Source organism: Idiotropiscis lumnitzeri, chromosome 13 (assembly GCF_059441095.1).
Source record: "Idiotropiscis lumnitzeri isolate Australia: NSW breed Sydney's pygmy pipehorse chromosome 13, RoL_Ilum_1.0, whole genome shotgun sequence".
NCBI classification, from domain to species: domain Eukaryota; kingdom Metazoa; phylum Chordata; class Actinopteri; order Syngnathiformes; family Syngnathidae; genus Idiotropiscis; species Idiotropiscis lumnitzeri.
In genome coordinates, this window is record NC_142403.1 from 6,668,011 (window position 1) to 6,812,189 (window position 144,179).

The following is a 144,179-nucleotide window of genomic DNA, read 5'->3' on the forward strand; positions in this document are numbered from 1 at the left end:
ATAATAATAATGATAATAGTAATAATAATAATACAACCAGTTCAGGGTGTCCCCCGCCTACTGCCAGCAGATAGCTGGGATAGGCTCCAGCACCCCCCGCGACCCTGGTGGGGAGAAGCGGTACAGAAAATGGATGGATGGATGGATAATAATAATAATAATAATAATATATAAATATATATAATATATAAATAATAATAATACGATGGCCACTAATAATAATTATAAATAACAACAAATACATATGCCCGGCGCAAGAGGTAGTAGCAAAACATATATTTAGGATGAACTAACGATCGTTGCAGATACACGACGTGTTCAGCTGTGAATGACACGTCAATGACCTCTGCGTAGCAGGACGCGTCCATGACAGCAGGGTTGATTCTAGCACCACGGTCAGCGACACGTTGCTAGGTAGCTTCCACTGTTTGCATTTAGCTATAGCAATGAGGAAGAGCCGCGATGACACTCCCCATAATCAAATAGATTCCTCCAGTGAATTGTTACTTTGACAAGACTCGTCTGTTCTATCGGTGTTAAACTATTAGGCACGCTTTATGTTGACCGGGGAACCCTAATTTGCGATTTCCTAACTTTCAGATAGCCCCCCCCCATTCGTACCGTGAATGGTTTCGCCCATGGATTCGCTCCAGCACTGATTGCACACCACCGGACTTCAAGACACAGATTTGTTTTTTTTTCCCCCGTGTGCATGTCAACCCGTTATTTTTGTGTTTTTCCATACAACTGAAACACTGATGCGTTCTTGAAAATACTCTCGATACTGGGGGTTTGTCTGCGCCTTCCCTGGGACGAAACCAAGCTAGGAGCTACGCTGCCAGTGACTGGAATTAATAAGGTAACAGGCTACTTTGTCCCTCAATCCTTCCCTAAGAATATAATAAAACCAACTCTCATTGTCATTTCAGCAACATCAGATGAATGCTCAGCATTTTTGCGAATTTTATTGTTATCGCTGTCTCGATATTAAAACAGTGACGCTTCGTTTTTAGCGTACCAGCTATGCTGTTTGATCGCAGTACTGCTTGGTTGTTTCTTACGACGAGAACCCCCAACCGGACCTGCACCATTTAAAGAGCTCGATAGCTGTAACCATACTAACAACTGCAGTACTCAATTCCTCAGTACACCTGCTTAGTTTGTGTGACATTGACGTTTGGAGAGACGCGGATTGCCTGGGTGTAGAAAGATAGAGTAACAAAAACAAACAAACAAACACCCTTCCACCTCTATAATTCTTAAAGATTATAAAAGGGCATGGCCCTCTGTACTGTAGTTGCTGTGACAGGTACAATGCCCATCTGTGTTTTCGTTAGCTTAGCCTGTAACTTACTTAGCGAGGACCCTTAAAGTGACCTGCAAGATTAGCAGGATGCTAAGTCTCTTGTATATTAATTTAAAAATATTCACCGGTTGAAGTGTGCATAAGACACATTTGTGCATATCTACGTAAAGGATTTGAAATATGATTTCGGGATCGCATAATTTCCCCCTTTCTGTATAGATTGTGTTGTACTGCCTCATGCTTTCAAGATCATTTATTTACTCAATTGCAGAAGGGTCCAAGTGTCTATTAGGGGTAAACTATTCGTTTGTGCAGATGTTATGCTGCCACCCAGCTTTTGCGGTTGTGCATCCACTATAATGACATTTCTTGCAGTATTGTGCTTGCAGTATATACTCTGAGGGAATTTGCAGTTACATCTGAATGTTGAAAACACCATCATTTGAGATGGGATTTGCCTATTTATGTCATGGTCTGGACTACATTGTTCACCTCGTTACATTTTTAGAATTATGTAATATGCTTTAAGCCTTCAAAATAGTCTGCAGTGGGGTTCATCTTCGAGGCTTATGTTTATTCATTATGCAGTTTACGTTTTAATTGTTTGGTTTATTATCCTTCCTGTAAATGCATGGAATGTTGGAGTGGAGGCATTGCTTCACTATTTACATTTACATATGTCATAAAAATAACATGAGTCCACATTTCCAGTGAATATGAGCTTTGGATTCAGGTGTCTGTTGGAGTACTTCAGTGCCCTGGGGGCTGAGAGCTCCCACACTAGTTTGTGCAAGAAAACACAAAGCAAATACAGTACATCGGCTCACTCTTCTTGCAAGATAACTCATGAACTCAGCATTTTTTTAGACGATCTGATTTGAGGTGATCAAACGCTTACTGTAACAAATTTTTTTTTGTTTTTTATCTCCTGCATCTGCCGGAACGTTTTTAACATACATGCATTTTTCTCAGTGAAAGCAAAGAATAATTTTAAAAATGACATCCCTTCAAAAGTAAAAAAAAAAAAAATCAAACAAAATGTCCTGGTTGTTCACCTTTAACCGGATCTGTATTATGTGTTTCAACCATGTTGCTCCGCAAAGGCTCAGGGAACTGGTTAAGTAGCTTAAACATGTTTAATCAGTATTTTAAACATGTTTAATCCCAGTTTTTAACAAAAAAAAAGCTGCAATATTAACATGTTTGCAGTGGTAATAAACAAGGTTTATACCATTAATATTATTCATTTGTGATTGAGTGGGCGGCATGGTGGACGTCTGGTTAACATGCCTGCCTCACAGTTCAGAGGTGCGGGGTTCGATCCTGTTCTCTGGAATTTATGTGTGGAGTTTACATGTTCTCCATGGCCCTGCGTGGGTTTTCTCTGGGTACTCCAGTTTCCTACCTCATTCCAAAAACATGCATGATAGGCTAATTGAATGCTCTATATTGTCTCTAGGCATTGTTGTGAGTGTGAATGGTTGTCTGTCTTTGTGTGTGCCCTGCGATTGGCTAACAAACAATTCAGCGTGTACCCCTCCACCTACTCGATGACGGCTGGGATCAGCTCCAGCACGCCCGTGACCCTTGTGAGGAGAAGCGGCTCAGATAATGGATGGATGTATTTGAGTGAAACAATTTTATTTGAATTCAGTCACGCATTTGCGATGCAATCCAAGTTTTACCCAAGCTTTTAAATTTGTTGCACGATGATGTTTGAACTCAGATATTTTGGGATTAAAAAACAAAACAAAACCGGAACATAAGGCAATAATCTGTTCGAGAATCAAACTGCAGCCACTATAAAAGCTTTACTTTAACTATTAAAATGTGTAAAAAATATGTTAACCCTTGATTCATCCAACCATCCATCCATTATACGAGCCGCTTCTCCTTCTGAGGGTCGCGGACAAACAACCATCCACACTCGCAATTTTAGAGTGTCCAATCAGCCTACCATGCAAGCTTTTGCAATCTGGGAGGAAACCGGAGTACCCGGAGAAAACCCACACGCAGGCATGGGGAGAGCATGCAAACTCCACACAGGAAGGCCGGAGCTGGAATCGATCCCACGACCTCTGTACCGTGAGGTGGACGTGTTAACCAGTCATCCACCATACCACTCTTGATTCACAAAAATAATTGAACACTCGTAATTGAGGTTTGCTCTTCTTTTGGAATAGGTGTTGGAAAAAGCCACAGAAAAATAATCAAAACATGTTAATGCTTTAGTGGGATTTTGTGTGGCTTTAGAGTCATATTTTCTATTAAACAATTCGGCAAATTCCAAATTGCATAGCCTTTAGAGCTTTGAGTCAATTCTCTACCAGTGTCTTTTAAGCAGCTATTCACTACACGCACACAACACACACACTGAGGTCCAGTGGACGAGAGCATGTCAAGACATTTTAGCAGCGTAACACAAAGCTAAGTGGTGTTTCCCCCAAGCCTCTTTTTTGTTTCTCTTGTTGGAAACTCATTGCTAAGATTCACGTGACTTGTGTAAAACATAAAACAAACCCCTCAGGGATGTCCAGCCCATTCCCGAAGAGACTTTTATCATACTGCTGAAAGAGGTGACTGCTTCAGTTCTGCTTTTCCTTTGTAACACTTTCTGCAGAACTCCTTGTGATGCATTTATTATGGAGTTGCTTTAGATAGAAAGGTTTGCTACAACCATATAATGATGTTTCGGAGCATATTTTAACAAGCTCCGATTTAGCCTCTGTCCTGTAGATATGTACGCATGCGTTTTCTTATAGAAAAAAAACATTGTGGTGTAGTAAATAACAATTGGATTGTATCGTGCAAAGCAGACAGCTCAGCAATACAACACCCTGCAGGACAAACAATTATTTGTAATGGATTTGCCATGGCCTGTGAAAAAGAGGGAGATGCTTATGGCAGCATGAGGAGATATCGCTTAACAATTAAGCGTCTGTCTTGCTACTTTGCATGTGCATGAGCTCAGACTCCACAAGGCTTCTCTCACTTCAGGTTCCTGTATGTTTGTGACTCTTTAGCTCCCTCTCTTGTTTAAATTGAGGTACTGCATCATCTAAGGATCTATTGTGGCTCAGTGTTGATATTTTTAGCCATAACTGCGATATTGCACAGCTCTCCTTTGCCATATTCCGTCAATTAATACTAATCCTTATTGACTCTGGAGAACAGGGCAAGGCACAAAAACAATAGAACAGACTGCCAAAATGTTATCACTTGTTAAATCGGGTTGTAGTCACTGATGGTGTAGTGGTACACTCGCCCCAGTTGTGTGCGGGCAGCGTTGGTTCAGTTCCCACTCAGTGACGGTGTCTCTGTCTGCCCTGAGACTGGTTGGCGACCAGTTCAGGGTGTAGTGCGCCTTTCGCCCGTAGTCAGCTGGGATAGGATCCAGCACCTTCCCGCGACCCTGTACAGCAGAGGTATTCAATTAAAAGTCACAGAGGTCCACGACGAAAATTTCTCCCAATTAAAAGTTCCGAACCAAAGTCCAACTTCCCGATATGTCTAGCCTATGTTCACATTTTTATATAGTTTCAATATTTAGTCATTTTCAACAGAGCGCACTTATATACTAAATATTTAGCAATGTTCCCATTGAACACCTTTGCCAGTCAAACAAATATAAGGCGTTTATTTCACATTCAAGAAAATGTGGCTCCAGGAATTTAAGGGTGCCACTTCCAGAAAAAAACTGTAAAATATCTCCTGCAGAAATATATCAAGTGCTAAGCATTGAGTTAACATCTTTTACCTTTTTTTTTTTTAAATCAAAGAGTTATCAGCCTAAAAAAAAACGGAAAGCCTAATTATCCAAGTAAACCAGGTCAACATGTTCAGTACACAATCAATAAAAATGGCTGTCCTCATGAAAAACTAATTCAAAATGAGCTTTGACACTACTTTTTCTTTTGAATATTTTTTTAACTTCTCTTAATGAGAAAAATGAGTTTGTGACTGCCCTGCCAGTGACTTAAATCTGGAGTCAGGGCCTTTGGGATTTGGTAGATTATTTCACACATCTGGGTTTTGTGTTTTCCTTTAAATAATGTTTGTGCAACCACATTTAACCACTCCTTCACAACTTCCCCATCACTTGAACGTTTTTATGTTTCCCCAAAATCCATGATACTTTTACTGAATATTCGTTTGCATGCCGCTGGGATGTAAACGAAAATGTAAAAATCTGTTGTACTGCACTCGAAGTTCGATGTTTTTGCGTGCGCTCACCTCAAACGTCAGCGGATAACTGTGCACAAAAGGGCGGTGCTTTGTTTCGTAGTGGCGCTTCGCAATGTTGCGACGGTTTCGGAGCATATGATGCACACTGGTTTTGAATCGGCTGCAGCCAGAACGAAACTAAATTTCTCCGTCCATTCATTTAAAACAAGACGCATCGACCTCGCTAACTTTTTAGTTAGGCATACTGTCAGCAGCACTGTCTTCCGGTCTGCTGCGCAATTGGCAGTGGATCGTAAACAAAAGATTTGATTGGCTCAAATCAGTGACGCCTTTTCCGTATTTACTAGAATTGCAGCGCCAACGTTTGCGAATGCGCCCTGAAAAGAAATCATCATAGATTGGCTATGGGTCCGGTCCGAATCATCCCGCGGTTCGCCATTTGGTGATGCCTGCTGTACGGGATAAGCGGTGTGGATAATGACATAATGACAAATCGGGTTTTGGGGGGGGGGCTTCAAAATATTATAGACAAAGGGAGAGAAAGTTTTATTGAGATACACAATTTCTTTAGCATCTAAATTAGTATAATCCAATATACTCTTAGACAAGCAAAAAAGGTGCCTGATTATCATATGTTCTTATTTTCGATTTTTTTCCCCGAAATTATTAATTATATCATGAATTATATCTGCAAATGCAAGTTTCATTTATATTATATCTCCTGAGCCTGCATATCCCTGAGTGAATTTGATAAATTGCTCAAACTGATTACAGAAATTTTGCCCATTATGAACTGTAGGTAATATGGATTTTTTGATTACGGTTCACATGACATTATAAATTTGTGAATTCTCAACAAATTGAACCTTGGTTCTATTTTCATAATTGGCGTATCTGATTAATATTGGATTATGGATTATGGCAATTTTATGCATTTTCTCTGAAGGCCAGGACAGGACTGTGTGCTCTATTTCTGATTCTTTAAGTCTTTGTTTTATCATGTGACAGTTGCATTCGGCCTGCTCCTGAGTGGGTCTACGTGGCACCAAGGTCCGGTGGTTCTCTCGAGTCAATGTTTCTTCCCTGCTGACAGTACAGGATAACACGGGGAGGTGGGCGGGTTGTTCTTGTCGACAGCACAGCTTGCCTCACTTCATCACTCAGACTGTTGTTGTTTCGCCTTCTGCTAAACTCATTTCAGCCTCTGTCTTCCCCGGAATCGTGCTCCACTCGGTCAAAAAGACTAAAAGAAAAACATAAAACTCTACTGAGTGATGGAATAATGCACTTTGATGGTTTCCCTATTCTAATTTGTTCAGCGTGTTCTCATTGAATCAATGGAGCAGTGTGTGTGTGCGTGTGTGCATTATCTTTGATGTATGTAAATGGGTTAGAATTGTCTGTTTGTATGTGGACAGGAAAACATTTGCAAAAGGAGCATACTAACCGCTAGAGGGCACTGTTGGTCTCTGTATGCAACTAAACAAGGACAAAAGTCTCCTGTAAAAGCAGCTCATCAGTTCTGTGGTATATAAAACGTGTAATTCAGCCATTCTACAAGAAAATTAGAAATTCACATTACTATCTTCTACAATGTCATGATTTGATTGATTTTGTGATAGTTATCTAAAGATAAAGAATACAAGAACATGACATGACTCTATGGTGGTGCGAGCATGAGCGCGCTGTGTTTTCTTATCATGTTCATCATTTCATAGGCCATTAGATTTTTATCATGGTGGCCCCTTGGGAGACAAGATTTGTGGCATTTTCGCTTGAGTACCAATGTGACGAATCATCGCAATATTAAACTTTATCAGCTATTGGCAATTGCGTTCTAACAAAAAAATAATAGTTTTTATGCATTTACTTTTTGATGCATTTCATTTTACACATTATCAATCAACCATTGTCAAACACTACATAAGAATTATGTTCAAGTTCTTTCCGGTTTGCTCCTGTGGATAGTTTGTAAACCCCTCTGTGCTTGTCTTTGATAATAGGATAATTTGGACCAACAGGATGAGCACAAGTCACAATGCTTTCTGAGCCAGCAGAATAATTAAGTGATAGAACATCTCAACAATGGCTGATAACTGTGGAAAAAAAGAATGGCTTGTCAGCCCACTCGCAGGCCATAGCCAAAGAATAACAGAATTTGGCATGCTGACTGGTGTTAATTCCTCACATTGTTCATTGCCTGAAGCGTCCATTTTACAAACTACTGTGAAAGTGCCATCTGCTTGAATGCGATGACCTCTCAGCCATACAATGAAATCCAACTGGCACAAGCATGAGACTCCAATTTGCGTGAAGGTTTCTCGGGATACCATTTAGTCAAGTAGTTGTCACACAGCTTTAGATGGTTTTATTTCTGAAGCAATAGAGATAAAAAAAATAACAGAATTTTAGCAATGATCACAGTTTTTATGGAAACCAAAATTAAATATATTATAATTAATGGGACTAAATGAGCACATTTTGATATAGAGTGGAAATGTATTGACAAAGCTAAATGGCAATAAAATGAACTGCATGAGAGTTTATGAAAGTAAAATTGAATTTTATTAACAGTCTTCTGAAAATTGACAGGAAGGATTAAAGAATTACTGTTTCAGTTTTCACTCATGGTCATGCCAAAACATCTTAAAGAGGGTGAGGACAGGACTCTTTTGGGTCTTGTCTTGTTGCATCACCTGTCTGTTGTTAAGATTCAATCAGCCGACATATGGTCGTAAATTCCACTGCAAAATGTCCTCACAGACTTTATTCAATAGATTTTTTTGTTGACAGCAATGTATCCAGGCCCTGAGGTAGCAAAGCGGTTCAAAACCATCATACGGCCTCCACTATACTTCACCGTTGGGTTTTGAAGGTGGTGTGCTGTTTTTTCTCAGCACGTAATATTGTGTGTTCCTTCCAGACAACTCAATTTAGCTTTCACGTTCCAGGCGCTTCATAGCAAACTTCAAACCTGTCGTAATATTCTTGCTGTCCTGTGACATCCATTTTTATTATATGTTTCAGTCAACATATTACTGGAAGTCTTAATCTGACACTTGGATTTTTTTCCCATCGGTAGTAAATCTAACAAAATAAATGGTAGCATTTACCAAGTAAACTGTGAATTTGCATAATGGAGAAGAGGGAAAATGCAAATTCAGTTGAATTGTGACCTTGCTCTGTGCATCCGTTATTTACTCAATGGATGTTGGATAATTTCTAAAATATGTTTCATCGATTTAATCTGTTAATGTTTGAATTTGGTATTCACAAACAAACCAAATAAAATGGCCTTTGCAAACTTCGCAGTGATCTGTGACTGTTCTTAGATAAACTGATGTAACCTTTGAGAGGCTGTGTATACCCAAGTGTTGCTGCTCTTTCATTTTAAATGATTATTCCGTGTTCTGTGGCAATCCTTAGCAGTTGGCCCACTTGCACCGCAGCTGTAAAACATCTTTTGTGTTCTTCTCTTCGACATGCATTTTGATTCATCATTGTGTACACCGCCATTCACCATCTCTTCCACATGTGGCTGCAAATAAGTTGGCTCATGTGTAGATTTTCAAGTGCCCCCCCCCATCATTTCACCCCTCCTCCATTATTCTTCACCATCACTGCTTTCCTCCTAAAACTCTCACACAAACCACTGCTCTTCATCCTGCAGGAAGGCAGCTGGAAGATGCTCAGATGATCCACAGACTGATTCTGGACCATATTGTCTACACAGCCCAAGACCGTGACAACTATCTGGTGTGAGAGTGTCCTCGGAGGGTACCGTGAGTACCCTGCGGGGCCCGCCTGCCTCGTTTGGCAGAAAGCTTGGCATCCCTCCTCACATCTCCAGCACCGGAGATGCCCTCGCCTCCCAATGATGGAGGTGAGTTGAATACTACAGACTGACAGATTTTTGTACCGAAACATGAACATATACAACTGCTGTTCTCTGATGCAGAGAACCAAAGCCACATCGAGAAGAAATGAATTCAATTTGGATTCATAAGATTTCATACTCATCTAACCATTCCCAGCTCGTCTGTTCTGTACAGAATTCCCTTGTTTGCACTTGATTTGAAAGACTGACTTGACGTAATTAACCCCCCCCCCCATAGTGCAACACACATACAATATTTCAGACCACATCAGGCTGTACAATTCCCTGCAGAAATGAGGCACCCAATTTTCTGTGCATGCTGTGACAACATCATGTATGCTCCGATATGTCTCATTTCTACCTTTAGAGGATCGAGGCGCATCCCCCGTGAACTTGCCATCTGTGGGCTCCTACCAGGGCCATGGCAAGAGGAAGGTGCACACAAAAAAGAAGAAGGGCATCATCAGTGCCAATGTTGCTGGCACCAAATATGAGATTGGTATGGAGTTACACTGATTTCTAACAGCATGAGCTTCGAAGCAGCAATGTTTTTAGGCACAACTCGTGTATCTTTGCCAACAGAAACATGTCACTCATCAAAAAGAGACTGGCTGGGAGTTGGCTACGTTCCATCCCTCAATGGCAAAAATGCACCCTAACCCCCAATTCTACCTGTGTAGTCAAGGAAAATATTAAAAGAAGTCCAATCATGTTCTCAATTAGGGTGCGCTTTGTGACTTGCAACAGGCACAGAAATCGGGCCAGAGGAGTCCACTGGTTCAATCATATAATTGGCGTAAATTCAGTCCGTAATTGTCCAGAACTTTATGAGTAAAGTCCTGTTTTCCACAAATGAAAACATTAAGATAGTAAACAAAGCGTGAAAGCTGGACTAACTCAAAATGGCCTGAAATAGTGACATTTAACATCTTAAATTAAAGCTATTTGAGTTCCAGGCTGGTAAAACTGCCTGTGTGGAGACAATCGCTGCAAAAAAAAAAATCTTTACTGAGGTAATCTAATGTGGCAGTCAGTGTTTTTTTTTAGACAAGCTAAAAGAGCACAGTAAGCACTCCTAACATGCTGGCTATATTGCATGGCGTCAAAGCTCTCAGGGGTGAACTACAACCTTTGAAACTAAGGAGTCAGCAGCAGTGTAGGAGAAATCAGGGGCGGTCGGAATCCAGCATGTAGATAGGAATCAAGCTGTGAATCATTTTCCTTGCTGTGATGAGATCCTCGATTGTCCTTTTGAGGGGGAGAGCAATGCGCCAAGTCCAGAATAAAGTAACACTCAAAGTTAAATAGATGGGAGATTTTTGCTGCTTCCTTTTCCTAATATGTTTGGGAATGGAAAAAGTAAAAGATCAACGATGGTGTTGTAGTTTTCCTTATAGCCGCAAAGAAGTGGTTATTTATAATGTGGGCCTTAGGACATGTGTTTAGTGAAGTGGCTGAGACAAAATTGATTAGAACTTGGGTCTTCTGGAACTTAATGGTAACTGTCAGCACAGCCCTGCTGCAATGTAAATCCTCCCTGTTCAAGTTATCAAAACACAGTTAACATCCACCGGCGTGCACAGATTGATGAAGTCACATCGGAAACGCTGTTTTCCCATTCAAGTGCTATCATGCAACATTAGGCAAGCTGGCATCAGGTTCGTGTTGGGTTTCAAGAAATTAATTAAAATGCCATTTTGTTTGGGCATCGGAATCTTTCATTACTCACTGAATAATGAATAGTTGCTGGATTAATGTCCAAATGGGCTCGCCACCTATCTCTCATACGATAGTGTTTTGGTGGCCTTTGAATGCATTAAGTACAATTGATATATATTTGGTGGTGGCCATTACTATCAGATGATCTGCAACCAATTCATGAATAGTAAATACTGCTGGATGGTTTTAATCGTTAGAATCACCTTTCTGTACAAGCATTTTTGTAAAAAAAAAAAAGTAATTCTCCTTTATGTGTCTTACTCACACTGTGTGCGGATTTCATTAGCTATCCATCCATCCATCCATTATCCGCCGCTTATCCGGGGTCGGGTGGCGGGGGCAGCAGCTTCAGCAGGGAAGCCCAGACTTCCCGCTCCCCAGCCACATCTTCCAGCTCTGCCGGAGGGATGCCCAGGCGTTCCCAGGCCAGCCGGGAGACGTAGTCTCTCCAGCGTGTCCTGGGTCGTCCTCTGGGCCTCCTGCCGGTGAATTTCATTAGCTATTCATGTCATTAACAAACAAATGTTAAAATATTCTTGCAATGGAACTCGACTGAAAGGTTTTCTTTGCCTATTCTACTCCATTTTAATGTGAGTGTCTTCCCAACAGTTCGCATAGTCATCAAAGAGATGGACTTTCTGAAAACACGAGATGAGGACGAGACTGCCAATCTCATCTGGAACGACTCGGCGGTACAGCATGAGAAAATTGCCGAGCTCAGGAATTATCAGGTACTCTGCATGGCTATCCTGTCAACTCAGCACATCTTAGGTACTGGGAGGCACTGGGCGAAATATGTTACATGAATTTGATTTTTTTTCTTGAATGTATTGTTCAATAAAGTTCTAAGGCAGTCAGAATAATATAAACGCCATCATACTACTTTATACTCCACAAGCAAAACATTCAGACCTCTTAAAGTGTTACAATTACTTACAGCTGTAAGCTGAGGGAGGATATTCACACCAGTATTCCTTTGAGGAAACAATGGAGGTGATTTCTTTTAAAACGAAACCCCGGAAATAATTAATTTAAGAGCAAAGCTGTGGTTTTAAAATTTTCATGTTAAGAGAATGAATATTTTCCGCCTTATTGCCTATATTATAATCCTCATTTGTTGCCACATAATTGTTTTTACTTGTTTACTTGTGGTCTTGGAGTGACCTGTATATCATGATATAGATTTTGGTAATTCCTGGTGGGCATTGCTCCCTGACGCACCTCCAACAGTGCCTTGTGTGCAGATGTATTGCGACACCTCACAAACCACCACCACCACCACTATGGGCCTATGCCGGGTCATCAGCCGGGGACCACCATTTAGTGACATGTCGCTCTTTTAACCTCAGAACGTCCACTGGTGGCTGAGTGATGGCAGGGATCTCTCCCTGCTTCCTCCGGCTGATGCCCTAGATATGATTTTGTTTCCCAATTCATATGCTTCTTCCTTAGCCACAGCCAGAAGATGACTTTCTCTGCCTCCCCAGCCAGCTCTTTCACGGCTTTGCGATGCTTCGCTCTGGTGCATCCTATGTCATGGAGTAGGCGAACAGTTGAAGAACCTATGAAGCACCTACACCCTACAAGTAGCTGCTTTGCTTGAGGGATCTTCCACAAGTCAGACCATGACACGGGCCTGCTTGTCATGATGTCCAACTCCCTTGCTGGCCCTGGGACACTACTTTGATGTTAAGACATTCCTGCTCAGTTCTTGCCACTTCCGCCACCTCCATGTCTTGTTGATCTTTCTTGGAAGCCTTTGACGAGGACAACAGACTCTCGCCCCTTGCCAAGCCTTCTCTGAACTCTGCCAACCATCTCGCGGTGGTTCAGCTTGATGATTGCCAGGTCAACTTCTTCTTGGGCTTTCCACTTTCTCCGTGTTCTTATTTGGGTGCCAGCTGCTCTCACCAGCTGGTCAGTGTCATCAGCTGTGGACCAGCAGTCATTGACACTTTGCTCCTTTAACCAGAGCGTTCACTGGTGGCCCTGCCGAAGCCCTCGCTGGCCTGGAGCTGCCTCCCCAGCCAGCTCTTTCACGGCTTTGCGATGCTTCGCTCTGGTGCATCCTATGTCATGGAGTAGGCGAACAGTTGAAGAACCTATGAAGCACCTACTCCCTACTTCCACGGGACATATAACAGCCTCCCTGCACCGTCATGTCTGCATGCTTGGCTCGCCCCTGCTCCCTAGCAACCTCCAAGCCATCATCCCATGTGATTTATATATATATATATATATATATATATATATATATATTCTGTGGAGTAAACTGCATTATTGCATTATATTGCTCAGCATGTATGTGGCTGATACATCCCACAGTATTAAAAATCTGTTGTAAATTTTTATCCCTTTTTTGTTGTTCCATTTTCTTGCAGTGGTGTGTCACGTGATCATTTCTCAGTTAAAAAAAAGTCTTTCTATAATTGGTTTTGATTTCCTCTCGCAAAATGCGTCGTCCAGCAGAATTGGCATAATTGCGCAATTTCTTCCCAATGCCTAATTACATCTGTCTCGTTGGTATAATAATCACATATCCTTTTTACACTCCGCATTCTTGTTTTTTTTCCTCTTCCTTTTTTTCCCCTTCAAGCAATGTACTATGGGAGTTTGCTGTCAAGTTTAAGTTCATACGAGCCTAATTAACGCCCCTGTTCAGGCTCATTTGGTCAAAGAATGCAAAAAACCCAAAGATTTTCTTTTACCCCCCACCCCCAGTTTTGGCACATTTAAAGCAATTCATTCAGCTGTCACTGCAGGAGCTTACGATGCAGAACCAATTACCTCGGCCCCTCAGAGCAGAGATTGATCTTTTTTTCTTGCCTCTTCCCTCCCCAACCTTTAAAGTCGGAAAAACATTGTAAACTAAATAAGGGTGGCTAAAGGTCTCTGCGTCACCTTTTTGTTTTAAGTTCGTAATTGGGCATAAATGTCAGAACATTGTAAGCTCACTTCAGGTTGCTGCCTCTAATATGCTCGTTTTCCAGAAGGGGTGGGGTGAAATTGTGTAGTGTAATGGCCTAAACAATGTAATTATGTCTGTCTGTCCCTCTGCAGAGAATTAACCATTTTCCAGGTATGGGTGAAATTTGCCGCAAAGACTGCCTAGCAAGAAACATGTCAAAGTAAGTTTCTCCCTTCCAGGCTTCAGCATTTAAGTACTTGTTACATAACATGAAAATCAAGATTGTAGTGAATATAAAAATATATATAAATTAAAAAATGCACATAAAAAATTGCAGTACTGTGGAAACTAAGGTCAAACACAACAGGTTTAGAGAAGCTGATTGATTCATTCAATTTGAGCGATAACAAAAAAATCTTTCCAGGTTTAAACTGTTCCCATCCTGAAATGTTTATAGGCAATATTTTAAGCAACAACTGAGCATTACACACAAACACGAGTACAGAGTTTTTAGCCACTGCTAAAATACGTTGAAATGAGTTGTCATCTTTGGTTTGAAGTGCAGTCACTACTTTTTTAAAGCCACGTCACCAGAAAAAAAAAAGTTGAATTCACTTCAAATTTAAGTTCAAATGTAAAATGTAGAAACAAAATGTGTACTCATTCTTAACTTTGAGGACTTTGAATGGGAATGAGTTTCTGGTATAAATTACTATATGTTCTTTTAGTATTATTGTTCATTTATGACAGATTTAACTGTATTGCAACTGTAGTCATGAGCGATGTACGGTGTACTGCTTTTCAGTATATCGCACCATGTTTCATTTGCAGTTTTATGAAGTGTCACAAGATGCTTAATATTGCTGTTCTGTTCTTTAGGGTCATTTGACTTTATTGGTTGTTCTGTAATATGGTCCACCTATTTTTGTCTCTCCAGAATGATCAAGTGCCAATCCCTAGAATACAGCTTTGTACCCAAAACGTGGATCTTCCCCGCTGAGTACACGCAGTTCCAGAATTACGTGAAGGAGTTGCGACGGAAACGCAAGCAGAAGACGTTTATTGTCAAACCAGCCAATGGAGCCATGGGTCACGGGTAGGTTCGTGGCAACAAGTGCTCCAGCACAATTGAAAAACACACTGATTTTGAGACTGTGAGTCAGCAAACGGAATGATTTAAAGGACAAGATACACAAGAGCAGCATGACTGGGTGAGAAAGTTGAAAGGGGAGCAAATAAAGCACAAGCACAAGAAAACAAGGCTCAGAGGGGTGTTTGACCCTGGCAAGGAAATGGCATAATGACGGGGCTCGGATTGATTGTGTGTGGGCAGAGAGGGTGTGCTAAATCTCATTGTTGGCCTCTTTGTCCTCCATGGTCACAATCACCATAAATCAGAGCTTATTGTAGCTTGATGACACACGCACACACACACCCCCACACACACACACACACACTAGTCCCTGGCACTTACTGTACCTCCTACCCTGAAGGTGGGTGCATATGAATATTGGATTCCTTTATGAGGTACCATCAGTACACACCAGACAGACTGGAAAGTGGATCAGGATATGGGGAAAACTCAAAAGCATCTCTTTATAATAAGATGGGCAGACTGCAGAAGTAAATGCATTTTTCATACGTGAAATCCCAGGGGTCAAATTTTATTTTATTTTTTTTACTATTCTGAGTGAAAGTCATGAAGTATTTAGAGAACCAAATCCAGTTGTCTTGAAAGGTGAGCACTTTATTGTTGTATAGCTTTTCAAAATCCCATTTTTTTGTACCTACATTTTTTTGAACAATATGGGCAGTATTGCTAATCAGATGAAGGCATACCGACGTACTAATGACTTCAGATTTCATTAACAAGTTGAACTTTAACTAAGCCTGATTTGGTTTAGTCCTCCCAAAAGTTTCAGAAATGTATTTTTCAAATTATTTTCTTCTTATGTTTACCTCACAAACCTGATGCCAACTAAACACCATTACCATATGTACCCCTAAATGTTTTAGAAATTATTCATTTATGGAGCATCTCACCTTAAATTTCACAAGTTGTCTAATAGAGAGTAACTTGAACAATTTACATATAGATTGAGGGCCCCTGTATGTACGTTTTTTTTAAAAATTGTTTTCTTAAATAATTAATTACAAATTATTTTGCAAATCCTAAATTGTAGTTTGTAGACTCCCTGGGGTTCAAGGACCCCGGATTAAAAACTACTGTCAGAAACAATAAACATAACGTTGATTCATTTGAAAAATCCAGTTGATAGCCAGAGTTATTTCCTGAGATAATAATTAAAATCCTCCCTAAAATAATCAAATATTTAGATTCCAATAATCAGTCAGTGCTAAGACTTAAATGATAGCTAAACGGTTTTTGGCAGTAGTTTAGCATTTTACAGAACTTGCATTCACCATTAGGACCAATAGATGGGGATATTGAGGTGTGAATGGCTCGGTGTGCTTACCGCTTCCTCTAATTCTCTTTTAATTTGTCCTTTCTGGCATAACGTGAGCATTACTTATAGCTCCATGTTGCACTAAGCTGTTATTTATTAAAGAATAAAATGCACATACGATTGCAATACATTTGGAATATGAAAGATGCTGATCTTAGCTCGACATCTCAACAGCACAAGGCTCACAAGATTAGAGTTGCCTCTATTTTGTGTGTGATGGCGCAGCAGGAAATTAAGTTATATCTACCCCCGTAATTTATTTTGCGGTCGGCCCACTAAATGAAGGTATTGTTTGTGTGTGAAGTTATAAAGGCAACACAATCAAAGCGTGTGCAAAGCTTAAAAAGGAGAGAGTCCCTCTGGTGCCAAATTAAAAAGGCAAGGGAGAGTGGGCTATGATTATGTGACACCCAGGCTCATCAATCAAGTCGTCTTCTCCTCAGCTACTCCTCCTCGACTAACTAACACTGTTAACCCTGTCCTCATCAATCAGCTGCTGTCTGCCATTTAGGGCATCTCACATTATTGGTCAGGCTGCTATCAACTTGTCCCTGTTTGGTTCTGCTCAAGAGTGCTGATAAGTGGGCAGATGAAGCGCTGTAGTTTCGGTTGGAGCGAACGATAATGTGGTGTGATTGATAAGAGTAGAGTAAAAACATCACGTTGCTGTCTAACCTGAAAGAGAAAACGTTATTACTCTATAATGACTGGAAACCGAGGCTCTGGCTTCACTTGTTGATTTTCATTCAGTATAGCAGAGAATCAATGTGACTGCAGTTTCCGCAATGCATTCCTTGGCTCGACACAATCATTGTTCACAGGACACTACATGTGATTAAATTACTGGATTTTCTCACTGTTTTTTTTTAACAGTTTTTACACATCTGGCGTATTTGTGTGTGTGAGTTAATCCCTCCTTACATAATGGAACCTTCAATGCTCCGCATGCAACCAATTTAGTCTCTCGTCTTCTATGACTGATGCGGATGTAGATCAGTGGCGCTGAGTCTACATTCATATACATGGCCAGACGCACACACACAGACGGTGCCCCACAGATTCCGTGCACACTCACCTGCATGAATGCATGCATACAAACACAACTCAATCCGCGTCTGTGTACTAAGCCTGAGTGCCAGTGACATGAGACCAAAGGAAAAATGAAGGCCAATGCCTACTCATATTTACCTCATCGACCAGCTATGGTCTTTGATGAGGCTTTCTTCAGATAATTACAATGTTCTCCAGATGCTGACACAAAAGCAAAATTTATGTTATACCTGTGTGGGTTTTTTTAGCATTGACTTTTATTTAAAGGGCCAGGTAATCAACAGAGTAAAAGAGATTTTGGAAGGCTATAGTGCACTGATGTGCCAAGTAAGTCATCACTCTTAAACTTGCCATAAATCATGCCAAGGGCACTTATTTAAACATGTTTTCATGGCGGGTTCTGCAGCAGTAGAAGGTCATATGAATACCACTAGGGCACCATGCTACCAATCTTTTTACACCTTAAGGCTTGGCAACTTTAATGTACAGCAAAAACACAAAGTCAAGCACACTAAGAAAATATACCTTTACTGGTTATTTTGCTTCCTTGAAACAAATTTTTTTTATTAGTTTAAATAAAAGGAAGGGTAACGGTAATCAAGGGGTGTACTTTAAAAATACTGACAGCTACATTTTGCATCTGGGATATATGCAAGTAACCATTAGCAATTTTAAATGAATACAGTGTTCTTTTCAAAGCTGTAAAATGTGTATACAGTTTAGCTCCATTTTTATCCATCACATATAAGACGGCGCCAATGTCATCAGTCAGTGTTCATGGTCGCTTCTATGCCATCATCTATCATTTTTCTAATTATCTTTTTGTCTTTACTATGCCATATTTTATTATTCTGCTGACGACACTCCAATTTCCCCCCAAAGGATTAATAAAGGCTTCTGTCTATTCAGGATCTCACTTATCCGTAACTGTGAGAAGCTGCCTGCCCAGGAGCACTTTATTGTTCAGGAGTACTTGGACAAACCTTTCCTGATGGAGGGCTACAAGTTTGATCTGCGCATCTACATCCTAGTCACTTCCTGTGACCCGCTTCGCATTTTCCTCTACAACGATGGCCTGGTCCGCATGGGCACAGAGAAATACCATGCCCCCAGTGAGGCCAACCTGGTGAGTCATTTGCCCACACACACCGAACACACACACACAGGCGAACCTCCAAAGTTTAATACTGACCGTTCTGCGACGCTGATCGACTTGGAGTTTGGTCTCCGGTCATTTCAAAACAACATTTTCATTCTGAACAATTCTGACCTGTCTTAACTGTAGATGTGTTATTGAGCAATTTTACATTCTTAAGTTAACCATCTTCTTATATTAATAGCAATATTTGCACTGACTATCAAGGATCGAGAGAGACACACATGTGCACATTTTCTCTCCTATGGTCTTCGTTTTCTCTTTTTTGCACTTCTGTGGTGGCATCATAAAGCCAAAGACAATATTGTGATCTATCTAATATTTTAAAATATTAACATTCTGTCGTTAGTCCGGCTTTCATTCTCCTTTGTAAATTCCGATGTGGGCTGGTTTGAATTTTCTAGAATTGTACATTTCTAGAATAAGCTGCTCGCCAAAAAAAACAAGCTGCTGGCCGCAAATGGACTTGGACACTTCTGGCTTGGAGGCTCACAGAGCAGAAATTTCAGGAAGAAAATGGTGGTCTTATTTTTACAGATGTTTTTAGTTGAATACAAATTTGTACAACCTTTGCTGCGTTTATTGACTTTTGAAATGGTTCCACTGTAAATAAAAAAGAAAAATGCTAGATTTGCCACGTGATTTTTAAAGATGAACGTATGTATAACTCACTGCAGTCAAATTCAATAGAATACACTATTGTATGAGGTGAAAACTATATTTACTACGCTCACACCATCACACGCTTGTAGGATACACAAGTCCAGTCTATACAGCTGAGTGTCACACGTGTTTTTCACAATATGGAGCTCGTCCTATCCACCTGAATGTTCTTCACCAGCTGAGTCTATTGTGTTGGGCGCATATACAAACACACCCACATACTTACATCAAGCACGGTGCATATCAACACAGTGCATATTGTCTTACCAAGTCTGTGACACATGATAGAATCAAGCGTGCCATGGAGATGGATGTCCAATTCCGCCGAGAGTGGCTGCCAGACAGCCATCAGGAGGTAGAGTGGCCTGCGGTCACAGTGTTATTACCTTGTAGCTAAGGACGTGGGTGCATTATAAAGAGAGGGGTGCAACAAGGCCACTAATAGGCAGCCACTCAGGGATGCATCCCAGCGTTGTTCCATGGGAACTACGGGGCACTATAGCTCTTATCACTCTTATTTGATTCAGTTTTGTTTACTGTATATAGCATTAACTCTCAGCAGCAGTTCTCTCAGTGTACTTCTAATACAGCACAGCAGGTCTAGAACCAGGCTCTTTGTTTGTTTGCGGCAGCTCCGCAGGCAAATGTCGTTGCTACGGGAGCGAGAAGCTACAAAGTTTGTACATCGGCGGGAAGCTAGACACTTTGGCGAGTCACAGATGCCAATTTACTCTGCTGTTTTGTCAGAATCAACAAATGCACTTAGAGTTAAATAAATATAGCACTCATATTAATGATGATGATTTTATTTTTTACACTTTGATCATTGCCAGGGAATGTTTTTTGTCTGTCATATATGTTGGAATTTTTGAAGCGTCAGTAGTGTGGTGGCTCATGTTGCTGTTTTTCATGCAGCCAGTAGGTGGGTTGGTTCCCAGATACAGCCACTGGATATCTCCAGTGCTGGATAATTCGGAGAGTTATGTTAGGAAGGGCATCCGGTGTTAAAACTGAGCCAGAAATCAGGTTAGTCAATCAAGTTAGAAACATGATTCACTGTGGTGACCCTTGATGGGACGATCCGAAAGAGAAGATGATATTACATATTATTATGTATATGTATTAGGGAGGTGCTTTTGAACAATTTCCCTTGATCAATTCATAGGGTAAAAGGTGTGGTAGTCGGATCATCGCTATTGCCTGCAGTTTAAATGGATGGCACATATTGACTTAATTGTTCAAAATTGTGAGACGACAAACTTTGCACTTTAGTTGGCATGTTTTTCTTGTTAGAACCATCAAAGAACAAAATGTTGACGTTCTGCTTTGTTTGGAAACTGGTTGGGCCAGAATTCTTTTGAGAGTAGTGACGACGTTACATAAACTTTTTGTATTTAGTTTCCACACCATCAACACGATTCGTGATGATAATCAAAATGATAAATTACTTTGTATGGCATGCTGCCTCCTATAGAATAATTAATCATCACTCCCAAATGAATAGCAGAGTACCCCTAATCAATACAAATTTAGCATCCATACTATTTTTGAGAGGTTGAGTTTTTCTTATGTATTAAGTATCAAACAGTTTAAAACAGAATAGATTTTTGCGGCCTATATTATTTTATTTTATTTATTTGTTTATTTAATATGAACTGCATTTTTACTAAATTATGCCACCCTTCTACCCAACCGTTATCTCCTCAGAGCCAGCTCTACATGCATCTTACCAACTACTCAGTCAACAAGCACAATGAGAACTTTGAGCGGGATGAGACGGTGGACAAAGGCAGCAAAAGATCCATCAGCTGGTTCACCGAGTTCCTGCGCACCAACGATTACGACGTGGCCAAATTCTGGGGTGACGTCTCTGTACGTGGTTAGCCGACTTACCCGCCACACATTGGCAGCAGACGCATAGCAATTGCAAACAACTCATGCTTGCTTACACCTGTAAGCGCACACTTCCATATACAATACACATGCTGCCTGTAAGACAGAAAGTGGACCAGCAAAGGTTTGACAAGATGTGTTTTGACAGATATTCAGTCAGCTTTAGAATTTTGTTTAACTGACTGGAAGAACCCGGTCAAAACATCATTCCTGGAGGGTGAGCTCGCCCAGTCTGGCACTGCTCCCAGCTCATCTAAACACCTCTACTTTGCTTTTTTCCCCCCTTTTCTTTCCACTTTTTGTTTTAGTTTAGCACCACCCTTTCGTACTCTTTCAGCTACTTCTTTTGACCATGCTTGTAAAACTGTCACCTTGTTGGAAAGGATTTAGACCCTAGCAAGGTTTTACATTTTGTTATGTAATACAGTGGTAAGCGATGAGAAAATATAAAAATGGACTTTTTGTCTTCTGGGCCTTTATGCTGTATCTTCCCATCCTGTCGTGACACCCGAAAGTGTCACCCACTGACTCAGCCAGATGTCCTCCACCTCTTTTGCTCTCTCATCATTTTCTTTCCTGCTATTTCATCTGAAGCTGCACTTTGCTACTGCTCTCTGCCCACCATCCTTGCTTTTCATCTTTGTGTTCATACTTTGATGCCTACAGACCGGTGGCTGGCTGTTTGGACTCTTTTCCCGCAAGGAGCACAAGAAAAAAGCCAGAGAGTATTATAGTACCGGTAGTATGTTTTTAAAATGCGCCTTTCAACTCCATTCCAAGTCTTTGTGCTACATGTCAAGTATTGTAATGATGCTCTGAAAGTACGAGCGAATTTGACTCCGCTTACACAGAGTATGATAGTGAGAAAGATATAAAGCAACACTGCACACTCACAAAAAATGCACTCAGCATAGAGTTATATTGTTCAAGCGCTGACACACAAACACACACACAAATACACACACTCTTCTGGCATAAAGGGCGGTATAGTGGGAGCAGGTGTCTGTACCGGGCAGCCTGTGGATTGGACAGTTGCATGGACCTGTGTGAGGGACAGACGGTGGGGCTTTTGCCTTATCAGTCCAAGGCCAGAATGTTGCATCCCCCTCTCGCACCCAACATTTAGTGTGGTCTGAACAGTGTATGTGCCAGCAACACTACATGACTTGAGTCGAGAGAAAGCTTTGTGTATCATGAGTGTGTGTGAGAGTGTACGTGTGTATGTGTGAAGTCAAGCCAGCAAAACCTAGCGTATGTTCTTGGTTGACAAAATTAATGTTTTGATATGGGATTTTATTTTTTTTTGTTCTACTGACTTACTTTGTGACAGTGTGTCTCTCTTTTTGTCATGACAGGAACTGGTTGTAAAGACATTAATAGTGGCGGAGCCTCATGTACTGCACGCGTACCGCATGTGCAGGCCCGGCCAGCCACCAGGGAGCGACAGTGTCTGCTTTGAGGTCCTGGGCTTTGACATAATCCTGGACCGCAAGCTCAAGCCTTGGCTGCTGGAGGTACATTTTTATTGCCGTCTCGAACTGTTTCTATAAATAAAATTGTTGACCTTGTTATTTTAATGATAATTTAACACTTTGCACCCACCTCTCACCCAAAGTTAAGATATGCTAGGCTCCAGCTCACTCGCACCCCAAATTAGGCCAAGTACTATAGGAAATGGATGGATGGGTAGCGGAATGGAGTTGCCACTCTGTGATTAAAAGTGGTATTTGATAGTGTGTGTGGTTCAGAAACTCTGTGGAGTGTCTCCTGTCCAGTTGCTACCAGCGGCTTCTGAAGTGAAGCACTGTTCCGTCAAGCAGGAGAAAGGGCAACGGTGCCTCATTCTGACAGAACGCATAAACACACACTGATTTTCTTGTACACTCTTGTTCCTGCTGCACAGAAACGGCGAGACACACCCACATGGCCTCTAATATGTATATATACACCCTAGAAAATGAAACATTCCCTTGTAAATTCAAAGGAGTGTTTAACCGGGCTGAGACACAATTACGTGCGCGCAGGCACTTACACACTCATATACAATGTAGGTATAGGAATACATGCATGGAAAGTGAGACTTTTTGTGCAGACAGTGCCATGACACACATGCGCACGCACCCCCTCACACACATACACACACATATGATATATAGGTCAGTTAGAAGAACGCCCCCAATTCAGTGTCAATCTCTCAAGTGTCACTCATTGCAGAGTGGGCTTCACATTGGAGTCCACTCCAGGATTTGTGGCTGACCATTTTCATGTCAACCAGTCAGTTAAAGCCTGACCTAAATCCTTAAACCCGATTGAGCAACACCCCCACCATCTCCCTTCTTCGATTCCTTGCTCCCGCAAAATGGACTAATGTGGTGAATGCTAGGGAGGTTTTTGTCAGGCTGTCGCCGTCACACCACCTAAAAGTATAATTGAGATGCAGTACTGATATGTACACGATTGTACAAAATACAGTAGTAGGCCTACCATGGCCACGCTAGTATTTTTGGGGGGAAGAATAACGAGAGAATAAAGTCATAGTTACAAGTTGTAATGATATAAGGATGGGAAATAAAAATATGACAATTTATTCCTTTAATTTTATGCAAAAATGAGAAAGGAAGAGTAATGCTGTAATTCTACATTTGATTTTTATGTGTGACAGTAAAAATCAGCACATAATTGTGATGCAGTGTATTCAATGTCTTTTTCTTGAGCGACCTGCCATATAATAATCATTCACTGGTTGTTAAACAAACATGACTGCTTTATGGCCCAACATATTTTGTGATGTAATATTGAATATTCAATTATTAATTGTAGTAAGTATTACTTAATTCTTAGATATTATATTTTACTTTACAGCGTGGTTCTTGTCCTTTGAAATGGTAGAAGACTGACATTTGCCGTCTTTGGGGCTGTATGACATGACAAAGGGCGCACAATAGTTGTGCTACTTCTGTTTCGTTGCGTCTGTGTGCGCGTGCGTGCGTGCGTGTGCGCATGTCTGTGCGTGTGTCACATGGTACAGAGCCATGATTGCAGTTGTTCCACTCCAGCAGTAATGATCCCCCCTGTGCGACGAGCAGCTCTCTATAACGTTCGTCAATTAACATCCTTCACACATACACCTACTTCTCTTTCATGCAACATTTACAGCTACAGTCATTTATTGCCAAAACTCAAAATGATTAGTCAGGGGACAGTTGTGAGAATCAAGAGCCTTTCTTAAATGCGCTCTGCGCAGGCTGTCAAGTCTGAAAATAACTTTATTACCTTTGCTGCGTGTTGATGTAAATTGCTATTCAATAGGGACGTTAAACGCAGCAAGGACAGGCGTTTTGAAAACTGTGCCCTTTGGCAAGCCCTCAAGCCTGAATTAAATTTTTTTGAAATATTACTTTGCTACAGTTTGAGGTTAATTAAATCCATTTCAAACCATTTCACTATTTCTAAATTTCAACCTTTCTTTACTCTTGAAACAGTAAGCGTGGTGTCAGAATTTGAAACACAATCTCGTCTTCCCAGGTTTGTTTTTAATTTGTAGATGTAACCTCTCAGGTTTCACTGTTGGTGTCATTATGAATTAACCAAGCCACGCCTGTTTGCTACTTTACACAGTTTGCCGTTCTGACACTGTCATCCTCTTTTACTCCTTCAAATGTCAAAGTTGGTTGTTGGACATGCATACTTGCAGACAGGAAATGGAACTCCAACCTGTGTAAACTCAAAGCCAGGTGGATACCTGAGTGCTCGATGGTATCAAATAGAAGATGCTGTCAAATTAAATTAGCCCTTTCCGTTGCATTGGTGCTTAAATCATGTCATTTTTGAGAGTATGTAGGAGGCTGGTGATTGAAAAGGAACATGTCTTTCTCTCACATCCTTCCATTAAAGACAGACCTGGAGCAGCAATATTTGGAGAAAGCTTTTGGAACAACTCAAAGATCTCATATATTGGGAGAAGTTTTGACTCATGACGATACAAATATATGACTAAAATATGTAATATGTCTCGAGATTATGCTTACAAGCTAAATATCTAAAGAGATGGCTCTTTAATTAAGGTCACCAATTGGAGTAAATTGGTAGTATAGAGGTAATATGACATAGTTAACATTTGTGCGTACTGGCTCACACCCAATGCCCCCTTTTGCAATTGACTGGCAAGGACACTGAAAGAGCACCCGGTTCACAATGTTTGTTGTGGTTAAACTCAAAGAATTTCTTCCAAACTGCGACTGTAGAATGATTAATCATTTGATGAAGCAATTTGTCACAGTTGTTTACATACAATCCCTCATCCAAATCAGACACTTTCATTAAAGCTGCCCATACAGCATGTCTTCCATTGAGACATTTTCATTTCATCTGCTACCATGTATTATTGTATCTGTAAATATCGACATTGACACATTGTATCCTCTTGTCATGTAACCTAATCTTAAAGCCTAATTTGCTATGCCTTAGTTTACATGAACTGAACCGCTTTTACCAGTTTGAAAACTTAGAAAAAAAAGATTATAACTCTTGTACGCTTTGTCCACAGTCAGAGTGATATGAATGCAATCGAGGGGGAACAGCGTCTCTGGTCAAGTTTATGACTACTTGTTTTTGAAGAGGTCTGGCATAACAGTATGTATGCAGTGAATAAACACATGGTAAGATATAATTTGTCATTTTCGCAAGGTTCCAGAAGGTGTCCACGAACCTCCACAAAAGACAAATAGATTGAGGTCCAGCCTCATTATAGTCACTGGAACCCCAGAGATGCCAGTACACGCTGCAGTGTAGGCCGTGTGATTATTGATGGTTTTGATTACATCTCACCATCCATTCCTTCCCATTTTCTATCCCCCCCTGCTGCTCGAGAAGGGTTGTGCAGAGTGATTGGCAGCTAATGAGGCGGGCATGGTTAGGTCAACCGTGGCATGGGATGTTTGTGTCTCAGTGTGAGTGTGTGAGTGCGGTTGTGTGTGAATTGGCATAACGACAACAGACCGACAGACTGCAGCTGGACTGCTTCCCCAAAGGCGGAGATACTTCAACCCCCGCCTCTCTCCTTCCCTCCCTACCTTCCAGCAACTTTCCACTCTTTTAGTACGCTATACCCGATTGCTTCAAGATGAGTTTGGTTTAACTGTCCATCCCTCAGAGCAAACATAATCCAGACTTCCTTTAATTTTGAGTACACATGTATGTGTGTTTGTGGGGACTAATCTGCGATGGCAAGTGTAAACAGATGCCGCAATACTCACGTACACAAAGAAACCCGCACCTGGATGTTTTATTCTTCTTCACTTCCCAACACACACAAACTCGGTGTGCAAATGAAATGCAACTGCTGTGTAGTACTTCATTTCCCATATAGAATAAATACTGTTTCTTACTTTTGCGCCTGTCACTGATGGTGTAGTGGTACACTCGCCTGAGTTGTGTGCGGGCAGCATTGGGTTCAGTTCCCACTCAGTGATGGTGTCTGTGTCTGCCCTGTGAGTAGCTGGCGACCAGTTCAGGGTGTAGTGCGCCTTTCGCCCGTAGTCAGCTGGGATAGGCTGCAGCATCCTCCCGCGACCCTGTACACAAGATAAGCGGTGTGGATAATGACACATGACACTTTTGCGCCTATGGGAAACTTTCTTTGGTCAGTGGAGTGAATCCTCTGTGAGGTTAAAGGTTTGTGTTTCTACAGCTGTAAATCTGAACAGTAGCCTTAAGCATAACATTGAATCTTTGGAGGGAAGATTTAGAGTTTTGGCAGCCTTTAAGATATGTTCCTAATCCTTCCAATAGCCTGCATAGTGATAATGATTTAGTTGCTACTCATAGTATGTACTGTAAGTTCTCCTCATTCAATTTATTGAAATCTCGGGGTGAAAATGACAATGAACGCATAGAGTTTTAGAGTCTTCATTTTCTTGCTTTAATCCCCCTTCCTTTTTTTAAATTGTCCTTCTAACTTTGATTAATCTGCTTCACTTAGTGGGGTTCATTCTTATTTAAATGCTCATTGATTTTGTCCCAGCCTCTGAGGGGTTTCTCTTTTTCCCTACAAGCTGTAGGTGGCAGTAGATACTTACAAGCACACACTTTAGCTCATAAAGTGGTTTATTAAGGAATAATTAGAATGATGTATGGGACTGTCTGCATCTATCCACATCCATTTTCCTCTAAGATGACTATTTCATAGAATAAGTATCAAATTAGGACTGCACATGCCTCATATATGGAGCACTTGAAAACACACCTCAGCATTTAGTCATTTATCATCATGTGTAGCAATGCCGCTGACAGTGTTACTGTGTATGCAAGTCATTGAGGCAGAAGAGAAATACTGCATGTAAAACAGTAAACCTATAGATGCTGTTTGTGGCTGTATTGGAGGTTTGAAAGTAACATATATTTTGTTCCAAATACAACAAAATATTATGCTCTTAATATATCTTATAAATGCATTCCACCATTGTTTGTGTTGACTTTTAAACGTAAAATATAAGATATACTGCTAAGTATCAACTTCTGTACTCACAGGACCTTTACCAAAGCCCAGTTTCTCTGCTTCTGTCAGCCCCCAAAGCAGCGATTGATGGCTGATACAAGACCACAACTTATGGGATATAAAAAGTGTACACACCCCTGTTCAAATGACAGGGTTTATGATATGAAAAAACTGGGCCACGTGAAATCATTTCATACATTTTTTCCATCCTTATTGTGAACAGTAACTTGTAATGCAACTTGTAATAACTCAATTAAAAAACAAATAAAAACAAAAAACATTTGCATAGAGGGAAAGTCAAAATAACTGAGGTAATGGTTGCCAAAGTGTGCACGCCTTCTTATTATTCTTATTGAGGTTGTGGTTTTGTTGGGAATTGACAGTTCACATTCAACCTTATGTTATATTGGAGTCAGCACACACCTGTCATGAATGATGAGAAAATGAATCTTCAAGATGCTTCATGAACCAGTTGCTTTTTTTGTTGACTCCTATAGATGGCACTATTGGTTTAAAGATAGGGGTTTAAGAAATGGCAACTTAGTGTGCCTATCAGATCAATGTTGAACAGAGTGTGCCATTTAGAGAAGTCAAAAAACACAACAGCTGATTCATGAAGCATCTTATATCTTCATTTTCACATCACTACCTGCCACCATTTAAGGTGCCTCTGGTTTACTAAAGTTTAGATGTCCTTGTGGACTTTTCCTTCAAATATTTATTTGCTTTCTAGCAGAAGTTCTGAGTTTTCACTGACAGCTATCGGACCATGAAAGAAATCTAACAAGCACGTGGGAAAATATTTTATTTTCTGATGTCACCAAGTATGGACTTTTTAGCCAAAATTCTTTAATTAAGGTATGTATGTTTGGCGTAAACACAACACTGTTAAACAAACAAAAGAACACCGTTCATACTGTGAAGCATGGCGATGTTAGCATCATGCTTTGGGGCTGTTTTTCTTCAGCTGGAAATGAGGCCTGAGTCAGGGTAGAAGGAGTTATGATCAGTTCAAAATAGCAGTCACTTTTAACTCATAACCTCCAGTATTGGCTAAAAAGCAGAACATTGTCAGGAAAAAAACGACTAGAGCATCCAAATTTGATTTGGGCTTAATCAGAGGCACTTTAAATGGTGTATGCTGATTCTCACTTAACAGAATTTTGAATGAGATTGGTTCACTCTGAACACCGCTATATTCACAGCTATAAAAGGAGGTGCACAATTGTATAACAGCATTCATCGACTCAAATCTTGATTTTTTTTTTTTTTATTTTTTTTTTACGACCCTTCATCCCCTTTTGAAATCATTTATCTTGATCTATTTTTTATAAACCCTGGCATCTGCACAGGTACGTGTCAACTTATAATATCCACTGTAACGGGGAGTATGTTATCTGTCTGTCTGGCCATTGTGTAGTCGCTCCTCTGCTCTGTCACTCTCTTGTTCACCTTCTTTCCACAATTGCTCTGCAACAAACACTTCATTCTGGCAGCGGTTTAGACCGTCCTTACCCTCCATTGTGCGGAGCAGAAAGGGAGCCTTGTCAAAGCAGCGGTTGTTTACACACTGTTTAGAAAATAAGAGGGAGGAATTTTTGCGAACTGATTAATCAAGAGGAGACCTTGCACTTGTTTGACAACTTCTCCAGACATAGAATGGATGGTGATTTGTTTTGGAAAAGAAGGCATCTTCTTGGTGTTGGGCCATCACCATGGCCATGCTTTAGGGCACAGACAGTAAATCGGTGTCAACTATAGTTTTATTTTCAAGGACCAAGTCATATTATCACTGATATGAGATACTAGGGTACATTTTCAGTGCATTTACGTTTGAAATAGCAATAACAGTAAACATTTAGATGGGCAGTCAATGACACTCAGGGCTCTATTTTTTGTAGACAGCGCACATGCGCCCGAGCGTAAAAACTGGCATATCTTGATTTTCGTGTCGGTGCAAGCTTAGTTTAGCGTGTTTCGGAATTTGGAAGCCCGAGCTGCACCATTGCTGCATTCCAGTTGACTGAAGGCGTTTTCTTAAACACATCACCATTGCACCCGACAATTTGGCGACTGAAAGTAGAATAAACTTTAGCTAGAAGCAGGTCTAAGTTGTGTAATGTGATTTTGGTGAATGTGATTGAGGTGCAGGTAGAGAGATTCTGAGCTCTGCGGATATGTATGTGGTTGATGTCATCGTATTTCATTCATAAATATGGCAATAGTGTGCATCAAACCCTCTAAATCATTGCAGAAATCAATTTATTGAATGCATTATTTTTACAATTATTATTTCATTTCAAATCCCTCGCACTTTATATACAGTGATAACTTATGGACATCAAACCTGCTTTTCACTGAATTCAGTTCACTTTTAAAAGTATTCAGAAGCTGATCAAGATTTCTACCCGAACGGAAGACAGATATTCTGCATCGACTCCAACAAGTCCATTTCTACTTCTGCATGACAGAGAGGAGGGAATGAGAGGAGCAGCTAGCATTGGACGTTAAGCTAGTTGGCTGTGTTGACGCCCACAACGGCACAAACACCTGTTTCTAACTGAGCTCATCTGCGAAAATAACAAAAGAAAGAAAACTCCACCAATGCACATAATTAGACCGTGCTTTGCGCTAGCCTTGTGGTGGGCGTACACAAAAAATAGAGCCCTCAGAAGTGCACAGACCAGACCCTGCGCATATGCCTTTTTTTATTTTGTCAAAAAGATTTATGCATTATATAGTGAGAAATAAAGGAAAATGGGTAAGATTTTTGTGTAACTTAGAAATACATCATATGGTAATCACATAAAGCTAAACTTAAAAGTTACATATACTTGACAGTGGAGGTAAAGATCCCCAAGGTCATTATTCTGCGAGAGCAAAATGGAAAAAAAAAGACAGTATCGAGAATTTTAACAATTTTCCGCTCAACCTCTGATCTTGTCATGCATAACTGAGTGATCATAAGAGGATAAAGCTATCCTGCGAAAAGTTACTGACATGATACGTACTTTCCCGCATGCTTATGCTGCTGTTCGACTACATAAGTGATATTTGGGTGACATTGATGTCATGCCGATGCTAAAAGGAATCAAAGCTGGAGTAAAAGGAGCGTCTAATCTTTTCATCTGACATTTTTATTGAATGCGTCTTGGAGCAACCAAGGGCTCCTCTAAGATACTGCCAGAGTCACTTAAGGAAATCAGAGTGGGGGCTTTGGGAGCCAGCAGGGGTTCATTAGAACCAGACTGGCCAGACTTCCTCTACCAGGGAAGGGAAACGGAGGAATACAGAAGATTAAGGTAGCAACCAGAAAGTTGGCGGAATGGGCTAAAAGAAGGATAGAGGTTGGAGAAACTAACCAAGTGCGGCAGGCTGAGACTAAGACCGCACGGGAGCAAAGAAAGGCGCAGCAAGTGCTGCCATGCCAGTCTACCTTGACAGCTTGACACCAGAAATCAAACTAAGAAATGAAGACAAGTAACGAGACAACGGTCCCCGGGATCACAGCCAGTCTGCCTCTTTCCTATAGGCACTTTAAAGCCTTCTTCCTTTTCATGCTGGCTGTCATATTAGGGAGATCTTAAATAGAAACAGAACTTTCGAACCGTTTCGTAAGGTACTGTAGGTCAAACTGTGGGTCTGTCGTCAGCTGTTCATTAAGTCACAGCATCTTGCCCTCTTCCTTCTAAATTTTTGCTGCATAGACAAGCACATGCGACCGTGCGACATACTCTGTAACCTTCCTGTGAATTCATTCATTCAAGACTGGAACATGAATGCCAGTTCATTCCAGTCTTTACATTTCTGTTGTCCTACTTTCTTTATGGTTTGCATAGTGGCTAATGCCTCATTGCTACAGACAGGCTATACTGACCATTAATGGATTAAAAAAAAAGTATGTATTTATTCATTTATTTATTTTTAATAACCTTTACATTTGGCAATTCCATGAAATACAACAATGTATCGAACAGAAGATTGTGATTGCTGAGATTATGTCACAGAGTGTTGATGAAAGACAATTTGTTGTTGATGGAGAGGGCAGTTTGACAATGCCACTACACTTTGTTTTTGTGCTGGCGCATCGCTCTCTCTTTTTTTTTTTTTTTTTTTAAAAAGCAACCTGCCTCACTATTGGAAACGGTCAAACACGGTCAACAACCTTGCTCGGTCAGTTCCTGGGAGCTCAGTTATGCTTGTGAAATATCATTTTACAGCTTTGTTCCCCAATCTGTCACAGCACAGTAAGCACCTTTGTGTGAGGATTAGTAAAGACTCGTTCAGAGGAGGAAGAAAGAGGGATGGAGTTCCAGGGTGCCAAGGACATTGTACATCTCTGTAAAGGGGCTCTTTCTCAAAAATCTTTATGGTTCCAAAAGCTCTGATGCTGTTTTTGTACTTCTTTTTCTTAAACCCATGAGTAGATATTGTTGCAATATGACCATCATTGGATGCTTAACAGCTTTACGAAAAGAGGATTTTCAGACTAAAATATCGACCTGACTCAATTTCTTTCAACTTGAATCTGATGAGACTGTTTTTTGTTTTTTTTCAGATTTGCGTCATAAACATCTTCACACATTTTCCTCCACCCATCCACCTACAAGCGCTTATCATGGGAAACACGTCACACACTTTCACAATTTAAACCCATAAATAAACAATATTTTCTTTACCACCATTGAGGACCTGTAGACATCCAATAATGATGCTACCGATGACCCTGTTCAATTTTGTTGCTTTTTTTTCTATTTATTGTTCATTACACCTTAAAATATTCAGACAATGTTTATTTCAATATTGTTGCCAAACAACATCAAGCATTGTGAGATTTTGACTTTCAATATCACTTATTACAATTTCATTATCAGGTACCTATTAATAGGCGTTGACTGCCTTTGCCTTCATTTAATTATTATTCATTATCATTCATTCATTTTCCGAACCGCTTTTCCTCAACAGGTTCGCAATATAAATTGCTGTTACACGTTAATACGCAATAAATTGATAACAGCCAAGAATAAAAAAAAAACTCCAATATAGCTGCTTTAAAGCAATCATAAATATAAAGATCATCCATTCATATTCTATAGCGCATGTTCAGGGTCATGGGGAGCTGGAGCTCAGTTGTCAATTTCAATGCACATTGAAAGAAAGACAAGCATTCACACCATCACTGAGTGGGACCTGAAGCCACGCTGCCGGCACACAAGTCAGACACGTGAAGCACTACACCTTCAGTGATCAATTATAAAATCCTCCAAATGCAAACAACTTATAAAAAGAAGATGATGCCCTTGCTGCCTCTGTGACACCTTCATTTTTTCCCCCTTGGAAAACAAAGTGAAAGCAAGAATAGTTGTGTCCAGTATTGTGTTTTGTGTTATACCAGATATAATATGTGACATTGCCTTGGACTGTTTTTCAATATTTTTCAAAGGATCTTTCTTTTTTTTTTTTCCTCCAAGTGATTTGGCCTTTTTATCCTCAAAGAACGCGTTGGCTATTGCATTGTTTGCCAACCTTTATTGTGACAAGGCACCCATTTTGCATTAGAATAATCTCATGGCACATTGCCAAGACAAAATATGACAAAAATATGAATAGTGAAATAATTACGATTGCAACTCAATTTAGTGACAAATGGACTTAGTGTGAAATCTGTGCTTGTTTAATTGAGCACAAAGCTGACATCCTCACAGGCATTCATGACTTATTCTGTCATATGAAGGACAATTGTCGGGTATTCAGGTTTATTGAACATTCTGCAGTCTAATTGGGCTATTAGGTTGCTTGGCTGCTCTGAGAGAACTCTTGATTGAATATGACGGGAATAAAATATCATTTGTTGATGTTTTCATGCAGGAATATTACTAATGTGAATTCAGTTTCAATCCTTATAGTTGCATTATTACACTCTAAAAACAGTTGGATCAAAAATAACTGATCCACTACTTGGGTCAATGTGACCCAACTTTCTAGGTTAATTTTGCAGCAAATTGTTAGTTTTGTACTAAACAGCCTAATTATTTGGATGGTGGCTCAAATTTACCACATTTGGTTGGTCCGTTTTACACTCAAATTGGGTGTTTTTAGAGTGTAGGATTTACTTTGGTCTGGCATTGCTTACTCTGTTTTAAATGGTAAGGCTCACTGTATCATTTAAACAGAAATGTACAGTTCCTTGCAAAAGTATTCATTCCCGTTGTAAGTGCATTTTGTTGAGATTTTCTGTGATAAACCAACACAAAGTTAGCACCTGGGCAAATATATATATTTTTTTTTACATTTTTAAGCGAATTAAAATCTGAAATTTATAGAGTGCTTTTGTATTCAGCATACCCCAAATTATAATCCAAGGCAACCAATTTCCTTCAGTGGTCATCTAATTAGACTCTGAGCATGAATATACCAGTTTGTCAGAGAACAAAGTGAATTACAGAACCATGAATACAAAGGCGCTCGCCAAGACAGTTCTGGGATAAAGGTGTGGAAAGTCTAATGCATCGTTTGATTGTTAAAAAAAACAAAAAACAAACAAACTGGGGGCTGAATATAAATTTACAGTTAAATTTTCACATTATTTGCCTAAAAATCTGTAAAAATAACTTTGTGGTGGTAGTGTAGCAAAATGCGCTTCAAGGGGTATGAATACTCTTTCATGGTACTGTATCCCTTTCATTTTACTCTTGTGTTACTTTGACCAGAAAAGTTTCTTCTCTTTTCAGAGCTGCCCTTTGCAATTGGCCGATTCAATTTGAGAAAAAGCAATAGGTGATGCTTACAATGACCTGGATGACAAAAGTAGATGATATATATTCACTCCTACTCTCTCTAACAGATCAATCGAGCTCCGAGCTTTGGGACGGATCAGAAGATTGATTTTGATGTCAAGAAAGGAGTTTTGCTCAACGCTCTGAAACTACTCAACATTAGGTAATGTTCTTTGACACAATTCAATTTTGGTATCAGCATCTATGTTTGCACTTGCAGAAAGTCCCTAATAAGAGAAAAGGCTGTTGTTTACAACATGATCACCAACAGTAGTAGTGTTTTTTTTCTTTTCGCAAGGACATTTAAAACAAGTCCCTTGCGACAACAAAAGTACGGGCGAACGTCTGCCGAATGTCTGAAGACCATTTGGTTAACGTTTGCGACTTTTAACAAACGTGAGCGTGAACTCCAATTTTTCTACTTCTGCCAATAGTCGTTAATGTTCACCCTTCAGTGGGATAGAGGCTTTAATGATGCAATAAGGAAAACAATGAGTTGACTAGACATTGTAATTGGCAGAAATTAATCTTCACGTGAATGTACCTACTTCCGGGCTTCCTTCTTTAACGAAGTGCTACAGCTATTGATTTTTAATGAGACAGGCCTAGTCGGATGTTTTTAGTCTCATTATTTTCATCCGTTGTCTAAAAAAAATACAGACTTTCATTCATGAGGCAACCAAATGACACTCCACACTTATTTTCAACATTTGATATTGCTTAATCATTTGTAAAAATAACCGACCATGGTGGAGATTGACCAATATATCGATTTGGAAAAACATAAAATTGCCTTTATTTGGACCCTCAAGATTTCCACTTGACAGCGGCAACATGCTGCATGTGTTTTTTTTAAATGGTTGCTGATTGCTTGCATCTTCATGCAATAAGAAAAATGAAGTGCACTACTTTCAGTCCTGACGTCAGCTGTGAGAGTTGAGCAACATTCAAAAACGTACCCTCCATGGCACACCACCTCTGGGCAGAATTATTCTGAATAATACAACACTTGAGTTAAGAACATTCAGAGAGAGAGAGAGAGAATCTCCCACATCTTCCATCCATTTCCAAGTGCTTATTGTGCTTATTGTGTTCAGGGTCATGGGTTACCTAGAAACCATCTGGGCTGACTTCGGCCTTATTTTCAGTCAGTCTTAGGGCACGCATAGATAGACAACTGTTCAACTTTCATGCACACTGACGAATAATTTAGACTTCAGTTAATATTTGGAATGTTTTAGCAAGCCAAAGCACCCAGAGAGACCTCCGGGAGAACATACAAATTCCTCACAAAAAGATCCAAGCTGTGATTCAAACCAAGAACTACTAACCACATGCACTAGCTGGCTGCTCTTCTCCCATTCGCATTAAAATTATGTATAAGAATAACAATTGTTGAATTGTTTGTTAATTTTCCCCATGGGAACTGGGAACAACTGAGGAAGTTCCCTACTATTCAGACTTCTGGTCATGAACTTGCCCACAAATTGATCATTGTACACTTAACTTTTTGCAGCTCCAAAGTCACGCACGCACGCACGCACGCACGCACGCACGCACACACACGCACACCCCCGCACGCACACACAGACACACGCACGCACACACACAATTAATGAATCGAATGCAGGATAGATCCAGTAGGGTCAGCTATAGTGAGTGTTGCAAAAATCCAGCAGGATGAAAAAAAAAAAATGGATTCCTCCATTGGCTCTGGAGGTCCATACTAATCAAAACGGTCTCAAAAGTGAAATAATCTTATGGTTGATCTTGGTACTGTTCTTACAGTACAGATTCAACATAGATTTTTTTTTTTTTTTTTTGTGGTGGTGGTGGAATGGCTTTTTTCGACTTGACAACATGTTCACGTCCATGCTGAAGTGAGCATGGTCTTTGTTCTATTCTCCCTCACTCGATCCTCCTTTATATAGTAAAGGCTTCACTTCTCCCAGAGGGGGCTTGTGGTCCCCGAGTCCGCTCGCAACACCAACTATAGTAATGTGGGATCAATTGAGACCCGGTCAAGCATGGACATTGATAAACCTCTGTCCCCTCCCTAACGGCACTCAATATCCAATTTAAAGGGCCAGAGATTGACTAAAATGAATTGCCCTTTCTCCAGACAAGCAACGGCCTACTTGAATTAGATGTCTGGTCTTGTTCATCTTCTGTTTGTGGTTTTGTTTGTGTCTCTGCGACATATTTGATTGTCATGTTCGATGTTTCGCACGGTGTTATTCTTTTGTTTCTAGTGTCTTTGTCGCATTATCATGAGAAGGCAAAGTTTACAAGTGCGAATGTAGCGATGCAATCCTTTAGTAGGCAACCTGAAGCAGCACCATTGTGCTGATGAGGGCTGTTAAAACAAAACTAAACTAATAAAAGAAAAAATGAAAAATAACAATGATATTTAAAAAAACAAAAACAATGATTGGACTATTCTTGGGCGGCACGGTCATTTTGGTTAGCACGATGGGCATGGTCTCATTGTGCAGAGATGCGGGGTTCGATTCCGGCTTCGGCCTTCCTGTGTGGAATTTGCATGTTCTCTCCGTGCATTAGACTCAGATCTGTAATGTCTCACTGCTTTTGTCCAGCATTCCCCAAACCATTCTCACTTGTTGCCAAAGTTAGGGTACATGGTTTTATTGGTTTTACGTTTTAGACCAGTTGTTGACTTGTGTTTATGCTTGTGTGACAAGTTATCATGTGAGGCACATCTGATGTGAAGTCAGACTGAATATTTTAACTTAATTTTACACTTGACCGAGCGTGAAGTATATGACAATGTTACCTAGAATGAAGTAGTTAAATAGCTGTACCATTATTTCCGATTGGAAAAATTAAAAGAAAATATGAGAAAAATCCAAGGTTAGCATGTGTCCTTAAACAGATTGTTCCGCCGTGATTTTGGACGAATACTTCATCAGTGGATTGTCTGCACTGTGATGTCTGTATCAGTGCCTTTTGTTTTTAAGTCAACATTACATTGAGTCTGTTATTGTTTGTGTCGATGTAGAGCCAGTGATAAGAAACGCAACCTTGCAAAGCAAAAAGCCGAGGCCCAGCGGCGACTCTATGGGCATGGTTCCGTAAAGAAACTCTCGGCTGCTTCATCAGACTGGGAGCGACAGCGTCACACCCTGGAGCGCAGGCGAGAAGAGCTTGTGAGTTGCAAACAAAGAAAATGTTTCATTTAAATGTAGTTTAAAGCCAAGTAGGTTTACGAGGTGTTTCAGAAAAGTTACAGGACTGGTGCGACAAAAATGCGCTTTAAACCCAAATAACAAGTTTTTATATTGAAGTAATCCCCCTGTAGTCGAATGCACTTTCCCAGCCTCCTCTGCCAGGCCTTTGTGCTCTTATGAAAGGAGTCTTGTGGGACCTTTCACAGCTCTGCCATCTTGATGTTGATTGCGTCTTCAAAACGGGCCCACATGATGACCCCCTCAAAAGAGGAAAAAAATGGCACCAGTTTGGGCGATTATGGAGGTTGCTCCAACTCGGCAATATTCTTCTTGGTCAGTAACTGTCGGATGCTCCGTGTACTCCGAGCAAAGTGCGTTGTCAAAGTGAAGCAACTCGCCTCTTCTCGCACACTGAACAAAACTGACGCTGCAGGATATCTTTCTAGACTTGCCGGTTGATAGCAAGGCCCACATTGGAGGGGAAAACTCCCTAGTTCTCGGTTTCGGTTGGAAATATGGAACATTTCTGAAACACCTCGTATCCTTTTCTCCACTTTATTGGCTACGTAATAATGTCGAACATCTGCTGAGCAACTGTGGTCAAGCAAGTTTAAAAAGCTCTTCAGAAGTGTTCACAATGCGCAAATATAGCTGTAGATTGTTCATTCACAGGCACTTGTCAGTATGTATTCCAAAGTTTCCTCAGGGACATTAACTAAACACATTGCAATGCACAACTGGTATTTATACATATAAGCCCGCCCATAAAAAAAAAAGAATAAACAAGACACTGAAAGCCCAATTTTTCCTTGACAAGTGTATAATATTTAATTATATTTCAGTCAGAGAGTTTTTCTCATCTATAACTACTATTACTTCACGCCTCGCACCCTCTTTGATTTGCATTTGAATGAGCCACAGCAGTAATCAGCGTGTGGTACGAAAGTATATCTTATGTTTAAAAAGGGACATGACGTTTGAAGTGCACATTCAGGTGTCGGTCTATTGATTGTACATGTCACTTAGTTCTCACTGTTACTGACGCAAACCTTTTCTCCTTTCATAATAATACCTACATTAAAAGGTATCAGTGACAAGTAGGCATTTATACGTGCTATGAGGCAGAATTTCACCTTTATAAATATATCTTTTCGCCTTTTCCCTCTCCTAGAAAGAACGATTGGCGCAAGTCCGCAAACAGATCTGTAGGGAGGCGCATGAAAAACAACATCTGGGTAACTACAGGTAAGGAAGAAACAAACTGTCAAGGACTTTCCCTCCAGGAGAGACTCACCCATCGTGCTAATGTCTGCTCCACTTGCAATTATGGGGCCATCTGATTTCTTTGATATCTCCAAGGAGAAATCAGATAGCCCAGACAGAAATGGTTGTGAGTATATTGACACAAGAATTATACTGTGTTTGTACTAGTCAACATTATGTAAAGTAGAAAAAGAAAAGACTACATTAACGGCAATTTTTTTCCCTTTGCGACACAAAATAGGACACTGTATGTGTGCTTTACTTTCTTGCTGCAATTCATCCCTTCTCCCCCGCACTTGTATTATACTGTACTCTCGGCTAACTCGTTGAGACCTTGGAAGACGGCTTTACAGAGTTAGCGCATTGATAGATCAGATCCACCTCTCCATCTGACTCAACAACAAGTTTTATTTTTTTATTTGGACAAAATCAGAACATGGATTTCCAAATGCGTGATTGTTTCAGACGTAATTTCATTTGACAGTAAACTGGAATAGGTGTCTCCTTTGAATATCAAGAAAGATTAGTTGCACGGGGCGGCACGGTGGCCGACTGGTTAGCACGATGGCCTCACAGTGAGAGACAGCATCGAGCGTGGGTTCGATCCGGCCATCCTGTGTGGAGTTTGCATGTTCTCCCCGTGCCTGCGTGGGTTTCCTCCGGGTACTCCGGTTTCCTCCCACATTCCAAAAACATGCATGGCAGGCCGATTGAACGCTCTAAATTGCCCCGAGTTATGAGTGTGAGCGCGGATGGTTGTTCGTCTCTGTGTGCCCTGCAATTGGCTGGCAACCAGTTCAGGGTGTCCCCCGCCTACTGCCCGAAGATAGCTGGGATAGGCTCCAGCCCCCTCCGCGACCCTAGAGAGGAGAAGCGGTATAGAAGATGGATGGATTAGTTGCACGGACAATGAAATGTTGCTCTCATATGCACGCACATGGCACCCACAGCCACAGTTTGACGAAACAATAAGGGTACTGTATGTTTACACAAGAACAGTCTCGTGCAGAGGTTCCCAAACTTGCACAGTTCCATTTCCCTTCTTACTCTTGCACATTCAAATAAATCTGTCAGCCCCCCAACACACACACACACACACACCCACACCCACACACCCACACGCAAACACACAGCACATTTCAAATACACTAAATATGATTGCCGTCATGTAGTTTTTGGCAATGCAAAAAGGGATCTCAGACAGTCTGTATATTTATATTCCAGTTTCAAAATGCAATCAGGCTGTTTGCAATTTCTGTCTACATATTCTGTTTGTTTGTGTTCCCCTTGCGCCAACATTTTCAAAACAATATCCTATTCACATAGAGGTGCAAGAATGCCTAAAGACACTGTCACTGGTACATTGTGCCAGCACTGATCCTCCCTCTCTTCTCCTTTTTTATTACTCAACTTCCGCGTTTTTCCAACCTCTACCGAGCCAAATTAATTGTTAGTAAAATCTAAAGTATAACAATTTATGTTTAAAAAAATCTACTGAAATAATGATCACTATTAAGGATTTGAATCATGGGCATAATGTGTCTGCTGGTGGCGCTTGAGTATCAAGCTATCTCATGTGGCACGCATGCATCAGCCCTGAGTTGACGTTCCAACGTTTATGGCTGAGCTTTTTTCCTAGCTCGTGGACATTTCTCTGCTTTCAACTTTGTCTAATGCTCAGGAAGAATGGAAGATAATCGCGGCACAGCACATGATAGAGTGGCTCCCCAAGAGTAGCTATTGCAAAGAGAGGACCAACTTATGTTTTTTCAGATGATTCTTTAGGTGGCACGGTGGTAGACTGGTGAGCACAATGGCCTCACAGTGAAGAGGTCGTGGGTTTAATTCCGGCTCCGGGCTTCCTGTGGAGGGTTTGCATGTTCTCCCTCGTGCCTACTTGGGTTTTCTCCGGGTGCTCCGGTTTCCACCCACATTCCAAAAACATGCATGGCAAGTTGTTTGGACACTCTAAATTACCCCTAGGGATGAATGTGAGCTCAGATGGTTGTTCCTCTATGTTTGCCCTGCGTTTGGCTGGCAACCAGTTCAGGGTGTCCCCCGCCTACTGCCCGAAGATAGCTGGGATAGGCTCTAGCACCCATCGTCACCCGTGTGAGGACAAGCGGTCTAGCTAATGGATGGATGGATGGATGATTCTTTAGTGTATGCATTATTTTTCATTATTCTTTAGTGTATGTGAGGTGTGCCGGTATATGTTTTTATGGTATTATTTGCGATAATTTTCATAAAATCTAAGATAGTTATTAACAGCCAGTTGTGCGTAAATTGTCTTTTGAGAGATTCCTTTGCATTCAAACAGTGTCCTGGCACAAAATGGAGTCTGATGATTGCACTGCTTCGCATTTGGCTGTTATTAATCCAACATCATTTGTTGCAGACGAGCCAGCTGGATTGTGCCAGCGTCCATTTAACATCTTGTAAGTTGGGCACCTGAAAGACACTATTTACTGAAATGAAGAGTCTGACGTAAATGGGCTCTGAATCACCAAGTGCAATTGGAAGCTTGTAGGGAGAGGAGAATGTCATCTTTTACATTAAAAGTATTGCAGAGTCATTGTGATAATGAAATGTCCATATGTTCGGAAAAGGATGCAACACAGACCTCTTCAAGTGGTGGCCTTTTGCTGTTCACTCATGTTTTATGGAGCTCTTTGAGAAGTGATAACTTCTGACTTGGCTCAGATATTATAATTTCTGTTCACTGCTAGCAAGTGTCAATTTGTGTATTCACAAAGAAAGGACAAAAATGTACCCTTGATGAGGAGCCAAAAAGACGGTTTCATAATATGGGGCATAAAATAATATACACACTTAAGAATTGAGTTACATAGGATTAAACTTTTGATGAAATAAAGTATTTTGTAAACATACAGATTTTTTCTTCTAAAGATAAAGATGAAAAGATGATGAGGATGCAGTACAGTTTATGTGAATGTGAATCTGTGCAATGTTAAACGTGTCTTGAATGTCAGAGAGTGACTGCTTTTGGAAGAAAATTGAGTGGTCACCACCACATTCACACACACACGCATATATGTACACACACACACACACACACACACACACCCACACACACACACATATATATATATATATATATATATATATATATATATATATATATATATATGTATATGTATATATATATATATATGTGTCTTATGGCTATTATGCATGGTTTTGGAATGCTGGAGGAAGCCTGAGCACCCACAATTCAAAGCACAAGAAATGTGAAGGAGGCATGGTAACAACTTCTGTAAGTAAAGTAGAGTTGGTTCGCTTCATGAATTTTTGAAAACTTTTCCAATTTGTTGATTTGCAAAAGGTAGAAAAAAGACATTCGCTTCTGCGGATAGGGAGTGACGGCACTGCTCCTCTCGCTCGTGCGGTTGTTCACAAGAGTATCACGAGACAAGATGAAGACTGGCGAGATTTGCTGGGGTCTCGGCAGATTTCATGAGAGTTGCTAGTTTGACGGCTGGGTTTTTGTGCTACTTTGGGGGCATATTTCCTTTTTTTTCCATTTAACAACGACTTTAGGGCATTCTAATTTGGAGGCTCCCTTCTTACAAACTGTGAATAGCTCGGCATTTGTTTGAAAACCATAGCACCTCCTGCATCTCTCATGGAAATACATTGCCCCAAAAAAGAAAATGACATTAATTCTTAATCTATATTCGGATTACATTTGGCCAAGGAAAGATAAGAGAGAGGCTGCAGCTGCCGCCGTGTTAATATTACATAGCTTCTAATCTTTTTTTGCGTTCAGGGTGTCTGTGTTCTTGTAATTGTAACCAAGTCCAGTTTGACTCGACATATTGATACTGACCATGCTTGTTTAGTCATTAGTTACGGTTTTTAAATTGATGGCTAAACTGATGACTTCGGACACGTTGGCAGATGTAGTTTCTGGATAAGCAGACTGTGGTTTATACATTTTCTCTAATCCCCTCAGGCCTAACACAAACACTGAGTGCTGTTAGTTTAGTCTTGAGGGTTTGGTGGATAGCTCAGCAAAAATATGTGTTGTACTTAAAAGAATGACTGACTCTTATGCCGTTTCTTATCTCAAGGTTTCCACTTGTTTGCTTTTTGTGCTACTCACATTTCTTCAGCCTCTTCATTATTTTCCACTGTGTTTCAAATGAATTAATTTGCTTCCTACTACTTGTGGCTCTTTTTCTGGTTACATCTGTCTCGCCTGATGAGCCAGAAGCTCTAACTCTTATGGTCGCACTCCATCGTCTTTTGTAAGCCCTCTTGAGCCTCTCCTGTCACCACTTGTCCTCCCTCCCTTTACATAACCTTTGTTGTCTCCCTTTTCCCCCCCCACAACTCTCCTTTGTGAACTTTTCTTTCTGTCTCGGAATTTCAGAAGTTGGTCTCTTTTGGTTTTCACCTTTCTTTCTTCCTTGCATTGATGACCCTTCTTTCTCCCTTTTGCTGCACTCCACCCTCACTATCCGTGCTCTTCTCTCTCTTTGTGTATGTGTCTCTGTGGCCAACAGGCGTATTTACCCCCCAGACGACAAACTGCTGTTGGAGAAGTATGAAAGCCTGCTCTCTTCCGCCTTTCAGACCTTCCTCGCTGGGCGAGCTGCCTCGCTTCAGAAGGAAATGAATAATCCTCTGAAACAAATGAAGGCACGTATCTTGGTGGCTGGGTGACTGTCAAATGCGTGCGCATACACAAACACTCGCACGCACAAATACACACATTTTCACACACGTATACACAAGCCCATACACACACAAACAAACATACAGTATGTAACTTGCACAAACAAACACAGATGACAACTATATCATTCTATTAAGATGCTGAAAACAAAGAAATTGTGAATTATTATTTATTCTTTGCCTCTCTCTTTTTCTATTCAGTCCCTCCCCATGCAGTATGTCTGTTCCTACGCAAGCTTTTAAAGTCAGGGAGACACAATTTATTTTTCACATATCATGTTTCCTTTTCTTCCCGTTTTATTTTCCCCTTTTTGTTACTGTTCGTGAAAACTGAAAAGGCTTCAAAGTTGATAACTAATAGTTAACGGTGAGAGTGAATGGTGAAAATTATTTTTTTGACAGTTGGACTGACACCACACCGAGTAATCTGAAAGGACTTGACAGAGATGTCATGTGCAACTATTGCAGCGTCTGTTGAAACATCCACCTCTTGCCCGTCACATTTTGTCTGTTAGAATGTTATTGTGTTTGAAGGCGGAATCTCAACTGATTCTTTTTTTGTACAGATGCCAATCATGAGCAAGCAGAGGAAATGCGCACATTTAGTCAACACACAGAGATGCTATCTTGTTCAAAGTGTGAAAGGATGGAGATGAGTCAAGAAGAACAAAATGAGGCGCTGCAGTCAGATAATAGTGTTATAGCGTGACAACAGGGCTGTCCCATACAAAGGCACAGCTTGTGACTGATGGGAATTTTAGCAGGATAGAGTCAAGACAAATGACATCTTATCATCATCAGATCACTTTTTTTGGTGTCTTTTCCAACCAATTTTTGTTTGTGCCTCTTAACCGTTTTCATAAAGATGCTCAGAGTGACTGTCTAATATTATGAGCACATCAAGGACATCATGCGTATGATCAGTTTTTAGGTGAAATTGCCAATATTTGTGCTTGGTCGTGACAAAGACCTATACTGCCCTTATTCTCATATTACACCTTCAAAAAAGTGGTTTTATTTTATTCTCAATAATTGTAGAATTTTTTGCCAATAAATGTGGCCTTAATATGCCTTTGTAATATATTCTAACAAAACCCATCTTAATAAAAATCAAAATTACCTCCAATTGGATTAAGCGCTACTGTGCGTTCCAGGATGGACTGATTAAAAATTTTGAGTGAAAGTGTCACCGTGTTTTTTTTCTGGATTATTGTTATTTATTATTTATTTAAAGTTAGAACAAGGAGCAACCCTGTATTTCTCCGAGGTAACAATTTTGAGACCATTGTTCAACACCATGAGCCGGAAACAGAAAGGTTATATTACATTTTTTGAAAAATTCCCTTAAAGTCTTGACATGACATATGTTATGTACTGCACAAGCCACAACTTGACTGGCTGGCATACAACCGCAAGCTGTAATCCAAGTTTTATTATAGTGGAAATAAATGGAGAAATTAATGTCCTGTGTCAATGTAGAGGCCAGGTTGTGGAGGCAGAGAATTTCACGGTAGAACCTGCCAAGAACAGATATAAAATACTGCTCTTTCAACAAACCTCAATAAGCAAAAGGTTTTCTCCAAACGGAATTTTGGTGGATGAGATGTGCTGTACAATAAAGTCTGTGAACTTTTTACCCCCGCAATAACAAAGCACTGGTAACAGGTCACTAACACACACAGAAGGAATCCATTTTGATCTGCAAATGGCAATCTTGGTAAAAAATAGTGTTGAAATTGATTTTGCGGGTGTCCACAATGTTGTGGCCAGTGTTTTATGTTTATAATAAAACCTGCAAAATATTATAGAATATTATCTCACATTAGGCGTTACCTGCTTGCAGCTTTTTGTTTCAACGTTTCGTTCACCCATTATCGTTCCTCTGTGGAATAATACTGGCAATAATTACCTGGAATCTGTATTTTGGAATTTGAAGTGTGCTCACGCTACCCAAAGAGTAAGAGTTTATCTATTGTATATGGATTCAAATGATGCCCTTGAGACCAAACATAATAATTCGAAGAAAATAAAAGCCTCAGCAAAAAATACACTTTCACATCAACACAAGTACAGAAAACCAGAGACCCTTTTACAGAAATCCTTCTTTATTTGAGTGGCAAATAGTGTAATAACATCACAGTCACCTTTGCCACGATTTCATCAATGTCCAAATGGCAAAAGGCCGAGCATATCCATGATGGTTGTGAATCACCTTTGCTAAATTTAGCCTCTATCAGCATTGCCAGAGAGCGCTACATGGCATGTCCAGCTCTGGCTTTTTTCCTCTACCAGGCAATAGATGTTTGATTATATGCGACTTTGGATGTGCCACTGTATTTTTAATGTTTCTTCAATATTTGATGTTTCTACCTCTGTATCCAGAATTAAAATTATTCCTTTAGTTATCATCTGATTTTTTTTTTTTTTTTGGTATGTGTTGGTGTATAGGAAGAGGACATCTTGGATCTGCTGGAGCAATGCGAACTGGATGACGAGAAGCTGATGGGCAAATCCTCAAGGCAACGTGGCCCTAAGGTGCTTTAACGAGAGAACGAAACATACAAACCGGGAAAGACGAGGGAGAATAGAGGCCACTTGCCTCCAGGGACCCCTCGTAAAAGTACAACGATGGGGAGTAGGGGAGGGTGGTCGGTAGAGACAGGTGCATGGATCTAATGCCCACAGCAGATGTGATTCCGAGTCCTGTGTTAGGCTCAAGAGGAAAGAATCTGAGAGGCCCAAAGAAAGGACCCGAGTGCCTCAAGGGGACAGCTGTCAGACCGCCTCCTTTTCTCGCCACACTATCTTTCTATCGCCCTCTTTCTCTGTCACATGCCCCTCCACGCCCCCAAGATTTCCCTCGACAGCACATTACTCCCTCCATCACCTTGCTTCGCTCGCCTCCCTTCAGCATATACCCCCACCCGATCCGATTCGTTTCCCTTCCCGCAGATCTACATCCATTCCTCACTTGAGGGCTAAATTGGCTGGAACACTCACTCGACAGGGCAGTTCAGTGATGCATTAGCTAGAATAAGGACTTGTTTAGACACAATCACTGTTGTCCAAGTTCATTTGGATGGCGTCACTTTCGCTGGTGCTGAATGTGCGCAGAGAGACATTCAGAGGCGGGGAAAGAAAGAGCTGTGACGGGTAAATTTACTCCGTGGGGTGTCGTGCTCACACACCATCTGGTGAAAATTGAACCAAAAACCAGAAAAGAGAGTGAGAAATAGTGATTGGAGACAGGATCTTTGAGAAGCCAGAGACACTAGACAGAAAGGATATGAAGTTTCATTTTTTTGCAGTTGCTTGGTTAAGACTTCTTCCTGTTTGGATGTAACTCGAAAACCACTCCATCATTCCTATATGTCTCTTCATTCTCTTAGTTGCATCGAGCTCTTTTTCTTGGCTTACTTAAACCTGACAAGCCATACGGGGTTTTTCACGGCTTTGTCCACATTCAAGGGCTCCACAAATCCATCTGGAAATAATTGATGGACGCTGTTCGTAAATTGGAATGGAAATAGAAATTCAGTGTGAGAAGAGTATTGGATGAATGTTCTGTCTGTCACATCCATTCAAAGACAATCAGGTTAAGATGTATGCGCCAGTGTCATGCTTAAGCCAGACTGGAAAAGAGCGAAACCGTTATTTCCATTGGGAAACTGCTATTGTTTGCGCTTCTTTTAATGATAAAATGTTGTCCAATTCTGATACAACTGTTGATGTTGTCATGCTAGCATCCGAGCTCCTACACTATTCTCTTAGTGGGATGCCGTTGTTTACAAGCTGGCTGCTTCTTACTTTTGACACATGGAAAATAAAATCAAAATGAAACGAGTAGCCTCCTGAATTTCTGCAACAGAAATGGACTGGACAAATCACAGTCATATCAGGGCCTTGCACAGGGCAGGTTGTCTGGTAAGGTTAGACCTTTTTGTACGCATTCCCGGAAATATATGTTACTTTTTTTTCAATGCAGATGATCATATGCTAAATAGCTTGAGTTTTGTAAAACGCAGTCCAGTCGCACTTAATTCAACTCTTGCTGCGCCCTCCTCCTAATTTGTCTCTCTATTAACCTGATGCTCTTATCTTCCTCTTTATTGTCTCCTCATGAGTTTAATCTCTTACCGTCCCCATCCTCCTCCATCAATCACCCACACAACTAGCCTGCGGTGACTGTGTAAGGCCTTCCTCATCACTTCCTGCCCATTAGTTTGGTTGGCATGGCAGCACTGACATGCTAATTGCAACATAACAGATGTATACATGCTTTATTAATCAGTTTGTCGCCTTACAGGATGGTAGCTAGACACATGATTTAATCGTTACTTTTTTTTTTAGTTTGTGCAGGATTAGTGTAGTTTATCTTTTGACATCAGGTGTGGGAATCACTACATTTACATTAGTTACGGCAGATAAAACTTAGCGACAATTTATGTTGAATTTTACTTTGCATATGCAGCTGGATCTGAAACCATATGTGCTTTTATTTATAGTGACTGGCTTTGAAAAGGTGCATGTGCAATTTTGTATGACTACATATAGAGTCAATACAAGGGCCAAGTGACAGATGGTAATGGGACTTTGAAGGCTTCCAGGATGTTTAAGTGTGTGGGGATGAGATATACATTCTCCTTCAAATCTGTACGTTGGTGAGTGAATTTATTTATTTTTTCCCACCCAAATCTGGGTGGTTTACACTCGGCTATTTTTATCATGTGTACATTTAGTCTAACACGTTCCATTCCTATACCCTTTTTCTCAAAGGAAAAAAAGGATATACGGTAGTTTGTAACTTCCATAGAAGTGTAAAATTAAGCGGACTGCTTCAAAGAAAAAAGAAAAAAAGACTTTCTGTTCTGTACTTCTTCTGTTATAATTAATGTCGACTTAGACATATTTAACTTAGCAGTCAGGACAAGGTTATGATTATTTTGTAACCACTCTGCAATAAGTTCAATTTCCAGTTCTCTGGTCGTCATCATTCTCTTTTGAGCTGCAAAAACAAAATGGCAAAGAAAAAAAAACACTTTAAAGGACTAAACTTTAAGATACTCACTGAGCTGAAGTCACTCAAAATTTGTAAGATTGATCTCATTTCTTCACTGTCCAACCTCTGGAGTATTAAATTGTATTTTCTTATTACAACCCATGTCTTTTAATGTTTTCAGCCCTTGACCGCCATGCCGGAGTGCAGCCAGACATCACGACGTCAACGGCCGGACTATCTGGCTGACTTCACAAGTGGCAGCAGCGCTGAAAACTCTTGCTCATCCTCGGACGAAGAGGAGGAAGAGAGGCGAAAAACAGAAGGGGGAAGAAGAAGTGGAGAAAAGAGGGAGAAGAAAGTCTCTTATGACCTTGGGAGCAAGGAGAAGAATTTAGCTGAACGCTCAGGTAAAGTTGTAGCTTGTTTTTATGGCATATCGACAATACTTGTAACTACTGTAAAAATATTCGGGGGGTTTCTACTGGTCACAATGTGTTCACCCGCACACAAAATGCATCACCGCTTATAATAATATCCAATACACCAATACGCTTATTGTGGCAGTAATTTGCAGTGCTGCAGAATTGTGCTCCATTTTGTTTATGTAATCTTTTTTTTTTGCTGCATGATAGAGACAAAAATACAACTGTGCTACTTCAATATTGTTAACACTCATTTTTAAATAAGAACACCTCAAAGTGTCAATAAAATCTGAGCATTATTTATCTTTGATCTGACAGGCATTTTTTATTCTGCTCTTGCTGGATGTCATTGCATTGGACGGAAAATGAATATATTATATACAAATATTTTAATGTTTTTCTAAGAAAATTGCATTATTTTACTGTTGAAATGTGCCATGTGAGCTGTGAATTTAGCTGTTCAGCAAACATGCTCAATCACATATTCTCACATGGGCCTAATTTTCGTCCTACCCCTTGTTCTCTATATGATTCATTAGTGATCATATATTACGTTAATACACAAGTAGGCCTTTCATCTCTGTCCATCTGTTGACCTTGTTCGAAAGAACAAAAAAATACTCCACCTAGCGAGTATGGGTAAAAAAAAAAAAGGACCCAAAATGAGCTTACTGTGTTTGTAATGAAATAGCAGACAAAGACGTGAAACATTTGGACTGTGAAAGAGCTTGTGAGTGGATGTGTGTCGAGAGCAAGACAGCAACTCTGCCAAGACCCACTCCACACCAAGCCATCAAAGGGCTGAATGACTAAGCTCCATAATGCTCTCATTTGGCATCCAAAGCAGGGATTCTTCAGCAGCCACACACTCATGAACATGTGATGCAGTAAATGTATAGCAAAGACAAGTGCGCTGGCTACAAGACCAGCTGGAGGAGCTTCACGGGTGATGGAGAGAGTCAGCGTATGCTTTGACGTATGTTTCATCGTATGTGTGCGTACGTGTGTGTGTGTGTGATGCCTATTCCAAAATTTCATTTTAATACCCCTAAAAAGGTCAGTGCTTGTCAAGGCATAACATTTTTATATCTAAACCAGCCAATTAGTAATAGTCCACCTTGTTTCTACAAGTCCCAGAAGGCCCTGCAATAGCTGGTAACACTTCTATTAGCAGTAGCCGTCTTCTGTTGGCAGTGTCACTGGAGTGTCTGTGAGACTGTGAATGTGTATCAGTTGAGTCCTGACTTGTGATTGGATGAGAAAGCCAAGGTGATGGGCGCAAGGTAAGGAAGAGGAGAATGAGTGTTGGGGAAGAGGAAAATGTTGATGTGACTGCTTCCTATTCATCCTTTTGTTAAACATAACAATACATAAAAAATAGTGCTGTCAAGGCATTATTTTTTTTAACTAATTAATTACAAAAAATTGTGATTAATCACATTTTTCAACTACTATTTTTTGCAAAGCTTATAACAGATATTTACTTGAATAATATCTTGGAATTTATGCAAAATCACCAAATATGAAGTATATTTAATTCAAAGACTGTTCTAATAGCTTTCTTGGATTCTTGAATACGATCTAAATGGACACATCTTTACAGACATTTATTTTCGAAACATTTCTGAAATCTGCCCTCAAGCGCCACACTCCAGCAGTGAACAGCAATTTTTTTTCAACAAAGAAAACTGCAGTTTATAGCCTGGTGCGGCTTGGACATCATTTTTTTTGTTTCAAATTAGTTTATTTGTCCCCTGAACTACAATGAGTTTTAAGACAGATCTATGACACAAGTCTCCTTACAAGTCACCATTCTTTCTACTCTGTTCCTACACAGGTCGGATGCATTGGAAACCAACGGTCAAGCCCATCAAAACCTGCCCAGCCCCTTCTGTTTCCCCGACTCACTCCGGCCCTATCAGACGCTCCATCTCCTGCCCTCGGTCCATTGCTTCGCTCTCGTCACCCAATGAACTGCGAGCTCTGTCCACTAGGCCCTCCCCTAACGTTCCTGTCATCACGACCCTCGTCCGGCCGAGCTCTGCGACACTACGCTCTCATTCGCTAAGCCGCAGTGGCTCTGCCCACCGTGTGCCGCACAGCAACAGCCTGGGCACCATTCACTCCAACATTGTAAGCTCACAAATATACTTTACACGCACACACACCTACACCCCCACACAAACACAAACACACACACACATTATATTCTCTTCTTTACAACTATTTTGTCATTTTGACTCCTTCCAAATGTCCTCTGTGACAATGACTGTCTATTATCTTGCCATCTGTCATTTAACGCCTGCTCACATGTTCTCCTCCCTGCTAAACAAGTGTGCTGGTAATGTTTGGGTACATTGAAATCAAGTGGGACTAATTTGTTTTTTTCTTTCAATTTTGGGAATAAAACTGAGTTCAAAATTCATACACTAAAAAGACACACCTATACAATATATAATTTTTACACTTTTGAAAGCTAAACAACACTGTTCTGATAAAAACAGGGAGTTAAAGTTCTAATTGTTACATTAATTAACCAGCTGTGGGACACATTTTAATCAAATCAACCAAAAAATTAAATATTATTGCCAATAAAGCAACAGTGGGTGACTTGCCTGAGCACAAGAAAAGATTGCATACAGTCAAACTCCTGGCGACGATGATTAATTATCATGTAAAATGCTATTATGTCATCTTGTAGGATGTTACGTTATATAGGAACACTCTAAATTGATTATTCTATAATATGTTTCCTTTTGAATGTGTTTAGGGTGATCCACTTATTAACCTAAGGAATAAAGAACAGGAGTCAGAGCTTGTTCGCCACACACTGACTGCGCTGACTGCCATGAGGATCCGATTTCCTGGAAAAACGGAAGAGGAGGCTGAGGCAGTGCTGGATGAGGTGAGCCGACGACTACTTTTGTATCTTCACTAGTGCAACTGTAACAATTACTCATATCAGAAGGGAAGATGGACAGGATGTACAATAAACATGAATTTCAAGAAATACATCTTGACTTAAGTCAAGGTTGATCTAAATTTAGTCCAGTTGGTCAAAAAACTTACAGGGCTATTTATTTTTAAGAGTGTTGTTGTGCCAGATATATTTACAGTTTAAATTACAAATGATATATTTAATGATTACTAAATGTGTGATCCACTTTTCTGCTAGAGACCTCAATGTGGCCAGGTGTGGTCACTAATATGGCCTAACTAGTTGTAACCGCTCTCTTGCCCGCACAGTAGCGTGCCGTCTCTTGACCAGCCTCCCATTGTCTTTCACAGGACCCCAGTGACAACACCTTTGCAGCCACTTGTTGTATTGTACTGCTCTTTTCTATTAATCGGAGTCCATTAGAATTTCAGGGTTAATCCACTATAACCTAATGCTGAAAGAATTTTAAAAAAATTAAAGCAAATAAGCATTGAATCTAGACAAACTTGTGCATGAGCATGAGCGCACTCTTTTTGCCACACAATTGAAACAGAGTTTCACCTTGAATTGCCATGAGAAGCACCAGTACCTCAGTCCAATGAATATGCCTGGGAGTCTGATGAAAGCACCCATCTGTCTAATTTTCAGACCCTGTTAAAAGCTATGGCTGTCCTCAGAACCAGCTGTCCGCTCACCAAAGTCCCAATGGTGCTGAAATCACAGACCGATGTTGGGCTCTTTAACCCTGACTAGAAAAGCAGCAGCAATAAAATTTGGCCAATTGGTCAAATTGTAAAAGGAACTAATAAAAAATAAATCAATAAATACTCCATCTTAACTTTTGCCGGTGGTGCAGTAGTGGACTGCTTAGCATGTCCGCTTCACACGGTTCGATTCCGACTCCAGCCTTCCTGTATGGAGTTTGCATGTTCTTCCCGTGCATGCGTTGGTTTCTTCCGGGTCCTCCGGTTTCTTATCACATTCCAAAAAACATGCGTGGTAGGTTAATGGAATACCCTAAATTGGCCATAGATGCTAATACACCCTCAGTGATCTCTAACCAGCATAACTCAAAAACTCAAAAGACAAAAGCTGCTTAAATGAGGCATTTTGTATTTTTTTCACATTATAAAACATCTCCCATGTATCTTAATAAATAGTCTCAGACATTTTTCAGTCAAAAGTATTCACAGAAAAACAGTTAAGCACACTTAACATCATCTGTTAAATGGGCTTTTATTGGTATAGTGCTTTCCTACCTTCAAGGTACTCAAAGCCCCTCTCCTCACCCACCTACTTATGACACAGCCTAAAGAAGCAACTAACTGGAGATCCAGTGTCTTGCCCAAGGACACTCTGACATGGTCACTGGAGCTCAGAATGGAAGCCACAACCTTTGTGACGGGAAACCACTCTACCATCGGATCCATGCCACTGCTTTAATCAAGACTGACCAGTGAGCGTTTTGTCATCCAAATGGCACGATAACGCTTTAAAAATGGCTGACCTATGCCCATCTAAAGTGCCTAGTAATAGAAGAAGAAACTTGGTTTTGGGCGGTAGTGTGTAAATTAAAAAGTTCTAAACACTGAATAGCATGCGCATAGACACAATTTCTTAAATAGGCAGTTACTCCATATTTCTATAGGAGCAATTCAAAAATATTCCTTAGTATGTTCTCTTGAACGGATTCCCATAATATTTCCTTTTTTTTTTTAATTATAGTTTTTTTTTTGTTGACCATATTCTGGGCTGTATAGTGGGTGAGGGTATAAACTATGAAATTCTGTGTTTCTTGACAGAAGATTGAGGCCATTTCTTCGAGAGTCAACCACTTTGTGATATGCATTATCGACGTAACAGGGCTGGAAAGAATAATTATTGACCACTGTTCAGCATTCTGCAACTGAGGGCAGAATAATTTTACAGTTGTCCACAGTCTCACCCACGGGACTGTTTTTTTTTTTTTTTTTTTTCCCGATAATGAGTCACGGATAACAACTGTGTCGTTTTAGTCTTTACTTTAGAAGACAATGACATTTTGCAGACTAACCTGAGTCAGTTACTTCCATCAAATTCTCTGAATTCATGAATGAAGGGTTTTCAAATTATGGCTTTATTAATTGGATGCAACTAGAGAGGACAACCATTCCAATCCGGATTTACATAAAATTGCATCTATCTTATGAATGGGAATCATTTTGACATTGATGTCGACTGGCTCGTTTTTAATTGGTCATTGTCTTGTAACCGTATCGGAAGTGAGAGGGGAGGACTAACACAGTCTGGCCATTTCATGCACTCTAGCATGCGCTCATTTTGTCTAGTCTTAATGCTCCCGAAATACAGTAGGCCTTAAACGCACTGTAGTTTTTTTTGTGCGTGAGTTTGCGTGTGTGAGATGGGGACTGTCAATTAGCACTACACCTGATTGTTAAGCAGATAGCGTAGAAAGGCGGATGAGCACCCACGGCTGTAAGGCTTAGTGTTCCCCATCAGGGCGAAATCACATCTTCAGTTAAAATGAAAACAATCTTTGGCATTTGATGTTTGCCATGGTTTCAAGTGAGATGCATATTGCACTAATAACGTTGGCATGTTGGACTAATGGCCTCCTTTATCACACGCTCAAAATGAGCTTTTTGCTGCAGTCGCAACCACTGAAAGGTGCACTGCATCAAGTGTATTTTTTTGTGTTTTAATTGATGGTAATTTTTGTACATATTATAATAACTGTGACAAATGAGTATGCACCTCACCAGGCAAGGCTCAAACAGTTTTCATTGAAACAGAGCAAGCAACAAACATACTCAAGCAACATAGCATGTGCATTTGAAAAAGAAATGTATTTCAATTTCCCATTACTGAATGCACATTTTCACTCAACATTTGCTTCAATCAACAAGCATACACATGGGAAAATTAAGAATTTAATCTGTGATTTTTTTTTTCTTTTTCTTTGCTCTACTAGCATTTAAAGGCATTACGCTCCCTCTAAAATGAAGATACTTAAAGGGGAAGTCACCCCCATAAAATTCTTTGCAATAAAATGTTCTATGCACCTTCACTAGTCGAAGAATGGCGTTCTGATTAATTTAGTGCTTGTGGAATATGAGTTAAGAGGCAAAATCCACCTGTTTTCAGACATCTCAAGGTGCAGACATTTTGTCACTTTCTGTCGACTGGAAATTACATCACTGTTGCTCAGGGTTCAAATGACAACTAATCACAGCTTGCCGTTTTTTTTTTAAGATGAGCCATGATTGGTTGTTAGCTGAGTCCTGAGAAACTGTGATGTCATTTTCAGTCGACAGCAAATGGCAAAATGTCCGCCCCTGAGATGGACAAAAAAATGGGTGGATTTTATTGCATAACATTTATTCCACAAATGCAATACTAATCAGAGAGCCATGTTTCAACTCATGGGCCCGCATAGAACAAATTCTTTTGAAGAAAGCTTTTGGGTTAACTTCCCTTTTTGTTTTTTTTAAGTATCATAGTTGTGTACATATTTTGATTCTGTTCTTTAAATATGACTTTTTTGTCATTTTAACTTGATTCTTTTGTTCACAGATCCTTGACAACTGGAAATACCATAAACCAAAAGTAGCCTCCTACTGGCTTGTAAAATTGGACTCCACAAAACAACGGAAGGTAGGCGAATACAGTATAATTTTGTTTGCTCCGGGTCTTTTGGAAGCAAAGATGCTTCAGAAATGAAACTGAAATAAAACATACTTATACATCTGATTATGTGGATATATTATTATATGACAAAATAGGTTGTTGTAACCTGCCAGGTTGAAGAGAAAGATTGCAAAGATGGCGTTTGCTAATGCCAGTCTACATAAAGTAGTTCCATCCATCCATGAATTTTCTATACTGCTCTTCCTCGTTAGGATCTTGGGTGAGCGATTGCAGTTGCCTTTGGGTGAGATGCAGGCAATGGTCACCAGCCAATAGAAAGGCGCATATTAATACATTCAGAGCTATGGGGTGGAGTCTTGGGCAAACTCCGCACAAGAAGGCCGACAGAAATGGCAGAAATGATAAGGACACTTTAGGACACCATGCTGCTGCCAACGTCGTTGCTAACATTAACAAAATCTATTAAACAGTTTAAAGGAGAGCATTTATTTTGAAATCTGTATGTCATTAGCATACAATCCACCATTTATTAAAATAATTTAAAGCCGAGGGATAGTTATTGGACTTCAGGTAATCAAAAGTCAAAAAAGTGATGTATGTTTCTACGCTATGTCAAGGGTACCAAAGTATTATACCCCCTAAAGGTACGTTGATTTGCTTTTAATATTATTATTATTTTATATTTATATTATAGAACTTGCATTTACAATCATTTGAGGGGATGAAAACCTAGGCAAACTCCGGCTCATTACCTCCCCATTAAGGGATTCAAGACGGAAACAGGATGTAAACAAACTAGAAGAGGGGGGGGAAACTTTTGAAACGACACTCAGTAAGCATGCCCCTAATGATGCCATCTCTCAGCCACCGCCTTCTCCCCCACTGCGCTCCGCTTTGTGGTGACGCTGATGTTTCATTTGAAGTGGAACAGCCTAATGAGAAGCAGGCAGAGGTCAGGAATGAAGCGCCCAGCGCTCTGCCATCTGATTACCATACCAAAACATGTCTGTGTGTGTGTACTCATCTATCAGTTTGTCTGACAGCATGTATGCATGTCTGGCTCGCGTTGTGTTGCTGAAGGCAAATGTTGTCTCATCGTGTCGCAAACACACATGCACGCGCGTAGAATCTGACAGGCACGTCAGTAATGAGGAGCAAGGAATCAAAAGTCCAAAAAGCCACAGCACAGCTCTGTGATAGGAGTGGATAAAAAAAAAAGGAAGAAAGTGGGAGGACAAAAAAAAAAAAGGTGTCGGTTGAAGGGAAGGTGGAAGGCTGGGCCGAGTGCCCTCACATTTTGACACATTCTGTCAGGGATTGACGTGGTTACAGCAATTAGTTCGAGCCAATGTTCACCACTGGATGCACCATGCAATACTTTTTTGCCATTAACCTCCACAGCAGACTATATAATGCTGCTGCTGGCCTTCTACCACTCGTCCATCGAGAGCCTGTTGACGTACTGTGTCTCCACCTGGTACAGCGGCTGCACTGAGGCGGACAGAGTGAGGCTCCAGAGGACAGTCAAAACAGCGCAAAGGATTATTGGCTGCCCTCTCCCCTCACTGTCGGACATCTACACCGCCCGGTGCCTCAGCAGGGCTCTCAACATCGTCAAAGACAATACCCACCCAAACTCCCACCTGTTCGACCTGATGCCCTCTGGCAGGCGCTACAGATGCATCAAATCGAGGACCAATAGACTGAGAAACAGTTTCTTTCCGAGAGCCATCTCTATTCTGAACTCTCACACACACACACGAGACCACCCTTACCTTGCAGAACAGCATCGTGATGTGTTTTTATATACCCTATTCAGTATTATTTTCCATTGCACTCTCTTATTCATCTAATTTATATATTTGTCTGTATTATTGTTGTATTGCACTGGAGAGGGGAGCTCTCTAATCTTGTTGCACACTTGAGTACAATGACAATAAAGGGATTTCTGATTCTGATTCTAATTCTAAAAAAAATTGACCCCTTGTCGCAAGTGGCACTCCCGATTTCAGCCACGAGTTGACAGGGTCCAGGACACAGCACAACGGACTCAATCTGTGTGATCGGGAACAGGCAGAGGTCGAAGAATGTTTCAATCCTCGTTTTAGCTTCACCAGCTGTTTGCTGCGTTTGCCGCAGCCAGCGGTGCTTCCGACATAAAAGGGCGTGTGTGAATGCGGAAGAAATCAGCCGGTTTGTCTGCTAGAAATTGAGGCAACATCTTCTCGCCACCACGCTCAAATTCACCTGAAATTCCAACGTATTGTTCAAAACCCATTAAATATTGGCGATGATAAATCAGCAGAGACTCAGTCAAAATAGCACTGTAAATAGAGTATCGGCACACATTTGTTATTGCTAAGTTTATATGGCAACATTTTTTCCCTGGCAGGTTTTGGACATTGTGAGGACCAATGTGCACTCAGCACTACAGAGGATATGGAAAGAGCCAGATTTGGAAAGCTTGCACTTATACCGCCTCTTTAACCGTGTATTCAACCGGCTCCTCTGGAGTCATGGCCAGGGGCTCTGGAACTGCTTCTCCAATACGAGGTAAGTTTGCGGTGCCAGTACAGTGGTCCCTTGACTTTTCTAATATGAGTATTTCGAGTTATGAACTGTCACTTGATTGATTGTTCGTTCCGTGTTGTGCACAACAATTTGACTGACGATTTTTTTTTTTCCAAAGGTGAGCTTTGTTCTGCCCTTCCACATTTTACAAAATAAAAAAAATAAAAAAATGTGTCTGTCAGTCTGTTTAATTGGATGGAGGAACTCGTGCTCCTCACACAGAAAATGATAGCATGGGTTCATTGCAAGATGCTCTGTTATTTTTGTATTTTTATAACCATCAATGGACTATTAAAGACTGCAGTGATCGTGCCGCGTAAAATGTTCCAACACCATGAGGGGTCTCAAGTTCGTTCTGATTATGGAGACCAAATTGCATATAAACCAATTGTAATGTTGCACTGGGCCAACCAGCAGCACCATCACAAGCGTCAGCATCTTTCACTTTTTCCATATTTTATGCTACAGCCCTCTTTTATCCCTTCAAAATCCTACACACAATACCCCATGACAACGTGAAAACGTTTTTGTTGTTTTGGCTAATGTATTAAAAATGAAAACCTAAGAAATAAAGTCACGTGTACAAATTTATTGACAGCCTTTACCATGAAGCTCAAAATTGAGCTCAGGTGCATCATGTTTTCCACTGATCATTCTTAAGAGGTTACTACGGGTTAAATGGAGTGTACCTGTGGTAAATTCAGTTGATTGGACATGATTTGGAAAGGCTCACGCCTGTCTATGTATGGAGCACAAACCAAACACAAAGTCAAAGGAATTGTCTGTAGACCTCCGAGACAGATTTGTATCAACGACAATCGTGACAATCATTCATAGTTTCGCTCGGTCGGTTGGATTCCTGGTGGCAAATGTGCGGTGTGCATGATCTAGTTTTACATGTGGGACCTCTCAGACAACTTTAGCGTTTGCAGTTTGGGAGGTGGAATTCGGCAGTTCTTCTTTGCCTGCTATCCATCGGAATATTTCTGCGCCGCATTCGCACGTGCATGTCCTCGCACCGTTCCTTGAGAGTCTCCATCAAATTTTCAAGGCTGGAAACCGTAACTTGAAGCTTGAGGCTGTGAAAAATGCTTGTTCACGAGCACCCCCTTTTAGTAATATTTGAAAACTACTTTTATTTTTTTTTAAATGTTTTACATGTTTGTAAACTTGTCTAATAATGTTGTGGATATATATTCTTTTTGTAATTCTGGTAAGCTGCTTCTGTTTTCTCCGCTTTGCTTCTCAATGTCATTAGCTTTTGTGTTTGTAATTGCTTTAAGGTTTTGTCTATGAAATGTGCAAAATAGATAAAGCCTTGCACTGCCTCAAAACTGAAAAATAGCCAAAACAAGCCACTCCAAAATACTTCCAACGAAACTTTTATCTCTGTCCATGCTCGGGTGCCATTATTCGTCAATGCTCGAGTTTGATTTATGGCAGCATCAGTTGATTATTTTTTTTCAACTTGTTTATGGAACAACACGAGATGGCAGGAGGTGACTGACGAACCCGATCAAACCCTTTTGTATTTTCCTGAAAAAAAAAAAGAAACAAACATGTTACTCTGTGGAAATGGAGTGCATATTAAGGGCTGTGCTATGAGAGACATTCACAGGTAAGAGCAAAAAAAAAAAGAATAAAAATTCAGTGTTCGCCTCGCAAAGAAAGTGATTGATGGCCTTTTAGTTCTAGCTTGTTATTGGAGGCTCTGATGGCCTACTGAAATGTTTTTCCTGAAATGTATTTTTATCATCTTTGTTGCTTTGACATAGCATAGAGTCACTGCAAGGACAACCCACAGGTTCACGTCCTTTATGTGTAGGAAAACAAGGAGCACACACACACAAATATATATATATAGTCGATGCAGTAGAAGTTTGCCATCACATTAGCTCTTCTAACATCTTATGCTGTTCTCACAACCCCTCATTGTGACACGACATGGACAGTTCTCAGGGCACATTTATTTTCAGACGAGGTGGATGCAAAAAAAGAGTGGAACCTGGGGTATGTTTACAAACAAGAACATTCGTGTAAAAACTTTGAGAACAGTTTTGCAAACAGGTAATAATCTTGTTACATTAGTTCAAACCCTCGCACCCCAATTTCAATGAAGTCGGGACATTGTGTAAGCAGGATTCAATTATACTAAGCATATAAGTACAATTATGAGTACAATACAAATAATTTTCAACATTTATTCAATTGAATACACTACAAAGTTGGTATTTAATGTTTGAAGGGGACAAACTTTATTTAGCAAATATTCACTCATTTTGAATTTGATGCCTGCAACACATTTTTAAAAAGTTGAAACAAGGGCCTGTTTAGCACTGTGTTCGACCATATTTCCTTTTAACAACACCCAGCATTGTAGCTGGAATTTTGTCCCATTATTGCTTGATGTACAACTTCAGTCGCTCAACGGTCCGGTGTTTCCATTGTCATATTTTGTGCTCCATAATGTGCCACGCATTTTCAATGAGAAAAAAGTCCTGGCTGCTGCTGGCAGGCCATCCTAGTACTTGCATTCTTTTACCACGAAGCCATGTTGTTGTAACATGTTGCTTGGCATTGTACCTGAACAAGACGTTGTTTGGATGGCAGCGTATGTGATCAGTGTTGTTTGTCATCTTTTTCACCAAACGTTTTCCTTCCACTCAATTTTGTCTTAATGTGCTTAGGTGCAGGGCCTGTAGCTATATCAGGACCTTGATGTCTACACGCATTGTGTACTGGACTACATAATGTTCTGCATGGAAACTGTGTCCCTATACAGGACCATACGGACCTTCCCAAATGCGAAGCCCTGGATGTCCAGCCAGGTCCGCGGAGCATCACCAACTTCCGAGGCAGCAGCACGACCTCTGTAGACCCGAGTGCATCGCTGGCATAGGAGCTTAACTGCTTCTTCGCTCGCCTTGACTCGTCCCAACCGTCACACCCCCGCACTTCATGCCTCAACTCCCCCCCACTCACCGTAGAGGAACACGATGTGAGGCGCGCGCTCCTGGCTATTGACCCCAGGAAAGCTACTGGACCCGACGGAATACCAGGCAAGGTCCTCAGAGCATGTGCCCACCAACTGTCACATGTTTTCTGCAGGGTCTTCAACCGCTCCCTGGCTCAAGCAGTCATCCCCTCCTGCTTGAAAACTTCCCCCATTATTCCTGTCCCCAAAAAGTCACCCGCCGTCCTCCTGAATGACTACCGTCCTGTTGCTCTCACACCAGTCATCATGAAGTGCTTCGAGAGGCTGGTTCTCCAGCACATCAGGGACTGCCTTCCTCCCACTCTGGACCCCTACCAGTTTGCATACCGGGCTAACAGATCCACTGAGGACGCCATCGACACTGCTCTGCATGTTGTGCTGGGCCACCTGGAATAACAGCAGAGCTATGCCAGGATGCTCTTTGTGGACTACAGCTCGGCATTCAACACAATCATCCCGGACATCCTCGTCGCCAAACTGGACATTCTCGGCCTCCCTGCCCTCACACGCATCTGGATTAAGGACTTTCTGACCAACAGACCCCAGACTGTGTTGCTCGGCCCCTACACGTCCTCCACCCGTACGCTGAGCACCGGTTCCCCTCAAGGATGCGTGCTGAGCCCTCTCCTATACGCCCTCTACACCTACGACTGCAGCCCGGCCCACGGTAACAACACCATCGTCAAGTTTGCTGACGACACGACAAGAAGGTGACGAGACAGCCTACAGAGAGGAGGTCCAGAGACTGACGGCTGGGTGCGAGGACAACAGACTGCAACTCAACATTGCAAAAACAAAGGAGATCGTCATCGACTTCAGGAGGAACAAGACGGTGCCGCCCCCCCTCTGCATCGAAGGCGTGTGTGTGGAGAGGGTCCACATGTTCAAGTTCCTGGGAGTACAGATCTCTGATAACCTTTCTTGGACACACAACACCACAGCACTGGTAAAGAAGGTCCACCAGCGTCTGCACTTCCTGAGAGTCCTCAGGAAATTCAACCTGGACAGGAAGCTGCTGCTGGCCTTCTACCACTCGTCCATCGAGAGCCTGTTGACGTACTGTGTCTCCACCTGGTACAGCGGCTGCACTGAGGCGGACAGAGTGAGGCTCCAGAGGACAGTCAAAACAGCGCAAAGGATTACTGTCGGACATCTCCACCACCCGGTGCCTCAGAAGGGCTCTCAACATCGTCAAAGACAATACCCACCCAAACTCACACCTGTTCGACCTGATGCCCTCTGGCAGGCGCTACAGGTGCATCAAATCAAGGACCAATAGACTGAGAAACAGTTTCTTTCCAAGAGCCATCTCTATTCTAAACTCTCACACACACACACACACGACCACCCCTACCTTGCAGAACAGCAACGTGATGTGTTTTTATATATCCTACTCAGTATTATTTCCCATTGCACTAACTATTCTCTTATTTATCTAATTTATATATTTATCTGAATTATTGTTGTATTGCACTGGAGAGGGGAGCTCTCTAATCTCGTTGCACACTTGAGTACAATGACAATAAAGGGATTTCTGATTCTGATTCTGATATATATGGATCTAATATTTTGCGGAGTTGATGAATGTGGGAATTGAGAGTGAATGGAGAGTAGAGGAGGCAATTTTGCTGGCCCAGCAAGTAATAATGATAGGTAATGAAGAACCAGTTAGAAAGGCCCTAAATGAAGTAAAATGGAAAGGGGGTTGATCCCAATAACATACCTGTGGAAGTATGGAAGCATCTAGCACCTTTCCTAGATGAGTTTAATAGAATTCTTCTCTTCTTTTGGTATTTTGCCAGACTTTCCGCCATTAAATATGAGTGTAATGGGGTGTTTGTGCCTTTGTGCGCCATTGTGATGGAACATATTGCTTTCCAATGCGCGTATAGCGTCCCTTATTCGGATCAAAATCAAGGCGGTATGGAGCGTATACCCGAGTGCTTGAACATTGCGGAAGCAAAAATTTGACTCACTGGAGTTCGTGCATGACCTTTGCATGTAAACTGCCCTTTCTGATGATGAAGCCGACCGTGTGTGTGATATCTAATTGGAGCCCGCCTTGCACCTCCCGATCATTTGCCCGTGTGCCACAGAGCTGGAGGTCATGGATAGGATGTTGAGGTTTTCTTTCAGAGTGACCAGGATGGAGAGGATTAGAAATAAACTCATCACAGGGACAAGCAAGGTTTGGTGTTTTGGGAAAAATGTAAGAGTGCACACAATTTGATGGTTTGGACACATCCAGAGGACAGATAGTGAACATATCGGTAGAAGGGGGATGAGAATGGAGATGCCGCGAAAGAGCAAAGGGAAGACCTTAGAGAAGGTTGCTGAATGTAGTGACGGAAGACATGAGGGAAGTTGTCGCTATAGCGGAGGATCCAGAAGTTAGACTTTGATGGAATAACGGAATAAGCCGAAAGGAAAAGAAGACATGCTTGGATGCTGAGGTCTTAGAACAACCACCCTCTTGAGTTTACGGTCAAGTCAGATTTTGGCGGCCATTGGACCAGAATTGAGACCATTAAAGGCTCAGGAAGCCTTCACTTGTGTTTTAATGAATTAGGTGGTTAGATTGCGATACCAGTAGTTTATTGTATTGAACTTTTGACATACTGAATTTGGGGGGTTTATATATTAGCCCACATGTTTAATGGGTCTCAAGTATAGGAATGAATAATAGTTCCATATTTTGTATTCAACTACTAACGCTTCCACTATATTTTAATTCTATCGGTTCACCTGTGCTAAATACTGTGCTGTAAACTTTGCTGGAGAACGATACATTGGTCCCTCAATGCTTTTTTTAAATATCGCATGACCATTTACATAGAAACAATGCTTTATTATCAATCACAGTGAAAAACGTTCTCAAACGTTGACTTGTCAGACTTGTAAAAGTTGTAGGTGTGTGAAACAAAAATACCCTTTTTTTGCAGTATTCAATTAAAAAAAAAAAGTTTTTTTGGGTTGTTTTATGATAGTTTAGTTTTCAATTAAAAGTTGTTACCCGCTGTTTCTCTTCCTGTGCCTTGCCAGATTTCGGAAGAGCAAGGAAGATAGCAAGCACATTCCAAAAGCTGATGCTGTCATTAGAAGTGAGACATCATAAAAAATGGTCCAAGAGAGATTTTTCAGCCCAGCGACCCACAAGGATTAGCTTAGCCTCAGCTACCACCAGCAGCTGCGCCTCATAGAGCTTTTGTGTGATCACAGCATGCTTTGCTTTATCCAGCTAGCTCGCTTGCATATTGTCCATGCAGCATCTCCTAACAGCGGGTCATGGCCCCAACATGGTTGGACCCGCCAGGGGGCCCTGGTGTCACGCAGCTACAGTAAAGAAGAGCACCGCAAAAGCCTGTTCCAAATCCAAGTGCAACCCCTCCGCCCTGCTCTTCGTTGACTGTTGTTTGATACTTTATCTAAGGGACTTAGCATCAATCAAACAGCCCAGCTGCATTGTGGGCGATGAATTCAACAAGCTTTGAAAATGTTTAAGAGGTGGGGAATGGAATAGTTTTGAAGCCTTTCAGAGGAGGCAGCTCCCACCCCCCTAAGGAGTGAAAGAGGGCTGACATCAAACGTACCACCCAGGGTTGTGTAGCTTCGTTGTTGAAGCGCTCTCTCAGTCAGGGGTATGTCCGGGGTTTAAAGGGGGTTAACTGTACTCGGATTTATTTCACCCTTCTTTTTTGTGTCCGTCTGCCATCCTGCACATCTGCTGACAGAAGTCACACGTATATTCACAATGATACAACTCTTTTGAAGCTACAGACTGTATATTCCAAAAAGTATATGGACAAAAGTTGCGGGACAGCTGCCCATAACACCAACTGGAAGTGAAAAAGGAGTTGGCTCGCTGGCCTCCATTTCCAACTAAATGAACATTCACATTTCTGGGAAGTCTTTGGTTAAGATGGAATTTATTTGTTGGAATCACGACATCCATCCTAGTTAATCTCAATGGGTTTGATTGGGCTCTTCCACACCAAACTCATCCAAGCGAACTAACATTGTGCTGCTGCAACGCAAAGGGGCCTTCCCCGTCTGACCAACCCACACATTGGATGAACTGCTGACTCTACAACAGCTGATGTTAGCGAGCGTTAGTACAACCTGGAGTGATTGCTTGTCAGTCACAGAGCAGATACATACTACATAGTGTACACCAGTGATGCCGCAATTATGCTGCAAAAGTACCTTAGTTTACTAATTACTTGATTTTAAAAGGAACTTGGTTTCTTTTTTGATTACCCAATTTTATAAGTAACTACGTTAAAGTTAACAAGTTATTCATTACGTTACTTTCAGAAAATGCCGACAACGCCGCTTAATTTTAAAGTGACAAACTGTTTATGGCTAATACTTTGTTGTCAGTGCAAGTTAAAAAGAAAGTAAAGGACAACCTTTTATTATCAAGACAGCCTTTTTGACTTAACATAAACTTTGTTGTTTTTCAAAATAATTATTAAGGATGATTGAATCTAATTATTGATATGCAAAACTTGATTCTACCCCTCTACAACCTTCCTAGGAAATAACAATGTCCCATCAATGGTGAGCTATGTTTCGAACACAACCGCATGTATTTTTTGGGGACGTAGTCCCCTGTTTCTCACAGGAACTTGTTCTCATTTTTGTTGACCGGATCAATACAGAACTGCCAAAAAAACAATGGCTATGTCATGTCATTTCTGGGAATTTTAAATTTGACATAATAGCTGTTAACTCAACTGTGTTTGTTTGTCCCTAGTTCATCATGGGAGAGCATCTTCAGTAAGAGCAGTGAGGTGGTTTCGCCTCAGGAGCTGCAATGTTGCCGCAGGCTGGTGCAGCTGTGCCGAGACTGTTTATTAGTCGTCTACAAGTTTGTCTCTGAGTCCCGGGGCTCTTTGACTGGGCTGAGCCCAGAATGGGATGACACCAGGTGAGGAAAAAAAAATGTTTTTTTGTGAAAACATCCCTGTGAATTTTATTTAAAAAATGTTTGTATAATGATTCCTATGTACTGTTGAGTATGTTAGCCATCTGGGTGGCCGGTTCATTTTAAGGATACATTCGATAGGGCAGGATTTAAAAAGTCTAATCTACTAGTTGCTCTCAGGTTGCGAAAATCCTGGCACAGGATGCTAACGCTTTACTTCTGGAAAGACCATTATTCTAAATGCCCGCTTTGATCAGAGCTTAGCCTTTGAGAGTATGTACAGAGCATGCAATGTTACAGGAAGAGATCTATGTATAGTATAGCGTCAGGGCCAAAACATTTTGTCTAAAAAAATGGTCTCTTTTCAGGACACTCTAATAATAGCAAGTTTGCTCAACCACTAGCATTTAATTGTCAAAGAGAGCAAACCGTCTTCAACCCTTTAGATTGGTCAAAATGTGTAAAAATAACACACATGCATGTAGCTTGACCAATACTATACATTTTTGAAGAAATATAAAATTTCCCCAACTGTGACTTTTGAGGTTTAATCCCGACGCCAGTGATATATTTATATACAGTCCATATAATATGTTTAAAAAAAGTAGTGAACATTTTTAATTTACTTGGATCTTCTTGTCATTCAAAAAGCCTCTGAGCCATCATCTCCATCACAAAAACCAAATAAGGATTTAATACAGGCCACCAAAAATCATCCTCTTTCAGGTTGATCCCTGCAGGAACGCAGCCGCTCAGGTTTAGTGAGTGAACTTTTAAAGCGCATATGCTTTGGGCCAGCACACAGGAGAGAGCAGGGAGTGGGGAGGATGAGTGTGTTGTTAATAGGAAAAAATGGTCCACAGATTAGTGCTCAGGTTAGCCCGGGCCCCCCCGAGGCTTGCTTAATTCAATTAGAGCCCAGATGAGCCTGTGTAGCAAATGACCCTATGAGAGCAAGAGCTTCTCTTTTCCCGGGGCCTCGTTTTACATGATTCATAACTCTCACACATATTTTAACAGGCTATCACTTAGCACCTAGAGTGTAAAAACTCAAGAACAGTGTGAGCCTTGTGTTCATACCACGGATTGAAGAACCACTGAAGGCTTGAATACTCAAATATTGCTGCTTGTTTTTTTTTTCTCATGTAAATTATCAATAAATTAATGGCATTTAATAACACAGGAACGCATGAAAAGAATGTGCTGGTGTATCTCTGTTTTTGCACTGTAGGTGTAACCTTCAGAGTCTATTCAAGCATGCATGTGCTTGTCTCTCCTGATTTCTTCTGTTTATATATGTTTATGTTGGGAAAAAAAAAAGCGAACCATTTGCTGCTGGACCAGCCTCTACCAATGGCTCCACCTCTGCTGCTGTCGCTGCCGCTTCTTCTTCCTCCTCTTCCTCCGTCTCTTCGCCCCCCAATGCAGGTCTCTGCTTGGTTTAGTTGTGCTAAACCCCAACCCTCATCTTCCGGCACCGTCCCTTGATCACTTCCTTCTGCTTGTCACTGCTAGAATGTACACTTGGGTCCACCTGCCCCTCAGCAACAATAGTCTAGCATGTTTTCCTCTCCTTCCTCTCTGTTGCATTGAAATGTTGGTCCTTTCGGAATTAAAGCAGTGTTTCAAAATCAATTCCAAAATGTGTTTGAAGGGAAGAAGAGGAAGGCATATTCAGACGTGTTTGGAGTTTGTCGATGCTGCAACCTTTAGGCCTGGCTTGCTGTGTGTCACCCTGCTGCCTCATGCTAAAACTGAGCTTTTCACTCAATGCTTCTTTGCCTGAGTGCATTTGATATAAAGGCCTCACTTTGCACCACATCAATAGGATTAATAAAAAGTGTTTGTGTTACTGAGCTGACCGCCAACTATTTCTACCAAACATACACTTTCCAGGTACAGTTTGTCTGAGCTTTTATGGATGACATGTCTATATATTGTTTGCGTTTGTTGTTGTTTGACTTGCCTTGTTTGTCTGTCACATATTTTATATGAGACTGTTTTTTAAAGGCTTGGGGGAAACACAAATAATCATGGATTGAATTCCAAAAGTCACCTGGATTGTTGCCTCGGCATTTGGAAAACAAAAATATTTCCCCTAATTTTCTTTTTTTTGTGTTCATTTTTAAAGTTATTGATGTTGGACCTGAGACAGAGCCTGTCTCACACTCTCTGCTCTGGTTTAGGTGTTTCACGAAACTCATCAAGAGCGCCTTTAAGGACCTTGTTTCATGCATCGGGGTACAATCAGGCTGGAACTGAGCTGAGCTGGACCTGGGCTAAAGTCTAGTCAACTCTGTCACCAAATTTTCATGGAATAGTAGTAATAGTAATAGTAAGGCGTAGTGAGGTCTGCCAAATTGCCAAACATAGTATACTAGAATTGTCCCTGCTCAAAAATTTGTTTTCATGCCCAGCGCATTTGCGCCTGTCAATGGAAATAGAGCTCAAATAGTCAAGAGCTTCAAAATGGAAACTTGCCACTTGTAAGCACGCTCTAGTGTAAATAGAGCCTAAGAGATCTCTCCTGATTGGTTAATCAGTCAATTACCGTATTTTCCGGACCATAGGGCGCACATTAAAGTCCCAAATCTTCCCCAAAACAAACGAGGCGCCTTGTAAAGCGACGCGCCCATTATATGGACTGAGCATCACTCTCGACCATCAGCCCTTTTACTCATTGGGCTGTTCGGAGTGCATCTTAGCACACCCTGCTGGACAAAGTCTGAGTCATCTATGCTTCTAATTGACCGTGACTTATACATTATGTGACTATGGTGTTTGGGTGATGGTGTAGGAGAAAGCTGGACAAATGGGCAGCTGTCCACAATGTTGTAGTCTGTCTTATCATTTATGTTATTGCAAGCAAGAAACGTCCCAGGTTTAGACAACAGACTGCAAAAAGCCCAAAGCACAACATGCACATCTCTCTAAACAGCCATATGATTGGCTGAGTCGTATTGCCATGACACCTTTTATTGATTAGAGCCATTATTAATGGCAGTGATTCCTTATAGTTTCAGGACGTCTGTCATTGACTTGGGGTGATACCTCTGGCAGCGATCCCTTAAGGGATTGAGTCCTGGTGAGCTGGCTACAGCTAGCTGAAAACCATAAAAACTCAGCAGAGCTCGCGCCTTGTAGGGCGGCGCGCCTTGTATATGCATTAAATACGGAAATAGCACCCTCAACTGGTGTTGCGCCCTTTGATGCAGCGCGTCTTATGGCCAAAAAAATATGGTACTCTTTCAACTCACGAACGAACACTTGAAGGGAAAAACACTTTTTGCAGACCCCACACACCGCCAAGTGATTCTATTGCTGGGGTCTTTCAGTTGTCTGCTGTTGACCACACCTGCCTCCTCATTCAAGCATCCTTCCCTGCGGAGTACCCTGACCAGGTGTGTCAACAGGCTTGTGAGCCTCAGAAAAAGTCCTTCAGCCTGTGTGGGCAGATAAGAGGAACTGGCCAAATGGATCCACTAATGACTTCCTTGTTAAGCCCAAAATTATGTCTCTGCCCCAAAGACAATTTTTTTTTTTTTACCACGATGACAAAAGTTTTAGTTTCTGTGAACCTTCATCTGTCTGCGAAATAATTAGGGTTAATTGGGGTGTCGAGTCGAATATGGGACGCAGATAACCTTCAAGCCGCTTTGTACCACTTGGTCTATGATTGCGTCAGCTATCATAGCAGCCCCCCTTTATCTTTCATGACGGTAAATCCATTTGTTGGGCCTCTTAATTCGGCGTGGCAGTTGCGTGGAGTGGCATGGAAGGCCTGTCACTTCATACTGTTTAAATGTGAATGTAAAAAAATGGAGCTGGAGAGTAGATTTCTGTCTCAGCTGATAGATGAAACCAGAAGTGCATGAGCAAGCCTCCCCCCGGCTTTCAAGACAGCACAGCGTTGTTACCAAGATCTTCTTCGTGATCAAAGTGAGGATGGACCTGGAAGATGACGAATGAGGCTCCAATTAAATGTACCCAGCAGTGACAGAGGGCTGCATGGATGTCAGATATGCACGATTACCACTACTGTGATTCTTTCTATGGGCGGAATAAGCTCAAAGTGAATAGGAGAGGAGACATGGAGCACTGAACACACACTCACCCCCATAGGTATTCAATATTTGACTTTTTTTTTTTTATTTGACCGTGATTAACATGCCTGTCTTAGATTTCAACGGATTAAATAATTCCAGCAACCATGAGCAGGAAGTTCGCAAATATGATAAAATAACACATGACAAAAGCACAAAACATACTTTGTTGTTTCATAAGAAGAACTGGACTGAGCTGTCCAATCATAGTGGAGGATGTGCTGAAGGGATACCTACGGCCCACTTGAAGCTGTTTCAAGGACACTTGATGGACTAAGTGAAGTTAATTTGAAACCATCGTAACTCTCTTGGGTCTGAGGCTGTGGTGAACGCTCTCAGCGACATACTTTCTTTTTTTCCTGGTCGACATGAGAAGAATCTGCCCAGCTAATTTGTCTGAAAGCTATTTTCCAAAGAAAGAGAGCTGCCAGAGAAAATTGTGCTCGCTCTCTTTGCACCATCTTAAAAGAAGATAATTCCTCACCACACAATCCTAAATGGCTCCCGTTTGATTAGACTGACACATTGAAACAGCGACTACAGCGACTCTTTCGATTGACCATTGTAATTCATTAACTACATGAGGTTTTAGGTTCTTTTGTGGTGGCTGATGCAGACATGTCACAGATATCAAGTGTGATATCAAATGTGAGGCATTCTTCCAAATGATGCGTCTGGAAGAATTCCACCTCGCCACTGTCTCGTGTTGTCTGACTACCCTGACATTTGGAATAACCTTCAGCGAACCATAGCCGGGATTTAATCATCTCATCTGACATTGCTTTGACAACCATATCTGACTCATTTCCAGTAACTGAGGAGGATGGCGGGAAGGTTCAGGCCCTCCTGACTCTTATCTCAACCTGACGCTGGTCTCATTCTCAGGTACTGGAACGCTGTTAGCAGGAGCTGCCTCACTGCTCTGTCTCGGTGGAAGGTGTCATAGGAAAGTCTTAGAAAGGAACTGACGTCCAGCCGCGGACTGATAGGTGAGGATTTTTCGTTCATGATATGTAGGAAATTATGCGTGCAAGTCAAAATGTCTCTCTCCGTAAAATTTCAAATGCACTCAAGCACAATAGTGTAGATGTAGAAGATTTGTAATAATGATGGGTTGATGTCAGTTTTGAGCATCCTGACCTCTAAAGCGTGACTCCTCGTATCGCGAATCCTCTCATAATGTTCATGTCCTTTCCCCTTGTCCCTCCATCCCTCCGTCTGTCCAGGTATCTCCTGCCAGTGACCTCCCAGTTCATCATGAAGTGGCCTTCGTCCAGCTTTGGCCGCATCTCCTCAGCCGCGCCGCGCTCACGCAGCCTTTTTGCCGCCAGAATGGGACACTTCTGAGGTCACTGTGGCAAAGCTGGTTTTGGAGACCTTCACATTTTGACCTCAGTCTGCTTCCTTTGACTTTCTTCCAGACAAATTCCCAGTAAGGTCCTTAACTTTTAACGGTTTTGGACATCTGATGGACTCTCCATCGTGGCCTCTTGCCCTGAGTTAGACTTGGGATTTGGGACAGCCAACGTGTCGTTTAACGTTGGCGCTGCCATCAGAACCCTCTTAACTTTTACCTTCACCTCCAATAACATAAGACAGTGGACTTGTCCCTCCGCTCACATTGTAATTGCTCTGTTTTAACGACTCACTGTCCAGCTCAAACACATGGTACTGTAAAAGAAAAGAATAAGAAATATTTACCAATGCAAGGATTTATTTATTTCTTTACTTATTTATTTTGTCAGATGTTTCATGAATGCAGTGAATGCTGACGCAGAATGAAGCTATGGAATGATAACCACAAAGCTTATTTTTGCTCTGTGTTTTAAATGTTTTCTTTCTGTATTCTCAAGAAATGTTAACTTATTTTATAACTTCTGTCAGAGCATTTATGTTTCGAATAATTTATGACCGAGTTTACACAAGTGACCCCTCCATTACATAAAAAATTATTCACAGCTTACTTGTGGGATATTAAGTGCAGATTTTTTCAAACAATGTTTAGAATGTAAGTGTGTTACCATGTAGAGAACATGACAAGCCAAACATCTTGCAGAGCACTTAGTTCCAAATATGCTCTTTGCAGAGAACATTGCTAATGGGTGCACATTGCAGAAGTGTATGCATGTCTGTTTCTTTTTTGCCTGTGAGACAGAGGTGTTACATTGGGACTATACTTGAAGTTGTGTTTGGTTGTTTGGACACTTCCCTTTAAAATGTCATTAGTGAGTACAGCTGAAGATGATCAAGTATCACGTCTGGATTGTTTATGTGCAGCACATTGAATGATTTGGACCTTTAGCCCAAACACTGAACGCATGGACGTGCCAGTAAAAAGCTCATCTACTTCATTTGTGTTAAGGTTAATACTTCACGAACCACCACAGGACTTGTGAAGGACAGTGAAGTAGAGTAAAAAAAAAGATTATGAGTTGTTTGGGAGAGGAGTGGTGTTATATGTGAAGTAGTTTAGTGGCTCTGTGCACGAACCCATCAGATGCTACAACGTCAAGACTAATTTGGTGTGCCAAAAACTAGACAGTAGCAAAGTTGTTTCAAATGATAAAAAAATAACTCCCCCTTATACATCGGTTTACAGTGCCAAATCATGATTATTTTTTTTTTTGCTGTATACTGCATATGCGTTATTTTAAAGACAACTTTTTCAATGGAGGAATGGGATTTTTAATGCTACGGAGCAATAAAAGGTTTCAACAAATCAACTGCTTCATCTCCTGGAGTCAAAAATATTTTGCTTAGTGGTCTTAATAGGTAAACCAAATTGTAGGAACTGTCTCTTCGAATGTTTCAGTGCAGTTCCACACCACTATTGTAAATAGCCACAATAATAAATTGAATAAAAAAGGAATCCCAAGGAAAGAATTTACTCTGTTGGGTTTGCTTGATTTTCAAGTATTTTTACATCACTTAAAAAAAAGTTATCTTATATTCATTTGACAAAGCACGTTTAACTCTATTCTACCAATATGTCTTAAAAAATATGATCCCTCTTTTCATGACATTAAAACTTATTTCTCACAATATTCGCAAATTATTTTTAGTATTTTATTTTATTTTTTTGTATTCTCAATATTTTCCTTGAACTATCATGAACTAATATTTAGGTCACTGATGGTGTAGTGGTACACTCACCTGACTTGTGCGGGCAGCATCGGATCGGTTCCCACTCAGTGACGGTATCTGTGTGACGGTGTCTGTGTGTCCTCTGCGACTGGCTGGCGACCATTTCAGGGTGTCGTGTGCCTTACGCTTAAAGTCAGCTGGAATGGGCTCCAGCATCCACCACCACCGCGACCCTGTACAAGATGAGCGGTGTTGATGATGACACTAATATTTTTTCCTCTGAAGCACATAAATAGCTCTCAATATTATTCATTGCAATTCTACACCACTGCAATCTACCCGTCCATTTTCTATGGAGTATAACTCTATCAATCAAAACTTCATTTATAAAGCACTTTTCATACATAGATTGTAACTCTAAATGCTTTGCAGATTAAAACCCTTATCCTTAGACCGACCTTGTTTGTTAGCTCAAAGTTTTTAATAGCCACCCAGCAGAGCAAAAACACACATCGCAAAGCCGATCTGTTACAGCCGTTAATGACACAGGTTCGACTTAGCTCCTTCCCAACTTACAGAGATCATAGAACAGTTAAGATATATCACTTCAACATACTTCCTTGACACCAATTACCAGTTCCCTAGTAGTCACAAACGAGAGATGCACACTTGTGTATGGCTTGTATAAACACAGGCCGGCATGGAAGAAAAACACCCAATTCCTTCTTACCAAGCCCCCTTTCCGCTGCCTACTTCTCACTTCCTGTCAGCAGAAGAGGTGCAGGCCACGACCTTGAGGTTCTCCAGCCTCAACTTTGGCCTCGACCCGTGCAGATCAGAGACTGACAGTTTGGCTCTATGAGCCTGGCATGCTGTCCAAAAAATATGTCCCCCAGCAACGGGGCTGCGCTGTTCTGTCCTGACCTTTCCACTCCTCACTCTCCTGAGCCACAAACCACAACCGCTTTAGCTACATTTTTTATTTTATTTTTTTTATCCCAACCACCTCGCCACTGAGTAAGACCCACATGACCCAGTTTTAGGGGCCGAAGCCAACCTCTCCGGCTTGGGAGCTGTGTGAGAGGTGAATGGTTGCGATAAGGTGAGGAAGTAGGTACACAGAATCCCGCTCCATCCAAGTCACAGTTGGTCAGATTCCCAAAATTGCCTCATTCTCTTTTTTAGGAGGGTTGGAGGTCTGGATTCCACCATTTTCCATTGAAATGAAAGGAAAAGAGCACTGTGATTTTTTTCTGTAGTTATAACTGCAAGTCTCCAACAGGATTCTAGGATGAAAGGTTTTGAGATGCTGACAGTTTTGACACCACAGTACATCCGTTAGGGGGGCATTCGGTCGGTGGAGGGTGTCGGAGGTTTTGCATGTTACTGCTGAAAAAACAATTTACACACACCCATTTCAATGATAATGGGAAATCAGTCAATTAGCTAGATGGTATTGTGTGATTAATTTTGTGGTGCTTCAGCACCCCACAAAATGGGCTACACACGCTTATGGTCTACAAGTGTAAATCTGCAACCCATTGTGTCGTGTGTGTGTGAGTGTGTGTGCACTTGCACACGCAGATGTAGGTGTGTGTGGGTGTGTGTAGTTACTCTAATGCTTACATTTTAAGTTATTTTTCCAGAAACCCAACAAAGCCTGTTTGTATATGGACTGCTACATTTCATACAATGGTTCACCGAAGTCACAGTGCATGCAAAAAACCCAGGTCGACCCAAATGCAGGAGTAATCTTAAAGGTATTAAGGAAAAACAAAAAGCAAACAATGCTACAGGGAAGCAGTTTGAAATAAAAGCCCAAATGAAAAATGTCCAAAATTGAAAACAAGATCAAATACTGTAAAATCGGCGACCCCATCGCAGACGACAGGCAACAGGATAAGAGACATATGAAAATAAATCGAGAATAATTGAAAGAAAATGAAAAACTAAATAAAATTAAAATGCATAAAATGACATGAATGGACAACATCCTAAAATTCAGAGGTCCATTTTTTTCCCCTTTGCTTCCGTACGAGAAATTTATTTCCTCCTTTTGCCTTTCGAGTAAAAATAATGGGAGGGGGGGAAAAAAAGATATATTGCTATATCCCGCACAATTCTTGTCAGAGTACATGCTGCTCGTTGCAGCGACTTCTGCCCGCCACGTGGTCTGACGAGCACACTGCACTCTGTGCATTTTTATTTATTTATTTTCAATTGTACTTTTGTTCAGTTTGACCCAATCTTGGCAGAACAATGCGCTCCACTGAGGGCAATACTAGTTAGTATTTTTTAAGGCTTCACATAACCTGCAGCTTGGCTGCGCTGACATTTGTGTGCCTTATGTGCATTCACCAAGGGACACGTTCAGTGACACCCGCTGCAGTACAATTATATGTGTTGCCTGTTTTACAGCATCTTTGCTCTCAGTAGGCGTCCCGTTTCGTACTGACACATAAACCAACACATAAACACTTGCACGCTGAGGAGCCACAAGACTCTCCCAGTCAGGAGCTCAGGTTATTTACCAAGAACGCTTTGCTACCATATGCATTCGAGCAACGGCCCTTGCAAATGCATGCAAGGATTTATGTAAAATATTCAAGTGATTGCTGTTTTTGTTTGGCTGTTAATATTCAATTTAAATATTTATAAGATACAACCATAATTATGGAATGGTTGTTTAATACACCGGTATGCGGAGAAATGCAAACAAAACAAACAATGGGATCTTCTGGCACAAAATGAGTGAACTATTTATAATTTATTTGTGCATAATCATTATTTTATACTGTATCTATGTATATTGAACTTCTATACATACAGTATATGGTCCAATGGATTTAATTTAGGCGGTGCAAAGGCGTATTGCGGTCTGTTATCATTAGAATAGAATTACAGTACTTTATTCTCATAACGTTTCCCTTCATAATGGGACTTTATCATCGATTCAGTGTGTCACAACATTCAAGTTCCCCATTTAAGCACATGACATGAGCCGGTACGAGTTTGTTCCATGACCACGCTTGTTACTCAAGATACTTGTATCTCAACTTAACTCTCAACTCATCAATTTTGTTTCCTTTATTTCTAATTTCTTTTTTTGTTGTTTCATTATTACCGAGTATGCTATTCAGTTTGCTGTCATGTGATCATTTTAACTTAGATGTGACACCGCGATTGTGCATGACGTGATGAGCAAATAAATGCGTTCTCTCATTTAAGCAACAGGCATGCGCGGCGTGCGGCGATCTCGACGCTCATGTGAAACTCAATGAGGTGAAGTACTTCTCGGGAGCTTTTAGTTTTCAAATGAAGTGTTTTCAGCGAACATAAGCATAGTCAGAAATACAAATATCTAAACGTATGGTCTGAATCATCAACAGAAGGCAATTGAGAATGTGATGGGGTCATTCTAGAAATCTGATTGCAAGCAGTGTCTGTAGAAAAAAGCTTCTTGTCTTGATGTAATTAATGAAATGATGGCTGATACTGTAAATATGAGCAAATTAATTACATGAAAAGGATCTTTATTCGTGAAGACTTCAGTGTACAATTGTTGAAAGCAAATGAACTGAAAGGAAATATGAATTTTTTTTATTCCCTACCATCCTAAAGCCAACAAAAAGCTTAACCAGATATAGTGCAACAATCTTATCAATAAATTAGTGACTAAAATTGTCTGTGGATTACGCCTAACTGTCATACAGAAAGTGACCATCTCCCAATATTTGCAATTGTTTCCAAATTTATTATAATCTAATCTCTTAACATACTAAATTATTTTCAAAATATTTGTCTCACAGATAATTTATTAAATAATAATCGCATTTAGGTTAAATCAGCCATTCTTGAAAGAAACAAAGAAAACCAATGTGGTAAACAAGCACTCATCAGCAGTGTGAATGAGTACAGGAAGCCGATCCCCTGTTAGGCAGGTAGACCTCACTCAAGGATCCCTCTTGGCAATTTATTAAAAAAAAATAAAAAAAAAGTCACAGTTCAAGTAGAATTTTGGTCAGAGACCATAAAAGTAAATTTTCTGGAAAAATTTGATTTCATTAAAATTACCATAAATAAAGGTTCCCTCTTGGTCAGTCTAGGCTGAAAGTGCACTGTTAGTATAGATGAGGGACCGTATGGGAGGAAGTCACTTTCTCTTCCATCTGCCCACCTAACAAGTTTCACTGTGAGAGCTGAGCTTCGACTGCACGAGCAGGATTATCACATGTGATAGGAGACAACCTGACTGGCCATCCCTTCACCCTGTGATCATTGCTCTGCAGCAGCGAGTGAGAGTAAGGGGACTCACCATGAGAACAAAAATGAGGTGTGTGGAACATGTTGAGTGTGTGTACCTGCTTCCTTTCTTCTGTGCGGTGTGGCCATGGAGCAAAAAAGAGTGTCCGGGGACTCTTCTTCCATTTGGTGCTGAGAGCCCCAGGGGATGCGTTGAGCCTCGCAGGCTGGGTATATTATCAATACAACCCCTCCGGGCAGCCTCGCAGACAGGAGGAGAACTCAGTGACTCATTCTACCGCTGAGCATCAGTAAGGTCGCGAGCACAACAATGCAGGGCGCTAACCACTCAGATACATAACAGGACAATTCGGAAATAAAAAAATAACAACCAAATCCCCGGGTTCTTTTCCCTGGTCAGTTCACAAACACTCGCCAGACAGATTTGAAAGACTCAATCGTAACTGGCTCACACAAATGGTAGATTTTCTGTGTATAAGAATCACAGCCACTCGACTGGCTTTAATTTGCATTCAAATACATAATTTGCCATGGAATCACTGATTTGTTGTTTTTTTCCACACCCATAGCAGACTTCCAGAGTTCCAGCGTAAATTTTCAAACTCTTATTCGAACAAGATGGAAGCAGAGAACTATCAAAGTGGAGTCAACATTTTTGACTGGCAAATGTGTTCGAAAATACTTGCCAGTCCAAAATTAGACTTCTGCAAAAATTCTTTTCAATTATACATTGAGGATTTTCGTTAACTATAATAATCTTGGTACACACATACGTGAACATAATTTTGCATGCAGGGATTGTGGACCACATGCATGATTCAGTCGCTAATTTTTTTATTTCACTTGCTGGGTTGTTGGCAGACCAACTTGTCGGACAACTCATTGGCGACACATCCGCAATCTTCACTTTGCTTGTGATGAATCCAAGGGAGAGACCTGTGGCCGATCTGGTCTGTGCTCTGACACAGAGGAGGTTAAAGACACGTTGAAGAAAAACCACAGCTCAGTCTGGAGGCAGTCATCTTGATGTTGTGACCTCATTCCTCATCAAAAACCAAGTGGAATTTAAACACGATGACCTTGTGAACCCCTCAAAGCTGCTAGCTTTTTTTTCTCCCATATGACCGCAATCCCTTCTTTTCCTCCCTCCAATTCGGCTCTCTGACTGTCTTTGTTATGGCGGTGGAGCTGCATTTTGCCCCAACCATTTCCCAGCTACAATAAGGCTGACACAGGTCAGTAGTGTGGATGACCTCTCTCCTTTGGATGTCCAGCTTTAGTTAAGGCACAAGAAAGCAAAACGTATCACAAAAGGGCTTCTTCTCAGCAGAGGAGGAGTTTAAAATAGACACATCTACAGTCACTTTGTGATATTTGTCATAAATTCCACTTCTTCGATTGTTGATTGATTTCATCCACATGACACGTCTCTGACTCAGACTGAATACATCCATTTCAAAGAAAAGCGTAAAAGGTTAAGAGTAAGTGTCGACAAGAGATTTTCTGAGCATCACATGCTTTAGTTTTATTTAATTTTTTTCATGAGTAAATGTCTTCTTTTATGTGCATGTTTGCTGAGTGCATTGTATATTTAGGCAAATCGGTGTTTGTGTTTCATCGGCGGTGTGGTAATGCATGAAAACACTAAAGTAAATGTAGCTTGTTATCTTGCTGCCATTATGGCGGAGGAAGCTCGTTGTTTTGAGGCTGACATTTTTGAGGTGCACCAAAAGAAAGACGAGCCACTCAAGGTCCCTCGAAGTTTCTCTCAGCAACAGTTCAACTCATTTTGCAGCGGCTGCAAACACTTTTGAAGTTGAGGTGATAAATCAAAGTAGCTCACGACATGCAACTGAATGACTTCAAAAAACAAACTTTCTCTCAATACTAAAGCCGCTGTTAATTACTCTAGGTACTCAACGGGAGCAAATTGTTTTCAAGTATCTGCAGCTTTTCAGCCCGCTGAACGAGCGGGCTCCTCCATAATTAGACGAGCATTCTTGCAGCCTTTGAGACGAGAAATAATTGGTCTCTCAGACTGGGGTGTATTTGCATCTCGATCCTTGCACAGCCTCATCCTTGAACCTGATGCCAACGGCGACGTCACACGAGCGCTTTTTCCAATCGGAATTATCAACACGCTTGTCAAACACTGAAGGAGGAACAAATGACACATAACCTTGCCAAGTTCTGTAAGACGCCATCTCATAATGGCTTTACATTTTGACATAAACTATAAAGTCGAACGTTTGTTTGGAGTGGTTGAGTAGCATACATTGTCGACATTGGCAATGACATCTTCATTTGATAATGTGTCACAACTCTCAGCTTTTAAATATATTTCTTCCATTAACCTTTAGTGTAGGATGTTGACTGGATAAAGAAAAATCTATTGTAGCTTCACATGTATGAGCCACAAAGAAAGGTACACCTGCGCAAGTTAATGTCAGTGAGGTATTGATGCAATGATAATTGTTTAGTATTGTTAATTTTTTAACAGCTGCCATTATTTTTGTCAGTTTGAATGTATACAACAACTAATAAACTGAAATAATATTTGAAAAAAAAGTATATATATATATATAATTTATTTTTTTAATTGATTTATTTATTGTTTTTAATTAAAAAGATATACGGCATTTCATGAGAATAAAGAACAAACTCTACAAAGAATCGAATAGTGATTTAGGAGCAAAAGGCGATGGAAGTCATAACATTAGGTGAAGCGGTTCCTCTCATTCCCTTTAAAATCGGCGAGAAGGAGGTGCGCAGTCCTTGACATGGCGAAATCAGAAACTGATTGGCTGGAGTCCATTCAGAGGGCCAAAGTGCGCGAAGTACGTTAATAAGGAACTGCAAGCAGATCTCCGTGGGCGGATGATGTGAAAATGGCCAGGGAGATCACAAATCTGTGAAGTAGGTACTTGGTGACCGCCTTCCACCCCAGTCGTACTAGTCGGCTATGACCCCGCGACTCCCAATATTATGTTTTTTTCTTCAGCATCCGAAATGAGTAGATTCCAAATTAAAACAGGTGTGGTGGCCTTGGTGAAGGGGTGAGCGCTCCTGAGTACTTTTGCGAATGCCTTTTTTTCCCAGTAAATCTCTATTCAGTCTCATTCAAGTTTTCTGTGTTCGTAGGTCCGAGTCTACTTGGCAGCCATTGTAAAATGATATCATTATTCGATGTAGCCGGTGTCCGAGGTAGAGAATAAACATTTTGGAATTTGAGATGTGTAATCATTTCAATGTCCTTGGGAAGGAGGAGGTCCACATGATCTAAACTACAGACTACAAACCCACATGATGATGGAACGTAAAAGACAAGAAAAAAGGGAACGTGGTGTCGAACATGAAATGTGCTTTTTTTCCCTAATGCAAGCAGTGAGGGCTAATTAACCCCAATCTATTTTCTCTTTTATCTCTTTTTGTCCTTGTGAATAGAGTCACAATTCAAATGGAGTGAAAGACACAAAGAGAAAATGTGAGTCAGAGGTAGATTTTGAGTTTTGGTTTCCTTGAAGCCCAATACAACCTTAATGAGATAATAATACCTGCATTCCATTTTCACATACACTCAGAGAGTTACAGTATTCGTATGTTTGAGTGTGTTTAATCACCTCGTGATAAATAGCATTACATATCTACAGTTGTCTCGTCGTTTCATTTATATTATAGATATTTTTATAGAAAAATGAGTTTGAAATCAGCAGTCACGAAAATTAGAAATCAGCAAACATGATTACTATCGTTCAATTTACATTAAGAAGGGATTTAGTGATATATGTTTTTAGTATTTGTAAAAAGTGAACAAATCAATTTAGAACCTAAGTAAACACTTGGTTTGCTTTAGTGGGCGCCGAAAAAAAGAATGTGGTGCGCTCAGCCTGGTCCTCGTGTTTTAAGCGTGACACCTGTGGCGTTGAGCTTTTCCAATAATTCGACACAACCAGGGGCGTTGCCAGAAATTTGCGTCGATGTGTGAATGCATGAATAATGCATCCACTGTGAAGTGTCTTTGAGTATCCAGAAAAGCGCGACACAAACCTGATGCATTATTAAAATTTTCTGTGAGTTGGCCAGGATCACACAACACCTCAATGAGGTGCGTCATTCTTTATCATACCATCCACCTCCGGGGTTTTTTACCCTGAACAATGCTTATCGCACTCATAATCAAGCAGGAAAATGTCTTGAAGCAATGTTTTGCTCATGTTAATTTTCTAAATAATATATTTTTTTTCTTTTTGTGTGCTATGGCATAGTCTACTTCTATCTCATGCACTGATTCGCTAGCTAACAGCCAATCAGAGTGATCAATTGTTACAGACTGCCGACGCTGACTTTTTTTATGGCTGTAAAACGCTTCTCAATGTGTTATGGGAACAAATACTCGCCTGGCACATGTGAACAATATGTTTGACTCTGTGCTGTGAGCACCTAAAGCTTGGAGTGATTCTCAACTAGGTGCTGGAAAAGCAGAAAAGAAAATGCTGGTCCAGCATGCCAAATGTTAGCTGCTGCTATGGCAACGTTCACACTGCATCCACTTCCCTAAAGGTGGCAGGATTATGATTTTGACGCCAGCTAGAAGACGTCTGCCAGGTGTCATTTTGTGCAGTGGTGTGTTGGTTGACACTGTCAGTCAAGCTAAGAAACACACACTGTGGGAGGGACGGACAGAAATAGGGGGTTTGAAACACTCCACTTGTCAGAACGAATCATCTATTTTTTTTGTCTGCATCACTTTGGCATGACAAATGGTTGGAATGCTGCCAGAGAGTTTGAGACACAAGGCCTCTTTGCTCACATTTGCAAGAATGAATCTCTTCTTAAACCAGCTGTGAGTTCACTGGATGTCATTAAAACATTTTTTCCCTTTGTTAAGAAACTTGGTGGTCAACCAATAACGAATTCTTTGATTTTTAAGTGGATCTGGTTATATAGCTTGATATAATTTCAGTTTTTCGAGAGTCATTTGGGATGATCATAAGCCACCGGATGAAAGCAGCAATCAATCGTGTCAATTTTTTGATCATGCACATTTTCAAGTAGTAATAACACCGTATGTAGGATCATAACTGACAAAATGTTACATTTTAAACCGTATTGAAAATACCTGAGTGGTTTTATGTTATTTTGGAAATATTTTACATTTGTTCAATTAAAAAGAAATTAATAAAAAAAACTGTATGTTCATAAAATATTGAATTACTCTATAATTATGTTTGTTGACAGTCCCAATTCTTTAAACGTGGCAATTTAAAGACGATTTATATAACTCCCCCTCTCGCCCGATGGACGAATGGTTGCCAGTCAGCTAAAAGCATGTACTTGTCTAAACCTGTCTGCGACGCCAAAAAGGCTGTGTATCATCATTCCAATCCATCCATCCGTTTTGTAGACTACCTTTCTTGATCAAGGTCTAAGATGAGCTGCAGCCCATCCCATCAGACTATAGGCAAAAGAGAATTAAACCTTGGATTAGTTGCCAGTCAATCACAGGCCATAGGCATACTGAGACTACCATTCGTACTCACTTTCAAACTATCTGCAGGAACGGAACGCATGCCGCCTGCATACAAATGAGACAAGGGAACCACTTCACAATGATTCTAGTGTCATTATCACTATCTCAGCCATTTTAATCATTTCATTTGAATGAGCTTCTCAACTTCTGTTTCGCATTCAACCAATTTTTTGCATATGTTTTCTCTGTATCATAATAATATAATTTGAGATTTGTAACATCGTGGAGAGCATGCATATGTGAAACTCTCAAAGGTTGTTTGAAGCTGTTAAAAATGGCCGAGGGGGTGATTAGGAGCGAGGTGGTCTATAATGGTACCTGTAAGGCCTTTTGGAATAACACTGACCCGTCGACCACCTGGTCGCATCTGCCAATAGCCATGTCAGCCAAGTTCTCTCAGGTTCCCTTGCGGCTAAATAGACAATGGCGGGTAAACTGGCCTTGATACAGATACCGTACAATGCCAAGACCTCATAAATAATGATATTTAATTACATCCTTAGACATCATTCCCCCCATAAGGAATATAATTCACATCCTTTTAGTTCTCCTGACAAAAGTCCTTTGTGAATTTTCATCATCTGTCATGCATAGCACAGCCCGTAAATGATTGAAAGGACTTTTATTGCTGACTGAACTACCCGAGTGGGCTATACAAAAAAAAAAAAAAAAAAAACACTCACATTTTGGTGATCACAAAAGAAGTTCTGGTAAGAAGTTCAGCTTTGGAGATTGATTCTCAAACATTTGCAATATATAATAGACGTTCACTTTTTCCAACATTAATTCCTCTGACCCAGACATAACGATTTGAGGGAAGGTCTCTTTCTGTTCCAGCCAATCTTGGCCTCTTTGGCTCGTTAATTGCTAGATTATTATTTTCTCCTTGGACGCCCTCTGCTTCTCGTTTTGGCCCAGAGTTACAAACATCTCAAATGGCGGGTGCTAAATTGTGTGTTCACTCATGCTCTTGGTAACAGGCAAGCATGTGTACAGATATAGTAAACCTCTTGTGGTGCTCTTTTGCACTAGATGCGAAAGGTGCACTTTCTGCTGCAATCATCAAAATGTAATATTTTTTAGAAACTGCACTCTGTCCCATCAAATATGTTTTGATATCTGACTTCACGACTGCTGGAAGCAGTTGCCTTTTCTAATGCATATTGCATAGCGTGCTGTACGCGTTTCCGACGAATGAAATCAGTGATTTCAAAGCCTTGAAGAGCTCTTTATTATCATGTTTAATGAAGAGAATAGGGAGTTTTTGAGTTTTGCAGATTAGAAAAGATCTTGACTAACATTTAATTAAAAATCGTAAACATTTTTAAATGAACGTGTGAAGAAAAAAAAGAAGCAGTTCGCACGTCAAGTAGCTCTCAAAATACAATATTAGCTTCAGGAGGTGATGTTTACTATTGAAGAACAATGTTGAATGGAATTTATATTACAACCTAGTATACACAAAAGTCAAAATGTAATGCCCTATAAAATACAGAGCAGTGCACAGAAATTATTAATAAACGGGATATAATAATATTTTCCCATTTATTAATTTTAATTCAAATTTTCTATTTAATTTTATTGGCATAGTAGGCCCGTTATTAACATTTACGACCAAAGGCGGGTTTCTGATTTGAATTGAAAAAGTTGTTCTTAAATTGCGCTATATGACAGATACATATAACTGAATTACACAAAGGGAATGTATGACTCTGTAATTGCAATAAAATATTTGCATGACACCAGCAGAAAAGCTCTCGACCCTGCTTCTCACTTTGTCTGTGCTACCATGTGAGGGTGCGTTGGCACCCGCTTTTTGAACATCGGCCATTGCAATTAATCTCGGTTTTAGACATTTGATTTGATCACGTTTGCATACATTTCTTCCACGCAAAAACCTTACGTAAATCAGGCCCTTTGTGTTTTAAGCTCTTCCATCCTCTAGATATCAGAAGACAGACTGTGAGCCAGGCCCACTCTCATGTTGAAAGCGGGTGACCATCTCCTTGACCCACACCATGCTACAACGCTGGCCCCAGATGTTGTGAAATGTGGTACTTTTGCATTTTGAGTGTAGCACTTTACTTTAAAAGCCTGCAATTGGCTGGTCACTCGTCCATGGTGTACCCTGCCTCTCTTCCAACAAACTGATAGGCTACAGTATCCCGCGACCAGAATCAGGACAAATGAAACGGATGGCTGATTACGCCTTTCAAAGTACAGCACAAACAACCTCAACCATATTTGTTTTAGGCCATCCTCTATTAATGGCAAACAAACACAATGCGTTTGGTTGATCTTTATTGAACCAGAAATCTGTGGGGTCTGAAGAGGCCACACCTCTCTGTCAAAGTCCTCCTTCCAAGCCTCGCCATGCCCTGACCCGGGTTGACACCCATCTTCCCTCCTGCTGGGACACGAAAACAAATGATGACCCCGCCACCTCAGAGCAGGCTGTTTAGAAACGTGCAGGGTATTGAAGTATGGCCCTGAGAACCTTTTTCGGAGACGGGCATAGCCAAAGCCAGCACAGTCTAGTAAATGGCATACTTAATCATAAACGTAATCATTCTGTCCGTCAATCTGCCCATCCATCCAGACTGATTACATTAAAGCAGATGTTTTGCAGAGTAGGCTGAATTAAGCGCACTGTACCTCGGGAAAAAAAAATGCAGTTTTGTTTCATTCACATTCACTTGAGGCTGTCAAAATTTGCAGTCATCCAAGTCAATATTAGAATGCTGAGATGACGCTCCAGGTTTCAAGTTTAAAATATAACTAAGAAGTCTGATGAAAAGTACAATTCCTCCCATACATAAATATTATTTTAGCATAATTGCACTTGTTCTATCCAGAGACGTCATCAGAATTTTGCTGCATTCCTATCATGGTATGATATTCATTCATGTTATGGTGACCGAGGCCTTCCTGTTATAATAACGGGCATTTTTTTCAACTCCAACAATCTTCCAGTCATTCCTCCAAATCTCCACACAGATACATAAGCAATACATGCCTTTACAGTATGTACCAAAATGGACGCAAACAGAGCCAACAAAGTCTCAACAATGACCTTTAATCCTTCATTTTATCAACCTTCCTTCAAGCTTTTCTCCGCTTTCCTTCTCCCTCACATGTGCCACAGCTGTAGACCCTCAGCGGCCGGGGCCTGTGCTCCTAATGTTATAACAGCACTGAACTCCAGCCCAGAGAGAGCGGGGGCTCGCCCACGCCGTGTTTTCACAGGCCGCAGCATCTGGACCTGCAGACGTCACTCCTTTGGCGTCCTGTTTTGGGTCAAGGACACACTGGAGGATCAAAAAGAAGAGGACATCTATCACTTGTTTGAGATAATATACAAGAAGTGGGTGAAAGAGTGATAATGTAACAAGATATCAGGGGGATGGCGCTCAAGCTCTTCCACCAACTCATAGTGTAAAAAGCGTATATTGCAAAGTATTAGTGGATCTCCCGAGCTTATGTTTATGAAAATACAATTCTCTCTTGCTTTTCTAATTTTACGGCCCACCTCCCTTGTGCTTTTAGACAGGATCTGCACCTTGCTTTTTCTACATCCGCTGCCAGCTGCCAAGCTTAGGCTGGCCCACCTCAGCTTAGTGGAGACTCCACTTTTATGTTTTCTGATGTTTTTGACCACCACTCTGCTAACCCCTTGATGCAATTCAATGGTCTCATCTCCACCTTTAACTGGAATTTCCTGGGTCACCTGAGCAGAGTACAGACCTCTTCCCCTTTACATCCTCTCACTCCAAACCCCTTACTGGCTCTTCCTGCTTGGTTTAACGGGTCCTGAGAGGGGTCACGGTGGCCGGGTGTGCAAGTGGGAGTCATAGCGTGCATATTTATTATTTCATTTAAGTCCTCCCTTTGCTCAGGAGGGCCCAGGCATCACGGATGGGGGTTGAACACCAGTTCACAAGGTGGTCGTGTGAACTGTTGAACCCAAATCGGGACCGTGTTTATGTTATGTGTGCAAGCGTGTGAATGTGTGTGTGTGTGCGTTCATGTAGAGCTCTTACAATCCCCGCCAAAGACTAGCACGATGACTTGGTGTGACATGAGAAATTTGGACAAAAAAGTGACCTCTCAGAACACACCTGCAACTTCATTTTTATTTTACTGTTCTTACAAAATGTATGAAACACTTTTGCTCAAAAGGTTTTTGTTAATTATCACTGGGTTAACGGATGCTAAACGACTGGCCCAAAAATTTTCCTCAAAGAAGAAACAGGTTTAATTTTATTATTATTCTTACAGTATGTACGTACATGAAAGGGCCTGAGGTCTTGGGATCAGTCACTGACAAGCTTTGTTTGTTGACACATCGCAATGCATCCATCCTACGCTATACAAAAGTGTTGACAAAACTGTCAACTGCTGCTGTGAAGAGACATTTCCTCCCATGCAGACACAAATCATTCATACTAGTTCAGCATTTGTTTGTTCATGTGCAACTTTTTAGCAGAGACTCAAGCAACAAATGATGTACAACCGACAGTGTTGGTTGCTGTTGGTTCTTCAAAGGAGAAATGCACATCGTTGTCTTTATAACGTCTGCCTTGTGTCTTCAAAAACATTTTGAGTAGTCTGTTGAGAGAGCAAAAGGGGTCAAGTTCCCAGCTTTGTTTAATTCAGTAAATATCAAGGAATTAAAAAAAAGACTCAGTTTTATTGGGTTTTAATTACTCAAAAGTGGCCACTATATTGATAAAACCTGATTTATGCAGAGTTGCAAAATGAGACAAAAATTGACATCCTTGTTAATTACATCATCACATTTGTATCATTGGAGTTACATTTAACACAGCTAAAATGGTTTAAAAAAAAAAAAAAAGGAAGCGAGGACACAAAAGGCCAGCATAGAGCGCAGATGGTTAAATTAGCGTGATTGTGATTTATCGCCCATCCGTCTATTCATTTTCCATAGCGTGTATATTCATTAGAGTTGCGGGAATTGTTCCCGCTAATTCTCCACACGCCAACTCCCTTAGCATTCGTTGGACCATGGTGAGCGATGTCAAACATGCACACGATGGCACCTGTTCAAAACTGGAGAGCATAATATGCTACATGATCTAGGCATGTTTCAAACATTCAAAATGGAATATGTCATTGAATGGAGACACTTGTTTGTTACTTTTTTTGTTATTTTTTAAAATTTCAGTACACAGGTCATTTTAAGCATACTTTGTTGAGTCTTAACAGAATCTGTATAAATATGGCCCCACCTTGGGTACTCATAAGTCATGGAAAACATGTCATTAAATAAAACAATAACATTCCTAGTCACCTACCCTCTAAAACATGCGAAAGATTTTTGGACTTCCTGAATGAAGCAGTGGGAATGTTGTGGTGTCCTGTTTGTAGATTGAAATTGGGTCCAAATGAATGAATGAATGGAGAAATGTAATGTGTGTGTGTGAGAGAAGTACACCATTGTTGACGCGCACTGCTTAGATGGAACACTGGTTGTCGGTCGGGTGTGCTGATGCCTATCCCATCTGATTTTGTGCATGAGGCGGGCTACACCCTAGACCAGCGGTGTCAAACTCATTTTTGTGGATGGGCCAGATCATACTAATGGATTCCCTCAGAGGGCCGTTATGACGTTACCGCGTACCGAAACAAACTGATGGGTTAGCGAGTTTTGAAATCAGAAGCCAGGAAGTAATCGTTTGTTCAACAATTTATTTTAAAGGGGGAGTATTGCTATAAAATGAACGACAATATCTCAGATCTCAATGTTGTTAAAAGTGAAATAAATGTGTTAGAAACAGGAAGTTGACACACATGATTTCCCCTTTGCGGGCCACATAAAATCAGGTCGCGGGCCAGATCTGGCCCCCGGGCCTTGAGTTTGACACCCGTGCCCTAGACAGACCATCACAGAACACATATAGACAAATAACCATTCACAGTCACACCTATGGACATTTTTCTTCCTTCTAATTTTACCCATGTCCAGAATTTTCATTTGATTCATTCATTTATTTTTTTGGGAGAGCAAAACGAGACCAGGAATATTGTGGCCACGTTCGGAAATTTACTCTGAAGCTCTGAGTGTAGAGTAAGCTCCTCTCGCATTAATTTCCGTAATTTCATTAATCTATAAAGATTCATGCCCCCCTGCTGCTCGCTGTCAGCCACCGTATGCCTCCTGAGAGTTTGTGTGCTCATTCTTGCTCTTGTCCGCTGCAGCCTGTGTAAGTGGAGAATCGATCGGCCCAGTATTTTTGATTTTGTGGAGCTGATCACATGAGCCAAAGTTTGATGCCAATAAATCTACACAATTGTGCAGAACGCTTTTAAACTTTCGCAGGGTGAAGTGGACAAGAGTAGTAATGTGAATTTGGATTTTAGACAACAGAACTAACAATTTGTGCAACATTACCTCACTTGCCTCCCTGCTGTGACGTAGACGCTGATACCAGAAAAAAATAACAAGCCGAGCTCCAAAAGGGGGCGTGACAATTTGTCGTCAAACTCATCACAAAATTAAAATTCATTCACTACAGAGTCTTTTTTTTTGGGGGGGGGGGAGGGGGCATTTATAATACTGATGTAATTTTTACATACAACCCCATTATATAAGCGCCAATGTTAACGTCACTGTCTAAGCCCAAGAGGATTGTGCCTTTGGTTCCAATACAATGCAGCATTCTAGTTAAGGTAAGACTTTTAAGTTAAAAAAACAAAACAAAACAAAAAAAAAACTTTAACATAGTCATTAAATGCCAGTTGTTTGCACTGATCACAACCCTAGAGCGTTTTAGTACAGTTTGACAGATTTTTCGAGACTCAAATATATTGTTTTCCAAGATTATTTTTACATTGAAGCTACTAAATGAAAGACTATTCTCGATCTTTCACCAGAAAAATATTTTTTTTCCATTCTTTATAGTAATCGGTACAAGAAGTAAGTTTTAACTTTGTCCTGAATCTGTTTCCCCTTCCAAAGTATGCTTCAGGTTGTCTGTTGTCTGTCTGTTGGCTGTCACTGCGGCCGCCATGACAGTGTGTCGCCCTGCCCACACTGTAAACAGTTGGCAAACAGAGGGCATTTTCAATCTAAAATGGTACGATGCTACCCTGTGCAGGCGGTTTGGTTCATTTTCACTCCTCAAGTGGCTGCAAAAACGAGGTTGAAAGACTCATATCAACTCCTCCCAATTCATGATGTTCTTCAGAACAAGAGTGGGCGTGCCAAATGAAGCCTCAATTCGGAGAGCGTGTTGTTTCCAAGAAAATCAAGTCAAATGAGGCCTGGGTTTTTGTGGATGACGTCACTGGTTCATTCAACGTATTGTTACTTCTAAATAATACTCAAGACACCGTGCCGCTTTGTGCGTGTTGTCGGTTTATTGTGAGCTTCAAGTTAGTTTGTGAGAGTCACACTGTGCTTGAGCAAATAATACTTGGTGTGTAGAAGTACTCATGCACGTGTGTTTGTTTTCCATTGCGACCAGTGTAGTCATTGTATTATTATGCTTGCTTATCGCAAGTCACCGTGCATGTATGCTCTATACAGCACTGTTCTTCCAATCATGTACTTTGGGTTCAATCCCCATTTGTAACTCACACGTGTATATATACTCATAAACATCATACTTGTGTTACATCTAATACTTATTTGCACAACACACCTACTACTAAAACTGCAATATTGCTACTTGTGACTTGGCAATGTTTCTTCTTGGCCACTTGATGTCAACATAGAGCAAATGAAGCACTGTGAACCTTCGAACCATTTTCCAGCCAATTGGCTTGAAAGCTTCTGTACTTCATGAAGCTTCATTTCAATGAAAAAAAATTTTTATAAAACATCATAACTCGACCTTGGCGCTAAACGTTTTGATATTTATGATAGACTTCTTGGCATCTAATGATTTATTCAATGTTCCATCGTCCCTTTCTGCTGCTGGGGTGCTGAGCATACTCTTCTCACAATAATTTATGAATGTAGCCTGCAGTACTGTATTTATTCTTCATGTTGTAATTTAAAATGTAAATTAATTGAGGGCAACAAGTGTTTGGAAGGGTGGAAATAGTGTGGCCGCTTGAAAGAATACCCCAAGAATAAAAATAAAGAACTTACAAAAACAGGAAATTCACCAACTTGGGGGGGGTTGACTTCAAATTTATCTCAAAAGTGAGTGAACACTGTAAAGAGAAATTCCGTAGAATACATCTCGATATGAATTATTTCCTCTTTCTAGGTATTAAGGTATTTTGGTTTTTATCCTTTTAGAATTAACGTTAAGTGCAGTCATTCAGTGACCAATATTGTTGCTCCCCTTATGCAAGTTGATTGTGGAGCTGAAGCATGACAAACGAAGGCAGCTCTGAGTCTTCACATCATTATTGAACTGGAGGCGGTAATAAAGCAAAGTCTTGGGGGGGATTAGCGCCACGGAGGCTCGCGCTAAAACCTGCGGATTTCTCTATGAGATCCTTCACTCAGGTCTCATATGACAACATGATAGATGATTGAGGCTGGAAGCAGCGTGCATACTCATCACGGCTTTCATCACCTGCAGCATCCACTGATGCAGCCCTTTGTCACACATTTCTCAGACATGCCTGGGACCAGACAGAGAAGTTTTACAAGAGTGACTACAGGCGTGACTTCTCAGATGTGAGCTGTTTAGCTATGAAGACCTAGCGAATCAAGTGGAACCAGACATGACTGCAGCCCATCTGTAGCCAGTTGCTCTTGGTCAGAGTTGAGATTAATGATTTCACAGAAATGATGAATGGCGCAGGTTAGTGATGACAAGCTTTGAGTGACATGTTACAGGTGGGCAGACTCCCAACTCCCCAAAGTCTCAAAGTCAAACTTTGGGGAAAAACAAGCGCGACAGCCGCTCTGGTCTGACGCCACTTTTTCTTTCCCGCCAGTCGCCACGGCCTGTTCCGTCTGCGGCTATTAGGAAATGCGTCACCTCTGACCCTGTGAAATAAACAAGGTCAGCCGTGCCTATGATGTGCGGCTGCCGGTAGTCACCAGCAGAATCCCTGCCTCTTTGCTGCTAGTTACCCGCTGGCGCTCCTGACCATGCAGAGAAACAGTTAAGCTGTCACACATCAGACAGGACAAGGAGCAGCCTTAAGAGCCAGTCAGCGCCAGTTGGCCTCCTGGTTGAGGAGAAAAGGGGGAATCAAAGGCCTACAAAAGCAGCTGCACGTGGGCTTTGGGTTTCACAATAAAGATGACGAGGACCAGGCCAGTCTGTGGTCATTTGTGGGAGAGGGACTGTCAGGCTTTTTCTGCCATTGCAGAAAGTCTGCTGTAACTATTTTGACAAGAAATCGCCTTTCACTAATGTCTGACGTGGACAAACCTTCTAATAAGGAGTGGCATGAGAGAAAGAACGCTATACAAAGAGCATACATTCCTACTGGGAAAATATGGCATACAGTGGCTTTTCAAGATAACACATTACTTTTTAACTCAGAATGTCTCCATACAACATCAAAATGCCAGCGCCAGATTCATGAAAATGATAACAGTAGTGTGAGAGACTAAGGTGAAAAGTAAAAAAAAAAAAAAAAAAAGAATTGGACTGGACGAAGTATTTTTCATTTTAATATATGACTAAAAAAGCCTTAATTAAACTGAATAAAATTATTCTCTCTCTCTCTCTCTCTCTATTTATATATATATATATATATATATATATATATATATATATATATTAGTGCTGTCAAGTGATTAATTCTTTTTAACGAATTAATCACAAAACAATTCCATGTTTAATTGCGATTAATCACATTAGCTTGTAACAGATATTTACTTGAATAATATCCTGGAATTGATGCAAAATCACCAAATATGAAGTATATTTAATTCAAAGACTGTTCTTATAGCTTTCTTGCTTTTATTGTTGAATACGATCTAAATGGAGACATCTTTACAGGTATTTTTTTTTTGGAAACATTTCTCACAACTGCCCACAAGCGCCAAACTCCAGCAGTGTTGGTTTGCAAGGCCCAGTGTGTGTTGTGTTGTGTTTTGTTTTTAGACTTGCTGAAGATGTACAGCTAATATGGCGCAATATTTGCAAAGTATGCACATTATCTTTGAAGTAAATCAAACTATATAGATATATATATATATATATATATATATATATTATATATATATTAGGGCTGTCAAACTTATTGCGCTAATGGGCAATAATTAGTTTTTGTAATTCTTCGAGTCAAAATATTTGACCCATTTAACGCATGCGGAGAATGACCCGACCATGCATCCCATAATCCCACTCAGAAATCCAGCTAACACTAGAGCGGACCAACTCTCAGTGATCTCAGAGAATGCGCTTTCGAGATCCTCAAAGCTGCATTTTTTTTTTTAAAGGGCTGCCCCTTCACTTAGGAATTGCCGGTGTATTACAGTAAACATGTCACACTAACCAGCGTCGAGCAAGTTAAAAAATGTGTCGCATCTACGTCAGGCTGTCGCCCGTACTCCCGGAAGTATTTGTGGCTATTTGAATGCCATGTGCTAAAATGGCTTGCGCCTTAACAGCATGGCCTTTATTTGTACTATATGCAAGTACGTGCGTGTGTAGGGGAATCCAAAATAAAAAAAACAAAAACTGATGGAACAATAAATATGCAGGGAGTGATTTGCACTCATGGCAAGAAGGAATTGCAGTTCCACCGCAGCTAGTGAGTTTTAAATTACCATCTCAATGCAAAGCGTGTTGTATTCATGTATGTATAAAATATGGCATCATTTGTAGGGAGTTCGAATTGCTATTAATTAAAATTAATTAATTGAAGCTCTGTGTAACTAAATTCAAATTTGTAATTATTTGACAGCCCTATTATATATATACACACACCCACACACACACACACACATATATATATATATATATTGCAACTAACTAACTGTGGTCTAAATGCATCTTCCGGTGTACTCGATGTACTCAAACGAATGTCCCTTGCTCTCGAGATGCAAATGACCCACTTGATTCTGGACCCGAAGAAGCCATCGACGTTGCGCCAGGCACTTGTGCAGCGGCTGCTTTGTCTGTCCAATGTGGAGTTCATTGCACTCCTCACTACACTGCACTGCATAAATAACATTACCGATTTTTTTTTTTGGGGGGGGGGGGGGGGGAACAAACAAACACAAAAAAAACCAACTGAAAATCGTAACGAGAATGCGCAAACTCCAGACGAAGATGTTCCAACGGCAATTTTAATCCAAATCTCCTCACTGAAAGAAACCAGTATCTCACCGTAGTGCAATTATAAAAAGAAATTCAACTCCAAATACGGTTTATATTCTCAAATATATATGCATGCAGATAAGAGCATGCAATGAAGACTAGTTTTAATGCACAAACACAACTCCCCCCACCCCATCGGGAGGCCAAAGTTATGTCCCCGCCCACGCAGTTCAAGGTATCAGACTGTCAGACGTGCACTTGGCAGATGACCTTGACAAAGCAAATCCCAATCTATATGCAAGGTGACAGGCAGAGACATTGCCAGATGCTAATACCAGGGACACTTTTGAAGGTTCTTGCCCTCCCTTTTTTTTTCTTGCCATTGTGTCCTCACTTATAGCGCCGTACCAGAGACAGCCAGCTGGTGGCGATGTCTGCACTTGCTTCATCAGTCCATCCCTTTGCCCTCTCCTCTTGTTATTCATTAAAGCGCCTCGGAATAATAAGTCCCCAAGAAACTGGGAACATGTGATGAAGTCGTAGTTAATAATGTATACCCCCCACCGCACCGCCTCTTCCTAGCCCATCCTCCCTCCCACATTTACCCCACCCAGCTTCTCTCACTTCACTGCCTCCCCTGTGAAGACCCTCTCCACCTCACTCCACCACACTCGATGCACCCCTGGCCTTGCGGTGAATGGGGGTAAACACGCATTAACATATTTATATCTCATCCTCCACCCCCTCATCCACAAATAAATGCAAAAAAACAACTGTGATGTACTCATTTGAAAGCCTGCCGAACAATAACTCTCAAATTCCGTCACAAATCTTTATTTACCCCCCTGACACACATACATGGTTATTTGTGCAACACATTCACTATCTGTACAAAAAAATCAGGTAGTTTAGAAAAAAATCATAAAAACAGAAAAAGAAAACATTCCCAGCTGTAAAGTGTATTCCAAAGCAACAGGTGACGCTAGAACCCACAAACTATAGGAGAGTTTAGGCAATTATAGACATGAACGTAAAAAGGTGGTAAAGTCACCGCTGTTAAATGGTAAAATTAAAAACAAACACGCAAAATCTATAAATACGACGGATGACAAAATCAATATATCACAGTAATACAATACAATGCTATTTATATAGTCCATTTCACAACAGCTGGAGCTGTAACAAAGCGCTTTCCATATGGCATCGTATAAATTTGAAATAAATAAATTAATTACAACACAAATTAAAACACATTTACAATAGATACCTATATATATATATATATCATAACTCATCTGTACTGCAAACATGAGTTTTTTATTTGTATTGACTTGAACACACGCACACACACGCAATAAAAGAATTGCATTAAATCATCCAAAGCACCCTGCAATAAGTAGCCTACCCATATGTTGTTTGTGTGTGTGTGGATGTGTGTGTGTGTGTGTACTGAACTCCCATTCAAGTAATAGTATATCTGAAAGCCTCTGCAATTGGCTTGCTTTGCGTCTAATCCAAGCTGCCTATTGAGTTCGCACAGCCCCGGTGGTGGCATGTATACAGACAGGGAGAGGTACAGGCATGTGATCACGTCTGAGAGGCCTTTTTGCTGCACTTTAGCAGCTATTTACACTGCGTAAGCGCTGGAAAAAGTACACTCCATCTCACATCGAACAAGCTCGCTGTGCACACTTCACATCACACACAGATGCCTCTTCAAAGTGCGCGTTGATGTTTTCCTCCTCGTAATTTTCTTTGCTGGAAATCAAACCTGAATCACAAATGCATCTTTGTGTTAAGCCGTATCTTCCCCTCTCACTTTCCTTCATCTCTTAATCGACATAGTTTATTCTCGGCGTATGCACTGTTTCTACTGAAAAGGCAACACGAGTACCCAAATGGAACGTCTGCATTTCAATGACGAGATGCATCAGCTTTTGCTTAGGCTTTAAAACAATGCGGACCAGAAGCCATCATATAATATCTTAGGTTTAGGGGTGCTACAGACAAGTCGACAGGTGCTGCAAAGACTGAGGGACAAGAGGGTTGGATGTGGGGATTGTGGTCGCATGGCGTTGGTTGCTCTCCAATTGTGTACCAGCTCTCTTGAAAGGCACACTCCCTGTTCTTTTCCTCGCATATAGTAAAATTAAGCAAATAGTAAATCATGTAGTTAATTAATAGTAATGAATAAATGAAGTCCACTGATATATCAAGTGTCTGTGTGTTTTTGAACGTGCGGATGTAGATAGAAGAGATTCAATAATATTGGGGTGTACTGTATTTTTGCGGTTAAAATATTACTTTGTACTTTATGGCTTTTACAATTTCTAACTCATTAAAATCAACACACAGTTGAAAAATAAAAACTAATATAAATATTTTGGGGGTGCTATCATTCACTTTGCGGTTGTTGAAGCACCCCCAAAGATGGGCTCGATACGCCTATGATGCAGATTAATGTGATGAAACTCAATAACTTGATTCAATTTGGGTATGTTTGTCGTTCCTTAAGGTCTTTTTCCACCAGACGGGAAAACCGGGACACCTCCACTAAAGTGAACCCGCGCTTCGTTATTTGTCCGGGATCGAAACCACTTTGGTTACACGATATACTATTCATCCCCCCCCCCCCAAAAAATAAAATAAAAAATACTCTATCCTTCACGTACCCCTCTCATTTTCACTCTCATCAGCTCCAGATGCAAATTCGCCCGTGTGTCATCCTCTATAAATAGCTGCCACCAGAGGCTTTCTTGCAGGAGTCGGCCATAGTTCCTCAGGGGAGGGGAGAGCTTGTGCAAGCAACACTGGATAACACTGGACCAGCCTGGTGATATGTAGGGAGGGGAGAGCAGTTTGGAGGGATTCGTCAGCACGACCCGGAGCAGCATCCTGATAGGAAGCCTGCATCCTTCTATTCCGACTTGATTGGCTGAGGTGCCTTGCCCCAGTTTTGGGGTGCATCCCTCCTCTCCCACTTTGAGTGCTGCGCGTTTAATGGCTCTTACAACTGGCCGTGGTGTTGTAATGGCAACTTTACAATACGCACTTAAATGGTGAGTTTGTGCATTGACGTGTTACAAATGTGATTGCTCGGAAAATGTAACTGTGTTGTGACTGCGAGGAAAAAAAGAAGGTCCAAAAAAAAGGGAAAATGTGTCAATTACTGTTTGAGTGTGATAAAAAAGTAAGACTCATATTAGGCTAAAACTCACAGAACATAATGTACTTTGTACACCAGCATTTACTGAGATTAAATATTTTTATTTTTTACTATCCATTCATCCATTATCCAAACGGCTTCAAGGGTCACGGGCGTGCTGGTGGCCTAATTTATTTCAAACATCAATACAATTGACTTTGAAAAGACATCGCTGGAAATGTGCTCATTTTTAAAGTGATTTTTTAAAAAAATATTTCTGATAAAATATGTCTACTTAATATTTAATATTTCTGATAAAATACAAGAATGTTTCAATCTGCTTGAATATAATTTTTTATGGGTATTTTTAGAGTATAACAAGAACAGTGAATATTATTAGCAGTTAGGTAGAAGTAGTAAAAATATTTGCATTGAAGCAAACACACACACACACACACACACGCACGCACACCCCCCACGCACACGCACGCGTATACACATATATATATATATATATATATTTCTTTATATATATATATATATATAATTTTTGGGGGCAAAATAAGGCCTAGTTGTAAAATTAACATTAACAAACCCATGTTGTAGCGATGTCTCACATACAAATAATACAATTATTATTACTATTACCCGTTGTTTAGGAACTGTTTATGTGTATAATATGCATCACATAATAGGATGAGAAGTGAATGTGACATACAGGTAAAAAAAAAAAAAAAATCAGTGTCTCCTTCGTGAGTGGAAACACTCACCAACACTTCGAATATCCTGCAGGCACACACACACGCTCTCACGCTGCTGTACTCATGGACGAGTGTTTCACAGCTGATTGTGAGGACTCGCAGCGAGTGACTCTAAAGTCTGGTTTCCACAGCTCACTAATCAATTTCATATTGTCTTTCAGGTTCACATCCTTCTTTGTGCTTCCGCAGCACTTGCGGTAAAAGTCCAACTCAGCACCCAAACACCCATGAAATTTACAATAAAGGCTGCCATCACGTAGCCACGTTGTTGTCATGCAAGTATTCATGGCAATTTCATCAGTTAAAAGACAAGAGTGTGCCTGTCTGATAATATTGGATTTAGTTTACACAATCTAAGTGGAAAAAATCTGACAAATGTGTGAGGGCCTACTAGAAAATCCTCATATGGTTCCACTTTCGGCATGCCAAGCATGCAATGTGGTCATACGAAGGTTCATTCATCCATTCAAATTTGTTTGAAGCTGCTACAAATGAGGCTGCAACACGAAACACGCTCGAGGATGCAAACAATATCAAAAACTCAAAACAGCGCTGTGAAATAAAATGGCCGCCTGTAGTTTTTGCATACATTCATCCACCTGACTGGCATTCTCTTGGAATGATAGCATCGTTGATGAAAATGCATGAAGACTTGCTCGATGGCCCACCCGCCCCTCCGCGAGGAGACGCTTGAATTGTTTAAAGCTCCCGGTTTTCTTGCCCACTGTTCCCACAACGTGACACAAGCATTACAGCCACCACGCACAGAGGCCTCTAATCCACTGCTGGACTCAAAGCACTCCGAAGGGCCAATGGGGGGCATGCTACTGACTGGAGCGGGCCCAGCTAAGCTATGGTAAAACATTTTGGATGCAGCCGAGCATGGATCGAACAGCTGAACCGGCACGCTGCACTCTACTAGGCGCAATTTATTTTGGTAGGGTCTGAATTTATGCATGATACTGACTTCTGTCAAATTGTGTTTATTTCGAGCATTGTGCCGCAAAAAATAAGACACTGGAGGAATTCCATTACATGCACGACATTAGGTGCACCAGCAGAATGTAATAATCGTCAATACAAGTGCTGTAACAATATTGATCTATTATTAGATAAGATAATACTGCTTAGCTGATTAACACACACACACACACACACACGCACCCCCCATATATATATATATATATATATATATATATATATATATATAAATTTATGTATTACTGTGTTGTAGATATACACAACGACTGTGTTTTTCAAATGTTTTCAAATATTCTTACATGAACTTACCTAATGTAGCATAAGCAAGAGTAAAAATATAAGTAGCACTGCAGTTGAACACCTCTATGAAATGTAAATGCACAACAATAACACTGTTAAATGGATACAGATGAATGTGCATATATAATGTTGTGATTAGTGAGCTTTTCAATTAATTTTCCTTTATGACAGCAACCAATATAGTTAACATTTAATTTTAAACTGTTTTCGGGTATTCTGGCCAGTAGAGTGCTAAAAAATAACAAGAAAATAGAATGAGTAATAATTGTCTTATGTTCCTTTACTCTCCTTATTTCTGTTCCTGTGCTGCGAAATCCATTTTGCCCACAGAGGCTGCAGCGTGCCATTTGCAGGCCTCTAAAACTCCATTAGCTGCCTTGCTGAGCTCCAGAGATGGCGCCTGATGGGACAACAAATAACAATTCAGCTTTTTTCTTTTTTTTTTTGGGGAGGTGAGGATCAGTTTAAGCAGACTGATAAAGAATATCATTGTCATTGACCACATTCATGGAATCACCGTTAGCCACATTTGCTAGTCATGAAAATTAGATATTTCTGTAGAGGGGTGGATGGTATTTATCTCTCTGGGTCTATTTAGCTATTATTTTTTTCTTCTCCTTTTTTTTTTTAACAACAGGAATATTAACAGGAATCTAACATTTTAATGCAGCAGTAATCCCGGTGATTAAGACCTGCTGACAGTTGAAAGTAAAGTTTATTGTTACTGTGGGAGCTCGGGGCTTGCTGCCATATTAAAAACGGACTCTGCATACATGAAAGCAGACACAGGAGACAATTGGAGATCAGAGGGCGGCCCAGTGAGAAGCTTACTGCTACAGTGGGATTGTGTGTATATCTTTGTGTTCAGTGCTACAACTCACAGTAGCTTGGAGTGAAAGTGGAAATAATTCTAAAGAAATATAAGACCTTGAGCCGCATGTATCAAGACATCACGATAGTGGATATTCATAGCCGAAACAGGTAAGGGAAAAAAGCAATTCCCTAAGCTTGTGTTTTTCTCCTCCTTTATATGCATGTCGTGTTAGTTGCGAGAGAACATTACATTCAGCGCACATGAAAAATGAATAAGATACTCTACGGATGTAATTTTCACAGCAAACCCCTATAAAATGAGTACAACGCAATAACCAAAAGGAAAGACATTCACTAGAGCGAGGACCTCCAAGGCCAAACAAGTGTAATTTGGATGAAAATAAAACTCAAGTATACATCTTATTACGTTCTGCAAGTGTGTGAAAATACATAAAACTTATTGTGACAAATCAAGCAAAATGTTGAATATGTGTCTTTATTGTAATGTGATGGATAGTCATATTTCCCTGAATCTGTAGCAGAAATTAATTCCCCATGGACTAGTAGCTTGAAATTTGCCATACTAACAAAGATACATGCGGTAGAGGTAAAAAAGAAACGAGGATAACTTTGGTAACAATCAATTCTGCTTCTGTCATTTGGTGGATATTAAAATGCTAGCCAATAATACATTTTTAATACATTTTTCAGAATTTTAGATATAACGAACAAACGAGACAAAACATGCTAAACTCTTGGTGTCTGGCAGGTCATAATTTTTATTGGACTTCAAAACATCAGTTTTTCATTTATTCATTAAAATGGAAATCATTTTGCCCTATAGCCTATGAGCCATTGTTACATCATTCACTTCCTCGGCTTTCTTCTATAGGGTACGTGTATACAATATATAGACAACAGGCTGTGTGGTATTACCAAAATGGCACATCTTAATATTTTCAACAGATATCTTGTCAATGATATAACAATATTACTATGGGCTCAGTGAAAACTAAGCTTTTTTTTCTTCTTTTTTTTTTTTTTAAAGAAAAAAATAAATATCATTCAAAAATGATGTAGAAAGTGTATTTACTTTACAGCCATCAACATGAACATGTTAGCAATACATTAAAAATAATTAAATACACATTGAACTGCAACTGTGCTTAAATGTAAATAACAATTTTATGCACAACAGGAATGTCTGTTGTGTTTGCGAGTTAAATGTGTGTGTTGTGCATGTCCCTACTGAGGATAAGCGAATCAAAATATGGATGGTTGTGTTATTTGCCTTGGAACAAAAAAAACAAAACAAAAAAACTGTTCTATAATTACACACTCGCAAAAATGACAATGGTCGTGTATCCATTGACGCATTACATGGCGATGTAACGTGCGGTTTCCCAGCGATATGTACTAGGCGGATTGTGTTTTTAGGCTCCCTATACAATGTGTAGTGTTGTATGACTGCCACAAATCCTAAAAAATGAGACGCCAATGAAGACGCGCGCTGCTACAGAAAAAGGACGAGGGCGATAATCAGCAGGTGTGGCTATACTGAAAGACGAGGCATCAATTAAACAGACACAACACAAGCGCGGCAGGGTCACGTGACTGAATTTCGATGTTGACTGTTCATATCTCAATAACGATACGATAAAAAGATAGCGCCCAACCCTATGTGTGTGTCTTTGTATGTTTATGTGTCAACTTATGCGCAGTTAATATATGAGCAAAACAACTGACGCAATAATTTAACACAGAAAGAAAGTAAGTAGCTGCATTGAAATTGAAATAAATTGATTTTTATTTGACTTTAAGTCCTGTTGGCAGAACCCTCGGTATGTCCTTCAGCAGCTTTCCGATAGCGAATTGAAACATTCAACATTGCCAAACAAAATCCAAATCCAGGTCAACCAATATTCGTAAAATAATTCAGGGAAAGTGTTTTTTTTTCCCCGTTCCTGCACCCAAAGTCCAATCGGAATGTGAGGTTAGATGATGAAAATGCCACTTTCCCCGCAGGCACCCCTCGGGTATGTCATTAGGAGGCGAATTTTAAGACCCCAACAAGTGCTTGGAACTATCAAGTGCAGTAAAAGTGAAAACTCAACATTTTTTTTTTCACCTTGTCCTCGATGTTGGAGATGCATATACATGATAATGATGGTGGAGGGTTGGGAGTTCTTAAGGCCGTTAAGCTGTCACACAAAAATACATCCTGGCCCCCTCAAACTCATCACAACAAAATGCTGTCACATTGTGGCAACTATTGTTCAAGATCATTGGTTTTGCCTTACATTGGCGACACCAAGCAGGCCCTTTGCCCCGCCGGTCACCTTTTCCAAGGACCCGTGATGAATGATTACATGGAGAAACAACTCTGGAGTTGTTCACTAACTACAATTTCTCACCAAAGCGTCAATCTCCAACTTTGACTTCTCCTCCTCATTCCCCAGTGAGCAACTCTAGCTGGCCGAGTGGTCTAAGGCGCCGCGTTCCGGACCCAGTCTCCCCAGGAGGCCTGGGTTCGAATCTCGTGGCTGCCAGGATGGCCGAGTGGTCTAAGGCGCCGCGTTCAGGACCCAGTCTCCCCAGGAGGCCTGGGTTCGAATCTCGAATTTCCCCATTGTGGGACTAATAAAGGCATTATTAACTCTACCCCTTCTTATTTGGCAACAATCCATGCTTTATGTTGGGGAGTGTTGGACACATTGAGCAAGAACAAGCGCTGCAAATAATACTTCTGTTTACCCGTAATTCTATTCTTGCGGAGGAAAAAAGCCCTTTTCAAGAAAAGCAGCGGAGATGAAAATAGGCTTTTTTAAAGTCTCGACATTACACATCGAACCATGCAAGAACAAAGGGAGGAGGCATTAATACATCCATATGCTCTGTGTTTGTGGCTTGGCGTATTTCTATTCAGGGAAAAACATGTGGTTTTATGCTGAAAGACTTACTATTCAGAAAATAACCTTTGTAGATGAGAAGATTTGAAAGTGTTTTCCCTCCCTGCTGCCCTCGTTCATGCTGCCTCCCTCACTTTCACCACAATTTTACTACGACATCGTGGCAGATAGAGAATTGCCATCGACACCGCATTCAATACTAATCAGGCTGCGCATTGTGATCTTGTTAATATTCAGACCACCCTCTGCTCGGGAAAAAAACAACAATAGGCATAATCACAGAGCCTGAGCAACAGCAATGACAAACACAGCGTCGGTCTTGACAAATAAAAACATGCTAATGAACACAACGCCGACTGTGAGAGGGGCGAGGGTTGGGGTTTGCCGGGGTCGGACCTTAAAGCACCTCGAAAATACAAGTTGGTGTTTATTTGTTGGAGTCACCTCAGGAGGCTGCTGTTGTCACCTCACCACACTTTGTCAGGCCTGTCTTTGCGTGACGAGCTCGGAAACGTCGCACGTTTGGGTCTCGGGGACCTGTACTTGCTGATATAATGAGGTCACAACTTGTTTGTGGTGATAGCTCACTTGAGATTCATGCGAATGTAGAACTTACTGTGTGCAGTTTGAAAATGCACATGTGGATAATTGATGGACGGACATGCTCCGTTTGCTACTTTTGCGAGTTTTCTTATTTGAGAAATCTAAACGCAAAATGGCTGTTTGATGACACTGAATGTTTGTGCTGAGGTGAATGCTCCTCGCAGTGGTTTTTACAAGGCCTTAAAACAAACATTCAGACAAGATGGCAGCATATACAGCCTCTCTCCCGCTCTCTCTCTTGACTTAATGCTTCTGTTGGAAATTAGCCTCAAGACAAAGCTGCTGTGTGATGCGACATGGCATGCATACTGTTCTGGCTCGCTTGGGATTTGCAATGCACAGCCTTCCAGGCATGGCTGCACTGGTAATTAAAAGTCAGCTGGACTCTTTATACAAGACTTGTGGCAGGACTTTGTGACTATTGGAGGCAAATTGTATCAAAGATTTTTTTTTTTTTTTTTACTGGCGACTCCGACAAAGCATTAGAAGGAAATGAAACAAGACGGTTGGTTATTGTACCGTGTAGCTTTATGATACCGCATTTCCTGATGTCGTTTCCAGCGGTGTTATTTACTGAACCACAGATTTATACAAATGATTATCTGAACAGCTTCTCCTCACAAGGGTCATGAGCGGGCTGGAGGAAAACCCAGACGAGCATAGGGAGAACATCCAAACTCCACACAGGAAGGCCGGAGCTGGAATGGAACCCTGCACTTCTGCACTATGAGGCGGACGTGCAAATCAGTCAACTTCTGTGACGCTTGTTGATAATATGAAGAAATAATATGAACCAGCTTTTGAAGATTTCTCACTCCATAGGGACAGTATTTATTATCTTATCCATTGTTATTGCTTTTTCACTGTATTATTTATGTAACTGTTGTTGATCAGTAAAATTTGCAAAATTTAGACACTTTGCCGTTGAGCCAGTACGACTCACTATGAGTCATTTCATATTGCTTAATGATGCTCTGTAATTTTGTGTTGATGTTCTAAATGTATAGTTTGTCACTGTGGATTGTGTGAGTGGATCCAACTACTGGAGTCAAATTCAATGCGTGTTTAACACACTCAGTCGAAATTATTCTTATTCTAGAGATGTAGCCTTAATTGCGGTAATAACAATTATAGTTGGTATAAATAAAATACGTAACATTTTGTGCGCTATTTTCATTTGCAGTGTAACTTTGCACAAGCATGGAATATTTTTTCTTTTGGTGTTTTGCTAGACTTTGCACAATTTGCTGTTAAGGGATGTTTGCACTGTTGTGCGCCGTTGTGGGAGGGAACAATCTTTTTCCTAGCTAATCATTTGGCATCCCTGATTTGCATTAAAATCAGGGCGGTCAGAGTGCAGTATGCCAGAGTATGCCGCGCTTGACTGTGCAGATAGAGAAATAGAGCCGTTGGAGTCCGTGCACGACTTTGGAAGGTAAACTACATGCACTCCTGCCGTGCATGTGATGCGGGAAATGGGAGACCACCTTGCACCTGCACGGCTGCGTCTGGAGCTTGATAACAGTTCAAAGTCGCTCTCGTGTGCCACTAATTAACTAATTAACCATAAAACTAATGTAAAGGGGAAGAAAGTAACGATAATGATTATTGATCACCTTCCTCACATTAAAATAATTTTGAGCTACATTGAGTGACCAAATGTCAGTCTCACTCTAGAAAACAAGCAAATAACTAAATTAAAAAATATATAAAATAATCAAAATTGTTGCTGTTAAATGCAGAATTTGATGGCAACTGTGTTATGTTCTCTCATCTAATGTTAAATTATGTTTATTTCGAGCATGCAAATGATGTACACCACATGCATGAATCCGAAAAAAAAGAAAAAACAATATTAGCAATTTCATGTACATGTACAAAAGGCATGGGAACAAGTGCATCTAATTTTATCCCACCCCTTCCTCCTCAATATTGATCATCTTTTTACCCACCTCACTATTGCTATTTTCTTATTTGCATCGGCACTCACGCACGTGTTCACACACATTTGGTATATACATTCTGTTTATATGTACACTAAATATAGCATACATATGCACCAATAATCTTTTCAATTATTCATTCGTATGCATGTAAATATAAATACACTAGGGTAGACCATACAAACATATTTAACAATGAAACAGATGCTGGCAATCAATAACACTCATCCCTGTATCTTATGAAACGTGTTTTTTGACAAATGTTTTTTAATGGGTTTGTTTGAACATTGCTTATGCTTATACGGAAGTGTGACAGCTCTGACGAAGGCTGAAGTGACATCAGAAACAGTTTTTTTTGCTCTGCACCAGAAAGAAGTTTTTTGCCTGAATATAGAAAAACTTGAAACCTATTGAAAATGAAGACAAGATGAATGCCATAAAGCTAGATATCAAACTTTTCTATTCAAACAAAAAATGTTGGGCAAAGCTATATATGTACTATGCAGCATAATAAACCCACCTGAGCAAACTGAGTTTCTGACAACCAGCTGTCGGATTGCATCCTGGCCTGGGATAACGGTAACCTCTGCTGAAGTAACAGTGCAAATAACAGAGAAAATAACAAGAAAGAAAAGCAAATATGTTCAAGAGGTGAGAGGTAGAGGTGAAGGTATCATTGAAGGATGCCGGAAAAGTGACTGAAAGAAAGCTCGTAAAGAAAAAAAGCGGTGCGGGCATTAAAGAAAAAGTGTTGGCTTTTAAATGCGGTGCTCCAGACAGCGGCAGGCCAGATGTCCTTGGGCATGTCACACTGCCATCTGTTCCCTCTGTCTGGCCTGTCAGCATACCTCTAACTCCAGTTTAAACATGACATTCGGCTTCCTTACACACCGAGGGGCAGCCTTTCGTCACCCTAAGCCAGGGAGATGGAGAAATTCAGCGAGGATGACAGAAAGAAGAGGAGGAGGCTGGAGGAGAGGGGGAGGTCGGAGATAATGCACAGGCAAGCAACGGGAATGACCTTTTCCACACCAGCCCGTCTTTATGAGCAGATATTGTTATCAATGTATTACTCCCCGGACAGGCACTAGAGCTTCAATAACGCCATTGAACCGACAGTCCATCATCATAGGACGAAGAGGGGCGCTAACACCGGCATCCTGCGGGGCGTTGGGTTACAACTGATTGCGCTCGTAAATGAGCGTGGCTCTCATAAAATCATGTGGTAACTGCTTAGCGGTGCACAGGAAGATGGCTTCCCTTATCAAAGGCTCGATTACAACACGGGAGGCCTGTTAGCGGCGGCGCTTTCCTTCACTGGTGAACTTAATCATGTGCTCACTGAAATGTGTCACTGCAATATGGACCATTGGAGGAAACGACATGCTGCCTCTCTTTTACTTCTGCTGTTTATTTCACGATGAAAATAATGTCTCTCGGCGTATGTGAGACATTGTTTTTCAAAACTCAGTATTGGACACACTCTGATTTAATGAGGGAAAAATAAACGGGTGTTTCTTTGACATTGGGATGTTCAGATCAATTCTAGCTGCCAAAAGCAATCTATTAAACCGCACAGAAGTATCATTTAGGATTTAGAAATTAAGAATGAAATGTTTGCCTGGCGGCAGTGCTTTGGAAAAGTGGCTATCACATCTGCCTCACAGTTATGAGATTCTTGGAACATCTCTGCGTGGAGTTTACATGTTCTCCCCGTGATCGGATGGCTTTGATATGAATGTGAGTGTGTGACTGATGGGTGACCAGTAAGGTGAGCAACCAAAGTCAGTTGGAATAGGCTCCAGCTAGCTGCGAGCCTTGTGAAGTGCTACAGAATAGCGATTCCCAAAAGGTATCCTGCAGTAGTGGTGTGCAAAACTGCATGTTTTAGAATGAATAAGATACCTTGTCATCACAGGAACAATATTGCTGATACAAATAACTTTTAATATTTGAGAATGATGCGTCATCAAATTGCTCTCAAATTAATTTTCATAACCTTTATGTGCTCTTGTGATGTTTACTTTTTTTTTTTTAATCATGTGACAATCCAAATGAAGCTCTCAAAGTGTTGAGTGGAAAACATTTTTTTTGTGTTCATAAACTACTATAGAAAACTTTTTAAAAACTGGCCCATAATTTTACTTTTTTTTCCTCAAATGAACAAGTTGTCCAAGATTATCAAGTAGGTGTAGGCTGTGAGTGCAGGGAATTCAATTTGAAAAATATTTTCCCTTTTCAGTGCACTTTGTTTCTCTTTCTGGAAAACCAAACAAATAAGTGCTAAAATCTAATACATTAAGTGCAAACAATTAAACAGTCTCCAAAGTTTTAAGATAAAAAAGAAGGCAATCTGCGCGGAACAACGTTTTTGATTACAGGTTTTTGTCAGCAACTCCTTATTTCCGTGAATGCATGCGTTGTTCGTGGACTGGTGGGGAGGCGGATCCGAACCGGCGGCTTGATTGCTTGTTTGTGCTGAAAATTATATATATTTTTTTTAATTGCTGAGGATTTTATTTACTAGTTTATCTAGTATATCTATTCCAGCAACATATAGTGATGGGCAAAACAATGTAATCTTCTTTAGATGACAGAAGATACAATGACCTTGTGCATCTAATTGTTGCCAATCGTACAACAGAATTATACTTGTTCAGGTACGCAAATTGAGGAAGCAAATGTATGCTTCAATTGGGACAAGATGATCATTTCATTTTATATACCTTTTGAGACATTTATGTGGTGTGCTGTGAGAATTTTCTCATTCAAATTATTTGACTTGGGAAACATGCATATTAAGCGTGTTAGCAGGTGAAGTAACAGATGAAAGAATTTCTTGGATCCTCCTTCTGGGCCACATCACATATTCTCTGTCGCTTATTGCTAGCAGGGATATTATAATCGTATTTATAGTTGGTATTTATTACATTTTGAGTTTTTTTTATTTAGTTAGTTTTAATTAGTTTACAGGGCAGGTTTGTTAGTTTTTGTTAGTTTGAGTTTTTCCAAGAAAACTTAGTTTTAGTTCAGTTTTAGTTAGTTTCAGACCTCGTTTTCTATTTAAAAATGTTTTACACATGTGCAAGATTTTTTTTAAAAAAAGAAAGACCTTGGATATATTTCATCAACAATAATATTTAAAAGTTTCCAATACACTACATTACAAGAGCGATGTCATTTTATTCGCTGCTGCTTGATGAAGTCGCTTCTGTGTGACTAATATTAAGAGGACGACAACTCCCAGATGACTGTTTGATATTCTCCTATTCTGGGAAACGGTCATGTCATTAATATTGAAAAAATGCATTTAAAATCAACCCGAAAGGGTCGTGTATTAAATTAATTGCCAAAGACAAAAACTATGCTCATTTTGTCTACAACTAATTAATTTTATTCATTTTTATAAACATAAAATAGTACTTCAATTAGTTTTGTTTTTCTAAATCATTTTACTTTTTATTTCATTTCGTTAAACCAATTTTTTTTAATTTCCTTTTTTGTTATTTCATTAGTTTTTATTTAATAAAATAACTTTGGCAGAATTTGTGATGCTTAGTGCAATAAAAAAAAAATGCCATAAGCTAGGCGACGCAGTTTATTTATAGCCCAAAATTTCTTAATTGAGGCACAACTCTTTATTAAACACAAAATGCCTATTGGAAAGAATTTAATATTGGGGGAAACAACGTTATAGCGGTAATGCTGCTAACAATGAGATAAAATATACAAATACTGTACATTTGACTATACTTTATCTGCAAATAAATATTTTTGACATGGCTGTGTGGGGTACTTGTTCGGATTTTATTGCATTTTAATTCCATTTGGTCATAAAATAAAACAAAAAAGCATCAAAAGTGTTGAATTCAGTAGTCAGTTCTGTCTCCTTTATCTTCCATTAGCCTTTCCTACGATCTCCTGCAGGGTGACAGTGGTTCAAGTTAAAAGTATTGACTGAGCTGTCTTGGGCCAGAAGTTCAGAACATGTGAATTCCCACATGGAGCTGCACTACTTTGTGAGGTAAGAAAAATAGCAGTTGCCTCAGGAATTTTGTGTGAATGACTATCTTTCCAACCCCTTAAAGCCAGATAGAAAGACATAAAGTCTACACATCCAAGTTCAAATGCCAGGTCTTTGTGAAGTAAAAAATGAGCACTTAAATACTTTGTCCACCTAAAATGTCAACTATAGCCTGTATAATTCCACTGAAATGAAATAAAAACAAAATACTTTCCAGAGGGAAAGTCAAAATATATATACCAGTAAGATAGTTTGCACAAGTGTGCACACCCTCTTATAACTGGTGATGTGGCTGAATTCCGAATTAACCAATCACATTGATACTTATGTCTGATCAGTGCATACACCTGCCACCATTTAAAGTGCATCGCATTAAGCCCAAATAAAGTTCAGGTGTTCGACAGCAGCATTGATAGAATTTCTTGCAAGTACATGACAAAAGTCTGCAGTCTTCTTTCTATGTCTGAGCTGTGGGGTAGCGTGGCAAGACCTTAAAAAGAAAATAAAACACACTTAAAAAGTCTGAAACGCATGTGGGGGGGGAAAAATAATTCCATATCTACAATGAAGCATGTGTTGGCGCCATAGCACAAAACCAACAGGCTTCTGCTAGAAATTATTTTAATGAAAGAAATGTTAGAAAAAGCCTAATAAAACCACTGACAGTAGAATGTGTGTTCTGACGCCTGTTTAACATTAGTTTGAATGTGATTGGTTAACTCCAAACACAGCCTATTATAGCAATGGTCGGGACCGTGGAGCATATACAGTACAATCCAAAACATCATTTCGGTACTAGAAATTACATGCAGCATGTAGTTTTGCCTTGAAATCTCCACTGACTCCATTTGTAACTTGTCTCCAAAGCAGTGTGATTTGTTTTGAAGTGTTGCACTTAAAACATTACCTGTACAATTCGTATATGTTTCATGATTGAGAGAGTTTGTCCCTGGAAGATATTATTTCTAAATGTGTTCAAAATGTCTAATTGTTTATAAGCATCTTAAGTCATCAATATGTGGTTTTGGAGGGCAGTCTTGTGCTTTGACTCTTAAATATATTCCCTTTCAGGTCCAGAGAGAAGCATCTCTGTTCGGTGATGGGAGCCAAATGAGGTGAGGCGTTGCGCTGACTTTAAAGAGCAACTTGATGGAAAGCATTGCAGGAGTGTGCCAGTTGCCAGGAAGGCTAATGACACCTTGAAGGGAACGTCTCACCAATTATAAAGTGAATAATAACTTGAATTGTTCCACAGTGAAAAATAAAGTCTGAGCTTGCGACTTTCTCATACAGAACTTCAAGCGCAACAACTGCAAACTTTCACTTCACGCCTAGCTCTGGGGATGATTCCAGCAGGAATACGCCTCAAACTTCCCTCCTCATCCTTTCAGTGACTGATGCGGAAGGGAAGTGGGACCCTGACCCACTCCTGACTTGGGGAAATTACTGTGACCTCTGCAGACTTTTGAGAGGAAGCCAAACTTGGCACATAAGTTCCAGGCTGCTCTGGTCGCGTTGACTGACCCCAAAGACCTTTGCTAGGCCAACCTCCTTCTACCAATTATTCACATCCACACGTACACACACACACACACACACACACACGCACACAGAGAGCTCCTGCTGAATGGATTAGGTTACCGCCTCAGAAGCGATGTCGGCCTCTGTTTTGCAAACTCTCGCCATTTGCATCATGGGAGCAGAGGAATGCCCCAGTCATTAACACCAGCAGGCTTCCCTTACAAAAGGTCTGCATTCATGAGTCATCCTGGAGACCAGATGTTCTGGTGAAGTGTGAATGGGTGGAAGACATTGTAGGTGCCGAGGCCCAATGGATCAGGCCATGTGTGTGTCTGGGCCCCCCGGGCCTTCGTGGTGCACAGGTCAACATTGAAATGTTGAGGTGGGAGGATCATGCGCACTCCGACACGCACTTGAGAAAACATGTATGTGCATTTAACTTTTCATTTGATTAATGCGAACCTCCTAACAAGGCCTTTCCCTGTATATGATTGGTCATACTCGAGTTAAGAAAATATACCAATTAGGGCACGGCCACATGAACACGAGTGCTTGCGTCTCCCACAAGTGAGTCATTATATAATTTTTAAATTCAACTTATTTCGTGTAATGTTTTGTGAACTTGAATTCCATATTTACAACACATGCACTCTATTGATATATTTTGTTGCTTATGTAAGGTCACTTATGTTCTTGCTTTATGTTAGCTGTTTTTCAGTGAGCTGATTTTAAACATACTTGAATAGACATTTGAGGCATCAGAAGGCACCGAGGCAGGTGCGGAATAATAATTGGCAGAGATTTTGGACATAAGATTTTGTTAAAATGCTAATGTGCGCAGGTGGGGAATATATGGATATTCATGCTTTGCGTGGATTTAAATATTGACAGTTTTTTATTAAATTGGATGTAATGATGAAAATTGTTCAAAGGGTCACATTTTCACTTTTGTTAAACTTTTTAATGTATTCATCTACATTTTACATAGTCATGATATATTTATTACCATTTATATGTTTTGTTGTCACTATCATGGACCACCTCTATTTGTAAGGGATAGGGAATGGGTCGGCCAGCGAATAGCACCTAAAATTGACGTTCATCAAAATGCATTGGGGAGAAAAAAAAATTATAATTGAAAAACATGATCAACATTCCATAAAAACAACATAAAAAAATTAAATGATGAAAAAAAAACATCAGTAATTATATATAAATCCATGGGCGCGTTCCAAGTTGTTAAAGTTGTTCAACTTTTGAGGGTTGACAGAATGATTTTATATGCGAAACATGTCTAAATTGCACATTATGAAAAACCTTCCAAATATAGCTCCCATCACATGAACTATGAACTGCTTCACCTGATGAAAAACTCTCATAAAAAGTCAAATTTTAATCGCCATTGCTTGATGATGAAAAAAACATCTGTTTTGCACGTATCAATTTAATGCGTATCACAGAAGTAAACAAGTGCGTTCAAGTTCCCAAGCAACCCGTTCATCCTAGCATGTGCGCAAAATAGAAAACCCACCACATTTACTAAGACCAAAGCCTGTACAGCCAGTTAATTATATACTTCCATTGAGAGCTCTGAAAACACTAGACAAAAGCGTTCCACTTTGATGTGGCACTTTATTTTGATGGAGTGACGCGATGAAGGCTATCACGTTAAAGTCTGCCTGTTGCAACTTCAGCAGCTGCATGCGTATGGTAAAACAAACTGAGAAGTAGAGGCCAAAACAGACATGTTTTAAGCTCTGGAGTTGATTTCAACCATGTAAGTTTTCAAAAAGACTTCCAAAGCATTTAACATCCATGCTTCAAACTGGACAAACCCTCGAGAATTGCATTTTACAGCTTATTAAAATGACAAATGAACTCGTTAAAAAATTGCTTTCAGTTCACTGAGCGAGGTAGACAGATAAAGAGAGAGACGGGCAGCTGGGCAGTAGATCACCTTTATTGAGTCCAAGATCAAGTCACAAATGTCCGAGTCAAGTCTGAGTCACAGGGGTCCAAGTTCAGATGATAGCAAGAATAAACCTGAAGACAAAATACTCAAAATGTGAGAAGTTTCATGATGTTCAACTACTCTTGTTAGTTGCATTATTCGTTTCCAAAACAATGTTGCTGTATTAATTGTTTTGCAAACTCGAAGCAGCAAACGGCACCGAGCACTGACAGTTGGCTACAAAAAAGCACCAAACTCAAAACTACTGAAAGAACATGAACGCATCGCTGTGGCAGGGTTTGCTAACCCCGATTCATCTGCGATCAGATGGCTATTTTGATAATCAGAAAAACTTCTTTTTAAGTTTCTATTGAAGTCGCACATTCATTTTAAGGCATAAACTGATAGTGGGACTCGGTCGAGTCGATAGCATTATTTTTGCGAATTTGAGTCAAATAACATGGTGTCCAATGCAAGTCCGGAACAATAAATGAAAAAAAAAAAAGTGCAGAGTCCGGACTTGAGTGCGTCAACCCAGGCAGACAGACAAACAGATACTTTATTCCTCAACAAATGAAATTTGCATCCCTGATGATTGAAGATTGTGTTTGTCCTTAGCATTTCTACTATATCCATTTTCTATTGCATTCGTCCTCATTAGTGTCACGGGAGAGTTGGACTTGGGGCGAGAGGCGGGGCTTACCCCGACCTGGCCGCTAGCCAATCGCAATGCACCAACCATAAATGCTTACATTCATTACTATTGACAATTTAAAGTCTGCATTGAAATTAACGTGCGTGTTTTTGGAATGTGGGAGGAAGCAAGAGTTCCTGAAGAAATACCAAGCAAGGACAAAGAAAAGATGCAAACTCCACATTTGAAGGTCAATGCGCGAGTTTTGAACCCAACCCCAGAACTGAGGCATGAGCAAACCATAAGATAACCGTTCTTCTGTGCGTTCTGTTTATGTTACAATAATATAAAATAAAATCTCCTATCAAACGCACACCTAAACTGAAAATAACAGCCATAAAGTACAATACATTAACGCGGAGTCATGCTGCGGGCTCAGAATTCCAATGCATTGCCAATTATATAAACATGATAGCCTCTGCATCCTTCAGTAAAATGCTTCCGTGTTATCCGGCATCGAAATGGCCATTAGCTGAACTAACCAAATTAGTGGAATAAGCTCCAACACGAGTGTCCGTTGTCCTTCCATCACTGAAAAAGTGGAGGATTGCTGCATTGCATTCTGATCAAATGTGCCGCACCCTCGGCCATGTTGACAGGCTGTTAACTGCTCCAAAATGCAGAACCACATATTTGTCTGCATAACTGACACTTGAATGAATAAATTGGGCGATAGCTCCATCACCGACTTGACTATCTCGGCCCATTTCCTCCCCAAATGAACAATAGGAACGAGGTGCTGTCAGGCGCACATTCGCACCGTGACGTACCACACATGAGCATCAGGAATAGAAATATTAGCTTCTCTGCAGCAAATTGCTTCAAGGACGTTTTAATTATATGGATGGGATGTCCAACATTCATGCTTGACAGGGAAATAGAAACAAATGGTGAGCAAGGTAGTTGGGTGGAAACTGCCACCAGAGATGGATGTGAAGGGTGGATATAATTGCTTCGGAATCACCCCAAAAAAGTACACAATTCTGACAAAGGCTTCAAAAATCTGAGGCAACTGCGTGAAATGAAACAAGCATGTCTTCGTCTGACCCGCTCCATGTTTTATTTACCCTTCTCTCAGCAACATGGGCGTGCTTCAGTCAAAACGAGACTTCCAGTTCGGGAGATGACTCAAGCTTTTGAACGTGACTTAAAACATTGAACACATGAGAGAACATATTCATTTTGGGCTTCTAGTTCTTCCAAAGAGTTTGGATTGAAATAAAATGTGTCAAAATGTCTCAGCATGTAAAACATTTCACATCCTCTGTGTATTGTAAAGAGAAGCATTGGCTGAAATAAAAGGGGAAGGAAGGAAAAGTAGACTGGGAAAAGCACTGTCTGCCTTTTAAGTATATTTAAATTATTCCCAATTTGGGAAAAAAGACAATTAAACGAGCTTATCAAGCCATAAATCAGCAGGCTAGGAATTAAAAAAGTACAAAAGAAACAAACAGCCAACGTCATGCTGCTTTGAATGTGTGCCGTCTTCCCCCCACACTGCAGGAGTTCAAAAGAATAATAACTTTGCCCTCACTCATCACCACCCAGAGAAGCGTTAGGTCAGCTCATAATATTGTTATGTGTGTTTTTTTTTTTTTTTTTTAATTAGTTACCCCAACTGGATCACTGGGGACATGCAGCAATGGTACATGTTGAAAAGTGTGAACCAGGCTGGTGATTAAAGTGATGCAGGCGACATGGAAAGAATACACATTTGTCAAATGACATTTTTCTGCCGTCTCTTTTAGATTCAGCGCTGAGTCGCGGTGGCACAAAGGGGCCATCAATTGAAGAACACGTTGAGGGGGAGGTAAAAATGTAGCAACGATGGATTTAATTGAAATATATGTATATTCTGGGTTATATGTTATACTTTGCATTGGTATTTGAATTTAATTTATGGATTACGAGCCAGGGCAAATAATTGAAGCCTCTAGTGTGATTCTGACATTTGCAAAATTAATCCCGAGAGATTTTTCACAGATAGACTTGAATTTTGCTGGTACATTGCCATTATTAGGTTTCTAACCTGACCATTTGCCCATTGATTCAGTATCTGTTGACATGCTAAAAAAATAATTAAAAAAAACACAACAACAATCCAATCATACCAAAATGGGTCAACACGAAACATGAAGAGACTGTAACCAAGAAAAAGGCTGCGAGTCGGCACCACTGAGTAAAACAGCACTCATGATCACAAAGTGAAACCTCACTAATTATAAAGATGGTCTAGTACACTTGCACAATGTTAACATCTTGTACTAAGAGGCTACATTTGGACAAACCAAAACATAAAAAATAAATCTAGTGGGATGGGATCGAAGTAAGATTGCTTTCCGACCACAACCAAATCATGTGAAGTTTGTTTTCTAGGAGATCCGGAATTTATTGACATGGTCCAAACTGAGTTTGATAAGAGTAACAGTAAATTAGTGCTGTAACGAACGATTATTTTAATAATTGATTGTGTTTGTGATTAGTTTGTTGTTGATTGGGATTTAAAAAAAAACAAATTGACTGTGCAGAAAATGCACAAATTAATTTTTAATGATACATTTCCTGGATTGTTCGGTCAAATCTCATAAATAGGAAGATGTTTATAATTCAACACCATGATAATCAGTCTGTCAGGTCTGAGATTATTGCCTGTCGAGAGGCGAAATTCACAAGATTCTGACTATTATCTCCAAAAGATTATTCGCTTATCAAAAATGATTATCGATTAGTTTGATAATCGATTAGTTGTTGATTAACTGATTAATTGTCGAACCTCGAGACTAAATGATTCCACAATGGAACATTCCAGAGTTAAATCCAGTCTATGGAAGTTGGTTGGAAGTAAAAGCAAGGTGCAGATGATGGAGAACTCAGGGAATGAGTTACATATTCGACATGATGTCTGCAGGGTTCATATAAAACTTGTGGCCGAAGCCTGCAGAGGCATTCCCTGCACAGCCCACAAACTGCAGAATTCCAGCAATACTCTTATTTCAATCTATGATGACTAAAATTTTAGCAATTCTTCAAAGAGCTGCCTGCTACTTGGCATCCCGTTGCGACAGCTCTGCTAACTTTCTTCTAATTTGTACTTTTCCACTAAATGAATAAAATCAGACCAATCCTTGGACAAACTATCTACTGTTCAAGAACTCCAGTTGTTTGTTTACATTCAAACTCAGCTTTTAGCAAACATGAGTGCCACCATGCAAGCTGTGATCACAAGATTAAAATTTCAGCATCTCGGCATCATCATATAACTGAGAACTTGAATCTTACTCCTCTGACTCATCTACTCACGGCTTCACTGAGCATTTTGGCTGTGTAACAAGGAAGGATTAAAACTCTGTATGCCTGATGTTCTATTTATTTATTCCTGCATTTTTTTATTGCATTAATTATTCCACTGTTTGTTACAGCTGCTACTTTAATGTGAGGTCAGAAATGAGTCGAACATATCCATGCACTATAAACGCAAATTAAATTGGCAAATTTAATTTAACATGTGCAGTATATACACAGATAGGATGACATTACTTATAACAACTCACATGAATTAAAAAGTCATTTGCCTAAAATGTGTGGCAGCAGCTGGACAATCAATCGAAAAACAGGTGACAAGTAGACTGACTGTTCGATCAATTCCATTGAGTATATTAATGCTTAACTCTCGTGTTAGAAGGCCCTTTTCTTCTTTTTATTCTGTTCTTGTTACTTCCAAAATAAAAAGGATACTGTTCTCATGAGAGCAATAACAGCATAGATTTCTACTGTCTCTAAATTCTTTCAACAGTCCCTTGGACCTCATAACATTTTTTTTCTCTGATATACTTTGTCAGCTGTGAGGTCCCACATAGACAGGTGTGCACTGTTCCCAAATTATGTCCAGTGATCTGACAGTAAAATGAAAAAAGAGTTATGCGTAACTAAAATATATATTTAAAAAAAATATATATAAATCTGCTGATTTAAAATACAAGGATGCAGCATTACATGCAACAACATTTCAGAAGATCTGAAAACGGTGTGGATATGCTGCACATAAGAGGTTAATTTGAAAAAAAGCGGTGATGTAATACCCAAAGTACTTATTCCAAACACACAGTTGTAACTTATTAGCTTTTTTTATACTCTTGAAAGTGTGCAGAGAAATGATTGCAGATGTGAAAATAATCATTACAGGATGTTTTCCATCACCTTCCTGCAAGGATGAGACAAGCATTCAACCGGATGTCCTGTTGTGTGTTGCTCGCATTATTACAGGCAATTCTTCTTTCGAATTTGCCTCGTTATTCATTTAATCCATTACTATTTAGGGCTTTTCTTCTTATATGCCCGGGATCCTGCATAGAGCCAGCTCCCCCTCGCTCCACTTCAACCATCACTCAGCACAGACCAATTCCAGCCAAAGCCTCGGCCGCCTTAGTGCAACGTGAGCTACTCCAGATTGTAATCAAAGGGAAAATAATGACGGATGCTAATACTTAAGCCAACTTAACATTTCATTCCTTTCTTTTTCTGCTCCTCCCCCAGAGAGGCCGGAGGAATTCATACACACAGCAGTGCACGCAGGTAGCACATGAAGACTGCAAGCCAGTGAAAGCTTAATGGAGAAAAGCAAAGAGGGAGGGCGCGAGCTTGCCTCTATTGCTGAAACTTGCAAATGGACTCATCACCTGAGGGGATTCAAGTGCATACCTCACAGCCATCTCTAGTTGCGTATATATGTGTGTGTGTGTGTGGGGGTGTGTGTGTGTATGCATGCATATGTTTGTGTTCTCATAGTGCAGTGACCCAACTGACTGAGGCCAGTTGGAGAAGAAGGCATCTGTTGGCACAAAGCTGGCAAGGACATTTCAGGATGAGCCCAATGTGCCATGGCCCCATCTGAGCTTTCCTTGCTGTTTTTCTGTGCAATTAAAAAAAAAAGGTCACTAAATGATAAGTGAATGCAATTTGTTAAGAAAATACAGGGCCCTACTGCAACCGAGTCATGTCGGAGTAGCTCCACCTCATTGTCATCTAGACAAATTGAGAACATTTTTTATATATTTGTAGCCTCTTTTTTCACATTTTTTAAAATTAATTTAATAGATTTTTTATTCAATAATTTAATTAATTTAAGGCCTTTTGTTTTCATTACTGTAAGAAATATATAGAATCTATATTATCCATCCATTAACCGAGCCCTCCTAGAATCTATATTATATGATAAAAAAATAAAAAAAACAATACTGAGTATTTGCAGTTACACAGGACAATAGACAAAAAAAATAAAATTATATATATATATATATAGAGAGAGAGATATAGATATTACATACACTCACACACACCCACACACACAGGAAGCGCGATATAGAAATTGGATATATATATTGTTCAATGCTTTTCGGAAATACATTTCTACAAAGCACTCAGTTGTCTCTCCAAGCTTCTGTGTGACAATAAGGAGGTGCAAACACTGAAGCAGCTGTATACTAACATGAGAATTTCTGTACATTTCACACTCTGTTGCTTGCAAAAACCCGTCGGCCCAAATTCTAACCGTGTTCGTGCCGCATCCCTGCTTGGATGCAATTCCCCCAAAACATCAAATCGCTCCAAACGTTGCTGTACACCACTGTGCAATCTGCATTACATGCTCTGAGAATCCACAAGAACACCAGCTGCTTGACGGGGCCAAAGAGGCGCCGGCCCCAAGTGCCAGTGACACGTAAAATATATTCATACAGAACAAGGTTTCCACAGTGTGATTTTTTTTTCAAAAAATAAAATTATTATTATATGGAAAAATGCAATTAAAATCAGCTTAAATATTATTAATGTTTTTGTATAGTAGCATTGTAATTCTATTGTATGCACATTGTGGTTATTATTAGATGGTCAATTTTTTTTTTCTGCCTTACCAAACCACATTTTTCAGAGGAATTGGTTGCACTAATTGGCTGAAGGGTAGCAAAGGAAGTGCACAGCGTTTATGTATGTTGCTAAATGTGCATTTATGCGATGGAGGGCTAAAAATTCATGAGCTTCAACCTAGCGTGTGAGAATTCACAAAAAAATGAAAATAAAAAATAAGTACAACCTTCTTTTTGCCCCCAAATCAAGGCCAACCACTTACCCTAACGAAGCATCAAAATTATTTGCTGTTTTAAACCATAAACATTTTACAAGTGAACTATATCCATTCACAGAAAAACCACAAAAACCTGCTAAGAGCAGGTTCCGTGTTTATGTGCCACTGCCTGCATGGCTAAAAACACAAATGTAAACTTGGACAGCCACCAAGCTACCACTAGATCATTGTAAATTAACTTAAAGCCTTAGGTGCTGTTAGGACAAAAAGGAGGAAAAAAGAAAATATGAGCCATATATTCCGTGCTCTTCATTCAGCAGCCAAATGGGCATTGTGTAATTTGTTGGTCAATTCACAAACCCTTCTGGTTTGACTTGGCTGCTGCCAGCCTCCAGTACGCACAGCCAGTGGGCTTCAATCAGAGCTGGGCTTGTTGTGCAGCATCCTGCTAATTAACTGATTGATAATTCCTGGGTTGGTTCCCCTTTAATTATTGGGACTGATTGCAAACAAATATGGTGATCCAGCAAATTGCAAGTGACCTCCACAAAGTAGGACACCTCATCCAGATTTTTCCCAAGCCATGCTGATATTTTCCTCAGAGACCGCAAGCCACACTTGATTTTGTTTGTTTGTTTGTTTATCACGTTTTAATTTGACAAAATTGCTTTTAGAAAAAAATCCACTACATTTAAATAATTTATGATGACATATTTGTGAATATTATGGAAAAACAGACTTAAAAAAAAACATCACTTGGGATGCCAATTATTCTGGTTTCATAATTATTTTACACAAATAGATATCCGAAATTCTTCATCATGTTGATAGAAGTAGATTGTACAGCGCTCTGTTTAGTTATCATGATTACTTACTGCAATGCAACAAAATGTTTGAAATGTGTTAACCTTATTTGATTTGAACTGTTTACATAATTTGCGCAATATGAACTTTATTATGTAAAAAACATTTTTATTTTATTCCTTTAGCTTGTTCACTACTGCTCTTCTGGGTGTAGTTTGATCACAATCACAAGTAAAAAGCCTAAATTTTGTTTAACATCAAATGTGTGAATATGAATAATATAATCATATAATTGGAATTATCAGATTTTTAGGCCTTTGTTAGCATTTTTTGTTTTTTGAGGCATCCAGGGAGGTTCGCTATTAATATAAAAGGGCTGCTCAATCACGGAAAAAATATTAAACACGATTGTTTTAGTGGTAATTAAAATTGAGATTACTCAAATGATTATTTAAAAAAAAACTTTGTAAACAATATAAGTAAAAAAGGTGCTAATGAATGAATTCAAGTATCGTTTCCTTTTATAAAGACACCGTGCATTGGAATTTACTTGCAATATACTTCTAAAATGCCATTTAAATAAACAATTTCAATAGAACACTCAAATTTTGAACTCAAGTATAGTATTAGACATTGTAAAATTAGTACAATTATGTCAATTTTGTAATGGTTGAGTGTGACAATCGTAATTGTAATTGAATTTCGATTAATAGCTCAGCCCTACTCAAGAACGGTAAAGTAGGTGATTTGGGGTTTGTTTTTCTCCTTATCATAAGTATATGATTTTTATGACTTTAAGGTACAACTATTACCTAATAAAATGTTTTTAGGATAGTTTTACAGATACTGCCTCCCCCCGCCCCCAAGCTGTGTTCAGAGGGCACTTTTTCCATTCATATGCGTCACAGTATGTTTGAGCTTGGCGTGACAGAATAGGATTGGGCCGGCAAGTGATGCCCTGGCGAAAGGCTGCGTGAGAGGATGGCAGGCATGTGATCCAGACAGCAGCTGATTGAAGGGGGCTGAAGAGTCACTTTTGCCATGTGGAGCAGTGTTGTGCAACAGCTGCAATCAAGGCCTTTATGGCGGCCGTTACGTCCAGCCGATGGGGAGGAAAGGAAACCTCCTCATTATGGCTGTCTGACAGGGATCAAGGCCAGTCAAAGCTACAGTGCACACTCTCGGAGCTAACCATGACCCGCTTGCCCACCTTCCACTGACATCAACACCAGAAGGAAGACGAGGGAGAAAAACAAAGATAGCTTTTGCTCCACACTGTTTCCCTCTCACCTCCTAAAGGACGACTCGTGCTTGGAATAGCTTATACGAGAAACGGTTCTTTTATCTTTGGGCCACTAAGGTAAATGGCTTGTAGGATTTTCTCTTGGAAATGTACACAAAATGTCTTAATAATTAGTAGAAAGCGGGAAAATCATCATTTTCAAGCAGAACAGTTCAACATATGTCTGTAATTGTACATAAATTTGCACGAGAGTTTTGTTTACAGTATATCATCAACAGCGCAGATTTGGCAATGCTCATATAGGCATGATAACATCTCATCATTTGTTTACATGCAGAAGCCTTTTTCTCTCTGAACGGGGCAATGTTTCCAAATGTCTCATTGTTTGTTATTGTGTCAAATTATTGAATCAACAGTGATGAGTCAATTTCATTATACTTGAGCTATTATGACGCAAAGAAAATGTCACTTAAACAGATTGTTTACAAGGGTGGTGCAGTGCCAGAAAAAACAGAATGATGATATTGAAAAGCTTTTCCAGACTATGAGCGGTGATTTGTGTACATTCATAGCTCCTTAAAGAGCCCTCAGTGCAGTCTTTACTACATTTATATTCTTTTCATGAATTTACATTGAAATGACTTCTTCAAGTTAAGAAGTGAGTACGTTAGATATCACTGTTGTTGCATTATATATATATTTTTTGTAATAAAAAATATAAATTAATAAATATAAATAAAATAAAAAAATATTAAAATAATTAAAATATTACAAATATTTATATTAAACAAAAAAATATGTTTGAAAAAGATTAGTTCCTAAATTAGTTCTAAAGAAGATTACAACATTATCTCTCTCTCTCGCTCTCTTATTCATATCAACATATTTTAAAAGATTACTTTACACATACTGTTAAAGAAATCTAAATTGCCAATTTGAGTACTTTTTCGACAATAAAAAAAAAAATCAATGATGTCTTCATTTTTTTTGTAAGTGACCCATTTAGAACAGAAATGTGTTATTATTTACTTTTTACACAGAGCTATAGTGGAGTATCCAAGGTCATACCAAATTTGAATGATAAAAGGGTGTCAATAAAACAAAGCTAACAACCAACCAAAATGAAAAATCCCCTAATTTAGTATTCATAACATCAAATCCCACCAAAAACCTTGGAAGGTTAAGTCTAGGTCAAAGCGCTCTCCTTTCAGCTTCAACACACTCAAGAATAATTCGTACACAAGAACAAGCTCCCACCTAACCCATTTAAAAAAAAAAGAGCCTAACCTGCAGGTCAGGCAGCAGACAGCAAAAACAGAATCCCCCATCCTACCTTTGCTTGTCATGTCAACTGAGATAATAAGGGCCTCGGCTGGGGGCATGACATTTACACATTTTGATACAAGAGCGGGGCCACTGAGCGTCCCTGTCAAGTGCCAAAGAATAGAAATACAGTATTTGAATAGCCTTGAATCCAACACTGCTCTGCTCCTCAGACAATAAGTGCAGCACTAATCCCCCTTCATGGGCTCTGCATCCCCTGTCATGGCCACTGGTGAAGCATGCTGAGATGCTGCCTTGGCGACTGACACGTCAACAATGGCGGCGTCCCCGGCCTCTGCTGGGGCTGCGTGCTCTGCACCGCCGTGCGTGGAATCTGTATTAGGAGGGAAGAAAAGCCAAGAGCAATGTGTTAAACAAAAAGCTGCCAGGGTGCTGGGACCCCTGGTAAGAATCTCGGTGTGGCCACCCATCAAATGTGCTGAGCCAGGCGGACAGCGCATCCCTCGCCCACCCCTCGGTAGCCCACCCCTATCAGTCTGGTGTCTTTGGGTTGGAACTGCTCTTGTGTCCACTGCTCGGGCGGATCTGACAGCTGTTAACACGGAGGTTTTTTTTCGCACAAGACATCTCTCCATCCAAACACAATGACCCCCACAGCCCCGGCCAGGCTTGACAGTCAACCCTTGAAAGACAAGGTGGGGAAACTGAGCTGACAGTGTCACTCGTACGCCACTCGCATTTCACACTCCACGGGCACAGCATGACGGATCTTTTTCACCCCAAGGTAACGGCGTCGGCAAACAAGTGACGCTGTTCGGTATTTTATCTATTACAGGATCTACCGCTAAATAGGTCAAACAGCATTTAGATGCAGTTCATTGGGAAATTAGTTGCCATAGTTCAGTGGAATGTGAGGCGCCATTGTACAAAAATGGGTGGCGCGCTGACATCCATGAATCACACAGCATCCTTTGCAGGCTGGAAAAGAAATATATATCTGGTAGGGCTGCATAATATTGGAAAACATCTGCTATGCAATATTATTGATCATTTTATGTTAAAGTTTTTAAATGTAAATATATATATATGTATATATATATATATATATATATATATATACATACATATATATATATATATATATATATATATATATATATATAAAAGTTATTTTGTGTTAGTAATAAATACTGTTCAACAATTGGATGGCGATGCATATTTTAGATTGTATATGATTGGTCAAAATCAGACAAAATGCCTACAATTACTTGTGGAACTTATTGCACGTCAATGTGATACACACGTTACATTCAACGCAATTATTGCAAGGATGATATTTTTATGTATTGAGCAGCCAAATGTATGTGGGGGTGTGTGTGTGTGTGTGTGAGTGCATATATTATTCAAGTAAGTAAGTAAAAATAATATCATTTTGATGAATTTTACAATTAAATATCATGAAACATGCATGTGTGCGTGTGTGTGTTTGTGTGTGTATACAGCATAATATACACACTCCAAAGGATTCAACGTAAAAAGTGCTAATTTTATAAATGACTATTACAATTAAATATCATAATAAAATATGCATAAGTGGGGGTGCGCGTGCGTGTGTGTGTGTGTGTGTGTGGACAGAAAAGGTGAATGATTTGTTTGAAAGTTATAATAAAAAAAATATAGATGAAGAAACTCTCATGACTTTTAAACACGAAGGCATGATATAGAAGGAATTTAGCGTGCAATTTAAATAAATGCAATGAGAGCAACATGAAATCAATTTCAGTAGCATTGCTTTCCAAATTGACTTCTCTTGGAACAGATGAGGGTGACATTCAGCTCACAACACACACGCTCTTGCAAGCTCGCACGCATACACACACCCACACGCACACACACCCCCACACGCACAAACACACACACAGCCAAGAACACATATCGTATTTACTACCCATTCGATGCATGCGGACTTAAGAATACATAGAACCTCCTCTTGGGTGCACGTCCCTGTCAGAAGAGGTATACTGCCCGTTTACCTTGCCCCGGGACATCCGCGGGACATCCTATCTGCCGACTCTCGCATCTCCTAAGACATGTCGCCCTGTTTATCTCCTAATTGACTCTCAACGGAAGGCTGAGATTGACAGTGTTGCGTCCCATTTCACTTAAGTCCTTTTTAGCCAAGCAAGCCAGTGCGGAGTCACCTGTTAATAATGCATTGCGGCCTACTTATTCTATTGATAAGCGCCACTTCACATCTGCGAAATACAGCCGAGAGGAGAGACGTTAGCTGCCAATCACTTTTGAGAAGATAACTTTTTCAGAAATACTTTTAGCAAAAAACACCTCGACGCACAAGTCGGAGATTGTATTTGTTTCTCAGAAAGTCCTGATCAAATGATTCAGTGCCCAGTTTGTCCAGCGTGTCAACACAATTAGGAGAAGCTCCCGCTGCTGACGGCTGACAGAAGTGTTGAAATAACATATAGTGTAGGTTTATCATGCCTTGACAGATTGGCAAGACAGAGCGGGATTGTCATGACATCCCTAAACAGGAACGACGCCGTTGATTGAGACTAATTGACAGCAGGAGAGGTAAAACTTCAGGGTGATGTGTTTAATTTTTTCCTCCCCTGCCATTTACTTGTCATCACCTGACAGGAAGCAACGCTCCTTTTTGCCGATGCACGCTGTTCATCTGACACCTACTCCGAGCTAACTCTAAAGCGTCGGTAGAGGACGAGCCAAAAGGGCATCAGGTGAGAGTGCGAGCCGAGCTGGCCCTTGTCCTCGTCTGTCGGAGATTATTTCGCGGGTCACGGCTGGCGTGCCGGTGGTTTGTCACGCGCCGCTTGCCGTAATGTCACCAAGACCACCCTTGCAGAACTGGGTCCAGCTGGGGGCCGTCACGCCGACTCGTCACATCTCAACTAAGCAGTCCGTGACTTTTAAAACACCCTCACGAGGGTGTGAGATGCTAATGTAGCAAGGGTAACGTAGAATGGAAAGTGTGTTCTGAAAGACGGAAACAAATCACTCTCTTGAATAAAACTCCGGCGAGGATGAGGCATGAATATTTTTATTTGTTCAAACTAAGCCCCTTCATGCATGATCAATGTTGAAGTGTCAAAATGAATCAATTTATCAACAACAAATCGATTATCAAATGATTCAACAACTATTTTGACAATCCAGTGATCGTTCAGAGGCATTGTTGAACTAAAAAAATTCTCTGATGTCAGACTACTAAAATACATTTGATGCAAAAAAATGTCATTTGAGACATTTTTTGGTTTTAAGTGAGACCTGTATAATTTTGCACAATATAGATTTGCGTTGTAATTTATAGCTATAACGATCCAGAAAAAAATTTCACCTCTTGCGGAATCTAACCCTTAATTCATAAATATTAATATTGTAAATATATTATGATACCGCATATCATATTATTCTTATTATTTTATTTTATTTATGGATGGAAGGATTTTATCATGAAAACCTAATCTGTTAGAGAAAAGAAAATGATGACAGATTCAGAAAGTAGAAATTTGGAATTAGACGTCTGATTGAAACATTTTGAAAAAAAAAGTGTTGATCACTGTTTCATTTGTGTTGAATCAAAGCGAGACGCTTGCAGACATCTGCGTTTACTTTACAATAATAATCAATTAGAATCATTCATCCTAACTGGGTCAATTATTGTTTAAGGGTTATTGACCATTTGTACTGTCATGGTTACATTGATGCTTGCATTGGCCGATTATTTCTTTTCAAAACTGCTTTCCAGTCTCCTAAGTAGTCGCTGCAAAAGGAGTGACGACAAATGTTGATTTCCCCAAAATTAAACATGCTATACAATGTGGCTTCATGATGGAATTTTCTGTAGTCGCCAACACTTCAGACTCATGCCTCACCTCTTCGCATGCAGAGCAATGGAACTCTCCATTAAGTTCTAAAGACTGATGACAATATGCATAGGATAATTATATTAGGAGGTTTTTCATCTGTGATGTGTTCATTTGTATCTATAGAAACCTTAGCTCTGACAGACTTCAACAAGGCTCTGAAAAAAACTCTTTGATCAAGCTTGTTTGCGTTGTGCTCACCTTCAAACATGGAAAACGAGAGAAGAGTCACTTGGGAAGATAAAAGGTTGTCGTGCAGCTGAGCAATTTAGATTTTTTTTTTCCCCTTAAGTCATTTATTGGGAAAACTCACATTGCTGCACAGGGTACTTGAACTCATTATGCGTTAAAGATCTGTTCTTCGCTCTTTTTGTCGTGTCCTCTGATTATAGTACCAACGCAAACTCGAAACACACAACTATTTCTTGTCTTGTGGAATGCATTGTTACATCTGCCAGTATATGACACAATTGTGTGTGCCCCTGTGTACCGAGCGCAAGGTGTTGGCAATTTCACTCTCATCTTCAGTCTGCTAATTAACATGACAGCATGACAAATGGACATGATCAGTTGCCTGCCTCCATCGGACAAATGTATGACATATTACATGCTTCTTTGTGGGATGTTGGTCATGCCCAAAGTACTTTAGAGGGTCGATTCTCAAATGGAATCAAGTTGGCTGGAGTTTTACCTCATATTGTTTGTAGCACAGATAATGCAATTCAAGCAAATCCACCACTTGCAATTTTCCTCTGCACAGCTCGACTCACCTCAATTTGGTTGGTTTTCCGCTTCAAAATGCCGTAAAACACATTTAATTCATCATTTGGGAAAATTAGGATCTCCTGTATTTTCTTCTCTGCTGTCTTTTGTATTGCTATGGTTAGGAGATATGTTTTGTTGAAGAAGAGACATAGAAATGTACACAAACTAACTGAACTGATGCGTGCGTGGGGTTTGACAACTATCTTTTGAGGTCACTGGTTTTGCTGCAATTTAAAATTCGAATCGCAACGTTGCATATTTGACTGCAAATCAAAATGCCATGTCGTATCACTTGAGCTGTCACAACCAAAACACACATTTCTGACCATGAGAGAGCAAGGCCGCCACGTTGACCGCACTGACATTTTTATTACAAGCTTCACTTTTTCAACTGGTACATATGAAATTCTAAAAATGGAATACACATTATATGTGTACCGTATATATTATATTTCCATGGCTTGATGCTTATGACATGGACATATGTGTGTGTGTGTGTGTGTGTGTGTGTGTGTGTGCGCGCATGCGTGCGTGTGAGTGTGTCTCTCACTCTTTCCCACTCACCATCAGAGGATCGGCATCGGCTGACTTCGATCAACGGCAAACTTGCAAGGAGGTATGTGGTTGGTTGTCCTGACCTGTACAGCAGCCGCTGTGCAACGCAAGCGTGGAAAGTCCACATGACTGATATTGTCTTAATTTTCGATATTAATTACTTGAATGCGCATATCGAATATATGTTTTATGTGGTGTTTATATTTACAATTTCATATACATCTGTGGATGAAAAAGCAATGCATAGAGAGTTTCAGGGTTCAGTGAGTGGAATACCCTTTGGTACCATTTCTTCTTTTTTGCATTATTGTAGCTACATCTTGAGCAAACCGTGCCATGCAATAGATAACGTGTGTGCACAATACTGCAGTGTCCTGACCCAAGACACAGTAATATAGTGTTTGTTTTCAGAATATCTAGGCATGTGTTACAATGAGGTTTCTATGATGAATCTGCTTGATCTATGAGCCAGTAGTGGTTTACATCACTCAGTATTGAAAAGACAAGCGTAGTATAACCCTGTGTGACCGGGAGTAGTACCTGCTTTTGTCCATGTCAACCCGGCATGTACTGTACATTATAAAAGACGTTGTATGCATTATTGAAATATTGAACACTCAAATCAGACGTTGAATAATCTCATTGCTCCCGAATAACGCGACACTCTGCAAATTGTAATGTTTCTTTTTGTATAATTGAGCTCCAGTTTACAAAGTAAGGCCCCTAAAAGATATGCTTGGATGAATTTGCTGCGGGAAAGCTCCAGCAATCATTTTCGGCATGAACCTCAACAGAGATTGTTTGCCAGGTTCTATCACAAGTCCTACATCTGTTAAAAATTCCAAAAGGTACGCTTCAAAATATCATAGAAGGTCTTCTCAGACCTCTTTACCAACACCTATAATGGTCAGGTGTCCCAATCGTTTTAAGTTTTTTTTTTAAACACGTAGTGCGCACTACATTAGGCCGTTTATTAAACAAAGCCCCCCTTTACGTGTTCATGGCGGTTCTCTGTAGTCTGCTTTTTGTGCACTTAATAGCACAGAGGAGTCGTCTTGTCTAAGCAGGGCCTACTGTACATCACACAGCTGTCTGTCCTCATATATGCTGCTCCTCCTTTGCTCTCTCTCTCTCTCATACTCTCTCTTTCTTTTCCTTCTGCCATTAATCTATCCCCTATCCCTCCATCTGGAATACCTGATTTGGCTGAGAGCTTTTACACTTCCCTGCGCTGCCTCCACCTCATTCTTGAGACTCGCAAACCGCAATGTGCTGATTTGAAAACACATACACACGATGGAAGACTTATCCAATTACACTCGCTACAAGAAGATCTAAAAGCCCGGGCCAAGCCACAGTGCCTTTCTGTCTAATAGCACATCGGATGTGTCTCATTGATATCCTATTTCGAGGCTCGTGTAGCATACAGCAGGTTGCTGTGTCACCTGCTTGGGCTGTCACAATAAAACCAACATAAAAACTCCAGGAAGTCTATTTAATTTAGAAATGGGTTTTTTGGGGGTGCTACATTAAAATAATTCTGCATGGTTGCATCTACAGATATTATTTTACTTTGTACAACAACATAAAATGTATTACAAAAAGAAAGCAGCCAGGCAAACTCGAGTTACGGATATTTACAAAGTTCAGAATAATAACAATGCTAATGTCAATAAAAACACAATAATGTCCCAACCTGATTACGTAGCCTGTATGGGGAATAGAAAATTAAATTTGTTATTTGAGAACTTGCCTCTGTCTGTATTGTATTACACATGGGCTGGGTGGTGGAGGCGGCATGAAATTTAATAAACCTGACAAAAAATTTAAAATGCATATTAACCCAGGATAAGGTAGGGATTGTACTTTTTTTTCCTCTAAAGTAATTACGAGGTTTTATTCATTTGCGTCATTAGTCAAAATGACAGCTGCTCCCTGCAGGCCGGACTATTCTTCTCTCGCGCTCGGCCGACAGGGAAGGAATAATAATAAATGTTTACAACGCTCAGGTAACAGAGTAAATATTGGACTCATCAATTATGGGGGTAAGGGACCCAGCCATCAAATCCCATGTTTATTGTTACTGCTGGGGCAACATAAAACCTGACAGTGGCTGGTGGTCACAAGGGCCCACAAAGGCAAAGCTGCGCGCTTACACCCACACATCGCTTTCTGTTGTTGAGTTATCTCACCTACGTCAAGCAGGGCAGAAAAGAAGCTTGTCAACATTGTGTTGGGTGAAGGTTAGATGGACACAGAGAGGGACAAAATATTTAAATGAGTCCGTTGTCAACCACGGTAAATTACACTAGATAACTGTAGCAAAAGCTCTAGAGAAAATAAAAAACGTCTAGTGTTTAACAAAAAAATGTCATATATATTTTTTTTGTTCTTTGCGTCAAGGTAATTGAGATTATTTGTTGTTGTTAATAATGTGACAAAGAAATTAGCGTTGAATCACTTCAGTTCATTGCTACGAGGGAAATCCCTGAAAAGAATATGTCATGTGAATGAAGTCGGGCAATTTCAACAGAAAAATTATAATAATAGGAAAAGGTTGCTATATGATGACAATGAAGTAAACATTTAGATAAAAAGCAAAGAAATTGAAATGCTACGTGGAAAGAATATGTGCCAATAATTATGAATACAAAATGATGATAATATGAAATATGTTTTTTAAAAAGAAGCCATATCAACGACTGAGACTGCTGCTCCACAAATTTTTGAGTCATTTTATTGAAGTGATTTAGTCAAACATATTTTGTGCGCTTCCCCCAGGATATTCGATCACATAGTATGTTTCTGGCATTATTTATTTCTTTGCTTGCAAATTGTCATATTTAATGTATTTTTAAAATGTGTCCATGAGTTTTCTCCAGGGGTTGCCAACGTGGTGCCTGCAGGCAGGTAGCACCCCAAGTACCACATGGGTGCTCAGTTCAAATAGCTTACCACTGGCTGGATTTTGTGATTTTTGTGAATATTGTAGAAGTGAACATTTGAAAATGTAAACTCTGGCAGAGCAACAAAATCTTGCATTTTGATATTGATCTGTCCCCTAATTATTGTGAGAAATCCTCATGATTAGTCAAAACTGAATATCAATAATCATCCATAATAACAATATTGAAATATAATATCAAGCAAAATGGTTATTTCAAAAGTGCTTGTCAGACCGGTAGCCCTCACGTTAAGACTTTCAAAAGGGTTGCTGAACTCTGGTGTGGCCTTTTCGGAGCCTTCTTTATTTGTTGACAGCGCATTATGGGCAGCAGAACTAGTTGTAAGAAATTGAATCTAATCGTGTGTCCCATTTCCCCCAAACTCCCTCATTACAACACGGCATGATTGCTGAGTTGCTTTTGGAAGCAGCTGTTTATTGGGACCAGATGAACACACTTACAGGTGTTTCCTGTCTCTGTGGTCATATTAAAAGCTTCCAATATGAAAAGAACCTGCAGGTGCTTACAGACTAATGGAAATGATATCTGTACATGTTCTGTCCATTTGTTTTTTTTGTAAGCCGAACACAACAAACAGATTTCATTTTGCAGCCTCAGCGTCCCCTGACAACCGTTTTTTGGCGGCTGAAAGCTGAAGGGAGCGGAGCAGGTGGCGGCAGCATGTAAAGCTTATAACTGAGCTCCACCGTTACAGCTGTGATCAGACTTGATTCGTGACACAGCTGAATACAAGGGAAACGCGGGTTAGGTCATTAACATGTAATTATAAACACGCACATATTCACAGAAATTGCACACACGCACACACATGCACACTGAATACACTTAGCACATGCACACTTTACCCAATGGGACCAATCTATTTTTCAATACTGAAAATCTGCACCTAACCTATAGCACAAACCGGAGTGTACGTGACTAACATGTGCAAACCAGCAGCTACACGTACATGACCATACACTAAGAGTAGTAAAATGTAATTTTTAAAAATATCTTCCTCATTCGGCTGTATGATTAATGCAGGTGTTATTAAGTCGATAATTTGATCAATTAATTATTCACTCTTTTATCTGGACTGGATAGTTTTAAAGTTCTACTTTAATGGTACTGTGCACCAGAAAAATGAGACATGATTTGATTATTTGCTAAATAGTCATAGGTGGGGTGACATTAGAATTTAGAGTTTTACATCTTTGTAAGTATACTGTTACTCACTAAATAAAACAACAAGAAGAAAAACTCAAGAAAATGTTCAATAAACTCTATAAATAAACGCATGCATAAAACAGTGGGAAAGAATTCCAGGTACTGACTCAGTTGAACATTAAAAAAAAAACAAAAAAAAAACACTCATTGAATTTGCATCGTACATATAAATAAATAACATATTGAATGGCTATCAAGACTCCATATTAGAAGTGTGGTGCAGCTGTGCCTCAATCATCGAGTGTGCGAGGCTGCCAAACAGTGGGAACACACTTTCACCCACATGCCCTCACACACGCATTGCATAGCAAACTAATAAATCGCTCTAACACACTTTGGCAGCGGTACAAGCTACCACAACCACATCCCCTTTTCCAACAAATAGTCAAACTCCTAATTTAGCAGGATTTAGCAATGAAAAAAAGTAACTCCCTGTCAAGCAGCCAGCAAGCAAGGAGGTGGGAAGTGAAGGCGAAGCGTATGGAAAGGCCAACAAAGCAACCCGCGATGGGTAGGAGGTGATGATGTCATAGGCGTATATGTGCGCCCGTGAATGGGATCTCAGCCGCGGCTTCGAAGTCCGATGACTTTGTGGTTGCGTTTCAGCTGCAAGGATTAACATGCACAAAGTAGAACGCGTCATCTGTTTGACCACTTTCTTTACTAAAGTCCCTCTGCATGATGGTGTTCAATACCAAAAAGTCACTCATTAGCCATTATATATAGTAAAACACGGAGTGAACCTCTCAAGAAAGTACAGTAATAATATTGAAGCGAGACAAAAGTTGCTGAGACCTCAGCATATCTTGCAAGACTTCTGCTGAGTGAGCGCATCTAAATATTATTCGGCAACCATGCAACCAGACAAGCGTAACGGCAATGGTAAAAACGGAAAGTGTGATAAGGATTGTCGAATTGAATCAATTGTGATTCAGTGGCCGCAGGGCAACAAAATGAGTCCATTTGGTTCTGGCTGCTCAGTTCAATACGGCAAAGCAACACTAAATGGAAATGAAATGTAAAAAAAGGACAGCAAATAAGCTGTGCTTTGTCTCAAGGTGAAGATAATCACCTCCGAGGAACACAGTATCAAACTTTTGCCACACCACGTTTACTCAAACAATAACATTTAAATTGTTATTTTCAAACACTGGACTTTATATAATTGTCGCCGCATAGTATAGTTGCGCCAGTCATTTTACAATATTTTTGGAAGACTAGAAAAAACACAATTTTTTTGTTGATATTTTCTTTATAGATATTATAAGAAAAACAAGAACAAGAAAGGAAAAAGTCCCAAAATAAAATATAAAATGTTCTTCAAAAAGACCTTTAAAAAAAGACAATGATGCTACGTGGCCAACGGTATATCTATATAATTTGATTTGCAAGAAAACAGTGTGCCCAGGGACAAACAACCAGAGATAGAAGGCATGACTGACCAGGTGCCAGTTTTACACGTTAGGCAATTATTGATTTTTAAAAACCATTACAAGGCACAAAGTTGAGTTGCTTTCAACACATTTCCTTCCCTACTTTCCTACACTTCTGTATCATCAAAGTGTGTTTTCTCTTTTAATCAAGTGACTAACTTCTTTTTGACATATGCAAATAATAAAAAGAGTTATTGCCTGTAAAGATCATTTTTATGAGGTAAAGAATTAGGAGGGGATTGAATTGACGTCAATTGTTTCCAATGGCATGACATATTTTTGAAATTGAAAAAAAAACTGTTTAATCTTCAAAATTATTATTTTTCTGAGAGCAAAATTTAATATGCTTTTATATTCATAAACCCACCAAAAAATTTCAAAACCATTAAATTGTTAGGTATATAAATGAAAACAAAAGTAACTAAATGTTTTTTATTCAGTTTTGATTTGTGACATTGGTGACTGTATCTTGCCCTTGCAAGGCACACATCTGAATACAAATTCATATTAAATATCTCTTAGGAGTACATACAATTAAATATCATTACATAGGTAATGTAGCAAAGCTGATGGAGTGGTTTAATTCCCCCATGCTTTCTATAAAAAAAGTCAAACTGCTTAGGCATAGGCAGTGAGCACGACTTGTCACACTTGAGATCTTTTTCTTGCTTTTTATTTACGACAAACACACACATACAATACATTTATTCTATTTAGTATGGCTGGTAAGGTGTCTGTGCTCAAGGGAACATTTTGGCTAAATTGTAAAGAGCCACAGTCTGAAAGGCCAAGCAAAACAAACAAACAAACCAAAAAAAAAAAGAGGTCATTGAATCCCACTTCGTTTCTTTAAGTATTGACAGTCTCTAAGCCAGCATTAAGGAGGTCCATTCTCTCCATACTTCAGTTTTGACAGACTCGTTAGAGAGCACACACACCCCGAGTCTATATGTTACATTTATATCCCCTCACTTCGGCGGTGTCGATAACAACTTAACACACTCATGTCAAATGTCAAGCGATAGAACTAGAGGGAGGGATTACATTAAGTCTGACTGTGTGTCTTGAAAAATGGAATTTAAAAGCCTGCACAGATTTACACATCGGCCCTCTCACATTATTCTTTTCTTTATTTTAAGTGACAGCTGGCTGAGTAACACCACCAGAAGCTTGGGCACCGCCATGAGAACCAGACCTCATGGGCATCCAGTCTAATAAGTTTATCATTAATTGCAGCCTTTGGGGACATTTGTTCTTAAATTAGTATTTAACAACTAAGGGCTCAGCAAAAAAAAAAAAAAAGAGAAAGCACGGTTTACTTCGTGAGCTGTCTCTAATTTTTTTCCTTTTTTTTTTTTCCAACTTGACATCTATGCGTTTGCTCAGAATCATCAATCTGCCAATTGGCTTGCCGTTTTAAAAGTCCTCAGAGAACACAATGGAACTGCAGGCGGTGTTATCTGAAGAAGTAGCCGCGCGCAGTCGCTTTTGATTAAATATGAAAAGCTCCATCTGCAAACAAAAGGAGGTGAAAATAGAAAGGAGGTCCTTTCAATGCATACAGTACAGTATGCATTGTTTCTTGCTTTTCCTGCAATGGACGCGAGTGTAAATAAATGCACTGTGGGACAGAATAGCTCATTAAACATGTAAATGGTCAGATTTGTACTTGATGTATGCATGCGAATGGACAGACAGATGTGTTATGTGTATTACGTTTAGCAAATGGACAGACGACTTATTATATTACTGTAATATGTGTGTAGTTGATCGAACCTACAGATGCTTGAATTATGCGTGTGTGTGAATGGACAGAAGTTTAAATCAAGCATTTTTTTAATTTTATGTGTATCTTTGAAAGTAGCCAGCAATATATGTAATATGTGTGCACGTGAATAGAGGAACACTTGTAGGATATGTCACGTGTAATATGGTCATATGGGTCCTCTGAAAATGATTTCAATTTTAATTTGAAATTTTAAAAGCAGCAGACTTTGACCACAATGCTGCACAGATTGTAATAAATTATTGCATGATTCAAAAGAACAACTTCAGTCAGTATCAAATGATGACTTCGTTGAACATCATATGGCAGTTAAATTTTGCCTGTTGTGATAGTTATCAATTTTCCATAAAGTTGCACATTATAAGCGCCATTCAAAAGGAAAGGAAATATGCAAACTCTCCCAAAAAAAAACCCTCCTGTCGTTCTATGCGACGTACAGTAACTGCCCAATTTGACAGCCACGTGTTATTTTCGCATCCTTCCTATATTCAGCCTTAGAAAAGTTATCTTGTCCTATTTTCTGACGCAGACCTTAAAAGACAGCCCCAGTCAATTGCATACACATAACGCGTACTTGAGGCCAACATTAGACTAAAATGAGATCGCATCTCAATCACCTTTGCCACCCCATCCCCACTGATGGTCTTTTTTTTTTCCTTTGTGTTCAACAATCGCACAAAGTCTGCTCAATACTGTGAGTTGCTTTAAATGAATTATACACCCCAACAGAACGGAACAATGCGATATTGTGTGGAGGATGGCTGTCTATTAAACAGAAGTGAAACATAATCTTTATCTTGGCAGAGGACAAATGCATGGAACTCAAAGAGAACGATGGAGGGCAACCAAGTGTATAAACTTTACCGCAATGACTTTACTGGCCCTCAGACTCAATTTATGATTCATTTGTCAAAAGCTTTTAGTCATTCTTTTCTTTTTTTTGTAATTGGCGTGCTGATGATTTGCTTGGAAATAGAGCAGCTGCCGACCCCCACAAGATAACCACAGACTCACTGTATCCGGATATTTTATAGCATTCAATATTGTTTTTGTTCACAATGTTAAGTCAGCAAATACTTTCTTACTCTGTGATGAGATGCAAGCAGGAAATCACTTTTTTTGTTGTTGTGGGGTTGTTTTCTTTGCATTAGCGAAATGATTGTTCTATCTGGTTACATGCATGTATTGAAGGCAGTTAGTTAGGCATCTGTGCAACATGGGGAGAAAGAAAAATGCAGCGGTGAGCTGTTAAGCAGCAATCAAAGGTGGCGGAGAAATGAAAGCTTTTTAAAATTTTTTTTTTTACAGAATTTTACAGTTTATGAAACAGCGTTTCTCTTAATATAAAGACTATTATCAAATGTTTAAAAAGAACATTTGGACATTTTGTCTCAACGACGACAATGTCTGTCGCCATATATCCTCAGATGGAAAAATAGCAGCGGCATTAACGGGTGGTTCAACAAGAGAATAACGCCAGCGGAAAAGATGGAAAGTGAAGCGAGTGCGCAAGTTTTTGCTCCTCATATCTCTTCGGCACAACCACTTGGGGCGATTGCCTGCTGAATCTGTGCTCAGTCAACTTTGGATCGGCAGTCACGTACGTCCTTTAAAAACCAGCACGCCAAACATGGTTAGCAGCTTTCCTTCAGCTGCTGTCTATCAATGTCATACTGGATCAACAAGGCAGAACCCGTTCTGACTCTCTGCTCCTCTGCTGCATGTCTGTGAGCCTTCCACCTTGCAATCTGAGTTTTGTCGAATCCAGGTCGGGAACGCGGATGCAGCTCATGCTTGATTTATATGTTTGCATTTATTGTTGTTAGCTTTATAGTGGTGCAGTATAAATATATTGTAGCATGCTTTTTTTGTTTCTTTTTCTCAATGCCCCAGGTGCTGGTATATTGATGGCCCTCATGGGGCTTTTCCATTTTCAGATTGATCTAAACCTCTCACATCACCAGTGGGCCCAATCACGTGCCGTCGCTTCTTCTGTGCCTGGCCAGCAACATGTAATTCTAAAGTCTCCCTGAGGTTCCCTATCCATCATCAACCGATGTCTCCCAAAGCTCATTTAACTCTCCTAGTTGTGACAGGGTGTCTCACAAGCCTTACATCTAACATATCCCAAAGAAATGGTGAGAAATTTCACAATTGTTACATTCGTGGATGTTTAAGAAGATATTTTCTTACTGAAGTTTTACAAAAAGTTTCTGGCAGTTATTGAGCTTTCACTACCGATGCATATTTTGTGTTTTGTTGAACTTTATTGCACAAAAACAGAGAATGAACAGATGACAAACATACAATCAAGTTTCTAATGTCAGTACATACATTCCTCTTTCTGTAATCTGACTGCACTCAACTCAACTATTTAAATCCGTGTTCATGTAATCATTGGTTGCTGTCATCCAATCACGTTGTACACTGAGTATAATGACAATAAAGGATGTTCTAATTATAGCAGCATCACTGATTTGTCATAGAGTCTATGAAGGTGTTTTTTTGACAACTCATTTTTGATGACAAAATGGTCAATCTACGTACTATATGAGCAAAAGCCCCAACATATAAGTAGGCGGATTATCCTGCAATCAATTATCGTTGCAATTAGATATTCATATTTTGATTAATCTATTTCCAATTTGTCATTGGGCAACAACCATTTTTCAGTTGGTGCTTGCCGTCAGTCTTTTGTATTATTGCTATTTTATGTTGCGTGTAAAGTGCTTTGTTACAGCTGCAGCTGTTGTGAAATGCACCACACAATACCGTATGCGCACCATATTCAAATTCATTTCCATTCTATTTCATGTCCTAAAAAGAACTTGATTTTCTTCTTTAAAAGTTACAATCCATCACAGGTCCCTACTTGACCTGAAGAATCCTAAAATGTCTCAAAAATAATAATTGCATAGGTGTCACTAGTGAAGTAGGTCATTATTAAATTTTTTTTTTTTTTTGTTAATTTTCATTAAACCTAATTTAATGTGAGCAAGCAAATATCCAGTGTATGGTATGGACAGATAATGGCTGAACAAGGGAGAACATTTTCTGAGTAATAACTGCACGTTACAGAAAATCAGTCCAGGCGGGGACTGTGACAGTCGTAAAGAAAGCTAAATTGAATCCATATTGCACACTTTGAAGGCAGCACTGTCAGCGTAACAAATGGAGACGAGCAAAACACAAATGCTCCTACCAATGATGTGTCTCTTAAAAATGATGTTATGTATTTACAAGCAGTGTGAAGAGCTGTTCATAGTCACCCCATTTAAGACCTACTTTCCCCCAATATATACGCCACGCAATTTCCCAGCCTTGTCTGGTATGAAAATGTGATCCCTTCCACCCCAAACCCTTCTATCTCGTCATAATTTGAGCCACAGTGGAATGCAAAACAATAAAAAATCTAATTAAAAGATAGCCCAAGCCATTAGCTTCTCGCTATAAGTTTTAAATGTGAACACTAAATCTGGGAAAGAAAATGCAAATGGCTGCAAAAATAAAAGAGAACCCAAATTAATTTGTTTACGCTAAGTACGCATCCAATTCTTTTAAACAATAAACTGGCTCGCTCTATTGCCATTTTTATGCATTCCTAATATAGCAAAAGCCCACAACACTTTAAAGCATGGCGTGATAGTTTTGTTTCGTAAAAAACAAGAAGCAACAAATGCAACTATAATCTACAAAGCAACTGGCCTAATGAGATTAGGACGTGCCCAGAATTAGAGGAGCAACTCTGGTCCATTTTCTGACGGACACTGCGGCGCTGAGCTACATCACGTTCAACAATTAAGTAATTATGAGCAATTTGCCGACTAACTCTAACTTGTCTGCATTTTATCGTCCACCCAAAATCATTAGACTACACTATGGTGAGAATTTTACAGGCTAACAAATTAAATGAGGGACAAATAACCAATAACCACTGATGCATTCTCATGATCATCTGAGGCACACTTATAAAAGAAAATCTCTCTCTATATATACATATATATATATAACTGATATAATTTTAGATTAATTAGGGGCAGTAAAAACAACAATCTTCTTGTGCAATTGATTTTAATTAATATTTGTAAATTTGACAATATTTAGGGATTATGGTTGTCTCACTGCTTATTGTTGCTAAATGTTGCACTATAGCAATGCACAGATTTCATGGCACTGGTACAAATTTGTGTTGGCTCTCTATATTACATCCGCTTCAGGGATGGCTTTGTACAGCTGCTCAAATAAACAATACGGTGTTTTTAGAATGCATCATAAATATAAAAAAAATGGCTAGCCCCAGAATCAAAACAGTTTTTAAAAAGGTCATACACTACACTACACATGACTGCACTTCAACTCTACTTATTGTCCACTTTGCTGTAAATATCCACAGCGGTGTCACGTTATAAACTGTTTTTACCGACAGTAAGGATTTGGGATTCACACTTGTGCTGTGACATTGAAACCCCATTTTGCTCCCTGCGATAACATGAGGAGCCAAATGCTCCTATCAAAGGTGAAATTGGCAGCAGGGAATAAAAGGGCCCATCATGTTGACCCCACACCCCCTCCATTTCCCACTTTGCACTCTCAGTTTCACTCGGAGCACAACTCCCATAAAATATTGCCTTCATCATCACCAAGGACGACAGGCCAATATGTTGCATGCCACTCTCCGGAGAAAAGCACTGGTGCCTCAACAACCCATAACAATACTCTCCAAAAACACTAAAATCTGATGGGAATACATTTTAGACGGGAGGGCACACGCTCTTCAAATCTCTATTACACTTTTACATTAAATCGCAGCCTGAGTGTCAGATGAGTTTGCAGTCATCTCTTGACGGTGAGACTGTGCACAAAAGTAGTCAAGAGGGAAATTTCAGAAAAGTAAACTGACTGTGAGGCCACAATTTTTATACATGTTCTATCATATTGTCGTAATTAGCGCTGCAACTAAAGATTATATTCATAACTGATTCCCGTACATTTCTGACTATAACATAAAACTTTTTCATCCCGCTTTGTACCCTGCGGCTTTTAACACGACGCGGTTTATTCATGATTGTTTTCTGACGATCTTCAAGATGCCACAATCTTGTCACATCTACCCAATGAAATTTCGTGAACAAATCACAGTGGACCGATGAAACTGTCCGAGAGCGCACACGAGAAAGCAAAAGGATAATAAGGGGTTGAGTCTATTGAGCACAACGTTCGGATATGCTTCTTTGTAGTTCGCGGCGTTCTACATTTTTTTGGGGGGGGCATCTCCCGTTGTTCAAGGTAATTAATATATTTTTTTTTAAAATCCATCCATGTGCACACATTTTTGTATAGTTTTTAATGGCTAAATTTAGCTTTGTGGCTTTCAATCTGTACATTTTTAAATTTCCATCTTATTAAAAAAAGGATAAACAAAGCTAGATATCAACAAAACCAGGAAAAGGCACTTGCGCCTCTGAAACTGAGCTAATTTAAAATGAACTGATGCAAAGTGGAAAAGTATGTCGTGGTCTGAACATGTCCATATTTGTGAGTTCTAGAATGGCCTGCCAACATTCCAGACTTGTGTCCCATTGTAAATGTGTGGCACATTATAAAATGGATGTATGACAACGGAGACCCTGAATGGTTGAACACCTGAAGCTGTACGTCAAGCAAGAATGGGAAATAATTGCAGCTACAAATCTTCAACATTTAGTGTCCACACATGCATAATGCTTAATCAGTGTTGTTAAAAAAAAGTGATGTATCACAGTGGCAAACATCCCCCTGTCCAGGTTTGTTGGAACATGTTGCAGGCATCAAATGAAAAATTTGTGAAATTTTGCAAAAGAAACCCCACAAAAGCTTATCAGCCCGAACATTAAAGATCTTGTCTACTGTTGCAGAAAACAAAAGAAATTAGCAACCAATTTGCCAGAACACTGCCCAGCTCCAAAATGAAACTGTAGAGGTGTTATCCTTCCATCCATTCTCAGCTGAAATCCTTGTACTCATGCCCTTTACACTGACAGAAAAGTAACAACATGTTACTTTGAAATTTAATTGCAACTGTCAGCGGCTAACGTCAGTCATGAAAGAGCAGTCACGTAACGGGACTACAAAACACACACCTTCCTCCTCATCCGTTGAAGGACTTCCATAAGATGGCAGTGCCACCTTTGGGGGACAAAGTGACAAATGAAATATTTTTGCTGACCAGGAAGGATATACTGTAGGTGCACAGAGAAGCATGTGTAGTCCGTAATAGTATGTCATATAGTGGACCATGAGGAGAGGTCACATGGGAGTAGAGCAGCTCACAGTAAACATACTCCTCCCACAAGAAAGCCCGGGGTATGTCATCATTTTTAAGGAGCAAGGAATAAATTCACTGGTGGCCTGAGTGCCCACAGCTAAGCCTGGACAAAACAAGGCATTGTGAATCCATAAATAAACCGACTGGCTTCTGCTTTCCTTTCAGCGTGACAACAGTGTGGTGCGCTGGTTGCCTTTAAAGATAAAGAATTGCAAAGCCAAAAGATGAATAATAGGGATAAAAGACCGAGCATATTCCCTTGCACAACTACATCATTAACTTGAAGGGAGGTAAACAAGGGGGATGAACGTCAAGTCGTACTCCGCCATACCACAAAACACAACACAATTTACAGCACAAAGGAGTTGTATCAAAGGTTTCTTTGTGTCGTCAATGTGTCAGCGTCAATAATGACCAATGTTCTAGTTTTTCCAGAATTCCCTTATTAATGATACAGTAAATCAAGTCATTCAGGAGCACAAAGCAACTGCCGGCGGTTATTTGCTGTGATTCACCGGTTTCACTTTTTGTCACTCTAATAATTCCAAATGACAAACCCCAGTCAATGCAAGGCTTCCCGTGATGTGCTTAAGCATTTTAACAATGCGTGTGCATCGGTGGGAATTCACTCATTAGCACATTTGCTTTCACGGAGACGGCAAGAATGTTACACGATATGCTGCAGACGGTAATACGGGGGAATGTGACCTTTGTCTGCGCAAGTAGGATGAAACATTATCCTACAAGAAAGTAGCACAAAGTCCTGTGCAAGATTTAAAACGAGGCACCGGCGCCACAATATAGACATCAAATGAAACAAAGGAATCAGGATAACCGTAATGACTGAAGTTGAAGAAGGTGTAATAAAGAATACACCTGCTGGCGATTTCAAATACAGTGTCAGCTGTTCATTTAATCCGTCCAGAAGTCACAACATTGTCAGACATTGTCATGAGTTTTATGCCTTGCTACTCAATCACAATATATTCTGAAGCAAACCAATTCAGTGTTGACTCAAATGTGGACTTTACTAAATTATTGAACTAAAATTATAGCATTTATGATACAGTATTTTAAGGGACTCATCATGAAAACTGTCCGAATACTTGGGCTGAACCTCCATGCATGGCACCCCATGAAACTCGAAATATCTTTTCACCCCGCCCAAAGAATTTTAGGAAAGTAATCAAAATCCAAGTTTTCACATCTTGTAAAATATTACAATCATTTGGGAAAACCTCCATCATGCAAATCAAAAACTAACACGCATAGTAAATTGTGTTCATTATTATAAAAGAAGATATTTGTAAACATAAATGTTTGTCATTAAACAGCCATCCACGTAATATATATTTATATATATATAATATATGATGATTAAATGCTACACAATTGGTGATATACATAATTTCCCATGCCGTTATGTTCTAATGTGCAGGGTGTAATTACCTGAGCCTGCACTGATCCACCCTCATTACATTTGTGACATCTTTTGGAGACATCAGTGGTACTTAAATGCACGCATGCGTCTTTCATGTTGTCTACCATTAGAAGGGCAGGCCTCGCACATCACCATTCTGACACATTTAAGTAGGCTTCTCCAACAGCGGAGTTTTACTTGCGCTCTTGCTTCTGCTCCCGGAGGAGACTTGACTTCCACTGCAACACATCTTCTTGATGCACTTTCAGAGAGTTACTGTGAGCCATCTGGCCTCCATTCAAAACCACTCTCCAGAAAGTCTGGACACATTGATAAATATCAAAAATACATGCCAAGAAAGACTAGTTCAACTATCAGTTCGAAAATTTGCTTGTGTGATGCTTCCACGGTAAAATGTGAAACAGATGCTTTTGTTTGTGTGTAAATGCCAAAC

The 144,179-nt window shown here is 40.1% G+C and overlaps 1 protein-coding gene across 3 annotated transcripts; it reads left to right on the plus strand.

The window, feature by feature from the left end:
- The first annotated feature begins 608 nt into the window (after nt 1-608).
- On the plus strand, nt 609-72,215 carry ttll7 (tubulin tyrosine ligase-like family, member 7). 3 transcript variants are annotated; one of them, XM_088313374.1, is made up of 23 exons: nt 609-859; nt 9,162-9,374; nt 9,736-9,867; nt 11,697-11,818; nt 14,148-14,215; nt 14,933-15,091; nt 18,423-18,639; nt 21,040-21,204; nt 22,581-22,739; nt 34,566-34,660; nt 37,517-37,664; nt 38,857-38,930; nt 43,478-43,617; nt 46,102-46,184; nt 48,830-49,055; nt 50,908-51,203; nt 51,841-51,975; nt 55,582-55,662; nt 58,049-58,209; nt 65,979-66,152; nt 67,471-67,577; nt 71,138-71,241; nt 71,479-72,215. In XM_088313374.1, the coding sequence occupies exons 2-22, from the start codon at nt 9,350-9,352 to the stop codon at nt 71,218-71,220; spliced, it is 2,850 nt and encodes a 949-aa protein (XP_088169500.1). In that variant the 5' UTR covers nt 609-859; nt 9,162-9,349; the 3' UTR covers nt 71,221-71,241; nt 71,479-72,215. The 3 variants fall into 3 exon arrangements, with proteins under 3 accessions (XP_088169500.1, XP_088169501.1, XP_088169503.1); XM_088313375.1 differs by lacking the exon at nt 67,471-67,577; XM_088313377.1 differs by lacking the exons at nt 58,049-58,209; nt 65,979-66,152; nt 67,471-67,577; nt 71,138-71,241; nt 71,479-72,215 and adding an exon at nt 57,058-58,042.
- The last annotated feature ends 71,964 nt before the right edge of the window (nt 72,216-144,179 follow it).

Coding starts and splice junctions, on each gene's coding strand:
- ttll7 (XM_088313374.1), top strand. CDS start 9,350: ATGCCCTCGCCTCCCAATGATGGAG. Junction 9,868..11,696: donor TGGCACCAAATATGAGATTG/GTATGGAGTTAC, acceptor TCTTCCCAACAG/TTCGCATAGTCATCAAAGAG. Junction 49,056..50,907: donor GAATTTAGCTGAACGCTCAG/GTAAAGTTGTAG, acceptor GTTCCTACACAG/GTCGGATGCATTGGAAACCA.